General features: G+C 40.3%; 3 protein-coding genes across 9 annotated transcripts in view; 1 reads left to right on the plus strand and 2 right to left on the minus strand.

Moving 5' to 3' along the window:
• The first annotated feature begins 49,216 nt into the window (after positions 1-49,216).
• NT5E (5'-nucleotidase ecto) lies at positions 49,217-73,593 on the plus strand. The gene is made up of 9 exons (XM_032104992.1): positions 49,217-49,647; positions 54,211-54,433; positions 59,909-60,097; positions 64,547-64,744; positions 66,148-66,299; positions 69,458-69,566; positions 70,373-70,522; positions 72,013-72,213; positions 72,306-73,593. The coding sequence occupies exons 1-9, from the start codon at positions 49,327-49,329 to the stop codon at positions 72,461-72,463; spliced, it is 1,701 nt and encodes a 566-aa protein (XP_031960883.1). The 5' UTR covers positions 49,217-49,326; the 3' UTR covers positions 72,464-73,593.
• A 642-nt stretch (positions 73,594-74,235) lies between these two features.
• Positions 74,236-121,507, minus strand: SNX14 (sorting nexin 14). Of its 4 annotated transcripts, none has more exons than XM_032104988.1 (29): positions 121,330-121,503; positions 121,126-121,246; positions 120,217-120,293; positions 120,026-120,104; positions 112,818-112,861; positions 108,119-108,206; positions 104,429-104,513; positions 102,025-102,181; positions 101,670-101,745; positions 100,780-100,824; positions 100,615-100,695; positions 100,357-100,471; positions 99,782-99,937; positions 99,366-99,490; positions 98,242-98,300; positions 94,653-94,679; positions 90,858-90,990; positions 90,016-90,217; positions 88,967-89,050; positions 88,730-88,830; positions 88,332-88,443; positions 85,849-85,889; positions 85,563-85,682; positions 81,185-81,308; positions 80,624-80,788; positions 79,474-79,569; positions 78,682-78,773; positions 78,473-78,529; positions 74,236-75,068 (listed from the first exon to the last, which is right to left on the minus strand). In XM_032104988.1, exons 1-29 carry the CDS (start codon positions 121,467-121,469, stop codon positions 75,030-75,032), a joined length of 2,841 nt encoding a protein of 946 aa, XP_031960879.1. In that variant the 5' UTR covers positions 121,470-121,503; the 3' UTR covers positions 74,236-75,029. The 4 variants fall into 4 exon arrangements, with proteins under 4 accessions (XP_031960879.1, XP_031960881.1, XP_031960882.1 ...); XM_032104989.1 differs by having other exon boundaries at positions 74,952-75,068; positions 120,217-120,290; positions 121,330-121,479; XM_032104990.1 differs by lacking the exon at positions 94,653-94,679 and having other exon boundaries at positions 74,874-75,068; positions 121,330-121,507.
• Positions 121,508-135,759: 14,252 nt separating this feature from the next.
• Positions 135,760-138,378, minus strand: part of SYNCRIP (synaptotagmin binding cytoplasmic RNA interacting protein) — a 26,956-nt gene continuing 24,337 nt past the window's right edge. For all 4 annotated transcript variants that reach the window (XM_032104996.1, XM_032104995.1, XM_032104998.1 and 1 more), the window contains exon 12: positions 135,760-138,378. This exon is cut by the window's right edge. The gene's annotated coding sequence lies outside the window, so the exon portion shown is untranslated.

Consider the following 138,378-nt stretch of genomic DNA (forward strand, 5'->3'; position numbering starts at 1 on the left):
AACTGAGCATGTCTTGCAATATAAGGTGAATAATATATGAAGGAAATTAGGACAAGTATGCTTGAGGATTCTCAGCTGGGGTGTCAAGACATTTATTTATTACACTGTTCACAAGTAGTTGCTGGCTTACTTTGTTCTCTCGTCTTTATTTTGTTTTTCCATTTGATGTGGAATATCAGGACAGGCACTCTTTTCAAGTTTGGAGAGGAGGATGAAAGTGTTGTTTCTTTAAAATGTTCTGTCCTTTTTGTTCATGTACGTAATGCCTAAAGCAGGACTGTAATGGAAATTATGGTTAAAATATTTTCTAGAGGAAAAGGTCAGCCTAAGCAACAAAGAAGGATGATCTCATATTTCTGACAGCTCAGATGCAAGCAAATCTTAGCACCAATAAGTTATGTCATCTGTTAAATTCACATAAGCAGAATGCCTCTGTAGATTTTGCATTGTTATGACAAGGCTGTAGAGAACAGGGGTAAATATTCCATATGAAATAGCCATCTATACAGGGTTACTTTTATCTATTATTATCTTTAAATAAATCAACCGAGAATTAAGGCCAGCATGGTTTTCTGTTCTGTCTTCAGAGACCTAAGCTGTGCCACATTAAGAAACATAGAAAGCATAAATTTATATTTGGCCAGAATAACACTGAAAGCCCTACCTTAGTATCTCACTCACTGAGATACCGTCCATCCTGGCCTTGGCTATGGCTTCATATTTTGCACACTATTACTGTCATAGTAACAGACAGAGCCAACAATAATTTGCTCATACAATTTACAATACATTGTCTCCCAGCCACACTGAGGTCTCTTTAACCATCAACAGATGTGTTGCTTGTATTAGCTATATTTGAACAAAGCAGAATCTATTCAGCCCTAAAGTCCCTATGGCTGGTTGGCTGTGTCTTGAGCTTAGTGCATAGCTAATTTGGCGTACATACCACTGTAACTAATTACAGCACAGCTGAGGAGGTCCAGAAGTTTTAGCCCACAACCTGATGACTAAATTTCATGTATTTCTCCCCTTGCTGGCATCTGAGTTTTAGGAGTCCACACTCAGGTTAATCAGCAATTAATACTGTAGGTGCTCTGTGACGTTCAGTTCTTAAAGGTCTTTCTATGTGAATAATATCCAAAATTTCTTTCACCATAACCCTAAAACATTTAATGTCACCAATTAAATTCTCACTATTCATGCTTTCATAATCGAGCCGCAAAATCTTGCACAAAAATCTAGATATTCATGTTAATATTCCTGAAAAATAAACTAATGTAAAGAAGAAAATACACTATCACTGTTGTCCCACATGAAAGACAGAAGTACTGTGGTATTCATTAACGTGTAGCTACAGACCTACTTCTAGAAGCAAAGGCAATAAAGAAAGAAAAAAGTGGATGCCCCCCGCCCAAAAAAGGCAAATCTTTAGTTCTAAGTATGGGTTCCTGATACAGCAATACAAATGTATCCAGCACAGTGCAATAAAGAATGCAGCTATAATTACATTTTTTCTGGGTATAAAGTCATTCTGACGTGATGAAAACAGGTTGATCCTAACACTTGGTTAGGATCAGCAACTTAAACTAGTAGTCCCTGAACTCAAAATCATTTGGGCAGAAAAGCTGTGTGGTTTCAATGATCAGTAGGCTAAGACCTACAACTACTATTTTTAACAGCTGAAGTAGACAAAGAACTGTCTTCCCAGAAGTTTCCCCAGAAAACTTTTTCTTCCTATTAAAAGAATATGAAGGAAAGGAAACAGCTCAGAAAGCTGCAGTATATTTTACCTTTTTTTGCTAACTTTTGATCTTTTACTTTTCAGAATAAGAAGACAGGGAACAAGGCAAGTCTGAAATAGAGGGAGTTGACTTTAGCAGTCAGTATATTTGTCTGCTTACTTACCTCTTCTTCTATCAGTATTTCCTTGCACATTTTACCGAGTATACAGCCTTTTCTTTTTAGTACCTTTATCCCATCATTTATTTCCCTTCCTGGTATCCATAATATCCATCTTTGACATCTGGTTATTAAACATACCATTATAGCACAATGTAAAACACGGAGTTTATAAAGTTTGTTGCTTATTTTGATGGTGTGGCTCCACAGCTCGAAGATTTGGCTTTTAAGCCTGACATATCCAGTCTGCAAGGGATTCATACAGCTGTACAGATAGTCTTATGCTTACTAGAAAATGAGAAATTTAGGTTCAGAATTTCCCCTTCTTCTAGCTGCCTCCACAGGAGATAGTATTTCTCTGAGCTGATCCCCAGCTGCTTTACTGGCCCCTTGAGTCCATTGTCAGATAATACATAACCCCAAACAGCCTTAAGTTTGCTGGAAGTTCCTGAAGGGTCTGGATGCAGGAACACTGCAACTCAGAAAAAGGCAGCTTTATACTTCCTCCCCTGGGCGTCCTTTTTGCTCTTTGGACATAATAGAGCATCCGGACTTCATATTTAACTTCTTTCTCTCTCTGCTTCCCTTTCTGGAACACCAATGTATGTTAGGCCTCATGTCTAAAAATCTAGGTGACTTTGCTGTAAGGTTAGACGTTGGTCTAGTTATTTCAGACTGGATGTTTAATCCTTCTGCTGCTTCTCTCTGAAGAATCACAATGCCTGAACTGTCAAACACTGGCAGTGTTTCTCTAGGATCTTTTGTTCTTATACAATAATATTCATCTTAGTTGAGATGATTATGAAATGAAGGAGCTTATTCCTTTTCCTGAGATGGTTTTGCTTAGTTCCAATATGTCTCCAAGTTTTCTGAACTTCAGGGTAGTAATTGTCATCAAAATAGATAATTTTGTTCTTATACAGCTCTTCATTGTTCTTCTCAGCTGCCTTTAAAAAAATTATTGCTGAGTTTGATAATTCTGGAAACCGAAAACAATGTATCTTGAGGGGGTTTGTGCTTCTGCCCTATAAAATCTTTACATAAGACTATCAAAATGCAAGGATTGTGTAAGTGACAGAGACAACATTCCCACATTTTAGTTATTTTCTGTGCTTTTAGGAATGCCATAAATCCTGTCATTGCTTCTCCTTTGAGCGGTTTTCTAAATCACCACATTTTACTCTTTGGAGCCTGTTCTGTTTTACCAGGAAAAATGAGATGTGTGTTCCCTGCACAAGGTTAATCGATAAAATCTTTACAGTCTCTTCTCATCTGGCCAGCCTCACTTTAATTTCAGTAACAGTGCTGTCAACTCACTCAGAGAGGCAGTTTAAGCTTTCTGAAGCCTTTGTACTTCATTTCCCCATTCTTTTACTCTTTATTGCTAAACCTTTTGAATGTTTTATCCAAGTTTCTGATAGCCAATGATTTTCACAAAACCCAAGCTCTTCAAGTCATGCTACCTCATGAAAATCTCCATTTTTAAGAGTATCTGTTAACCCTCAAGGATGTGGAAGAATGCTTGGAAAACATGTTGCAATGTACGAGAAACACTGAAAAAACAGGGTACAAATATCTTCAAATGCGTAGTGTTTCTGAAAGCTCGTATTTTCTTCTTAATCTCATGATTTCTGAGGCCTGATTCATGATTTTCAAATGCTTGAGACTGGCAGTGATATTTGTTCCCAAAAGTACAGCAAATTTTTCTTTTTGGCTAGCTGAGTACCTCAGGACAGTTCTGGACAAGAGTCACTCTGTATCTCACCGCTTGAGCCACTTTCCCCAGCAGCGCTTAATACCGTACTTGACCTTCCTTTCCGATGGAAAAGACTCTTACCCAGTGTTCCAAGTCCTTTTACATCCATTTTTTCACCACCTAAGTGTTGAAATGGATAGTGTGGCAGAAAACATTTATTTTAAAGACATATCAGTCTCATTTACACATGCATCTCTGCAGCTTATACACAGAGACACATCAGAAGACTGGGTGATCAGACACAAAAGCAACAATGAATGCTCCAGGACAGACAGGATTTGCTTCTGCCAGACTGTTTGGTGCTTGTGCCAAATACCTCACCACAGCCTGAGATTTGATGAAGCTGAATGTTTTGGAGAATATTGTGGAAGGCTGCCAACATCACCCTTAAAATTAAAAAAAGCATGAAATATTATTTTTAATTTTATGATTCTGAGAAAAGTAAGGGTTTTATTCAGGATAAGCTTTATGACTGAAATAGATTTTTTTAATTGGCAATTTCACTGTACTTAATTTTTTCAGATCCATCTGTCTGAAAAAATTAAGGGAAAAGGAACTGAAACGGTGCACAGAACTTCAGCAAGATAACAGGGTTGTTTAAAATTTGTAATATTAATGTACTAAAAATATCTACTCTTTTTTCAGTCTTGTCATTGTAATATTTGAGAACCTGAGATTTTATATGCATAGCATTCTAGTTTTTAATTAAGGAAATTAAGAATAAGATTAACTGGTTTTCACTATTCTTGTGTCCTTGTTTTTAAAGACCATAATTTAATCAAACATAATTCAAAGTGAAATATCCTGCTAACGTGGCCTAAAGATTACTGCACAGGCAACAAACTCAAGGTTTTCCAAATTAAAAATTACCCTAGACAGACCTGATGGGAGACCTGGGAGCTGGGTTGTTAAACACTGAAAGTAGTGCAAATATGAAAGCATGAAAAGGCCTCTTGGGCATGTCTGTAAAGTATATTTTTAAATACAACCTGAGGAGAAGTGGGAATCACTGAAGAAATTTAAAGGGTAAGTTAGGCTGGTTTATACTGAAAATTTAGGTGGGTCTGGAATTCTGGATAACATGAAGAAGGGTTGACCTACACGTGGCAGCTTCCACTATGAAGAGCCATCAAATGGCCATCAAAGGGCCATCAAACGCAGGTAGTAAGAGCCACAATTGAAACAAGCAGGATGTGACAGCAGCCTGCAAACCCACACAGTTCCTTGACTAGGAGCATTGCAGATAAGGCACACGTACATCATCACCAGGGAGGGTAGGATACACACTTCATGGTCAGATCCACTGAACACTACAAAATACAAAAGCTACAAATCCAGGAAATCTGAGCTGACAGAATAGTTGGAACTGGGAGACTACAGCAGGTGTTATGACAGTACCAACATATCCTTGTCCTGTTCCTGCTCATTCCTAGCATCTACTTGCAGCCACTGTTGGAGCCAGGACAATGGTAAAGGAGCCCTTGCTCTGAACTGCTAAGAAAAATCACATGGTTTTATGGCTTAAACACAGATATTATGCATTTGTATCAACTTGCTGGACTCCTGAGCAACCCACTGCAATGATTTTTCCAAATGACTTCTAACTGGAATAAATATCCAACAATTTTTACGTTCTGCAGCATCACACACCTAAATTTTTATTAAAATAAATTGTTATTCCAATATTCATAGATTCCATCTTTAAAAAGAAAGAGTTTTATTTCCAAAATATTCCTTTTAGAGATCTTCTTAATTAAAAAAAAAAAAACCTCAAAGTGAAGGTTCTTCTTTAAATAAATAACAAATTTTAAGGAGATTAGGACTGTAACGTGTTTTAAAATCTACCATCTTGGTGTGTTAAATAACAAATACGTAATATAAGAATAGATCTTTTTCTGTTCCCAGTTGTCTAGAAGTAATGTCAAAAATGTTTCTAAACAACAGGATTAAAATACTGCACATTACTTATTACGCTGCTTGCAGCTGTACTATCCTCTGCAATCTTAGCTTTTCCAAATGATTAGAGCTATGTATTACAGAATCATGCTTTGTTTACTTTTCTATCTAATATCTTTAATTTGCACTCTGAATAGAAATGCTTTAGGTTCCAACTCAAATAACAGTAGGTTTTGAAGCTGTAGCCGCAAGTGCTTTAATCATGTGCTATATGGAACAAGTTCTAAATATTAAGGAGAATATGAGCTCTAGCAGCTAAATGAAAGGCTGGGATCCAGCAAAACTTCTCTGCAAACACAAACTAAATCTCACTCTCTGTGTGACCTTGAGCAAGCTACTTGATCTTTTTGTGCCTTGTCAAGACAATTATTAAAACTTGGACTTCTCTGACGAACAGATGTTTCTGTACATCAGCACAGAGAATACCAGAGTAAAAACATTACTGAAAACATTCATGACAATAAACCAATGTGGAACCAAATTTCTTTCATTCCCTGTGATTTGCATCTTCATAATTCTTACTGCACTCACTGACAAAGCCACTTAAACCATGAGATCACTTGTTTTCCAACAAATTAAGTCCCAATACTTGCCAATCATTCTGCTTCAGAGGTCAACAAAGATAAAGTCCTTCTCTTCCTTGCATAGATCCTTAAGACCATTAGAATTACATCTATTTGCAAGAAGTGCTCACAAAGCTAACAAGTTCCAAATGTTTCCTTTTCTTAGATGCATGTTTGTTTCAAATCACATGTTTTTAATCTGTGCAAACTGCCCATTTCTTATTAAGTATATGCTGTCCAAGAGAGAGCATAGCTAATACAAGTTAAGAAAAGATGGTTTTTTTACTATCACACAAACTGTTGACCGAGACAAAAAAACCGACTATCTTCTCATGACCAGAGTATGAAGTCTGTAGTACCACTAAGTAAAATACTAATTACAGAGAGTATCATTATTAGAGCTGATTACTTAAAATAGGCCTAACCGTAATTAATACTAAATACATCATGGCAAAAGGTTTGAACATCTTGAGTCACAATCACATTTACCTAATCATTGTGGGTTCATTATGTGCTATCCCAAGGGGATCATTCAAAGGTTAAGTGCTTATTCAAAGGTTATGTTAAATTCTAGATGTAGTGAAGAGAGGGAGGGAAATGCTTCTGAAGGTGGGACATGCCACCCAGTACCAGCTGAATAAAATCACCTGTCTCAGTGCTAGAGACAGTCTAGATGAAACTCCTAGTTGAGTTACCAGGCTAAACACCTCAATTTAGGTGGGGAAAATGCCAGTGAAATGTGGGACAGTCTTCTTAATGATGCCAGGCAAAAAATGTAAAAACTAACCAAGGTCAGCAAGTCTGTTAGATAGCAAAATACTTCTAGGTTTCTAATTCTTCGATGTGTATTGCTTGGTGATTCTTGCTTGGGAGAAAGAACCTTGAAGCATCTTAAAACTATATGGTTTTGGGTTTTTTTAGTTTATACTCAAATGAATATGCTTTATGCAATTATGACAGCATATAAAAATACAGAGAAATAATATGCTTCAATGTGCGTCCAATGGTTCTACTGTAAAAGGAACAGTGTTAAAAGAGACAATGCACAAAACAGGGTAGGGAAAACATTAAAGCTGAGATTCAGGAGAAGCGCTATTCCATAATTAGTGTGACCTCTGGTGGATTCAGATTATTGCTATTCAGGCTAATGTCAAAGAAACACCCATTAGATGTTGCAGACTCGAGATGGCTCCATGAAATTTGCTCTTCTACTAGGCATCATTATAGATTTTGGGCATTATTTTACTTTTGTAACATTCATAAGCTTTTATCACAGGGCAGTTAAAATACAAGTGTTTAAACAGGGGGTTGGTTTGGAGAGTTTTGAGGGGATTTTTTTGCTTTGCTTAGCATAAAAACGTCCAATAAAAATTATTACTTTCACTTAGGACTATTACATGTGACTCCATATTTTCCTAAGGACACAACCTTGTTAAACAACCTTTCTAAGGTTGTTTACAATTAGGGTTTGAAAAATTATTTCAGTTATATAATAATATAGGGATAAATCAGAGTCTCTCTGGTGTTTCAGACTGTTTCCAGAAGGTCATCCCACAACAGCAGTGATGTAATATGTTATGTGTTATATATGCATCTTGTCGTATCACAGCAAGAACTTATTTCATACCAAAAGGAATCCAAAGAGATTTTGGCAAGGAAACAAATCATCCTCAGGACATGTAAGCCAGTGAGGCTCTAGTGGCATCCATTCTTCCAACAAGTGCATGGAGACTAGAACTAGCTGTAGAGCACGGACGGAAAGATTAAAGGGTAATTAAAAAGAATATTTGAGCAACACTAATGGAATTATGCTTCCTATTTGAGTCTGGTATGAACTCTAATGAGGTTTCCTCCACACAAGTCGAAAATTTTTTCTTTGCCACTCATATTGAAACAGTTCCAGAAATTTGCACTTGGCTCTAGCTGCAATGTCCTGAGTTTTCTCTCCATTCTTATCTAATTCTTAGAGACATTGAAAACCTAACAATGCCAAGCTCTTGAAAGATGTCTTCACATGACAGTTTCCAGCACATAACATTGACAAGGCTCTCTGGTCTCTCACCCATTTCCATGCCGTGAATGAAATGCTGACATATAAAGATGTTAATCCAAGAAACATTTTAACACTTCTAAGTTAAAAGAACCTGGCCATCAAACTCTGCTGTATGTCAATATCACACAGGCAGTTGTCATTACAACTAGCTCTGTCCATCTTTTTTACTGTGATCAGAGGTTGATATGAAACCTGAAGCCTTTTGCCATACTTCTCAAGAAAAGAAAAGAAAAAAGACAAAACAGCCAGAAACCTGACAGATTGTTTCTCAAAGCTGTAACTGCAAAGAGATGCTAGTTAGAAGGTTTCTAATGAGCCTTATGAGTAATTAATCAGTTTCTTCTGGGACAAAACAAATCTTCAGACTCCTACCAGTTACACTGTTGACTAGGGAAAGAGTTGGGTTTTGATGGGATTTTTTTAAGACAGTTAGAGTAGAAAACCATATGGAGTGGCTTCACCTTGCTGTACATGGAACTAAAACATACAGTTCTTTCCTGCGCAGAGAAGTCCCAGGTTAAACTGGGGCATTTTTTTCCTGTGAGAGGCCCACTGGAAGGCAACTTCATCAAGTCTCCCCCACAATCACCTCGTGGCTCTGGCCAAGCAGGCACACCAGGTCTGCAAGAGGAGGACAAATGACAGCAAGGCTCACAGCAACTTCGGGGGGTGATGTGCATTCCCTCTTTCACCCCCTTTTTTGAGTAGAACCCAGCACACCAGGCAGCTTCCACCACTTCCCTGGGTACTCAGTGTCCCCCACACCGTCCCTTAGTAATCTCTTTCCCAACCTCTATACCATGTCATTTCAGCTTTCATCAGTTCTCCTCCTGGCTTAATTCCTCTCTTTCCTGCTTCTTGGCCCCTTCCCAACCGGTAAAGACTTGGTTAGGACTGAACATTAGCCCTAAAAGGAAAGGACAGAATAACCACAGTCTAGTGGTTACAGATGCTCTTCTTACTTTCAGTCTAAATTTATCTATATCACTTTGCAATGCTGTGCCTTCCTTCAAGAGTTAGGTAAGACTGAGTAGTTCCCAATTGTGTTTATTCTCTGTTGTCCTAACCCACTAAATACATCTACAGACTATTTACACCCCTTATCAGCCTTCACCAATCAGGCTAAATACCAATTATTTTTAGTCTGCCCTCCTGAAGCAGGCTTCCTCTTCCACCCTTCTCTGCACCTGTTCCAATTGGAATCTTTTTTGTGTTTTTTAACACAAGCAGATAAAATTGTATGAGAATTCAGCTAAGGTCATATTGGTACTACACTGAAAAATTCCTCCTTTGTTTAATGCTTCTGCTAGCAGTATTCTGCCTGAGATTTATATTTACTTTTTCCCAGCTGTGCCACATCCTTGGCTCAGTCAGAAACTTTTGTCTTTCCCCGCTTTCAACTGCAGCTTCCTGCTTCACATAAAATTTAAGGGAAGCTATGGCAATGAATTGAAATGAATTGAAATGTGTTTAATAACGTCTTGCTTCACTTAATTTAGTCACAATGAAGATTAAATGTTATTTATAGTGCTATTTTACTTGTTTAGGTTAGAAGAATTTCTTATTCTTGAAACTCTAATAACTCAAAAATTATGCCAACAATTATAAATCAAATGCAGGGTGAAGTGCAGGCATCTGTGCCATGGTCTGGGACTGCAGATCCAGAAGCTTCAGCTTTGCTACTGTCAGCTTCAAAGCCTGACTAGAGTTTCATAGATGTCATCATCTTGCTGTAAAAATTAAGACTATTTTAAGAGGTTCCTCAGCTGTTTATAGGGATTCAGATCTCAGCACAATCAATCCAAGAGGTGGGAGCACATGTCTGAGGACATCTTTGGACTCCTCAGATGTGTATTGGACTTACCCTCAGTGCACGTTCAGTATCCTGTAGAGCCTGAGAGTTATCATGGAAATTAGCAATGACTTGAGCACCAAAAGCCACAATCATGCTAAACTAACTCTGGTTGAAACATTAGGTTCTTTGTTTTTTCATATTCCTTGAAAAGGTTATGGCAAAATGACAGATTTACAGATCAGATAATTTTTGTCCAGCTGTTGCTGAAGCTGTGTCTCCTCCCATGCTGGATGTGGCCAGTTAAGCCAGCACTGTGGCTGTGAAGCATTAGTGGAGCAGCAAACCCAGGGATCAAGGCCTTCCATAGATTATGATGCCAGATAGATTATCCTTTATAACAGATAGAATTCCTCAAATCTATATATCTCACAGCTGAAGTAGCTTTATCTGTGCTGTTTAACTCTTCCAGAAAATGCATAATTTCCTCTATTATTTTTTACTGGCTCATTTTGCTGATTGCTGGAGTGTGTGCACATTAGGAAGCTGGCCTTCCAGGCCATGCTCTCAGTTTTGTTTTTACTTTCTTTCAATGATCTGTCATTGGATAAAAAAAGCAGAGCCCTGGGAGCATGATCTGAAATCCCAATTCTGCCCTTGGCCCAAGCAGAGTGATGGATTAGAGCCTATCAGTCTCCCTTCTGTCTCCTGCTCTCCACCTCCAACTTCCCAGCTTTAGCACTAGCCCATCACGCAAGAGGCAGATGACAGCATGTCAGATGGGGAAAGTTGCTTTCCTGACCAAATACAGTACCAGAATATCTAGAATTTGAGTATCAGGACAGTGCTAAGTGGGAAATAAACTCCTCTCTTGAATGAGTGAGAAATAGATTCAAGACTAGACATGAGTGGCTAAATGAAAGTGTTCAGGCTCTGGGTTGGTGTCTAATAAATCTGATTTCCTATGGGATTGTCAGGCAAAAAAGAAGGCAGATTGGATGACCACTTGGCCTGTTCCAGAATATTTCTGCCTTTTATCACTCCGCTGCAAGGGTTAATATGATACAGGCTGTAATGAGCTGGCCAGCTCCTGACATGAACAGAATCTGATTGATTATATGCATAGTACACTAACTCTCTGCAGATGATAATGGCCATTCATGTATCATGCATTCAGCAATCACCAACATCTTTAATACAGATGTAAACCTTTGTATTGATGCCAGTTAAGCTACAATGAAGAGAGAAAGAATGTCAGAGAACATTCATTTTATTTCAAAGGGTCACTCCCAGCAGTGCAGCATGCCATTTTGTGCTGCCGTTGTTTCTCAGAAACATAATTCCCAGGAATGTACTGTTCCTCATTTCAGAAGTAGGGACACAATTAAACAGAGAAATACTGCAAACAGATAAAATCCATTGCAGCACAGCTCTCATCCTTTATGCAACAGCATGACAATGCAATAGCGTTTGTGACAAGATGTCAAAGGGGAGAGGGTGACCACTGTGCCCTGCTGGACCATTTAGGATGAGTTAGACACTAAATGAGTTCCAGTAGGTTTTTCTTACCTTCAGTTCACAAGATGCATTTGCAAGTACAATGCCACGGCATTTTCAGAATAACCTCAGAGCCTCCTGAAATCAGTGAGAGACACAGGAAAATATCACAAAACAAATCTGCAGAAGAATAACTCAAGAAGAAACTTGTGCAGGAAATGGAAAAGAGGTGCAAGTGGAAAAGGGGATAATGTGCAAAAGAAACAAGATATGTTCAAGACCAAAAGAAAGGAAAGAATGGTGAGATACCTGCATTTCCTAGTTCTCAGGATGGTGATATCACATAAAATCTCACACACCAGACCAGAAAGGCAGGGAACGGACAGCAGGGAAACACAGGATGGGTCATAGCAGAAAACTGAAATTGCCAGGATAAGTAAATGAAGCTGAAAAGAGAGGTGAGGTAAACAATAGTTTCAAATTATATGTTTCTTTGCAATAAAAGCTGAGATCAGTACTCCTAGGTGCAAGTACTACATCATACTGCTAAATCCTAGCTTTGTGGTTGAACACAGTCTACTGCTAGAGATGGTGCCCCCAGGCCCTGCCCTCGGCTTGGTGTCAACCTGTTTTGCTTTACACTCAGTTCTTTTCTCTCTTGTGCAAGCACAAGCACTCAGGCAGCAAAGCACCAAAGAGCTCACCTGGCTGAGAAGTAAGAAGGAAAACACAGCCATTCCTCACCTGCATCAGTTTTGCCATCAAATTCAGTAGGAACTGTTGCATGTGGTTCTGTCAGCATAACACAGGAGTCAGCAGACAGAGACTGGCATGAAGAGCAAGTGTTCATGGAATGGGGCATGGACGCATGCAAAGAATTACACCCTTGACATCTGCTGTTTCTGCTTCATATCTGAAAGCAAGCTTGTATGCCTGATATCTTGTCTGTGTTATTTTATCAGTTAGTCTAATAAAAACAGTAACAGAGAAGGGTCAGAATTAACATTTGGAGCAAAATCAGCTCTATTTTGTAACTAAAATAGTTGTTTCCTTGAATAATTAGTTTCACAAAGTTATCTCTGCTTTGCCTGCCTGCTTCAGTACACTATAAGCCAAGTTTTGCAGCAGTTGGAACTAAATCACAGCAATAGGATTGGTCAGAAAACAGATGATAAAGTAGACTAGCTTAAAGGTCAAAGTCCCAAAGAGTTAAGTATTCTTTGAAGAACATTTCCATCCCCTAATGTAAATGGGTGTAACTCTCAGGCTTGAAGTCATTGATAGGAGTGGCTGATTGCATCAGGTGCATGAATACGGCCCCTGAGAGGCCAAAGTATCCCATGACACCAAATTAGATAAATGGCAGGTTTGCTTTCTCTTTCACTCTCTGAGTAGTACTTCTTGCTTACTTCTTCTCCCTCTCTACCCTCCAGCAAATGTGTAAGTCACTTTTCATGTCAAAATGTCTAACAGGGCTGCTTCTCCTTTCAAGACAAGCTTAACCTATCTGATGTGACGTACCAAAACCAGATATTTAGCAAATCTACATTTGCCCACACTGTATTTAGCCAATATTTTGGCAGAGGTCATTTGACACTGGGACAAATGAGATGGTGTTAGGTGTCTGTATTATATGAAGGAGGGGGAAATATTTAACACCATTATTTTTATATGTATGTTATTCTGAGAGACCTATGTATTCTGATAATTAATAGTCATATGTCCAGAGGCAAAACAGTCACCAATTCAGTTTATTCAGCAGTTCTTGCTGTATTAAGACACTAAGAAAAAAAGAGAAGCAAAAATACCTTCCATGTGCTGGAAAAGAACAGCCTAGGACACCAGAGAGACAAAGGAATGCAAGTCCACTTAATGTACAATCAATTCACCTCAGTTTATAATGGGAATTAATCTCACTTCCTCCCATGCAGTGAAAAGCATGCAGAGAAGTGTACCTGATGAAAGTATATAAGAAGTGTCAAATATTCCACAGGTGCAAGCCAGGAGCTCAATTTAATTGGCAAAACACAATCAAGAGAGAAAACAGACCTAAGGACTTACTGTACTTCTGTTTTCGTATAGCTAATTCCCATGTATGTTAACACCTTGCAAAAATTATTTGATCTCAACACTTCACAAGAAAAAATCAGAATTATCTGTACTGAAGGGGTCACTTTAGGAGACTAAGGTTCATCATTTCAACCACTCAGCAAAAGCACTCAACATAAATTAATTTGTCTGAATTTTTAAAGAGGAGATTACTCAAACTAAGATCTGTCACTTTTTTTTTTTTTTTTTTTTTTTTTTTTTTTTTTTTTTTTTTTTTTGGTTTTTTTTTTTGTTTTAATCGACAGTGGGAATTTCAGACCTCTGTGTTTCCTGCCCAGGAAAGTGTCCCATTCAGACCTGGAATTCTGGCATGGATTCAGTTGCCTGTAGATCTGCCCAGACTCTCAGTCCTTCCACTCAAGCAGAGATATATAAAACGTTCCTACAGCCACAAATTAACCCAGAAATAGCAGAACATGGTCACCAGGAACACAAATAGCTGCTATATATAAAATAACACTGTTGATGAACTTCTCTTTTTCTCCTCCAGAATGAATCGCACAGAAGCTGATGGCAATACTGCCCTTGATGATGATGATCAAATAATAGAATCATAGAACAGTTTGGGTAGTAAGGAATGATAAAAATAATCTAGTTCCTGCTTTGTGCAGGAACATCTTCCACTACACAGGTTGCTCAAATCCCCATCCAACCTGGCCTTGTACTCTATCAGAGATGGGGCATCCACAATGTCTCTGGGCAATCTGTTCCAGTGCCTCACCACTCTCATAGTAAAAGAATTTCTTCCTAATACCTAATCTAAACCTACCCGCTTTCATCTTAAAGCCATTGCCCCTTGTCACTGCATGCCCTTGTAAAAAGTCCCTCTCCAGGTTTCTTGTCACCCCCTGTTATGTACCAGAAGGTGCTATAAGGTCTTCCTGGAGCCTTCTCTTCTCCAGGCTGAACAACCTCAATTCTTTCAGCCTGTCTTTCATAAGAGAGGTTCTTCAGCCTTCTGATCATCTTCATGGTCCTCCTCTGGAGTTGCTCCAGCAGGTCCACATCCTTCTGATGCTGAGGCCCCAGAGCTGGATGCAGTACTCTGGGTGGGGTCTCAAAAGACCAGAGTAGAGGGGTAGAATCACCTCCCTCAATCTGCTGGTCACACTCCCTTTGATGCAGCCCAGGACGTGGTTGGCTGTCTGGGCTGTGAGGGCACACTTCTGGATCGTGTTGAGCTTCTAATCACCCATCACTCCCAAATCCTTCTCCTCAGGGCTGCTCTCAATCCATTCTCCACCCAGTCTGTGTTTGCGCTTGGGATTGCCCCAACCCAGGTGCAGGACCTTGCACTTGGCCTCGCTGAACTTCATGATGTTTGCACAGACCCACATCTCAAGCCTGTCCAGGTCCCTCTGGATAACATCCCTTCCCTCCAGTGTGTTGTCTGCTCCTTGTAGCTTGGTGTCATTGAAAACTTCCTGAGGGTGCCCTCAGTCCCACTGTCCATGTCACCGACAAAGATGTTAAACAGCTCCCGTCCCAACACCAGTCCCTGAGGAATGTCCCTCATCACTCTTTGAGCATGACCATCCAGCCAATTCCTTATCCTCTGAGTGGTTCATGCATAAAATCCTTGTTTCTCCAGTTTAGAAACACAGATCTTGTAGGATGAACAACTAAAATAGGGGATGATTCCTGTACCCTCAGTTCTCTACTTAATTTTGAGTGACTAGTTGAGATGCAGAAATCCAGAATACCATCAAAATAGGATGTAAACACCTTCAGGCCTAAGAATTCCAGCCAGCAGCAGATTTCCTCGCAGGTAACAGTTATAATTTAGTGTCAATCCTTCTGTCCCCAAAACAGTGAGTAGCTGAGGTCTCTTAACATTGCAGTGAGATGGAAGCTTGTTCTTCTACTCTGTCGTATCTCTGAAAAGCGTTGGGGAGGTCCCTTGCCTACTGCAGAGTTTGTTGAGCCTCTCTTGTGGATCATTTTAATCACTACATGCTAAAATTGCAAGTCCAAACAGAGCCCATGAGCCCCAGTATGATATCCTACTATAACAGTCATCCTCACCACCCCAACTTTCTTGGCTAAACAGAAGGAAGAAGTACCCACAAACAAATGGCACATTCGATAGATTTTAGACACTAATCTCCAAAACTGCAGAATGTTCTGCTTCTTGATGCTCCCCAATTATATCTCCCCTGAAGCCCTTCAAAATTCATTTCTGGACAACCACTGGGAAGCACCACAGGATGAACTGCCTGAGCAGCTCAACACCCACCTGAGGCCTAAACCTTCTTCAGGTCCACAGACCAGGCACTCTCTGTCAATCTCTCCTGAGACACTCAATCTAGCAAGTGCTTGAAGGAACATGCAAAAGGCAGCAACAGCTGCCATCCTTTTCCAAAACTGCTCAGTTTAACCAACATTGGTTTTGCTCCCTCTCTTGCTGCCAGCTATGGAGACCTACACTTCCCTTTCACCAGCTCTTGCATTCATATGACCCCTTGGAAAGTGAATTTAGCTCACTAAACTGGCAGAAATCTAACCCAACAAAACAAAACAAATCAAGAAAAAGTGAATACTTTTCACCACTTTAGTGAGCTAATGGATCAGACACATCCCAGAGATGACAGGAGACAAATGGAGCATGTGCCCAGGAACAGGCCTGCCCCTTTTACCAGCAGCAAGTTCGTGGGCTGAATCAGCTGCCTCATGAAGCCTCACCTGCAGGAGAGGAGAAAGGCTGTTGGAGAGGCCAGATACTCTGAAGAGGACTGGGAGAGATAGAGTGAGATCTTTCTAGTCCAGCTGCAGTGCTGGAGGGCCCAAGCTCTAGAAAAGTGGGGCTAGGTAAGACTAAGTCTTCTCAGAGGAGAGTTGCCACCATCTGGCTTGAAGTTTGGTCACCCATCAGCTCCAAAATAAAAGGAAAGGCAGGAAAGGCAGGAAAGGCAGGAAAGGCAAGGGAGGTTGTCAAAGCCCATCAGCCCGTGGAGCAGGGGTACTGCTGGACTAGTCGTGCCTTTGAAAGGGTAGTGCTATAGTTGGCTGTGAGCACAAAAAATGATGTGTCCTATAATAAGAAAATTAAGGACCAATCACAATGAAGTTTACCACAGCAACTGAGGACATTAAGGACTGAGCTGAAATAAAAGCCGACCTAACACAGCAAAACTGGACCACATGCAACATTTTCTGGTTAGTATATACAATTGAGAAACATCAGAGAGCAAGAAGTCTGGGTTGACAAAGCAAGTAAATAATTTGTCAAAGAGAAGAACCTGCCCCGTGTTATATCCATGTATGGATATAATTGACCACATTTCATCTTAGGAGAAAAGAAAAGTTGTGGCCGACTTCAAAGGGAACTGAACAAAAGTATTCTAATGATTAATGAATTAGCATCGTTGAAGTAAACGAGCTATTCTGAATGCCTGCCCAGAGGCAGTCATGGGAAAGTTTCCAGAACTATTGTCATTTTTCCTGGAACTCATTGACTTTAAGGACTCCACAGCTGCAAGAATTGTGTGAGCATTTCAAGACTGTCATTTTCACCACTGATTTTCTGAAAAATTCTTCCTGAACTGATTTTTATTGGTTTCAGCTGGGGAATCCATTGCACCCAGCCAGGAAATGCCACATGCCTCCTAAGCTACTGCTCTATTCTTCTTGCACTGATGCTATCAGAGTCTCAAATTCACTGCAGGGAGAGCACTGGGGGCCAAATTTGCCCTCTGATGTATGCACACAGCTCCCATAGAGCTAATGCAGAATTTTTTCGCCTTTGATGCCTCTTATAAAGAAGCCTGGAAGTATTGCATTAGAACAGGGAGTTCACACTATTGGTGGTCTCCATTGTCATTAACACAGTTAGTGGCATTCCAGTGAAAAACACAGAACAACTCTTTTGTTTGTTTGTTTTATAAGCAGATCTTCCAGGGTGGGATCTGGCTTGCTCAAATCCTGCCAAAGATTCAACTTCAGCCTCTATAATCCACGTAAACCAAGAGTGATCCATTCTGCCTTCTTTTGAGAACAGTCTAACCTTTTAGACACTTACTAATCAGGCACTTTCCTCCTCTGACTGAAAACTCTCCAGGCAACTAATTCACAGCTCCATGCTTAGCAAGGCCAACTGAGCATACTCAAAAAAGGAGTTAAGGAGGGTATCTCACTCCTGTTCCCACTCCCAGTCACACCAAGCCATCGCTTCTGTTGTGCTAACAGTGATGCTCACAGGACCCTTGCTGTGGCAATTTAACTCACTACGTGGCACAAAATCACCCACTTCTTTGCTGGGCTTGTTTTCTGCCACTACAGTGAATTGAATCAGCTCCCAGGGGGATCTCAGTCCCAAAGCCAGGTAAGTGGTTGCACATGCAGACAGGAAGTGTGAATGCGACCACTTTCACAGCATTTTGGCTCATGAAATTGGTTGCTCAATTGCCAGTTTGTGTTCAGAAGGTTCATTTCTGGGGAGAGAGGAGTTCATTCCAGCTAAGTCATCTGCTGCAACCTGCAAGCAGGAAATTACCATGGATCTATCTCTACCCTCAGCAAAATATGAAAAATTAGGTAAGGGCAAGGCTACAGCTAGTGTGAATCACTGACTCTTGAAAAACCTACATCAGGCAAGTTCGTTCAGTCAACTTGGCTTTTTCTTTGATTCAGTTTGGAGTTTTTTCTATGAAGTCTAATAAAGAGAGACAAACTGGAGCAAATCGTTAAAGTGAAGTAAATACATATAAACATAATTTCACATTGAAGGAAACATAAGTGAAGACATGTAACTTGGAGCAGAACTGAAATCCACGCCCTCCAGCTGTAGCCAGCTCACCTCCTCCTTCCCCCATGAGCACACACCCGGGTGTGCTGCTCTGTGGAACTGCTCTGGTCCTCTGTCCAGACTCCCAGCTTCTGCAGAGCTTTGATCACAGCTCCTTCCTGAATGCATTCTTGTGTGCTGGAGCAGCCATGTGAGGGGCCTTGATGGGACTGAGTGCTGAGAGCTGCAACAGAAACTCATTTAGTTTGATGTGACAAAACTGCTCCTCAGACAAATGCTCCATGGTGGTCCCATGGTAGAAACATGTGTAGAAGGCCTTGCTGAAGTAATAATGCTGAAGTAATTATACTGAAGTAATTTCATGCCTCCACCCAGTTCCAGGCCTTGGAAATTTGTCATCCTCAGCTGGTATAAATGGATGCAGCTTCTCTGAATTCAGTGAGGCCATGTTAGTTTACTGAGGGTTCAAATTTACTGAAGGTCTGGTCTTCATGGTCTTACAGTAAACTACCATAATGAGCTTTATTCTGAGTCCTATTTATAAATAAAAACTTGTTCTTCATAAGTTCAACACTTCTCAAGTCACAAAAATGCTCAATTTTTTCTAGCTCGTGATTAGGGAATAGACCTACAGACTATCTGTATTTGTAAGTATCTAAATACTTAAACTCTCTCGTTTCACAACAATTAAGGACCAAGTTCTGTAGGAGACATCCTATAAAAGAATTCTTTCCCAGATCTACAATTAGGCTTCAGAAGAATCTGATATCCATAGATTACAAAGAAGAAATATTAACACCTAAAGCAAGTAAATCAATGTGTGAACTTCCACAATACTTTCTGAAGCAGTTATTTGCATACCTGTATTCAAGTTCTTATGAGCTCATTCATTAAGCAACTCCATCACTTGCTTAACTGCCATCAGTAACATATATACACATGTCATTTTGGCAGTCTACTAAATCACTGACAGCATTTATCCAGCAATTTTTCAAGTACATGGAAGGTCTAGATTCCCAGGGCCACCAGTGGTACAAAAGAAAGAGGATACAACAGACTTCTTTGCCATCAAAAGAAACCAGCCATGAATCCATCAGGAGTTCCTGAGCAGAAGGGCTCACAAATGAGCTTAGACTAGATTTGGGCACAACAGAAAAAGTTCCAAAGAGCTTGATGTGACACATAGGTTGAAATTGCAAACAGCTTTGCCTCTCCACAAGAAGGGGCCAATATAGTCCCATATCTTGCTTGCAAATCTGGTGTTCTAACAACCATCTGAAATTCTGAAATTGATGCAGAACATTAAAACTGTTAAGCTGTTTAAGTCTGATGGGATACATTAGGTGGAGCCAGTTCTCTAGTAACTGGATATGAACTGAAATTTATTGAAACTAAGGTCTCTTCCAATCCAAGCTATTCTGTGATTCTATGAAACACTGTTTAACAGCTATTTTATTTAATGAAGTAAAATCACAACCAGGTTTGACATTTTCCTAAGGCCAACGGAAAAAGTTAGAGCATTAGAGAATTTCATTGCCTGCTTAGAACGCAACATTTCACACTGGAGCAGGATGGAAATCACAGAGATCACTGCCAGGCATGCAGGTTTGTTCTTACAAGATCTCTCAGACTCAAACTAATTTTAGAATAAAGAAAAACTGCGCTTCAAACTACCCTGTAGTACAAAAGTTCCAGTGACAAAATTCTACTCTCTTCTTTTATATTTCACCTACACTTTCAAGTCCTCCTCTACTATGCTGTCAAGTTCTGTTAGCATCAGCACACTGTTAAAGAGACTGGAAACAAACCACAAGAAAACCTGTCTTGCTAAAATAAACCTGATTTTTCTTTACATGTGAGCTGACTAAGTAGCATTAAAAAACAAGCACTTTGCTTTAGTTTAGTGAAGAGGTTTGCCAGAACTGCAAAATTTTGGATAGAAACTTGGTTTTTAATTTTGTCTTTCAAATTTTTGTTTGTTACTTTCAAAGTCAAACAGATTTAGGCTTGTGTTTTGACCTCTTCTGCAGGTTTTGTTCTCAGTGACCCACCATTCCAATATCTCCCCTCAGATCCTAAGCTTCCTGTTAACAAAGGACAGTATATTTACACACTCGCTTGCTAACATAATGAGCGTAGTTTTAAACCAGAACTGCTGTACGCTTGAATTTGAAATTCTCAGGGAATGGCTAAATGAAGGCAGACACAGGAGGGGCTAAAAGTAATTAAAGGTAAATTTGCATTAAAATTATAGAGGCTAAAGAAGGATGGTGAGCAATGAACCATCTCTTTTCCATTAACCAATTAAGGGGAAAAGAACATTGAGCCGAAGGTGTTAACGAAAGATTTCATTAGCATTGGATGATATATAGAACTGGCCTATTTAAAGAAGGTTACAGTTTGTTCAGTGGAAAGGAAAAGTCTGACATTGTAAGCTTCCTCTGAAGTCCAAACAGAGAGAGATTTCTTGCTTTAAGATCCAATATTAAAAGGGGTAAAAGACTGTTGGGACTGTCTTGGATTAGAGCACAGCACAACATCACATTGGGAAATTCACACGGCAAAGCTTGTGATGGTCGCAACAAAAATGACCTCGAGTGTATAATTTGGTGTTTTGAATTTCCCAACCTTTAGCTGAAAAAGGAATATTATAAGGCCTGTTCAAGTTGGCCAAATATTCAAACACTTTTATTGTCAGTGAACAGAGATAAATACTTGACAAGAGGTATTAATCCTAGGCTGATACTCTATATGGAGTCAAACACTCTTGGGAGTGCTCTATCCACTGACTGGAGAGAAAGCCTGGACATCTGGTCTAGGTACCTAATGTCTAGGTGTGTAGGATACATGAGCTGATTCCTTCCCAGCAAGTTCTCAAAATGTATCTGTCCTTGAGCAAAATGGACAGTACTTGCCTGGACTCCACTCCAAGGCGTAGGGAGGGATGGGGTAAAGCAGGTGGAAGTGGATTTGTGACTGTGGATTTTTAGAAGACAAAGTGGCAAAGACCAAAAAGGACAATGGACTTTAGGAAAACAGCCATCAAGAAATGCCATTTTAATCGGTTAGAAAGAAAAAAAGAGTCCAGTTCTTTAAAGAAACAACGATGAGGGCATAGTCAAAAACCAATAATTCTTCCAATCCATGTCTCATTGTCAGATGGTGGCACAGCACTTCACAAAAGATGCCAGCCTTTTGTGGGGAGTCTAAAGAAGATGTCTAGAAATTTGAGGAAAATTAGGAATTGCTGAAGGAACTCAGAATATTTAAGCCTAGGGAAGAAACAAACAGACTGATTTACAAAATTGTGATAATTTTTAAGTATAGAGTAGTGTACATGAAGAGGATTAAGTTAGCATGAACATGTTTGATTTTGAATTGGCCAAAAATGCTCTGAAAAGAAGTTTAGGTTGACATTAGAGACTTCTTTCTCTAGCAAGACTAGTGAGGTTGTGCAGTGGAAACTCAGCAGTCCTAAACTATTAACAGAGTTTTACGAACAGCTTTCATCAGTGCCTGCAATAAACATCGATAATTGCCTTGGAGAAAGTGGTGGAGTAGATGATCTCAGTCATTTCCTAAAGCAGACTCCAGGAAGGCTAATTTTAGCCTAGAGATGCTAATTCGTCTTGGCTCTCTCCATAGTTAGTCAAGAACAGCTCCCTTAGATGCAGATACAGAAGTCTCCCCACTGGCCTAACATGAATAGCCCCAATATTTCCCCAAAGCTAAGTACACCCATGCTGGTCCCCTCCCTCCACTAATGCCACAAACAGTTTTGTGCTCCTTTCAATCCACTTACAATCTTCTCTTCCTGATCTTTTCAAATACCAGACCTCAGCCTGTGACACCCAAAGAGATTCCCGTTCCTTCTCTCTGTTATCCTTGTTCCTTATTTCTTAGTTTTGAAGAAACATAATTTATCAAGAATTTTTACCAAACACCTCAGACCAACAGGGTTGTGTATGAGGAATGCCTCGGTCCCAGTTACAGCCAGGTCTGTTTTTCAGGAAGTGCAATTACAATATCACAAGTGTCCTTCGTCTCCAAATTTTTTAATCAACACAAACTAATCAGCAGATATTGGTTCTCTCTGGAATATTCCCTTAGGTTTGAAAAGTAGTCACAAGTCAGCAATCATTCTTAAATACTTGCACAAGAAAACGAGTGGCCTCTTTGCCTTCCAAAAAAACCTCATAGAGCACCTTCAAGATTAAATATAATTTAGTAGGGCACATTGCCCAAGAGTGAAAACAAAACAAAAATGTAATCCCTGACAGACAGAGGTCAACAACAACAACAGGCTCACAGTCACTAGCAGGTTTCCGCCAGGGATAGGGTTCAACTTCCACTGTACAGGTTATGTGCAGGTTCAGTGACCACAGAACATGCCCTTGAGCCACCCACTTTCCTCAGGGCAGGCTGGCTGCAGAGTGTGTTACCCAGTCCTATCTTGTGCAGATGCTTCAGTCTGCATTGCATGTGCCAGGCTAACTGACAAGTGACACTGACCATTCAGGGTGAGACCACAGGCACTGCCTGAATCTCAGATGCACGCATGCAACCCCCCCACACTATGCTTCTTCTAGGAACAAGGCAAAAAATACATTGCGGCCATCTGGTCATTGTATGAATTGCTTTTGCTTGTCAGGAAACACTTGGGGACCCCTTGTTCAAACAACCCTCAGTTCAGAAATCAAGATTATATCTAAAGCCTCAGAAGATAAAGCATAGTACAAGGTAATCCAAAGACACGTGCAGGTTTCAAAATGATTAGAAGAATAAACACTTAAATCTCAAGTACTGCTCAGCGTTTAACATTATGGTCTGCTAACCCCAGCGTTGTTCAGCTGCAGATCCTCTCCATCATTTGCTTCTGTCTTAGAAGCTACCACACTGGGAGTCCCTGGGTGAGTGACAGCAGATGATGTGGTAAGACAAGGCCATGGCCTGGTATCAACACAGGCAGCATAGCCCCAGCATCGAACACACCTAATTTACCATTACATTCCCACTAGCCAGCTGCAGGATAAGAAGGGCTGTGGATAACTACCGGGGGCTGTAACAATGGAACCATAGAATCATTAGAGTTGGAAAAGACCACCAAGATCATCAAGTCCAACCTTTGACTGAACACCATCTTGTCAACTAAACCATGGCACTCAGTGCCACGTTCAGTCATTTCTTGAACACTTCCAGCGATGGTGACTCCACCACTTCCCTGGGCAGCCAATGCATCGGGCATTCCAATGCGTGACAACACTTTTTCCATGAAGAAACTCATCCTGATGTCCAACCTAATGTTTTGGAAGGAAGCAAAAATGATGTTTACACTGTCAAAAAGGTCCATAGGTCACAGCTGCTTCCATGGGAGATACAAAGCAGTATGAAGCCAAAGCAGACCACTGGGCTGAAGCGTTGTTGGCAGGAAACACTTGAGGCTTGGCAGAGGAACTCAGCTGTTCAAGAAATCTGAAAGGAGTAGCGTGAATGATCAGCTACAAACTCATTCACACAAGAACTTTGATTCTGAATTAGATACCATGAAAAGGTAAAACCACATTATCTGTTGACAATCAGGCAATCCTACTACATCATAAGGGAAAAAAAGCCTGAAAATGCCATTGCTCTCAGTAAAAACCAGAATGAGAGACACAAGTGATAGTTTGCTTAAAGTAACCAGACAGTGGCCAGAGAGAAGGAACTTGCTAAGAGAGAAAGCAGAGCAGCACTTGGTGAGAAGGTACAGGCAAAGGCCATTTCTGTAAGTGCCAGAACTAAGGCTTAAAGAAGGAAGAGGTCAAGATGAAAGAGATTAATTAAATGGTCCCTTAGGTGCACCCCCAGCTGGAAAAGTGAGACTGTTCAGGAAAAAAGAGCAAGCAGTAAATAGGTACAAATCTTACTACGAAAAATAAACAAACCAGCAAATATCATTCAACAGACACACTTGGTTTATTTTTCAGCTCATTGAATTGAACTCACTTAAACAAGATTATGATAAATATTAAGACCCATTCTGCCTAAGAAAAGCAACAATATATTAACATAAGCCATGCCAACTGAATACTGAATGCACCATAGGAATGCTATTGAATAAGAATGAATAAGAAATATTGAATGCCTGGAGATTATTATCTTAATGATGCCTCCATTATTCATGTCATGACCAGAGCTCAGCATTCCTATAGAGTAGCCCTGCATAGCTTCCAGCAAACTCCTGTTTCTTTTCTATTCCAAATGGTGAAGTTTTGTCTCAAGGTTTTAAAAAGGTTTGTCGGTGAAGGACTGAAGATACGTCTTGCTGAGGTGCATGAACAGTTATTGACTCTTCTGAAAAATATTCATCATATTTATGAGTTTAAAACAAAATTTCTTTGAAGCATTTTCAGGCATTGTTTTACAGTTTTCCACACATAAATTTTCGATACAAATAACAGCAGATTCAAACACTCTACTGGTATTTCCAGTAGTCCATAATCATCAAACTGGCAGCTCTACGGCACCAGCAATACCACCTGTAATTTAAGATGTATGCATAAATAGTCAAGGGTGTAAAAAAAGACTGTCAGCTTTTCTGAATGTGAATGATACAGAGTGAATTATTGCAGTCCCTTTTCTCAGGTGATTCAGATTTATAATGAACAAATTTCTCATGAATCCTCAGCAAGTATGCAGACAACTGAATACTAGCCAAAGATACAGCAAAAAGGTAGGCTGAAACACAGGAAGAGAAGTGTAATAGTAGCAATATATAATTTATTCCAGTATCCCAGTTACACTTGTATCTGCTTTCATCTCCACCCAGATATTTTCCTGCACCTTATAAAGAAATGTCAAGCACATTCCTAATCTGGTGTTGAGTGTAATCCGACATTTGGAAAAGTTTGGTAACTAGAAGGTGAGGTCACATACACCCCTGAGAGAATCTGGATACTTCAAAGGATGAAGTTACCAAGCAAGCAGAAATTATTTTTGCAACTTGCACCACAATGCTAAGATTACATCTTTCTCCGTTATTACTGGATGGAAAATAATCCTTATTCAAACACTAGTGTTCAAAGACAGACAGAGGTTCTTGGCAGATAGCAGGGCCCATTCACTTAATAAACATGAAAAAGTATTTTTTAAATACCGGTCACATTTCTAAAAGAGGAGGAGGAAAGGTTCTCCATACAATACCCCAAATAATGAGCAACATAGGAAGGTGAGAATGGCTGTCTACGATGGCAGAGTAGCCCAGCTCCCTTCAGTAGAACCACAAAAATCCCAGTAGGTCCCTGGTCCCCCTTGCCCACGGCCCTGCCAGAGCAGCAATAGTGCTGTGGTCCTCACCTCTAATGCATCAGGCTCCAGCTGTCCTTTCCCTGTGTGCAGACTCCTATGGCCCCCTGTCATGGGGGCTTCTTGTACATTAGTTTTCAGTCTGCCCAGCACCTTCCACATGCACCTTGTGCTCTTCCTTACCAGCGCCTCACAGCACCATGGGCCGTCCTCAGGCCCTTTCCCATCAGAAGTCAGCTCTACACAGACCCCCTCAGCCTTTCTTACCTTTCCCTGTGTACCAGCCCTTTGTGAAAGATCCCTATCCCACTTGATGAGAGTAAATCATTCAGTCATCACCATTTCTAGCCTATCTTTCACCAGAGATCAGATCACCTCCCCCTGCTGTTCCACATCTTCATTTCCATTCGTGTCTTCCCTGCTCACTATTTATTTTGTACAGCAGGCAGCTTCAAACCTCATTTTTACCATCTGGAATACAAGACAGCATACTTTGAAGAGTTCCCCTCCACCATATTTAATCCAAATACTTTAGCCTTGTGGGGATGAGTTGGTTTTGTCAGTAATTTGAGTAATAAGAGCACAAACATAATTGCTAACTGAGCCAAGCTGTTCCTGAGCTTTCCGCAGTAAAATTCCTGTCCTAAATCACAGCTCCCTGTGTTTTAAGGGAGAAATGCTCTTCCAGCTCCATCTGTCTTACCAGAATGGAGTCAGTGTCTTTCACCTGACTCCAAATAGGCAAGAGAGTTGCAGGAACCAGAAATTTGCTAACAAATGACTGAGAGGATTGAGAAGATCAGAATGCCAGCTTGCTATAGAAGTTTTAATAAATGAGAACAGTCCAGTTAATAATGGCCTTTTTAATTTTCCTTTCAGATCTATTCAGTAGACGAGAAACTCTTTTCAAGGAAGATATTCCCAGCTTCTGGTTTGGAATTGGACCCCTTAGTTAATATTTTTCTTTAAATTCCATGGCCTATTTGCCTTCATTCCTGAAGACCTTATTTTTTCTTTTCAAAGACCATGAAAGCTCCTATTAAGTGTTCATCGGAACACACACATCAGTTCTTGTGTGCTGCCTTCTAGCAGAATGCTTTTAATTGAAAGGAAAACCCAGCCTCCTGCTAGGTTTGGGTGGGCTGCAATTAGTTCCATACTAGTTAGTTTTTCCAGAAAGTCATATAACTCTTCTACACAGGCATTCCCACTCCGGTCCAGCTGCAAACAATATGCTGAGTCAGCAAAAAAAAAAAAGGCGTCAGAAGGAATTTTTCATTGAATTAAGAATCCCGTCTGTCCTCAAATCTTATAAAATATGTGTTGGATTCCATCTGTCCTGGAAGATACCCACTCTGATCATGACAGCTCCTGGCACTCGCATGGGACCCGTGTGCCTGCAGCGATACTGCGAATTCCCTCACTGCGTGGAGGCTTTGGACTCCATCAGCCAGGGACAACACCTTGCAAGCTAATGATGTGGGCCTGTGTGGGAAGAAAAATACAAATGTCCCCTCGTGCCTGAACCACACTGCTTCAGTGAAAAAAAAAAAGTGTCTTCCTTACTTGCAAGGAAAACAAAATCCACTGCCCTACTAATAAGTTGCAGTGACTGAAGCTGAGAGCAAAGCTTGCCGACCATCTGAATTTTGGCAAATTGAGATGCAGACAAAAGTTGGAGGAAACCTTTTTCAGGGTACTTCTGGTTTATTTGAAGCCAACAAAGCATGAAATGGTCTTAGCAGTTTGTTATGTTTTGATGTAATGTGAGGATTCAGAATATCTTGACAAGTAGAGTAGGAGCTCAAGTTTCAGTTCGTTGATTGGTGGTTTTCTGGATTGGTCCAAGAAATGTATTCAAACAGTATGTGCAGCAGAAACCATTGTAGTCATGAATGTTCAATGGCAAACATCTCAAAGTGGACATCGGATAATGAAAATGACAGTTAAGTAAATAATCTTTCTCATTTCCAAAGACAACTGTTAGAATGGGGAAATGTTTTATCTTTTCATGTGCACCAAAGTGTGTGCTAAGATTTTTCCATGTTCTGACAAAAAACCATGAATCACAGGCACATTCGTAACCTTTATTAGACCTAAGAAACACTTCAGTTGAGACCCATGAATTTTGCAGGGTTTCACATCCATGACTTGTATCAGCATAGTCGATCCTCTAACACAACGACTACTGCATAAAAATTCAAAATAGTCAGCCCACATTTAGCTTATTCTTTCACAAGCTTCTCTTGATAGTAGTAAAAGACACCAGGTAAATTTTGCTTTGTTAACTATAAAGGAAAGTGTCACTTTTTTATTTCATATGGGAAATGAAAAAAGAAATCTTTATTTGAACTTTTTCAAGTTGCAGGCTTTCATCATGGGAAATTTTTTAGAATTTTAAAGGAGTGTTTTAGTTTCATCACTTTGATTCAAAATATGAAGAGTTTTTGCCAAAAAGCCCCAATAGTATAAATTAAAATGATTCAGATATATTTCTTTATGAAACATGACTTAGTATGAAAAGCACTTTTGGATGCATTTGCTGCGGGAAATTGAAAATTTCCAGTGGAAATAAAGTAACACCATAAAAAATCAGCATTAACAAAACAGTATTTTTGGTAAGAAAATCTTCTGCACTAAATACTGTGGCCAAGAGTAATTACAGTTTATCCAAAAGCCTGAGAGAGCTACAATGGATTTTTGGAACCTTTTAAAAAAAACCCACCTAATGCAGTAATAATGTTGCACAGTGAGAGTGTGAAAAGATTATAGTGAAAGGTTTGTATCCCAGCAGCACCTGAATATAAACAACATGTTTGTTTAACTGACAACAGCTTTTTCCATACAGGATTTTAAATTTGCAGAAAACTATAAATAGACAGCACTTTCACTGAAAGCATTAAATTAACCAACTGGGTACTCGACTTTGTAATGTGGAGCAATGTAGAGTAATAATGAACACCATGTGTGTGTGATAATGGGGGTTGTAGAAAATAGATCTGGCCAGCTGAGTGAAAAGGAAATGCTAAAAAAGAAAAAATCTGAAGTCCAAGCCAAGACAAGTGACCTAGTGGAGCAAGTAAAGGTTTGTATTTGGGGCAGGCTAGAGGCCTGAGAGAGATCAGCAATTCAGCAGGGTATTTTTAAGCATATGCTCAAGGCCCTCCTTATTCGGCAGGAAACTTAAGCATATGCTCAGAGGTTAAGCATCAGCTAAAGTCTCATTGATGTCAATGGGTCTTAAACACATGCCTAGAGATACATATGTGCTGAAGTGCGTTTACAAATAAGAATGGACTGGGGATCAGGGCCTCAGTCCCCTGGTATTTCATAGCAGGCTAACCCTGCAACCTCCTGGCTTTCCAAATTCTTCGGAGTAGATCTCATTTATTATACACACAGGACCAGACTTAAGCGTTAAGAACTCGCATTACTGTACATAACTGCCATTGGCCCTTTGGTACTGAAATAAATACAAAAGTACAGATACATTTATAAAACACCAGTAATTTCTACTGCAATGTGTCCAAAGAATTCTCTTAATGATAACAGTGAAAGCATAAAATAAGCAGAAATGTGACTTTTGAGCAGGTCATTTAGGCTTTCCATTACTGATGTAAGAAGACTTCCACAAGAATGTATTTAAAGATAAAACCGAATCTTAACTGAAAACTGATGTAGAGTAATTTATTTTGAAAGAGCACATGGCGCTCTTAGTTTTCGTGCAGCCAATGGATCTGTATTTTCTTATGACCTTCTGTGCCTGATTAGTCCACTTATCAACCACAGAGCTGACTGGACATCACCATAACAGCAGAACAGTCACTTTCTTTGCCAAATCACCTTCATGAAGGCAAACTGCAAAGCATTAATCTGCCACGATACAAATTTCGAAATCCACAACAATTATTCTCTGAATCTCAGATGGCAGGTTAACATTATGAAAAAAATCCCCAAAAATTTTAGGTAAGTTATGTCAGACTCAAATATGGCTTGTCCTTCTTTAAAACTGCATGAAAATATACCATAAAGTGGGAAGGGAAATTGTATGGTCAGATTACTAATGATATTCAATATTTTTTCCATTAAGCTAGTACAGAATTTGAAATTATCAGTGAAAATCCTTCCTGTGCATTTCAGTGAACCTGAGCAACACTTGGTCTCTGCATTTTGTAACTCTCCAAGGATAAATATGCGGCAGAGGAAATGGTAATAAAGACGCATTGCAGGGCCAGTTGAGAACTACTATAGATGGATTCTGTAAATGATGGCCCATTTTAAAACACCCTTAACACAACAGGAGCAAACTGGGGTGCATTTGAGCAGCAGGATGCTGCCAGAGTACTGCTGTGTGCAAGCACTGCATTGCTTTTCTCCAGTGATACCACAGAAACAATTATAGCAAAAAGCTGACTTAAACAAACAAACAAACAAGATAACTTCAATAAAATTTTTGAAGAAAATCTATTATTTACACGTGTGTTTTCATTCTGTCACTGGACTCACGTCTTTAACTGGAGAGCATTACAGTTTGGCATTTCCTGCAAATGCACTGAGGAAAAGCCACAGCAATACAGTATTCCTTCCATAGATGTTAACATTTAAAGACTCACAGAAGTGGCTAATGTTCAACTTCTGGTTAACATTTGATTACTTTCTTGCTTTGTTTTTCCAGATGAAGACAACCTGGTGAAAGCATTCCCACATTCCTCTTTGCACTTCTGCTATGACAAAACTTAGCTGATGTCGGCAAATTCAAGTTCTAAAAGCATATATCTTTGTCCAATTTTGTTTCAAGTTTCTGCCTCTCTATTAACTATGGAAGAGCACCTCTTCCTTCTTGCCCAAGAAAGCTGCTGGTTATCATTCCCATCCCTCCGGTCGGTCGAGTAACACATGATACTAGCCTAGTATAAATACAAAACAGGTTCCTATGGAATCTGAAATACTGTTTATACATCCTACCACTGACCACAGTGGAACAATGGTGTGCCAATGACACAGAAAAAAAATAACTCTATTTGCTTGCTCTTTCTGTGCCTCTGTCTGAAATATACCTAACTCCAAAGCTATTATTTATAGTTATGAGGTGACAACTGAGAGCTAGCAGTCTGCTGAGTGAAAAAATGTTTGCATTTATCCCTTTTAGAGATATCCTATATATGCACACACATGCATGTGCAGCAGCTATTCATACTGCATAGGGAGAAATACCTAATCAACTACAGTGCTTATTCAGTGGTATGAAAGAAAAGAAAAGTTCTTTATTTTGTGTGAATTAAGTGACAGGACTTCATTATTTAAGATTATTCAAAATGAAAATAATTTTAATCAAAGCCTGCAGCTACACTGGCATTGTTTAAAACACTGAGAAGCAGTGTTGTAAGTTTTCTGTGAACACTTCTGGGTATCGTTTTTAATGAAAAAATCACCTCTTCTGAATTGCTTGTAAATACGTTTTTTTTAAAGTCAATCTTGAGCAAAAAGGTTGGACAGGATAGACGTTAGGAGGAATTTCTTCACAGATAGGGCTGTCAAGCACTGGAATAGGCTTCCCAGGGAGGTGGTGGAGTCACCATCTCTGGAAGTGTTTAAGAAAAGACTGGATGTGGCACTTAGTGCCTTGGTCTAGTTGGCAAGGGCTGTTCAGCCAAATATTGGACTCAATGATCTCAGAGGTCTTTTCCAACCTAATTGATTCTGTGGAAAAAAATTTACATTGTTCACACAATCACCAAAATGCTGATGTTGGAGGGGTCTTCGGGAGGTCATCTCTAGTTCAGCTGCCTGTCTGCAGAACTATGACCAACACCAGACCAAGCCGCCCATGGTTTTCTTTAGTCAAGTCCCGAAAACCTTTAGGGATAGATATTCTGCTGTCACAGTATCCCGCAGTGGTAGGGAGGAGAAGAGAGATCCACTAGGCAGGAATTGTGCAGCAAGATCGATTTATTTAATTATTTTACAACTCTTTTATAGACATTTTTCTTCATAGTCTAATTGGTCAAAGGATCAGCCACCCCTTGGGGTGATGGGTAAAATCCTAAAACATCCATTGTCAAAATATTTTTCTACTGTACCATAAACAAAGGTTTGCAAGGTCACAGGTGTTCATAGTTTATAGAACTCTACTAATATCTTCCGTGAGAGAGAAAAATATCTCACGGGACTGGAAAGAAGCAAGAAAAGTTCTTGCTAGCAGCAATATTGTATCCACATTCTGCCTCTTCTCTGGGTGCCTTGCTCCAATCCTCCAAAGCAAAAAGATTATTCCTAGCTTCCATTCTAACTTCCACAGTCACAATTTGATGGTGTGACACCTTTTTGGCCACTTGAAACTATGAAGAAGGGTTTAGCTTCATCATCTCCATGGCTTGCCTTCAAGCAGTTCCAGACTGCCCATAGCTGCCTCCTCATCAGGCTCTACAAGCACAGCACCCTTCACCTTTCTGTCCTCCAGGTTTCTGGCCACCTGGTAGCCCTCCACTAGTCCGTCACCAGCATCTCTACGCTCCCAATGTTTCCGCCAACCTCACACATCACTTCTGTAGTTATGACAAATAGGATGAGCTCAGCTTCATCAGAGTTGCTTGGAAGATTGTCACTGAACAACCCCTTTACTCTGCTTGGGATTTATGGTCCAGCCTTTGACAGGCCCAGCTGAGGCAGTCTAAGACACCAGTGCCCCAGGCTGTGCTTTTTCCCAGTTCCAGAGGTGACCACCCCTAGCTCAGAGATGGCAGAAACTGTTGTGCCCCAACAGCCCTCTTCTGTTAACTCTGCTGTGGGGACAGCACAGGGTGGCAGATCATGAGGCCTATAATGGCTGCCATCACCACACCTAAACCCCTTGGAGGTCATTTCCAGGCAGACTTTACCTCTGAATTTCAAACAGTGTCATTATTCCTAGACCATTTTTCTCCATGAATGGGTCATTTCAAGGAAATATAAAAAACAATTCTATGATCAGATGCAGTCTAAGTCTTATGACCGCTGCCTTTGATTTAAGAGGAGCAGAAATCCCCTGCACAACTCTTTCCAGCAGGCAAGCATTTAATAAATCTTGTGAAAGTGTGAGGAAAATATGGGAAAAAAGGAGACACTGATAAGAGAAATACTTTCAAAATAGACAGCAACAACAGACAGTTCAAAGTCATTTTCTAGCCAAGTATTTACAAGAGTTCTCTGTCATCATTTCCCATGGAGGAAAAAAGTCAAAAACAAATAGGTAGAAATCTGAAAGTCTGAACCACAGGAAGTCTGTTGTACTGTCCTTCGAAGTGAAGGTTAGAACTTATGTCAAAATAGGAGGTCTGTGTTTTTCTAATCACACAGAACTTATGGTCTGCATCAGTTCTTGGCCCCTGACTGCATGGATTATGGTGGGTACTAACCCTCTCATGAACAGTGCGATAGACTTTGGCCTCTTCTTCAGCAGTTCAGCTGTGTACTTCCCTCCTTAAGGTGGGAGAGACAACTACTGAACAGAAGAACCACATTCTCATAGCTGTGATTCCACCCAAAACTCAGATTTCAGCATGTCAGGACATTCTGTCCATGTTTCCTACTGAGCAAAGCTAACTTCTCTTCCCTATTCTTTTAGGTATCTCCCTGCTCAGTACCTTGTTTATAGTCTCTGGGTTGCTTTCCAGAAGCCATCAAAGCTGCCTGGCTCTCCCCACAAGCTAGGAAGAGAGGATGAGGTGGGATTTAGGTTATCTGACTGTGGCCCGAAGCAAAAAGTCCAAGTATCCTGCCAGCAGGTGACAATTGCTTGGCTCTCCTCACCTTAGCCATCATGCATGCTTGATCCAGGCCAAATCCCACCCAGTCCAGGGGCTATCCATTCCTACAAGCTTCCAGTCAACCTCTGGGAGCAGAGTGTATACACACACACACTCCTCAGGCGGTTCCCTGTGAGTGTGCCAGGCCATTAAAAATGTTTCTTGTTCCCAACTTAGAAATATTTGACCGGCTGAAGAGAAATATACTTTTGGCATGTACTCCCAACCCACACTTTGTTTTCATATTCTTTTCTATCAGTAAAGACATTTTAATAAGCCACAAAAAAGTTCTGGATGAATTTGCTCAGTTAAAAGTATTTCTGAATCTACACTGTAAACAGAAACAGAGAGCTGACTCAACAGCAACACTTCCTAAAACCCCAAGACTCAACAGTAAGTTACATACAGGAAACAAGATAGTTCTAGTCATAAAAAGCAAACTCTACTCTCATACTGGGAATTTCTGTCATCTATATGAGACATAGTAATATGTAATCAGACCTCTTCCATGTTATTTGCCCAATGCCTTAGCATGCAAATTAGTTCTAGAGAAGTAAAGTCTAATTTAATAAGCCTATTATGACAATTTGAAGGAGACATCTTTCCCTTTTGCACTCCAGGCAAACCACCTCTGAAGATGCCGACATTCACTTGCTTTCCAGCCATCAGCTGACACAGAATGGCAGAGGCAAAAGCCAGCAAATTCTCTCCAGAACTCTCCTGGAGACACAGTGATTTGGGATGGCATTCAGGATTTTGAGTAAAGCTAGATATCAGCTCAGTTTGTACCATCACAGCAGCATGGAACAATTTCAACACTGATGAAACAAGTGGAGCAATACCTGCTGTTCCTTCTGCTTGGATACACTCCTATTTCCTTCATATCCCTCTATGCAGTTGGGACACTGGTACAAGGAGACCATGTATAATCAATTGAATGAAGATGCATATTCTCAAGGAATAAACCTTCTAACACTCTGTGAGGCTGAGGCTGGAGGTACAAAAAAAAAAGTTTAACAAGTTTGGCCCCACCTTTTTTATGCCTGTTTTAGGGTCGGAGGTGCCATCAGATAACCCCTTTCTCAATGGAAAGGGAAAAATAAAAGTTCTGGTAGTTGACTTGTTGTTTTTGTGAACATTCTGTTCTAAACTCAGAAACTGTGCTGTTTTCAAGTTTTTGCTTTTGCAGGGAGAAAAAAGTGATCCCCTTCAAAGGGAGGATAGAAGTGCATTAAAAAAAAAAAAGAAAAAATAAGAATTGCATACTTTAGGAATGTTTCTCACAGGAAAAATAAGGACACTCATACAAAAGGACATACAAGGCAAAATTCGCAGGGGTATAAGACCATAAAAAAGGAAATATTAAAGCTTACTAAACTTTTCTGCTAATCACACACCTAACCTGTCTGACTCCTCTCACACACAACTGGACAGGCTGCTCCTAGGTAAACGTCAGTAAGAACAGACTGCACTACAGCAGACTTGGCATCTTGACCCAGACTAACACTCTTACACGGACATTAAGGACATTGCTAAAGAAACACAGGCCCTATTGTTGATCACTGCTTATAGCAAACTTCCCTCACAGCCTTAGCTAAGCACCATATTAAATTGTGACGAAATCACTAGAACTACTATGTTGCAAGTGACTTTTAAATCAAGTGCATCAGTTACACGATATTTAGCACTGTGCTGTAAAGGGTGGTAAATGGAGGTGTCATAAATATTTGACTTTATCATCTGTTGACTCATAATCCAGATGCCAATGGGATATAAATCATGTAAAGCATGTTTCCAGATTAGGAAAGTCTGGCTGTTCACTATTGTTCTAGCGAACCACATTATTTCTTTGTAGGATCAGGAGTGCCCTCTGATGGATAGCAGCTATTACTGGGAAGTAAGAATTGACTGGAAAGAAGCACATCCTAAATTGTCTACACTGTACAAGATGTTCTCACTTCCTGCACTATACATTTACAGCCTTCTGTATGCTCAGCTACTATAATAACCAACTTTGTCTTGTTGGAAACAACTTTCTGCATATTTCTCTTTCCATTTCTGTAAACTATATTGGTATCACAGATGCAATCAGGGCACTGCATATGCATACATCTAGTTGTAAAATAAACTAATTGAAAGAAATTTAAGACATAAACTGCAAAATTTGTGTAACAAGCTCTGAGAAAGGCCTTGAAAGGCTCTGACAAATTCAGATTCCCCAAAATTGAGATATTCACCTGAATATCAAGAAAGATATAACTGGGGAAAACAGGTAAACTCTCTTAAGAAGTGCTTATGTGCATATAAGAGCCGAAGAGATCGTATGTATTTTTCTGGCTCTATAAGCTAACATGTTAACTCACTCTGCAAACTTTGCCTCATTTACATGCTTAGATGATTCACAGCAGAACTGTGAGAAAACAGGATTTTTTTTTTCTCCCTCATCTGTTACTGTACCTGTCTGTCAGGTATTGAGCATCTTTGGGCTGCTTGTAATTTTAAATTTTATCACCTCTAGTATCAACTGCCCTTTCCAAACTGATTTGGGAGCTGGAGAAGAGTCACAGACTTGGAGCTTTCTGTGAAGACAACCACTGCTCCCAATACCTGGTAACACCTCTCCATTCCACTGGAGTAGCAGGACTGGACCTAACACCTTTGGTGAGACAAAATCCCCCCAAACTGGTCTCAAACACACACTTTCCCTATTATACAGCAAAAAAATATAAATGCAAATTTGAAATATCCAAACCCTTACAATACTCATAAACTGCACCTTAGGGTTAACAGTAATTAATACTAATACTGACCACCAGAAGACCCTTTAAAAAGGCAAAATACTAAGAGTTGCACATTGTTTAATAAGTTACAGATTCGAACACCCACAAGTTTCAGAACAAAACGGATCTCCTTAGATGTGCAAAAGATGATGGGTGGCATCAAGGAATACGGCTGGGGAACAGGGAGCTGTGTGCATATTCCCCGCATCTCCATCACGGCTGCCAGTGTACAAAGGCAGCAGCCATTTTGCCCTCGGTCTGTTGCACCCTGTTAGCAGAGACACGCTCAAACTCTGCTCTCTCACTGCTACTTCATTTTACTGTTATTTTTAAAATCTAAGCCAAATGTCATTTTTAGATTTTCCCTCTGATGAGGAAAGCAGGAGGAGATAACAACTTCGAATGAAAGAGACCAGCAGAAAGTGTTTCTGTGACAGATTTTACTCGAGTTTTACATATACCGTAGAACCCTAACTATTCTGAAATAGGCAATACTTGGATACTATGATTGTAGTGTCCCTTTTCCACACGGAATTGCAGCCAGCTGAGACTCAGACTGGGATTGTCCAGACACTGACCTGGATGGAATATGAGGCCTCTCCCCAGCAAATCCGTTTGTGGAGAGCCCTGGCGATCCCGTATGAAGCCCAGCAGCCCGGCTCGCCCTGGAGCAGCGGGCACGCTGCCGGGAGCGCCTCCAGGCCCCTGAGGGCACTCCCTCGCAGGCAAAGGAGGTTCCTACTGCTCGTTCTGCCTCGGTCTGAAGAAAAACTGCTCAAGCCCTTGTCTCTGAGGGGTTTCTACACCCCGGAGGAGATGCTCTGGGGCGAGAGCAGGAGGAGGCAGGCGCCCGGCTCGGGCGGGACCCGAGGCGGGCGAGCGGCTCTGCCCCGGCCGCTCCTGCCCCGGCACTGGCCCCTCACAGAGGGCACTGCAATTCCCCAGCTACCGACGGGGAAGGGGAAACCTGTGTCCCCTCAGCTGCCCACGGCCCCCACATGCCGTCTAACAAAGTTTCGCCCAATCGCTCCCGACGGTCAAGCTCCTAAGGCTTCAGCCTCCGCCGCGATCACCCCGGGCTGCGAGAAGGAGGCAGCGGGGGAAGACCGAGCCACTGCAGCTCGGAGCCGGCAGAGCCACCGCCTTTCCCAGCTGGAGGGCTCCCCGCCCGCAGCGATCCGCCACCGCCCGCGTCCCGCCCCGCGGTGGCTGCGCAGCGGCGGGAGGCAGCGGCGGCGCGCAGGTGAGCAGCGCGGGCGCGGAGGGCAGCGCAGGAAGGGCCGGCCCGGCAGCGATCCCTGACACCGCTGCACTGACACTGCGTGTGCCTCGGGAGCACGCAGGGCAGCGGGTGCCCCGAGTGCCCTGGAGCGGTCGGAGCCGCCTTAGAAAAGGCAGGAAGACGGCCTGGGAAATCACTTGGAATTTTAGCAAATTTATGCTGAATTGGTGGAAGAATGTTAAGGTCTAGCATCCTTTCTACTTTTCAGTGGGCCCGTTTAATTTTCTATTCAGATTACTGGTTCATGAAAATGTCTAAAGCTGCGCCTTTTGGCTTGTTTTAGAGCAGGACTTCCACTTTCCTGCTATAAACCTCTCCCGCACATCTACCACTGCCACCCACACCTCCCTTCTGAAGACGCTGAGGTGCCGTGCCGAGCCTCGGGGCCATGCTGCAGCCTCGGCACCTCACGGAGCTTGATCCAAATCCGTCTGAGTCCAGATCCAGCCTTCTTGCCTAAATACCCCTCCACGTGAATTTTGTACTTCCTTGCATTTTCCCGTGTGGGTTTGGGGAAGGGTCTGGAGCACAAGTCTTATGAGGAGTGGCTGAGAGAGCTGGGGATGTTTAGCCTGGAGAAGAGGAAGCTCGGGGTAACGTTATCACTCTCTACAATTCCCTGAAAGGAGGGTGTAGCCAGCTGGGGATCGGCCTCTTCTCCCAGGCAACCAGCGACAGGACAAGAGGACATAGTCTAAAACTGCATCGGGGAGGTTTAAGTTGGACGTTGGGAGGAATTTCTCCACAGAAAAGGTGATTAGACATTGGAATGGGATGCCCAAGAAGGTGGTGGAGTCACCATCTCTGGAGGTGGTAAAGGAAAGACCAGATGTGGCACTCAGTGCCATGGTCTTGTTGACAAGGTGGTGTTGAGGCATAGGTTGGACTTGATCTCAAAGGTTTTTTCCAACCTAATTGATTCTGTGATGCAGTTGCTGTCACCCACAGGCCTGCTGCCATCTGTGAGCCTGATGGGTGACTTGCATATACACACCCCAGGCAAGTGGCATTACAGCTCTGCAGGAAAGGTTTGTAGCAGAAAACTGGAAGTCCTGCTCTAAAACCAGCCAAAGGGCACCACTTTAGATATTTTCATGAACAAATAATCTGAATAGAAAATAAAACAGGTCCACTAAAAAAATGGAAAAGGAATTTTATTTTGACCTTAACACTTTTCCACTTATTAAAGAATAAACTAGCTAAAATTCAAAATGGTGTGCACTTCCAAATTAAAAAAAAAAAAAAAAAAAAAAGAAAATTTCAATTTAAAAGGTGAAACAGGTTATGCTCTTAGCATCTCTTCAAAACACTTTTCCATTAAGATCAATAGGAACTGACCCTTTTAGCTTGACATTTTGTTCCAATGTAAGCATTGTCTAGTGAGATAATAATCATTATAATAATCATCATTATAATATCACCAGCATTATTTGGCATCAGAAATACCAAGAGATCCCAGTTCTCTTCTGAAATCCCAGTGTCTCTGGTATCTAGATGTAGCAGTGCGCAATACCTGTTGTTACTCGTTAGCTATGGCAGTAGCATCTGCAAAATAAAATCTGTTTCCAAAATGTGAGATGGGTGGTAAAGTGGTTGGGCTAAGGGGAAATACTTGTAGTTTTCTAAGAGGAGCTAAACTGTATGGGAATAACTCAGAAACAACAGCTGACTTATAAGTATGCAAAATAATATAGTAAAAGAAGATGTCTACTGGGTCTTTCCTGTGTTCATGGCCTTTGGTGAAGTGCTTATGTTACTAACAGTGTCAGAAGGAAAGTACTTGAGCTGGAGCCAGGGAAAGAGAATTATAGATTTTTGAGGTTGTCCTTCAGGGAAAACTTTATCATTTGAAATTGTCCTGGGTTTCTGTAGAATAAAATACTGCCTTTTGTTGCTGCATAGCACTGGAGAACCAAAATTAGTGCCATTTGTTCTCTTAAGTGACCAGGGACCAGTTAAGTAGTGTGTCACCATTCCTGTGTGAACACATGATTTAAATTTATTCTTCAAAGTTTTACTGGAGTTACTCTTTATAGGTGAGGCCTTTCAGATCCGGCATACCTGTCTCTGCCATAAATAAGGAAACAGAAGAGCGATGTTGTATGTTTTGTTTTGCTTGTCATTCCTCTGATCTGAAATCTTCTTTTGATTTGCTGACGATTCAGGGCAATCATGAATCAAACACAATAGATATGAGAAACGCAGAATTAAAAGCAGTCCAGAAACAGAACTCCATGGACCAAAAGGCAGTGAATTCCCTAGCCACTGGGATGGATGGACTTTAATTTGTCAATAATTCATTGGTGTTATGGAGAAATATCAATAATAAAATGATATGAAAATACCAGTCTTGCTGCTTTATGGACAAATCGACCTAGCCAGTCCAACACCTTGAATGAGGGGAGACTGACATGCAAACCATGGTCTATACATCTTTACCCTTCAGGCATGCCGAGGTGATGGCAAGATCAAAGAGGCTTTTGAAATGCCAAGTTCTGAGAAAGGAAATTGGGAAATATAACTCCAGAGTTAGCTGGAGGGGGCAGGGATGAGGGTCATGTTAGAAGGTGTTAACCACTGTAGAGAGAAGAGAGACTCTTATCCCAGATGGTGCAGACATTTCATTGTTGAAATACAACTGTGACCAGCCCATGTTATAAGGTAATGAAATCTGTCACAACTGGAACATCAAAAGTGGTCACAGGCTATAAATGAACGGTGTTTGTGGGAGCAGTAGGGGCAAGAAATGTCGGACACTGGAGGCTGTGTCTCTGAGACACCATAGTCAAGAGGATCAGAAAGGAGAGGAAGGAAGAGATTGTCTTGCTGACAGCTGCCCGAGGATAGGAGCGGAGGACAAGTAAGATATTGCTTCCTTTGTAATGAATCCAAGATGTACCTCTGTAGCCTGACATTTACTGAGTAAACTGTGTTAGTTGCTCACTCAGACAAGTGCTTTCAGTCCACTCTGGTTTTCCTATACATTCTTAGTACATTCTGTTTTAATTAGACCAGTTGAGTCCTTGATTGTTTGCAAATTTCATGCAGACTTTCCCTTAGCGGTGCTTCTAAAGAAGAGGAACTACAGAAAGATGCCTGGAGCCTATCATAGTTGGGATTTTTGGTCAAAGGGGCTTGGACTATGGAGAATTCTCACAGGAGATGGCACTTGCAGAACTGGGGACCGGCAAACACAAAGGAAACACCTGGATGATAGGAAGTCTTTATCTTCCTCTGATTTTCTTATGACTTAGATCTGAGTATAATGGAAGCCAAATCAGAAAGAGGGATGTCAGTCACCTTTCATGAAAATCAATGCTGCAGAGTAGAAATGTACTGAAAAGTACAAACTAATTGCCTGAAAATAGGGGAGAGCAGACTAAAAAATGCAAGTAGCAGAACTAGACACTTCCAGCAGAGTGCAGCATCACCCTGGATGAGCTGTGCGTGAGCATGAAGGCTGTGAACCACTTGCCTCCTGATAAAATGAGAAGTGTCTGTTGCAAATAAATCTCTCAGAAAAATAATTATGCCTTTCCATTTTTGATTTTTGAATAATACTTAGATGCTCTTAAATGATTGACTGTGTACATTCTTCATCACTGACACTGATAAATGTGTTGGGGATGGAAAGTAGGAGAAAGAATCTGGGACTGAAATTGGGAATGGTAGCCAGGATGATCCAGGCCAGACATATGGGGAGGAGTGGAGGGTTAGCCAAAAAAATAATGAGTTGACTGGTAGCCTGGTGATAGGGCAGGACATTGGAAATAAATGAACTCACAGGACTGACAGAGAAAAGAATGAAATGAGAGGAAGTACAGGCAAAGAGAATGGGATTAGTACCTGGAGCCAGAGACAGGAAATAGAAAAACATACTGGAAGAGATGAGACAGGTGGGATCAAAGAGAGAAGGAATAAGCAGAAAGGATATTCTGTTAACCAGCAAAGGCCACCTCTTTACAGAGGCCTTGGGACGCATATGTGCCACTATTCTGCTTCCTGCGAGTCTCTGTGAAATCCCATGTCTGACATGATACAATATTGTCCTATCAAGGATGAAAACATGCTGTTGCTGCCTCTCCTTTTGAAAAAAGTCACCAGGAAGAGGTCAATACTGTGGATTTAGAGCTCCCAAGCCAACTGTGGTATCATAGAGAAAATGAGATGCTGTCACATGATAGAACTTATGACTTTTTGTTCTCATTTTCTTTTTTAAAAAAACTAGGACATTGCAGAAAAAGTGATTTTTTTAAAATTTTCTTAAGTTTGCAGAGTCAAATCTAGAAAAGTCCAGCAATGGGGACAATCAGAGGATTTTACCCAATCCTCTGTGAAAAGGCATTATGATGTGTCCTTGAAGTACATGGCCACCTGGGCCTTTTTCCACTGGAATTCTGTTTCATTTTCTGTATGGAAAAAGCTTGGTTTGGGGGTGATCTGATTTGTACAGTGAAGGAGGGTGACTTCCCTCCCTTTATACCTCATTTGTTGCAGAAATACAAAGGACATAAGACATGAGGAGAGAGGTTTATAGAAGAAGGGTGATGTCATGGTTAGAGTTACTGAACAAACCCTGAGTAACAGCACTTTACTTCAGCACCTTAGGACCTTCCTAGCTTTGACATGTGTCTTGGTTTGAAAGGCAGGTATCCGCCAAGGAAGGCAGGAGCCTCCCTTGAAATGAAAAATGCAACCCCCTTCCCTCCAAATTATTGTAATTTTGAAATTAAGGGGCTTTCAGGCAAAGACATGAGGAATAGGAATAACAGTTCTTTACTATTATATATCTATATGTGTGTAACCAGTCAGACAAACAGCAGTAACTGTGGCAGTGACAGCAAACAATCACAAACCCAGTGCCAGCCTTCTCGGCTGTCGGGCCCTTTCCCCTCGGGTGCAGTTCCGCTCGCAGCCGGCAGGGGCGCTGGCGGCTCCCGGTGAGCAGGGCAGGTGCGATGGTTCCCCCGCGGCTGCAGGGGGCGCTCCGGAGCGAGCTCGGGGAGCACGCGGCACTGGCGGCCTGGGATCCCGGGAAGGGATGGGACAAAGGAGCTTCACAAACCCCTGGGCAGCCGATCCCGGTGTCCGGCCGGACCCTCGGGAACAGCAGGCTGGAACGGCAGGCTGGAACTGCAGGGACAAGCACAAATCCCGGGTGGCAGACGAGACGTATCGAACTCCAGAGCTGCAGCGGGAACCCCCGGAGGTCTCGGCAGGCAGGGCGTGCGGGGCTACGATATAGTGAAGGCTCAAAGCAGCGACAGGGGCAGGGCAGCCGCAGCCTGGCTCCCAGTGGGGCAGGGAAAGGTGGGCTTGGGATCCCGGGGTTTCTCCCTGAGGCACCCCAGCAGATGGTGAACAGGTCCGTCTTTTAGTAAGGTGGGCTGTTAGGGTCCCTGTGCAACAGCCGCTCCAGTGAGCAAGCTCCACTCACAGTAGAAGGAAGGCAGCCAAAAGCAGAAGCCTGCAGCAGCGAAGATAGCAGCCTCTCTCCCTCCAGGAGCACCAGCCAGCCCGGGGTGTACCCAACCCCCAGGTGAAAGTAGCCAGTTGGACCCCTCCCTCTGTGGCCAGGTTTTTTGTTTTTCTTAAGCACCCAGTAATTTGTTGCCCTGGCAACATATTTGGGAAAAAGAAAACAGAACTCCTAAAAACCCCAACAACATGATATCTGGGAATTCACTTAGTGAAACTTTGCTAGTCATTTCTGTTTTCTCCTGCTTATTTTGCTCACTTTTGTTTTCTAAGCAGTGATCATGTCATAGGGTGCTTGACTTGAGAATCAGTGGCGTGCAGTGTGTAGGACTACCAAAGGCTACAGCTGAAGCAGTACCATGGTTGAGACAAGGACTACACCCACCTGGGTTCTCTGGAAAGCCATGTCTTTGGAGACTGAAGCTGAGGAAGGTGACAATTCTAATCTTAATTTCTGTGCGGCATAAATCACTGATTTATAAAATGGTGATGATGACGTCACTACATCACTCCAGAGAAGCGGTCTAGAAATGGAATAATATTTTGGTAACTCTGAGGGTACAGCAGTGAGGGATTCCATAGTCCATCTTGCACATGAATCAGAAGTCCAATTGGAAAGCATATTTTATGACCTTCTAATTAAAACTCGATCATAACATATACACAGTGAGGTGAAATTAATATTGTATGGTCAACATGGGATTCATCTGACCTACTTTTAGTCATCTAGACTTGCTCCAGTCAGTAGGGATTTTATTCCAAAGTAGATTTCCATGACAGGCAGGGCTCTGCATCTAGTTGCTAGCTGCTTTCTCAGAGAAAATTTATTTGAGAACTAGGTATTTTGCTTCATGGCTTAAAAATTTCACATTGATATTTCACACTGTTTGTGGAAACCCATGTACTTTAGTAGTGGCAGGTGCAAAATACGCAACTACACCAGGTCAGTCAAGAAGAGACCCATCTATCTGGTGAATTTGATTTCCATACTCTATTTTCTCACCAAACAATAAAGGTCTAAGTAAAATCGCACTTTAATCTCAAAACTTGTTTAATTTTAGATTCCTACATTATCTTTTCCAGACCCTTTTTTTTCTGCCTGATACTTTTTCCTAGACAGTTCTTTGTTTAACAGCCTGCTCCATGTACTCTTAATCTGAACTGTAAACTCTAGCCTAGGGGTTCTTTTTTATGTGTTGTCTATGTAACACCTAACATCTGAGACACCTCTTGGGTTTGAAACTTAGCACTTCTATAGAACAGGTAATACATACCCATAATACCAGTACCATAATGGTTTCAGTCAAGCAGAAGTGAAGCCATATATGTCAGAAATTCATGGCTGAATCTAGCACTGCATCCAGGAGGTCTAAACAGTACTGGTAAAATTTCTACAGTGAACTATTATATGCAGGTGCCATGGGAATGGAAACAGAGACTGAGGAAGTTAAATCTGCCTTCAGCAGCAGCATAGGGTTCAACCAACCACACGTGGTTGCTGTTCCATTCTAAGGGAAGAAGTAGTGACTGTCCCTTACCAGCTGGAAGGGATGCTATGAGTCACTGGCACCTTCCCACTCAGCTCTGCTCTACTGTGGAAAGGAAGGAGCATTTTTCTAGAGTTTTTTTGCACATTTCTGACTAGCCATACTGCCTGAGAAACCTCATTATAGAGCTCCCCCCAAAAAATTGGGGGTGATAGACATTCTGCCTATCTCCTCAATCACATGCACAGAGTAGTGAATTATCCTCAAAGAAAGCAAAGTACCTTCTGATTTTATTAAAATCACTATACCAGAGATAAAGCAGTAGATATTATATAAGTTAATGCCACAAGGCTAACAGCAATTAGTGATATCAGCAGAAACAGATGCACAGGAAGTTCCACATGAATATGAGGAAGAACTTCTTTACTGTGCAGGTGACTGAGCACTGGAACAGATTGCCCAGAGAGGCTGTGGAGTCTCCCTCACTGGAGATATTCAAGAACCATCTGGATTCAATTCTGTGCTTGAGCAGGGAGGTTGGACAAGATGACCCACTGTGGTTCCTTCTAACCTTACCCATTCTGTGATTCTGTGATATCGAGAAAAGTAAAAAAAATAGCTGCATCAAAAGGGACTGAGTCTGTCTGGACTAAACATTGCAATGAAAGTTCGTACTTCTAAGACACAGAAGGGAGAGACAGGAGATGAGGATGCCCACTGCACATGGATGGAAATGAAAATGATGTCCAAAGGATTTACTGAGGAAAAGAACAGTGTGGGGGGTTGTTCTGTCTTATAAGACATACCTAAGAGCCCATTACCACAGGCATGAGAGTCAGCCCTGGAAAAGCAATGACAGCATGTCTCAGAGACTATGTGAGCCAGGGCAAAGTGAAGCTATGCATGGAGGGGATAAGCTATATGAGAAGCCAAGGACATTTTTTATGTCCCTGACAGCCTTCTGAAGTCTGCTGAGGCAGTTCATTGCTCTGGGCTCTCACTCAGGTGAGAAGTGACTGACCTCAGGTCAGACTCCCTCCATCACACAGCTAGAAGGACAGCCTACGTCGAGGCTGAAGAGGGAAGTCTGGTTATTCCTGTAATACCTCCAAGCAAAGAAATGCCGTGAATCACCATTCCTTGCAGCTTAGTAGATTGCTGAGCCAGACCACCCTGGCATCTTTGTGGTAGAGAATGAGAAATTCTACCCATGTGGGATATTTACCCAGCTGGCTGGCAGGGTCTGTGACAGCTCTTAGTCATCTCGGAGCCAGTCCCTGAAGAGAGGACTTTCTTGGCCTCAGTGCTGTGAGTTCCTCATCCAGTGCGGCTGAGTGGCCCTGTCTTGGCCCATTCCACAATATTTGGAAACCGAGTATTTTGTAATATCCAACATGAGCTGCTAGGCACTGCAACAGAGATGCCAGGAAGGAATACAGTGGCAAAACAAGCCTTTTACCGGAAGCCCTGTGTGGACACTCCAGAAACGTTTTCTAGCAACCTTTGAAACCTAAAGTCAAGATACATAAATTAGCCTTTGTTCCACACTGGTCTCCAGAGTAAGACCAAGAATTTGTTTCCCATCCAGTTCTGCTGGGTGACCTAGAGGAACAATACAGAGGAACCTACTTCATATAGGAAAACAACAAAGGAGAGGTGCTACCCATGGTCTCTCAAGGTACTGCTGGCTGGCTGTGGAGGTCACCAGTGAAGGTTTGCAATACTTGCCCATGTCAGAACTAGACCTGCGTGAGAGGTTTGGAGATGGTTAAAGAAACTTCAGAAGAGCTTTTCTGAGATATATGCCAGTGCTGAATATGAAGACTGATCTCCACTGTCACCAGATGTGCCACTGACATCCTGGAGCAAGTCTTAATCACTTCTTTTGGAGGAGCAGAAGGGGAAAAAGGAAGGAGTCAACTAAGTTACACATTAAGCCCTTTTTTCCCTCTCTTTAGCGCTCTTTCTCATAGACTTGCTAGACAGACACCCTCTGATGCTTTCTTGTGTTCTCTCACTTCAGCTCCAGCAGTTCCAGGTTTATTTCTGTGCATTTTCACAATGTTACTCTTTTCCTTAAAGCATCAGTGGTAGGCTGGAGAGGCAGTGATAGGAGCAGATGGATTAGGTATCCAGTGACATCTTGTTTTAGTAGCACATCCCTTGGCTCAGATATTCTTGTTTTGGGCATCCCAACATGATTCTGGAGTAGGCCATTTTAGCATACAGCTAGTCCCACTTATTTTCCCTCTTATTGCCTGAATTAATATCCAAGAAGCTGTTTTCCAGGATAAAAACAGCATCATCAAAGAGCCCTTCCCACAACAAAAGGATGTATATTTATGCATCTGATCACCTTGTGAATGGATATCACATGAGATGAAACCTTCACAGAATCAGAAGGATAATCTTTCTAAGAGAGTCACCATGAACGGCCAAGGCCAAGGCCAGCAGACACAAGTGGCGGGGTAACCCCCCACGAGCGCTTTATTGTCCACCCTGTTCCATGAGGAGCAGGGTCAATCCAGGACAGCCCAGGCTGTTTCTGCTACACTCTGCCCAACCAGACTAAAGCATGCATGTTCCAGGCCCAAGGAGCTCTGTGGCATGTGGGGTAGGGCTGTGCTGTACAAGCCAAAGACAGTATTGTGTATACAAGTCCTTTTTGCTTCCTTTGGGGTTTTCCTGTGTCTCTGTGTTTGCACACAGCTGTGGTGGGCAGAACCAGCATTTGTTTAGAAATGGTGTGGCTGTGGACAGGGATTGATGAGGAGAGGAAACCAGGCCAGACAGATGCCAACGAGATAAATGGTGTTGGTGCACACAAATATCCAGACGCAGAGCGACTGGCCAGAGTTATCTTTGTTTCTCACACAGCTGACTTCCTAGCAGATTTGAGACACTTTGTAACGATGGTGTTGCTATTTGTCTAGCAGATTAGACCAGGGCCACTGGATCAGGACGAAGTGGATGTGACTAAACTCAGGACCAGTGTTTACTTTCAACATATAGTGAGCCATTCAAACTTATCAAGTCAGCAGAGATCTAGTCACTACAGGGAATGCTCTCCAAAGAGCAATTCGTCAGACCAGCTATGGCATGAGACACTCAGTTGCCCAAAAAGAAACAGTCAGACATCCAGACCTCTGCCATATGAGGCTGGCAGGTATGGCACAAGACCTACACAAGATCCTCTTTACTAGAGGGAAACCTGGAGACCACCAAACAAAACCAGCACCTATGTCCGAGTGATGAGTCCCAGCAGGTGTGTTGACTTTAGTGTGACCAGATCCCTCTCTAACTGCCCATGACTGTCCCAAACAGATTTCCATTGGCCACAGTGACAGTTTAAGCAAACTAGAGCACATGTAGGCATTTCCTTGTGGACACCTAAATGTGTCTTGGCTTTGATATGAATCCCAGCCAGGCTGCCAGCACAGGCCAGCTGAGGAAGAAAGCATAGCCAAAGAGGATGTGAAAAGGAGGGGACGAAGTCAACTCCAGATTTTGCTAGCCTGCAGCTCATGCCATTAAGGATTCCCCTGCGGAGGGGTGGGCAGTGCACAGTGCAGTCACCAGGGGAATAAGAAGATACCACACAGCTGTTTTAATTCGAGTCACGTATGGGAGCATGGGGACAGCAGAACATAGCCATCATGGAAGAAAATACAGGTTCATTCACTTTCCAGCCATCTGAGGAAACAAACAAACCAAATGAGTTCAGATTCCATTCTGTGGACTTCGGGTGCCCAGGAAACTGGGGCATGACATCATCCAGCAGAAAGGAGACAGCAGCTTCTGTAATGCTGTAAGAAACCACCACTTCTCTGCACAGTGGGAAAGCTTCTGTTTTTAAGGGAAAAAGTGACCTGCTGGTCACAACTTACAATGTGTGATTGTCCAGAAGATTCAAGGAAGTGTACGGAAGTGACAGCACTTCAACTTGAAAAAAATTTCGTTTTCCAGATCATTTTGTTGTTTAATAGTGGAAGAGGAGGTGGACATGACTTAGAGGAGCAGGTGGGACCCCCAGTCAGTCTGATTTACCCAAGAGATGGTCACCCCATGCTGTACTCCTAACAAGCTGTTTATTTAAGGCATTGGCAGGTTTTCCCCTCGCCGTGCATTTGCCAAACCACAACTAAGAGCTTTGCATTTAGCTATGGAAGGAAAATCTTGAAAGCTATTCATGAATCTACACTAAAACCACTAGAGCTATAATTAAATCAACTCTTAAAGTAGTGTAACTCTTTTTATGGATGAAATAGCAGTTTTTATTTTAAGCATCATTGGAGAAAGAGGAGGAGAGAGGCAAACATTTCCATGTGAAGGCTTGGAAACTCTTTTCAGCGTAGTAAACATTCACCAAGGCTTCCTGTGAGCACTGGAGTTTGTCCTTTCTCTGCTGGCTGGATTTTCATCCCGTTTGACCTCCAGCAGCCAGCTGAAAGCTCTTCTCCAACCCGACAGCAGCTGTCTTCGGGTGAAGGACACCGGTGGGACAGCGGGGACTGGGACGTGCGCGGGCGCAGGACATTACCTGGGGCTCGAAGAGCCCTGAGGACGGGCGAGCAGCGAGTGAGCAGCGAGGCGCGGCAAGGACACAGCCCGCAGCCCCGGGCGGCCGCCTCGAGCCCTCCTTGCCCACGCCCAGCAGCTGCGGAGCACCTGCGGCGGCCGCGCCCAGCGGGCAGCCCGTGCCTGGCCGCGGACGGGTCACAGCCGGAGGCTCTCCGGGGCGGCGCGCACGCTGCGCGGTGTTCCCGGTGGCTCGCCCGCTCCCCGCCCCGCTCCCCGGCCCTCCTCCCGTGCCGCAGCCACCCCTTGCGGGGCCCGGCGGAGCGGCGCGCAGCCCCCGCGGGATGGGGGGGCTGTGGCCGTGGCTGTCGCTGTGGCTGTGCGCGGCGGAGGCGGCGGAGCTGCGGCTGACCCTGCTGCACACCAACGACGTGCACGCGCGGGTGGAGGCGCAGGGCGCGGGCCCGCGGCGCTGCGCGGCGGCAGAGCCGGGATGCTTCGGCGGCGTGGCGCGGAGAGCGGCGCGGGTGGCGGCGGAGCGGGCCGCGCACGGCAACGTGCTGCTGCTGGACGCCGGGGACCAGTACCAGGGCACCGTGTGGTTCTCCCGCTTCAAGGGCCGGGAGGCGGTCCACTTCATGAACCTCCTGCGCTACGATGCCATGGTAAAGCAGGCCGGGGGAAGAGGCTACCCCTCCCTCCCTCCCTCTCTCCCCTTGGGTGCTGGGTCTGTTCTTGCCTTTCCTCGCCCGCTGCCGGTCTTTCGCATTGCCGCCTCCTTCAGTGCGTAAAGCTGCATAAGAAAAGACTGTAGGTAATGCTAAAACTGTGGCCAAAAGTAGCTGGAAGGCAGGCGAGCACAGGGGAGGTGATGTGCTGGGTGGCGGGCTACCCGCCGAATTAAGTCGTGAGCTGGCCGCCCCACGGGCAGCCAGAAACCGGGAGATGATGGCAAGGCTACACAGAGTGATGCAATGGAAGAGCTCTCCTTGGGAGATGCAGGGGCTGGGGGCGGGCAAGGGGCTGGACGGGCTCTATTGGAGAGGTGTTGGCAAGCCATGGAAATCACCCCAGAAAAAGCTGGCCGAAGAGTCTGGCCTGAGACAGAGGAGTTAACTCTGCCTGAGGCTCGCAGCCTGTCCTGCCTCAGTCCTGCGGGAAGGGGACAGGTGGCACACGCTGTTAGTGCTATTTCTAAAGGTAGAGGTTTTTAGTTTTCATCTGTGCCACCCTGGTTGTGTCCAGTCCCGTCAGAGCTGCGGTCATGACCGAATATAAGGGGCTGTGTACAAACAGCCCAGAGACTGAAACAGCACATTAGTAAGGACGGTCTCTAATACTGTGCTAACCCTGCACCTTTACTCTGTCTCTTTTGGTCGTCGAAGTGATGAGAGGAAGGTAGAATTTGTGGCTGAGATTGCGGGATGTCACTCCATGTCCTGAAATCTTTTGTCTCAGGGCAGTGGCTTATTTTTCTTGTGTAAAACCCCAGAAAGGAGAGAGATTAATATGATGTTTGAGCATAACTGCCGTTTTGAGAGTTTTGGATATTTATTTATTTATTTGGATATTTAGTTGCTGTTTTGGATATTTATTTCATCCCAATTGACAACTTGAGGGGAAAATCTTCTGGGCATATCACATCCTCTGTCTTCATCTTTTTTGCTTTGTCTGGAAAGGACTGTGCTTTCCTTTCCAGGTGAAAATTACTTCACCTGTGTATTCCCTCTGCCTCAGAACAGCTGTGGAAGGGAAAGCTATGTCCCAGTGCACTTTCTTAGGCTAAACAGGAGACCGAGAGGTCTGTGGAGGATACTGCTCCCTCTTCACATGCCCTAGTGAACGGTTTTCTAATTGTGAAACTAGCATTAACAGGCTCGTTTCTCCCAATGGTGAGGGAGAGGAGTGTGTGCACTCAGGACTCATCCTCACTGAGAGCTGGGGAGCACTTTGGGATTCTGAAGTGCAGAAATAGCTTGAGGTGGTTTTTCCTTCCTTTCTTCACAAAGTTTTCTGCTGTCTGTCATTTTTCAGACTTGTGCTTGCTGGTGTAACTGGTTCATGGGCAGCCTGCGAGCATGCACAGTTCCTGATCATATCACAAGAAGAAATTTTTTCAGGCAGTGTTGAAGTAGTGTTCAGTCTTAGAAACGTGTTATGGAGGAAGCACCTGTTTTTGGAGACACCATGAGCTTTTTCATCAGAATAAGCTTTCAAAATAAACCCACCCCATACCAGATAGCCAGAGGCTTGTGCCAGACGTGAATGCCTTAGGTGAAGTAGTCAACCACTTGTTCTCTGTGGAGGTGCTGCTTATTATAATTTGAATAGAAGGTGACAGGATAGGCGCTAAACGTTCTGTAGCTTCTCAGTCTTGCTCTGCTACCAAAGAGCCCGAGGAACAGTTGCTGAGTGTTAGGCGGAGCTGAAGCATCTGTTTCTATTCTTCTGTCTGTGGACCATGGGGGGCCGTGCAGTGGGGATGGTGGCTGGGGGGGGGCACAGGGAGCAAGGTAAGAGCCGCACTGAGAAGGGTGAGCTAGTGTTTCTTTAAGCAAAATTTGGGAAGTCACATCCCTGACAGAAGGGGTGGGGATTATTGAAATGTTTAGAAGTGAGCTACAGGACTAGGATTACAAACAGGATGGAGGGAGCATGAGTCATTAAAGTTGTTACAGGATGCGGGCAGGAGCCATAGGAGGATTTAGGACAGTCTGGAAGCATTAGAGGTTTGCTCCACAAATAGGAGAAATTTCTTTTTTTAAGTTTACCTTTTTCTCATTTATACTTGCTATCACCTCCAGTCTGTTTTCTCCTGTTTCATTGCCTTCCGAAATTTTTCATGGCACCAGCCTTTTTGTCTGGTGTAATTAAGACTGAAATCCAAGTTACATACCTCGAAGACAGTATTTGGAGGGATGATGGAAGTTTTCTAGCTTTACTTTTAAGTTGCATCCTTCTGTTAATTTGTATCCTGATTTTGAAATATTTTTAGACTTGCTCCTTGTGGAAAAGAGGATTATATAATCACATGCTGTGTGCCTGAATATTCTGTGTATTCCCCCTTGTGATTTACACTTATGCTGGCCAACGGATTCAGATTTGGTGAAGGGATATTGCACAGGTACAGAGTCCTAGGAGCTCTGGGTGTAAGGGTAGTTAGGCAGAGTATTAGGAACCCAAAATGGTCCACATCTCCCCTCCCTTACATCAAAAATAAAACTGTATTATTAGCCACCAGTGATTTCTCATGAACAACTTTGTAACCACCCACACCATGGGAAAAGTTTTGATTAAAGTTAGTGTCCTAATGGACATGAAATAATCCAAATGCAAGACGCAAAGCCAAAAGAAACAAGCTTTCCTAACTGGTTGGTTGGGTTATGGTTTTGGTTTTTTCCCCAACAAGCTGGTGGCAGTTACACCCAATTCAATTTCTTAATTCATTTGCAACCTTTTTTATTGGGGTTTAATTGCATATTTAGGAGGAACAGAAGGCATGTGCACCAGCCAAGAGGAAAAAGCTTGTTACCATTCTGATATACTCTACCACTCCACAGACATCTTTTCAGAACATCCAGACAGCATCAAAATGAATGTAATTTTTTTTTCTTTATTAGTATTTTTTTTTACAGCAAATTAGATTGCAGTTAGAATACAGTTAGAAGTGGAACATAGTTGGAGTGCATTGTGTGTTCCCAAGTCAGGATTCTTTCAGAGATAGTTCTTAGTTCTTCTGGAAAAGTGCTGCAGCAGCATGCAAACAATTTGGCTCTTTCCCAAGGGTATGGGTAGTGTTCTCACCGGTGTCAGCAGGAGCAGATGATTTCCAATGCAAGTTAGTGCTGATATCCTGAAATTTCCACAGAGCCATTGACTACCTGCCTGTGAGGATAAAAGGAGTCGAGAGTCTTTGTCTGTCCCAAAAGAAAGACACTGCTAATCAATTAATTGAAAATACTGAGCTCCCATGCCTGTGGTGGCTTCAAGGTCCTGCTTGGTTTGGAACATGACCAGGGTTAATACATCCATTTGGAGAATAAAAGTTGGAGCAAGCACAGCTGGGTGTGTGGGTCGTTTAAGTAGAACAGAAGGATATATAAGCCTTCTGAGATGATGAATGCAGCCTCCCCCACTTAATCTCAGAATGAAATTAAGAGCACACTTTTGCCTGGAAGAGTTGGCCCATTGGCTTTAATACCTCTTATGTGCTTTTCTCAGCTGCAACCTAAAACCTCGTATGAACTTATTATGTACCAGCTTACACAAGTATTGTGTTTCTGTGGATACATCTTTTCCTTCCCTAACGCTTAAATATGCTACAAAGTCCTTGCGTGTCACCTGTGGAGGTTTTGCTGGCTTATCGCCAAACTTTCAGGCACAGGCGTGTGGCAACACAGGCTGAGCATGAAAAATGGGCAAGTAGGAGAAATTTTCCTTCAGGTAAGTCCCTTTTCTGCTTAACCAGCCTGGAAAAACCAAACATTCATCATCTGGCTGGTATTACCTTGCTAATAAATAAACTGGACTGCTCATTTCGTGTGGCAGTCTTGATGCTTCATGGCGCTGAGTGTGTACCCGCCTGTGTGCACACACCCACTATGGATGGTCTGAGGGGATTCTCTCTAGCTGATAAACATTAGGTAATGTTAAATAGGCAGGTAGTGATATCAATGATGGATAGAAAGTTGTATTTTCTTGTTGCATGTTAAAGCACAGAAAAATCTTTACTAAATGCAAAATAAGTATGTTTTTAAAACTGTAGTCCAAGCACAAAGCTCTTAAAATGCACTTTTTATTTAAAGATAACAAATATTGTCATTGATATTTAGCATTTTCTTTAGTATTTAAACAATGTATTTTCCATACACAAAATATATGTTTTCCTTTGTGGTTATTGTTAATCCTCTTTTTTAGAGCTACAGGATGTAAAATGAGTGGGTTTTGATCTGGTACACAGTCACAAACAGTTAGGTTTTGGATTTTGACTTTCACATCTGTATTCACGTAAGAGAGTCTGAAAAACGAAAACCTACATGTAAAAAGAAAAATAACCCAACCACTTCTGTGTTCATGAGAAACAGGAATGTGTTGGTTTAGACAAGTTAGGGTTGTCTTTCATAGAACATAGACTTTGTTTTCTCAAACATACCATGCATATAACTTATAAGTCTATTTACAGTGAATATTTGAGGCAGGGTCTCATATTTTCTTCTTGCTTTTCACAGGCTTTGGGTAACCATGAGTTTGATGAAGGTGTGAGTGGATTATTGGATCCTCTTCTTAAAAATGCAAATTTTACAGTCCTGAGTGCAAATATTAAAGGGCGAACTCCATTAGGAAATGAAATGATGAAGTATGTTCATCCTTTTAAAATAGTTCGTTTTGACTCAGAATCAGTTGGAATTGTTGGCTATACTACAAAGGAAACTTCTTTTCTTTCACAGCCAGGTATGTTTTCTTTAGTATGTAAGTTTATGTCCTTTGTTACTATTTTGTTACTTGCCTACTTTTTTAAATCCAACGATGAATGTTTTCAGCTGAAAAGTGGGAAGTCTGTTGTTTTATCAGTATTTACTATTCAACTTTGCCTGATTTTTAACCTTAAAAAGTCTTGCTAACATTACAACCCATTTTCATACAGACCTGGACCATATTTAAGACTATCAGAAAGTCAGTGAGATTGCAGAAGAGCTCAGAGGTTGTTGGGATTTTTATTCTTGCCTGGGTTTTTTAAGTTATATTCCATGTTACTTTATTGTTATTTATCCATTTAAACAAAAGTTAAAACATGAATACAACTTGTCTCTAGCATGAAGCGTGACATTTCTCTGTGTGTTGAAATTTTGTTCTTGGATGTCTCCATGCTAAAAAACAAGGAGAGGTTCATACTTGTTTTTGAAGCAAAAGTTGCCCAAGACATTTTTGGCCTCTCAAAGTATTTGCAGAAATTAGACTACAGAAGGAACACCCATTCAGCTTTTACCACAGTTGCTTCATTCATGAGTAAAATTAGAATTGATGAGGAAAAAGGCTTCTCAATTTCGGACGATTTTTTCCAGCATTTCAGGAGGTTTGGTTTGGTGAGGGTTTTGTTTGGGTTTGGTTGTTTTAGTAAAATAAAATGGTCTACTAGAATGAGAAACACATTTAAATCAGCTATAGGAGATATGAGTCACTGCCCGCTCAGAGCTCAGGCCACATGTGACAAAACCAGAGTTTCTTCCCTGGGTTTTGCAGTTACAGATGCTCTAAGCACTAGTTTAAAACACTAGTTTAAAACATTGAAAAGGGACTTCATATTATTATTTCCCTTTGTATCGCTTAGTAATACAGAAATAGTGCATTGTTTTCCTCACAAGAGGAATATTCAATACTTTGAGGAAGTATTAGAATATAAAACTATTCCTTCTGTGTTTTTTAATTCCAGTGCTGTATGTTTAACCTGTCTAGAAATGGACATCTGAGGTCTGAATAGACTTATTGATCTCACTTCTATTTTGCAGTGATGTGGTTTTGGATTCCTGTCTTTTTTTTCCCCCAACAGAAAAGAAAATTGATCTGTATTTTGTGTAGGCAGTAGAATTTTACCTGTGCCTGAGGACGTGAGGGTAGATATCATCTGATGTCATGCTAAGTTTGAATAAGGACCGTCACTGTTGTCCTCCATTAGGGATTAATAAAATCTGCTGCTGCTCTTCTTCCAAACACCTGTGTTGGGGCAGTGAGATCATCAAAGTAACTTGCTTGCAAATAAATACACCAGGTTAAAATCCAGATAGTGTCGGAGAGATTCTATGAAGCATTTGAATACATTTCCAATAACATTTAGACATCATATCCAATGCCTCAGTATGCTGAGACATTGTAAGAGACCACAGCTAAAAAAAAAAGCAGTGTTAAAAGGCAAGTCTTGTTAGCTCCATAGATGGAGCTGAAACACCCCTAAGGAATTATATCCCACAGTGTAACTGAGCAAAAAGCAGAGCAAATTCTAACAGCAACATTTGTAGTGGTCAGCGTTTTTACAGTTTTCTGCTTTGCCTTCTCAGCATATGGAGGAACATTTGGAAGCTTTGGAAATGTGAGCTCAGGACACGTTAATATAATTCAGTGACTATATTTTGCCCATGACCTAGCAATCCTTCAGACTGGTAAAATCATGGCAGACATGGGTTGATGGCTAAATAGTTATCAACCTCGTCCTTATTTTCAGTTAATAAGGGACCTTGCAAATTTTCAGCACCTTGCTTATCTCTACACATTTCTTCCAGATGATTTTGTTTTCTCTGCCTCTGTGTGCTTTGGCATGCTCTACACTCCTAGGGCATTCTCAAGGCAAACAGGAAGCTTGAGAATGCTGAAACATGAATTCCTACATTACTGCCTTCTGTGGAAGTATTTTGTGAGTGTGATTTCTTCCATTATTAAATCTGAATAACTTCTACCCAACTATGAAATTACAACTCATACTTTTCATAGTCTGCTTAAAAAAGGTTATCAACAGACTCGAAAACAGTATAAAGTCCTTAAATCTCAGTGTTTCCACTGGGAAGGACCAACTAATCTCTGCTGAAAGTACTGTTGATGTTGCTGTTTGGAAACCATAGGGATGGGGAACACATTTATAGATTACAGCCAGATTGGCCACATTATAGATTGGCAGTTTTTCTGGAGTTCTCTGTTTTGCTATGTACAGCTGTCTCAGCTGAGTGCTCAGCGGATTTTTCCATGTCCTGCAAGAGTTGCTCATAACTTGGCACATAGACACAGTTATCTGTGTATTTGCTTGGAACTGATAATCACAAGGCCATCTTTCTACTCTATGGTGGTTCCAGCCCACTTGCTTTAGTTCTGTAGTGTTGTTTGGTCCATTGTATTTTTGTATAAAGTGTAAACCCAAACCTACTTACTCTGTAACCCTACAGGCAGCAAAATATTTACTAAAACTATGAACTTGGCAGAGTTTTCTAAAATGGAATTTTAAATTGTATTTATTCCACTTTATTCTGGCTATCTTGCACAATATTTTTAGCAGGCAGCCAGTTCTTTTTCCTTGTTTAGTTGTAGCAGTTTGAATGTTTTTTCTGAAACTCTACCTCATCTAAAGAGAGAATAGTATGCTACATCAGCTTAATACCTTGAAAGAGAAGTGAAATACTGACAAGAGCAGTAAGTTGGTCATTTTGATTCAGATTGTTTTGAAAAATGCACAGATGAGTGCTATGCAGTTTATTGCTTTTTGCCTGGTTTCTTACAGAGTTGAACACTGTGTCAGTGCTCTTACAGTCCCCCACTGCATAACTTTCAAACCTGCTGGCCCATTTCATCTCAGTTACAACTACTCAGGTGACTAGGATGCAAAGCTATGCCATGACTAGGCCATGGAGAAAGGGGTGTGAGAAGCCCCTGCAGCCCCAAGCAGAATTCCCTTTGTGAGGGCAAGGTAGACAGCAGGAGATCAGTGGGTGGGTGGGTGGGTGGGTTGGCAGTGGGATGACCCATCTGAGCTCTGGTGTCTGCCTGTCCTGACATAACAGTCAGGAGAGGGATGGGCTTACCTGCATGGGACAGGCTTTGTTTTTCCCTTCATTATGAAAGCAGGTTGGTTTGGTTTAATACCTTTTCTCTACAACTGCCTGAAAGAAGGGTGTAGCAAGGTGGGGAACAGCATCCTTGTCCTAAGTAACAACTGACAGGTCAAGAGGAAATGCCCCCAAAGTTTTGCCAGGGGAGGTTTACATTGGATTTTAGGAAAGAGTTCTCCTTGGAAAGGGTTGCCAAGCACTGGAACAGACTGCCTAGGGAAGTGCTGGAGTCACCATCCCTGGGGGTGTAGATGTAGCACTTAGGGACACTGTTTTAGTGGTGGACTTGGCAGTGTGGGGTTAATGGTTGGACTCTACGAACTTTGAGGCATTTTCCAGCCTAAAGGATTCTATGATTCTGTAGGCTGAAGATTAATAATAATATGTCTTCAATGTGTGGTGCATTTGTAGGCTGCAGTGGTGCAGAGGGACACCAGAGCTGGTGCTGATGGGGAGCATTTGGTTGTCATGGGCCACCTGGCTACATGCCATGGGAGAAGTTAGCCCACAGGCATCTGCATGCTGGCACAGCTTGTCAGTGGCCCGTTCCCTCTCTTTGTTTCAAGAGCTCAGCTCTCTTTGCAGAACTGGTCCCCACACCGTGGGATGCAGCTGGTCCATGGTGCTGAGAGGAGCACGTGAAGAGCCTGCGCTCAGGGATCGTTTCTTACACTTCCCTTTCTGCCAGCAGCTCTGCATCAGGCCCAGCTGCTGTCAAACGCAAGGATGTACAAAGAGGGGCTGAAGCCAGTGGCTCCCTTCAGCAGTCTTCCACTGGTGTAAGGGAGTTTATAGAGAAGACAGGGGCAGACACTTCCCAGAGGGGAAGAGAAAGGACAAGAAACAATGGGCTCAAGCAGTACCACAGGAAATTATGGGGGGACGTAATGAAAAAATTTGTCATGATAAGCATGGTTAAGCCATTAAACAGGTTTCCCAGAGAGGCTGGAATTTCAGCTTGCTCAGACTAGATCCTGAGCATCCTCATTTGGCTTTCAGTTCCTGCTTTGAGTGGGTTTTGGAGTACATGGCTCTGGGAGGTCTCTTCCAACCTCAATTAACTTTTGACTCTGATTCTGAGAAGAGGTCCACAGGAAGATAATGGGGGGATGCACTGAACAATTCACTCTGCAGCGTGCAGTACAGAGATTCCCTCTGGCACAAACAGAACTATTCAATGGGTGTGGCGGTGAACCAATTTATGTAACCCCTTTTATCTCTTCCATTGTAGCAGCTTCCTCCTCATTTCCTGAAACATTTTGCAGTGGATTGTGAATTCGTTTCACTCCTCCCTTTGTTATGAAATCTTTCTACTTTAAAGGCATATTTCAAAATGGTTTGATCAAAAAACTCTGCAGGAAGGAGAGGAATTAGGTAGAGGAGGAGTTGGTAGAAAAGTTACTCAGTTGTCTTTACCAGAAGGTCCAAGTTTATGGTTGGTTGAATCTGTCCTTAAACTCTATTCTTAAAACTTTGTCAGAGAAATTAGCCTCTTACATAGGAAGTCCTTTTGTGCAACCCGAACCGCCGTGCCCAGGGTAAGAACACCTGTTATTCTAGTGCTCATGTAACTGTTTGTCACATTAGAGTAATTTCTGCAGGCACAGAAAATTTGCAGAAAGATGGTCAGTTTCCCAACATTCTTGTCCAGAAAAGGTTCCTCCTTTCCAGACTTTCCGTTCTTCATGCTGTTGTTTCAGGATGGTATCTCACATGTGTGCTGTGCTGTATTGGTGTGACTGAGAGTGGCTCACATTAGGTGAGATAATTAACATAAAAAGGCAATTCAGAGTTTGGTGGGGGACTTTGAAGAAGCTGCTGTTTAAAGCCTTTGGGAGGGGAGACAAAGGAAAGAACAAGATGAGTGTGGAGTAAAAAGAAAGAGAGATTTAACCTGGGAGAAGATAGAAGGTCTTAAAGAAATGCAGTTTGGGAAGACAAAACCTTTGTAATAGAATACAAGTGTTTAGATGCAAACGCTGACACATTTCATTTCCTTTCTCTAGTTAAATAATAAAAGCCATTCAATTTTTGATCCTACAATTGGTGTCACTGAATTTTTTAATGGAATTATTACTTATTTAATCTAGGCAAGTACATACAGCTTGTTGCAGAAATGTTTTATTAGTCTAAGCACACTGATGCTCCTGAGAGACTGAAGAACATCAACTCAGATCAAGAGCTTGAACCAGCTAAGGATATTTGAAAGGCTCTGCCATTCAAAGTTCTGTTAATTATACAGACTGGTATCTGATACCAACTACCTTTTTTTTAAACTACCAATTAAGGTACTTTGTAAGTAAATTATTTTCTTTTCTTTTTTTTTTTTTTTTTAAAGGGGATAATATGATCTTTGAAGATGAAATTGAAGCATTGCAACTACAAGTGAATAAACTTACTGCTATGGGAGTGAACAAAATAATTGCACTAGGACATTCTGGTTTTACCGTGGACAAAAATATTGCCCAGAAAGTGAAAGGAGTGGATGTTGTGATTGGAGGACATACAAATACGTTTCTCTATACAGGTATTTTACTTCCTACTAAAATATTGCTTCTAAAACTAAGCTGAAACTGTTTGTCTTTAAACTCAAGAGAACTTTCACCAATGTAGTTTACTGCTGGCTGCACTCAGCTGGGTTCGTAGCTGGTATGTGTCCATAACTTCCGTGGAAGAAACCAATTCAAAACAGACTGTGCACACCAAGTACTGTGACTCACTAAGAGGTTCCATAATGCTGGATGTTCCAGGTGGTCTATACAAAGTGGAGAAGAGGAACAAAAGTAGTAACACTGGTAAATCACTGCTAAACATACTGTACCTCTTTCAAGCTCGTGCCTATAAAGGAGTAAATTAGTTGTCTACTTTTAAACATGTATGTGACTTAACCTGAAAAATCAGTCATAGAATACTTCAAAACTGCTGCCGGTGTTGATTTTCTCTGTAATCTGATTCTTTAGGTCTCCATTTAGCCTGCCATGAAAATACTTTCCCCAAGTTTCATCTGTTTATTTCAATCCCTCTTTTAATCTCTGCTTTATTCTTCTTTTCTCTAGAGGCAGATGTCATTCAAGAGATAAACATTGCTGATCTGATTTCTCCTGCACTAGTGCTACTTTAGGCAACACTTACCATCAGCAGCTTCTCCAATGCTGTTACCTTCCCCAGAGTGTAAGGACACAAGTAAAAGAGAGACTGGTTTTTTGTTCTGTTTGATTGAATTTTTAAAGTTCTTTAAATTTAGCAGAAACTTTAACAACTGGTTGAGACTATAATGGGAACTTCCTGTAATTTTCAGAAAAATTTCCTATGTGCCCTAGTCACAGGGATAACATTATGTACCCTAGGAACTTAACCACTTAAAAGGTTTGCACTGTCCATCATCCCCTCCTCTCCCTATTCATCTCCTCTCTTTCTCACACCTTTTTTGTCTTATCTGGACTCTCACCTTTTGTTATCTCACTTGTTAAAAAGAAACAATTGCATGCCACAGTTATACACTGAGCAGATCAGAATATCTCTTGAATTTGGCCTCAGGGAGTAACTTTGATGACTAAACTGGAAGCACAAAGCATTTACACACCTACCTACAAGTCAGAGCTCACAAACACTTTGCATAGAGGTGCAGCAGAGAAGTAGCCAAACTGGAACAAACAACAGGACAGACCATCCCAATACCACATGTCTAAGTGACTGAGGGGACTGGTTGAGGGGGATTAGCCTGTGGAGACACTTTACTCAGATCTGCCCGTGTTTCCCACCAGCTTGCAGCTCAGGGACTCCCCAAGCCAGAAGTGGTGTCTTGATATTTACTGGCTCCATCTCCTCTTGGCTACCTTCAACTTCCACAACAGCCTCTAGCAGGGCATTCCAACACTGCCCTACACAGCCTGCACATCCCACAGAGACCTTGCTCTTGTCTTGGGGTGCAGCCTGCAATTTTATTGAATTATTTTTGAGATGGGGAAAAACAAGGATGGATTCCATATTCAAAGTGTGCATTCACTGTGGGTGTTTACACAGTGGAATCCATATTCTTTTGCACATTGTCAGTCAGTGCCTGTAGAGAGCTTGTGCCTCATAGTGGTAGCTATAGTAGTCAAAATACTTTATTGGGTGTGATCCAAAGAGGTGCCACTTGTCACAGTTTGGAATCATGATGTGAAGTGCTGCAGGAGCTGACACATCTGAGTTCACCTCCTGTCTAAATCTGTAGGAGTTCACAAGCACACCTCTTGTCATCCCAGAGAGTAGCCTGCTGTCAGACTAGACTGTGTCAAGCTGTTCCACCCCTCCCCATTTGAAGCTGTCCAAGATTCACAAGGCCAGAGAGAGCACACAGTATGAGAATCTGCAGCCTTTGGGTTAAAGATCTCAGCTGAGAATGAGTTCTGGTTGCTTTTCCAAGGGCTCTATTGTTTTGATAAAACAAGACTGTCTTACTTTTTTTGTTAATACTGGCAAGGTGAGAAAAATTTAAAAAGAAGTCGTATCTGGGGGAGATACACCAAAAATATCTATTTAGTCAAAATATGATTTCTGACGGAATGGGGTCTGAGCATATAATTTTTATCCCAAGTGCTGTGAAGCATGTACTCACCCATTCAGGAGTACCATGAGTGCATTTGTGAACCATGTCATGTTGAGTCAAAGCCATCAGTCAACATTCACAGAGAAATAGCTGCATCTGGGGAGGTGATTTCACTGCAGAGTAAAACATCTGATTTGAAATGTCTTAGTGCATGTCTCGATGCATATATTGAGCTTATAAGCTCTCACTCAAATCAAGAGGTGTAATCAATAACTAGCAGCAGAATGTGGGAGAATGTTTCAGCTCAGTATAAGTGGAGAAGTAAGAGCTGTTCAGCCTGTTCTGTCTGTCACGGAAGTTTAGAGACATACTGCCCATGAGAGAAATCTTAGTGTAAGGATTTCATTTTGGACTAGTCCAACCTGTCTCTAAGACATTTGCCAATCCCTGGTTTATCCACAGGTTATAATGCAAATATTGTCCTGACTTGTTCAGGTGTGCATTTGATTTGTAGAACTGATTCAAACAGCAGTGGTAGTTTTGGATTAGAGCAGTTTAATTTCTGTTTTTCATCAGAACTGATGTTCTGAAAATATAGTGTGTTGGCTAAAACAGGGTAAGAGGATAGGAAAGTGTTACAGGTTCTTTAGTCACCCAGTATGAGTTTGTGCATTTGTAATGAAACAGCTTTCATGCCTTGACTGATCATGAATTCTAGTGCTGTGTTCTTTGGGGTAAGATGCACTGAATAGTCTTTGCATTTTGGAAGGAACACACCTCTCTTGCAAGGGCAAGACGTCACAGTGATAATTAATCCTGCAAGGAAGTATCAGTATCAGAAAGTATTTCTTTAGAAAGCAAGAAATGAGTAAGACTCTGGACAAGCACTTAACCACACACAGCTGATATAAACTAAAATAATGCCTAGAAAGAATAACTTTCTAATGTTCTGTTCATTTGAGGACTAAAGAAGGGCAAGAAATCAAAACTGATTCCTTTTTCAGTTCAGAAACCCCAAAGCCACTTTTGTATGCATAAATCCTGCAGAACCCTCATAAGCTACAGGATTCCTTAAATTCTTCCCCAAATAAATGAATAGTAAAGTGGCACTCCAAGGAACGAACTCTGTTGGCCTGGCTGAAAGTAGAAAAGCTAGTTCTGTGGTAAGTTTGGTTCAGCTTGCAGTTTGTTGTGGCTCTTCTCCCTGGAGAATAGGAGGGATTAGAGAGGAACGTGAATCATATCAGAGTTCTAGAAGGAATATTTATTATGCTGCTTATCCTAGGATTTAATATTTCGTAAACAACTGTAAATGGAAGGAAACAAGTTGTTCTGTGAGCTGTGGAAGTGAACAGCCTGCTTTCCTGTGGATCCATGTCCTCTGCACCTGCTCCCCTGTGCCCCTGCCTTGCCAGCACCCCAGCGCTCACCCAGCACCTGGATGGGAAAGGCACCACCTTTGGGACAGGAGTAAGGAGCAGGCTCTGAGTGAGCTCTGTCACACAGCACATGATGGCTCTTGGAGCTACCCAACCTTGGTCTTGCAGTGGGGTAGAAATAATGACAGGAATAACAGCCGGGAGAGATACTACTGAGATAATACTGTCACTAGGCAGATAACGTCAAGGAGACACAGAGAAGGCTGGTACCCTTGAGGCAAGAGCTGTGCTGTGCAGTTCCAGTTTTCTTTGCCACTTTCTGTCCTGTATGGTTTCTAAATCTTGTGGTAGCCTATGCCAATTGAGCTCTCTCTTTTTTTCTGCCAGTGCCTTGCCTTAATCTGTTTCCAAGTCCTCCATCTAGTCACCTTTCAGACTTTGCAGGTCGATAGTCGTTTTAAATCCATAACTACACGGCTTCAATGCTTAATGAAGTTTGGTTTTGCGGAGAGTTTGCAGCCTCTCTGGAATTTTGGAGGCTGTTTAGTATAGTGAAAAAAAAAGTCAGCTGGCTGTATGTACAAATTCACAGTACTGCTTGTAGGTATTCTATGTGCTTATTAACAGTAAAAATACTTTAGACTCTTTCAGGTCAAGAAGTCTGATGTATGATTTACTAAGATTCTTACTTTCTATCTGATGCAGAATAATGTAGTATGAAGGCTCAACAATAAACTTTTCATCCAGTGGCTGGAATGTTTGCATTATTGAGGGGTTTAGATTGCATAATTGGAATGAAAAGTTGTTTTGTTGCTGTTGTGATGTGATGTCATGGTGGAGTGTGCTGTCATAACTTAAAAAACACTGTGGTAGTTATGTGGGCTCGTGTGCTGAAAACAACATTGTCTGTTATGAGATAACTGAGCAACCAAATGTGTGCTTGTCATCCGGTACAGTCATGGCTGTTTCTATCCTATCTGTGTTTTTTAAGGCTGAGAAACATTTCAAATGTCACTGTAGGAATTCCTTGAGCTGAAGACCCACTTTTCATGTTTGTTCTGTGCAGGCACCCCACCCTCTACTGAACTGCCAGCTGGCCCGTATCCATTCATGGTTGACTCAGATGATGGGAGGAAGGTGCCAGTTGTACAAGCTTATGCTTATGGAAAATATCTTGGTTGCTTAAATGTTACATTTGACAAGAAAGGAAATGTAGTTGAAGCCGTTGGAAACCCCATTCTGCTGGACAGCAGTATTCCTGAAGGTATGTGGACTAGGCACTTGAGTTTGCCTGCAGCACTCTGCTACAATTCAAGTCTTGTCATGTTAAATACAAGGTCTGAATAAGAATTCAGCTTTCTTTCTGAGGTTGCTGTTCTCTTCTGTGTAGGGTTCAGGCTCTGTTACAGTTGAATATGTACATATTCAGAGTGGTTTTTTATCTATTTAAAATCCCTGAAAGTCGTTTTGTAAGAATTCGGTGGTACAATACCTTACCACTTTGTAGAACCTGCTTTAGCTAGTCCTGTAATTGTGATTTAAAAGATTATGAGGTCTAATTTACACTGTTTTGCCAGAGGCTGGGTTCTTCAGACCAGAGTTCAGAGCAATACAGGAAAGTGGAAATGTTCCAGGAAAAACTTGAAGTACCCTGCCAACTACTCTGCTAACGTGCAAATATAATATACAAACCCAAGAGTTCTTGTATGCAGTGCTAACTGCGTTCAAGTTTTAACTCTGAAACATTTAAACAAGTGGGAGGAGGCGAGTCTGTCACTTTTTGTTTGTAACTCCATCTGAGATCTGTGAACTGTTTTTTTGTCAGTTCTGTAATTACCCAGGGCTGGTTTTCTAATCTCTGTTTCTTCATGCTTGCTGCATGAAGTTCTGAGCTTTTATCAGACTTTCTAGGTTCTACCTGAGTACTTGTAAAACAAATAATTTAAAAATTATTTGTTCATAGATATTTACTGTGTTATTCTCAGTGACCTATTAATGTAGTGAGATGATGTAAAGAGACTTTACATTCTCTCTCTGAAGTCAGTAAAAATGAAAATTCAGATACATTGGTGGTATAATTTTATAAATGTTGTTCTTGCTGACAGGTGGGGGAAAATTGATTAAAATTAATAGCTGATATAAAATAGTTGTGACATCTCTCTGCATATCCAAGTATCTTTGGGGTTTTTTCTGAAATAATTAAGTTTTCACCCAAGAGACAGATTTGCATAGAGAATTTCTATAAAGGGCTTATTCCTTGACATTGATATTTGAGCTAGTTTTCCTTTCAGCACAACGTTAAAGAGAGGGGAAAAAATTATGTCAAAGACCAATCTCGCTTGTATATTAAAAATTCTCTCACCTGTCAAGGTAGGTACTAGAAACCCCATCAGTCAGAGGTTAGAACAGGGCTGGGCAAAAGTAGAGAGGAGATAACCTTGATGTGGCACAGGACTGGCTTATTCCCTTCATTGTCCTGTCCTGCCTTCTCCCATGACAGGCTTTTTTTGAAGTGAGTATAGTTGCCATGTTGCTTGAGACACTGTTAGGAAAAGTGTAACCTTTTAGAATCCCTAATGTTTTTTTCCCTAAGGTTTGTATTCACTGAAGTGTCATTAATATGAGATATGTATGATGCTTATTTTACACTTTTATATTACTTTACAGATGAGCACATTAAGGAAGAAGTGGAAAAATGGAGAGAAAACCTGGGGAATTATTCTGAAGAGATTGGAAAAACTAGTGTTTACCTGAATGGTACAAGTCAAGCATGCCGTTTCCAGGAATGTAACATGGGAAATTTGCTTTGTGATGCTGTGGTAAGATGTTTCCACCACAGGTAGCAATTACATCTAAGGGTTACTCCAGAGCTATCCAGATCCACACTATCAGCACACGGGCTCTGTGCCTGCTTTTCAAAAGTGCAACATCCAGCGTGTCCCTAGAGAGACCTGGCAGAAGTATAAGGAATGTTGCTGCAGAGAGTAGGGAGCAGTTTATCCTTTGTACATAGCCTCACAGAGAGGACGGCTTTTTCACAGCTTGCTTTGAGGCTGCACTTTTAAGAGCTATGGCAGTCTGATCTAAGAGCCCATTCCTCAAGCAAGGAGGAGAGCTCAGCTCCCATGCCCCTCCTGCTAATTGGCCCCTGCTCACAGCACTCACCCTCTGTCCTCTCATTACTCACTGGGCTTTGCTGTCTCTTCACTGGCACAGAAAACAAATCTGCGTTATTTTCTGTCAAGCTACTGACAAGAATTGTCCCCCTGAAGGGCTCAGAAGGTGCCAGCTGAAGCAAGGAGAGAGTGGGAAAGGCCAGACACCCAGCTGGGCACAGAACACTGCAGCCCAGAAGGAGCCACCAGCCCCTGCTGTGTTCTGACAGGCACTACTGGGCTTTAAGTGTCACGTAACTCCAGAAAAGTCTTTTTACAAGAAGTCACTTCCAATTTTTAAACTTCCTAAGTTTTACTGCTCTCCAGCAGCACCATTTCATTTAAGTGTTTCAGGGAAAAACACTCACTAATGTGACTGTTTCCAGAAAATTAACTTTCCCATAAAGTTAAGTGACAATTAATAATACTGAGTTTTCACTTAGATATGTCCCCAAAGCTATTTATCTAGTCCATGTTATTGCTCTTATTGTAGTCCTTAAAATAATTCTTAGTTCATGGGCTAATTTCCTAATCAGATTAATGTTTGGGAATTCTGCATACAGTTCTCCTAGAATTGCAGCATGCTTTTTTTTTTCTGCTAGACTTCTTAATATCTTTATTTGAAAAAATGTGAACAAATGCTTTGGCACTTTTCAACCTTACAGAAAGTAACCTTGTAATCTCTCAGAAGTCTGTCGATTTTCTTGCTGTACATTTTGTCTTAGGGGGGTCAATTTCTATTTTAGTTAAATCAATGTCTCGAGACAGCCACCTGCAGTCATCAGTAGATACATAGATTTCTCTTCACGTTGCCTTGCCAGTTCTATACGTGCTTTCCGGTGCGCTGACACGTGGCCAGAGGTATGAAGGTAAAAAATAGACCTGCCTGTTCCATGAGCTTTAATATTTAGAGTTGTCCTGAGAAACAGAGAGATTAAGAATTGCAGAAGCCTGACTGAATGTTTGTGCTGGGTCAAAACAGAGGTCCATTGAGTTCAGTGATGCATCTCAAACAGGAGCCCAAAATCTCAGAATAAAAGGTTGACAGGCCTAGACAGAATTTTACAAAGGACTTTAAAGGGACTCAGATGTGAAAAGGCTGTGAAATTGATAACAGCACTGTGTGAGCTCCTCTTTTAAGCTGCCTCAGCTCAGGGCTGGGAAGTTGCAATCCTTTGATTATGATTTGCAAACCTAAGCGTGGATCTGGCCTCAGGGCATAACTTTGATGACTGAGCTGGAGGCACAAAGCATTTACATAGCTGCAAGTCAGAGGTCACAAACACTTCACATAGGGGTGCAGCAGAGCAGTGACCCACCTGGAACAGATGACAGCATCATTCATACCAAAGTTTTGTCTAAAGAGTGACAGAGTGGGGATGGTAGGGGAACAGCATATTTCCGGGCAAGCCTGTGGAGTTGCTGTACTCAGATCTGTCCATGTCTTCCACCAGCTTGCAGCTCAGGGATTCCCCATGGCAAAAGTGGTCTCTTGACATTTACTGGCTCAACTGCAACTTGTGGGGAGGGCAAGAAAGAACAACAGGGAGAGAGAGGGAGAAGGGGAGGGAGACAGCAGGGATTAGCTCCCACAGAGTGGCTCCACTGCCCTTTGCTGGCCTCCAGCCTTCCCAGCAGCTGGTGGCGGGGCTTTCCACCACAGACCTGCACACCCTGCAGAGACCTTGGTCTTGCTGGTGTGCAGCATGCTGCTGCCCACTGCCTGCATAACTGCTGGAAGTCAAGGGGTTCTTGCACTGGAACATTTACTCCCTGTCCACCCTCACACCACTCATGATTTTATAGCCTTCTCGAATATTTCCTTCTATTATCTCTTCTCACAGAAGCTTTTCTGTGTCTTTGACCATCCTGGTCACCCCTTTCTGAATTTTTCAGGTTTTTTGTCATTCTTGAAATGAGAAAACACACAGATTCCTCCCCAGCCTCCACATGCCCTTCTTCATTTTATAGGCTTCTGTCATGTGCTTCTGGTACTGCTCTCTCTGCGAGAGTGAAGAGTCCTGACCACAGTCATTCCAGTATGGAACCAGTTCATCCTTTCTATTATCCTAGGTCATTTTCTCAGCCTTTTCCTGTTCCACTAAGTTATTTCTGAGGATTAACACTGGAGGCTTATTGTCCTTATTTAACCAATAAATAGCTGGTCTCCATTGTCTTTACTACTATAAGGATGCCACAAGCAAATAGTATCCTGTCCTTGCATTTTGTCAGAGCCTCGCCACTGAACTGCTGAGGACACACTGCTGTGCAGAGTAGACTTTCTGATCTAGTATGCCTGTTTCCTGTTCTTCCACTGTTCTACATCTTTCTTGTTAGCCAAGACCATTCCAAATATTTAAAACAAACCACAGAGAAGCTGAAAAAACTTAATTCCCTGCAACATGATTAATTTATGCTTTCCCAAAGTGATTTTAATGAACAAAAATATTTAAGGTCCTCTTCACTTCCCGGTTCTCTAAATATGCTTAAATCGTTTGTCTTTATCACAGTCATTGAAATCAAAAATCACCTTTCCTTTGTTTAGGTGGCCTGCCTTGGCCATGCCATAGACACACAGACTAGGGCAGAGTCCAAGAGTTCATTACAGTAAAAGGCAAATATTTTTCATGTTAAGAATTTTAAAAAATGAAATACTTGCTTGGGTTTTTTAATAACTAAGTATTTTAAAATGGGGCTGAAGAGAATGTCAAAAAACCCCAAAACCTTTCTGTCTCCTTTCAGTCTCAGATTGTATTTGGTGTAAATTTCCAGAGCCTGTAATAAGTGACGATAAAATCTGTTTAAACATTTTCCTTTGGTAGCTTTATGAGAATGTCGGGTGTCCGGATAAAAAGACGTGGAACCATGTTTCAATGTGCATCCTGAATGGAGGTGGGATACGGTCACCCATTGATGAGCAGACCACTAATGGTACGTAAAATTACCAGCTGAATAACAACTTTATCAGGAAGAGGGAATCAAGTTATGCCAGCCTGAACACAGTTAGGTATGGGCTTGTTTTGACGGGGTTTGCACAATGATTACAAGCGATTTCAAACTTTCTCAAATGGTTATCCATCATTTGAGCACAACTGCACTCAGGCTGACATTGATAGAAGTCTCTAGCATTGTTTGTACACAATGCTTTTTATAATTTCCCTCTCTCCTTGCTGCCTTGGAACAAAGAAAGGTCTCCTGCTGTACAGGGTCATCCGCTATGGTCGCTGTGAGCCTTCTGTAATCTGCTGTAGAGTAAGTAAATTCTGGGTTTTTCTGAATGCTAAGGTTTTAGTTTTTATTTTCCTGATACCACATAAATGCAACTTGAAAACAAACAGCTTTCTCAGTTTGGCTAAATCTTTCTGTACGACTAGGAGTAAATCTTAATCAACTGCAAAAATTGCCTGACGTAGTATGAATAGCTGTGTTTCTTCTTAGGTTGGTGGTTTGTCATGTCTTTTAGTAGCTTTTGCTATTGTTTGAATAGCAATACATGCAGTTACATCAAATTCTGATTTATTGGTCTTGATACTTGCTGGACGATAAAAGATGCAGGTTCTTTGGGACAAAATATGTGATTCTCACCCCTACCAGCCCTCATTTTCTTAAACTGTATTTTCCATGATCCTTGTCAAAAACTGATGTTAAACAATCCTAAAATAATTCTGTAAACAACAACAGCAAAAAAAAAAACCCAAAACCAAAATCAAGAAGTGAACAAAGTCTCTTTCCCCCAGGTAGCATTACTATGGAAGATTTGCTGTCTGTTTTGCCATTTGGAGGTCGTTTTGATATGGTGACATTAAAAGGCTCCACGCTGAAAGAAGCTTTTGAGCACAGTGTGAGGAGATATGGAAGAGGAAGTGGAGAGCTGCTGCAGGTTGGAGGTACATTTTCTTCTTTCCTCTTCCCAGTTTTCCAAAACAGTCATCCCTCCTGTTGGCCTTATTACACTGGAAGCCTTCTTTTAAGAATGGAATGCCAAGCTGGCCATACATCCTCACCCTGTGCCTCTCACGTGCCACCCAGCAGACGCTGTTTATCCCTGATAATATGTATGTTTGCCTGAGCCACTGCAGCACACAGGCCATCGCCGTTCCCTTCAGCAGAGACAGTGTTCCCAACCTTCCCGAACCCGTAATGGCATCAGTTGAACACTGCAATTAGCTGTAACAAACTTCAGGTTTTAGCTCTTAACTGGCAGCCTACCTGAAATGCCAAACTGGATAGATGTGCTGAATTTCAGTTTATCAGAATAATTTTGTGCAATTCTCTAATGATTGATGACAGCTTTAGAGTTTGTCAGAGTGGGCTATGGAATTGCTCCAGTGACTTTCTAAATATTTTATGGATGAACAGTTAATATTAAAAATCTATTCATATCTTTAATTGCAGCTGCCTATATGTTTATCCAGATGTGCATTAGGCTACAGTTATGTTTATTCCTGGTCTCTCTGTCATATAGTGCAGATTGTATTGTTTAGTTAGCAGAAGAGCTAAACTTCAAGGGCAGGGGCTGATGCATTCCCTCCCTCCATGCCTCTCCTCCCACAGACCCCGACTATGTGATCCCTCACATGCCACAGACACAATCCATGCCTCGCACTTTCACCTGTAATTTACCACATTCTTAGGTACCTCTAAGGTAAAAGCCCCGCTTACTGCCTTCTTGCAGAAAAAGAAGACAACCAGTAGCTCTGTAAAAGGGTTCAGGATGGAAGATCCAGAGCAGGAAGAGCACCAAGATTGGAAGAGCCTCCGTGCTTTGAACAAGCTTGGTGGCTTCCTTGTCTGCAGTTCTTGGCCAAGCCAGGGGCTTGGCTCTCTCCTGGCCTTGATCAAGGAAGGCTCACAATGAGAAGTGCTGCTTCTCCTACAGTGCGGAGAAACTGCAGCGTACAGCCCTGGTCTGGCTTTCCTTTTTCAGGACAGTGCCTATTATCCAGAATAGCTACCAAGTTAGGCTGGCTGGCTGGCCTTAAAAAAAGTCATTTCAGCCAGCAGGCCAGGGGAATGAGAAAGCATGTGACTACAGAAATAAGGGGAGGTATTTTTATCTTGCAGTATTCCAATCCCATGACTAGTAATTTCCTTCTGTGGAGTAGTGATGAGAGCAGACAATCAGATAAGTAAATGAGGTGGGACAGTGCAATTCTTAAAAACAGTCAGAAATTCTTACTCCTCTTGAATGTTCTTGCATAAATTTGAGTAGTGTGCAAAGAACACAAGACATTAACTGGTGTAATTCAGAATGATACAACTCTTGATCATAGGAAGTAATGCAAAGAATATCTGAAGATGAGGGAGAATGCTGCTTCTGGCCCTGTGTGTTCAACATGCACTGTACTAAGTGGCATTCCAATGTGTATTTTTGTAGGCATCCACGTGGTCTATGATCTCTCCAGAGCCCCAGGAAGCAGAGTTGTTAGCTTAGAAGTGCTTTGCACAGCCTGCAGAGTCCCAGCCTATGTCCCACTCCAGATGGATGAAATATACAACGTGACTCTGCCATCCTATATGTTATTTGGAGGAGATGGCTACAGTATGCTGAAAGACAAAAATCTGGGATACAGTAAAGGTAAGGGGGATACAGTCCAGGTAAGTATGGGCACTAACAGGGTAGAGCCTGGCAGATGCAGAAAACATTTGTTTGTTTGTTTGTTTGTTTAGGTGAACCTGATATTGAGGTTGTTTCCCGCTACCTCCAGAGAATGAAGAGAGTTTACCCAGCAGTTGAAGGTCGAATAAAATTTTCTTCTGGAAGTTTTATCCAAGCAAGTCTCACCCTGATCTCTGTATTGTTCACTGTAACATTCTTGCACACTTGATTTTTTTTTGAGGAATACAGGAGAGATGATACTAATGAAGGGAAAAGAGAACTGTTCTCTTCTGTTACACCTTACAATGACTGAGCAGTGAGGTTGCTGCATGTCAGCAGCGAGCAGCCCCCATCAGGCAAGGGGGCAGAACCCATGACTTCTCTTGGTACCTGCAATTTGGCTTGAGGTGTCAAGAAGCAAAGTTGCAGTGAATAGTTACTGCTCAATCATAAAACAATGACAGACTGAAAGGGGGTATTATAAATTGTCAAATTCTTTTAGCTGCTTTAGATAGTGAGTTAACAACCTGATCCCAGCAATGTAAACAAGCTTCTAGAAATGGATTTATTACAGATGTATATTCCTTTCTTTGATCTCCACTCAGGGTTAAGGTACTCAATCTCTCTACTTTGCTTCCAGTCCTATTTATCACACCTACACGAATGCCTGAAAGAATGGATTAAACTCAGTGCCATTAAAATCATGAGGTCTATTTAAAATGCAATTTTAAAAAGTTTTTGTTTTACTTTTCAAAAAGAAACATCACACTTATATTTTCCATTAATAAAGGATGCAATAAAAGCTTGACTTAATTTTTATCAATTTTAACAGATTCGGTATTCTTTACTCTTAAATAATGATCAGTTTGGGGACTGTATCTAGAGTGAGAACACAATCTATGACTGTATTTCACAGAGCTATGCTCAATTTTGTACCTCTTCCAAAGAACAAAGCACAGGACTCCTGCCTTTATTCTGTATTAGTCACATTCCAAGAAAATGTCTGATACAGGCATTGACTCCTGCAGCACTTTCAGCATCCTTGGGAAATAGTCAGGTAATGAGGCTTTTTACAGCATAACCTGGCTTTATGATAACTGTGATTAAACCTCTTCTATGGGAAGGCTGTGTTTAAAAAAATAGTTGTAAGAGACAGGCTAATGAGTATGTAATCAGATTAAATGCTAAGTGTACATTGCTAATGCTTTATCAAGAAATGACTGCTTACAAATGAGGGCAAAATAATCATTATTTTTCTAAGATCATTGGGAATTTTGATGTCACCATGTTTCAGAGTTGTTTAATGCTGTTTTAAACTGATTCTCAGTGTTCTGAATAAACCTGCTGTTTTTCTGGAAAGCTTACTACACTCTTTTTCAACACTGAAGCTACTTGCCTCTTCCATTCACTGCACCTGCAGATTTCAAGGAAAAGGTGCATTAAGATAAACATTCAGTATGTTGAAATTTCAAGACCTCGTTCATTTTCACATCCATTCAAGGGCTGTGCATGAAAAGGTCTGGATTACACAGCTGTATTAAGTAAGGGGTGGTAGAACAGGGAGACAAACAACAACTGAGCGTGACACACTACAAGTTATGCCCTGGCATTGATGACTTGTTACTACTACTCCTTAAGTTAGTTGTTCATTTACAGAACAGTCTTCCCCCCCCCATCAACATCAACAGTGTCAGAGAGGGCACTGATGGACAGAGCTGTACTTGCACACCAATTTTTAGAGTTGCAACAACTCCTTTGGCAGAGCCAGAAAGGAGAGAAATAACACTTTTACCTTCCTTTGACAAACAGAAGGGAAAGGTTTGCAATAGTAACACAGACAAATAACACAAATTATACTGACAAAGAACACCAGTGCTACATTAGATCGGTTGGTCTGTAAAAAAGGAGAAAATGTGTGTTTGAAAAGAAAAATTGAGGAATGCCTATTAAAGTATCTCTGTATTCTGTGAGTAAAACTTGTTAAAAATCCACACATGAATGTCCTTTTCAAAATCTCTTTTATAAAGGCTGGGCCAACAAATTAAGATTTACAGAGAAAAATCTTCCACACATTTTTATATGAATGAATTTTTATAAAATGCTGTGAATAGACTCACATCCTCTTTTCTAAGCCTGTAAAGAGGATGTCAGAAAAACCCCACAAAGCTAGATAAGAAACTGCAAAAAATAAAGGCTAAGTTAAAAGTCAAAAGCACTTTTCACATCTGTTATTATTTTAAGAGGGCTTTAGATTTGGAAGGTATTAAAAAGACTAAATTACAAATGTGATTTTCCATGCTAACAGAAGGATGAAGGCCAAAGATAGTTCGGAGATTATTTGTATGCAATAGATTCAATCATATACTTTTGTTTAAAAAAAAAAAAAGATTTGATAAGACATATTTTAAAATAACTTAATGGGAGCATTCTACAGCTTCTTCCAAACAATTTTTGTACATATCCTTTCAGGAAGACATCCAGTAATTGCTCTTCTAGCACAGCATAAATTGGCTGATCACCCAGCTGTCTTTTTTGATGTCATCCTGTAATTTCATACACTGAGAGAGTGTGGTGAAATTAATTTGACTTTTACTGATAACAGCTAAAACAAATTTTAAATAAAATGTACAGATATTTTATTTACCTGCAATAGGTATTAAATTTTATTGTCTTTATTGCATAAAGGTGTTTTTTGAACTTAAATTTTATGTTATTTACAACAAAATATACAAGGCAATGTTAAAATGTCACATGTCCATTACAAGAGTGCACAGCAGATCCTAATGGGTGTCCACTCACATCCAGCTTGACACAGAGCTTGCTTCCTTTGGACCCTGTCAGGAAGAAGGGGAAATTTACTTATTAAGTTCGAAAACACATATTTACATAGAAATGACTGAACTGAGCTGCAATGATTAATGGTGTCTGGAAACATCCACTTGAAACCAGAGTTAAGAGAAAGGAAGGCTACTGGGTTTTAACACTATTTCTCAAAATAGGTTGTTTCTTTTTTCTCTAAAAGTTCTCACCTCCCCCATTCCTAACTGCTAAATACAGTTTTCTTAACACAGCAATTTTCTGCTCTGGAAATGGTACTCCAGAGATATTTTTTCAATTGGATTTCTTTCCTTCCTCTGCTAGGAATGCTTCTTCCCTTTCAGCTGTCCCTTCTCCTTGTATCCTGTCTACAGACTCCCAAGGATCTGGCTGTACACTATCTCAGAGGAGTTTTTCAGCTCTTGGAGCTTGATGCTGCCATCAAACACAGCACACATCAAGTGATCCAGCGTATATCCACACTGATATGTGTGGCAGGAAATACCTTCAAGATCTCAAGAGTGGGAAGCAGACAGACATCCTCACTAAGGAAAATCTTCCCATTTCTCCCATCATTGTTTCCCCTGCCAAAGGAGCAGTGCTCAAAACAAAACTTCTGGGATGCTCAGTTTCCCCTTTAAAAGCTGACTGGCCTGAAATGTTTTCCTATTCTTCACCATAACTACAAAAATATTTTGGTATGAAGCAACTCAAAAAGGACCAGTCTCTGCTGAACAAAGAACAGGCATTGGGTTGATTCCCCCAGTACAATGAATAGCTAAGTAAGAACCAGTCATTACTTTTAAACTTCCCCCCTGCAGTTGTTAGGAAGAAACAATTCCTGTTCCAAGTGCCTTCACAATCTGTTTGCAGTGATTTTGGGAAAATGTTTTTAGGGCTCTGGATGAAAACCACTGCCATCCCTCCACCCATACCCTCTCCACCTTGCATTTCCCCTCTCAGTCCTGGTACACTGACAACCAGGTCCCACTGCCGAACATCACAGATGGAGCACTTTGTTCTGTATTGCCCTCAGTACATCCAAAATAAGGAAATAGCTCAAGTTCCCAGTTGAAGTATTTCTCTTCCTTTCCCGTACTGAAATCTAGGCTGGAGATTCTCTTGCTCTGTCCCCATCAGCTTCAGTCACAGGGGACAGGGGGAGCCCACCCCTCACCTATGCCATTTCACCAGGAGCAAAGGTAGCACTAGAGGTTCCTCCTCAGCAAGTGGTTATGAAACAGTGCAGAGCAGCTGGGTAGTGTCATGGTTACACAGGCAAAAAGAATGGCTTATGAAGCAGAAAACATGATATTGATTTACATTAATCTTCCCTTGATTTGTTTTTGAAGAAAAAATATTTTATGCCATTAAATATGCAGAGTTATGAAATCACAAAATCGTTGGGGTTGGAAGGTGCCTCCAGAGGTCACCTGGTCTAGACCTCAAGTAGAGCTGCCTAGAGATGCTCAGGGTCATGTCCAGACAGCTTTTAAGTATCTCCAAGGATGAGCATTCCACAGCATCCCTGGGCAACCTGTGACAGTGCTTGGTCACCCTCACAGTGAGGTGTTTCTTGATGTTCAGAAGGAACCCCTGGTGTTTCAGTTTGTGCCTGTTGCCTCTGGTCCTGTTAGTGGGCACCCCTGGTTCTGCCCCCTTTGCACCATCCCGTCAGGTGTTTACACAGATCAGTAAGACACTCTGAGCCTTCTCTTCCCCAGGCTGAACAGTCCTGCTCTCTAGCCTCTTCTCATAGGAGATATGCTCCAGTTCCTTCATCATCCCTATGGCTCTCCACTGGATTCATTCCCATATGTCCACATCTCTCTTGTACTGGGGAGGCCAGATCTGGACTCAGCACTTCAGGTGTAGCCTCACCAATGCTGAGCAAAGAGGCAGCATCACGTCCCTTGACCTGCTGGCAACACTGCTCCTATTGCAGCCCAGGATACCATCAGCCTTTTATTCAACTTTGTCTCTTTCCATCTGGCTGGTGCCCAGCCCATCCTGGCACCTGGGGCTGCTCTTCCCCAGGAGGAGGAGTTTGCACTTCCCTTTGTTGGTGGTCACGAGGTTCCTGCCAGCCCATTTCTCCAGCCTGTCTAGGTCCCTTTGGAAACCAGCATGGCTCTCTTGGTGTATCAGCCACTCCTCCCAGTTTTGTGTCATTATCAAGCTTTTCACTCTGTCCCATCATCCAGATCATTAATGAAAATGTTAAACAGGACTGGAGCCACAACTGACCCCCCTTGGATAACTCCTTAGTGGCCTGCCTCCAACTAGACTTCATTCCATTGATCACCAGCCTCTGGGCCTGACTGGTGCTTTAAAGACTATTTAAATGCCATTCATTTTTTTCCATAATGAACTGAAGAAAAGACCAGTGTTCCAATACATATATACAATTAGCTGCTGACATACAAAACCAGTTCAGCAGAGTAAAACAGCAAGGCTAAGTCAGGTCTTTTCTTCTGCACTCAAGTTCCCAGGCTACTTCCTTGTTCCCGTGGTCAGCTGGGTCTTCTTTTGCCTGTTTTTAGATGTCTGAGCACTGGCTTGAGGAGGGCAGCTACAGAGCTGAAGCACAAAGTAGGTCAGACTTGCTGAGCCAGCCTCATTTCACTGAAAACAATGGAAGTGTCCTGGCTTGTTCCAATATCTTGTATTTGTTTCTGTTTGCCATGCAAAACAAATCACTGCTGGCACTCTGCAGTTCTCAGGCATAGGGGTCATGCAATGAACATTTATTCTTAAGTGAGGGGTTTTTTAACATTTGTTTGGGGTTTTGTTTTTCTACTAGCTAACTAGCAAGTATCTCCTGCTTACCATGAAGACCAAACTAAAATTACTATGTAAAAATATGTGAAGGCTTGATATACAAAAGTACAAATATCAGATGGATCCCAAATCTAATGATACACATTTATATAGCAATTTCTGTTGTGCAAATGCCTTCTCCTTTATCTGGATAGCTGAAGTTAACATTGCAGTGACCAAATTAGAGGTAAGAAATCCTCCTGCCAGATATTCTCAAGAAAAATGCTGCAGCTTGACCTGAGCTTTGCATGCAGAATTCCCTTCCTAAATTGGGAATTGCATAAAATAGAGTGGTGACAAATCAATCAAAGAGAAAGGAACAGAGATCCCGACTGTTGGTTGGTCTGTCCAAGGCTGCCGAAAGGCAGCTCGGACTTGCAGCATGCTAAACAAATGGGCCTGAGCTGATTTGGAAAGAGCTAATTAACCAAAATGTCAGTACTCCAGATTCCAATTATTTCAGCATATTGGAAAAATATATATTTTCCCCAAAATTTAGAATTAATACTAGTAATAGAGAACAACAGCAAAAATACACCAGTGACTAGACTCAGCAGCAGCTTGAAGAGTTCTGCAGTTCTTGAACAGAGTTAGCACATACCTTACTCAGCTCTGGAAAGAGTTCTTGAATCCCAATGTCCAGCAGAACATAAGTTAACTAAAAGAAAATACAGAAAATTAAGGACACTCCAAGGCAAAACTACTGCTTTTTATTCTTAATTCTGAGCAACAGCTCACTCCTCTGCTATACCAAACATTCACTTCAGGAAATCCTGTGCCAAAAGGAAGGTTTGTCACGTTATGAGTTACCTGTTTGTTGAGCACTGGTTGCTGCAGTCCATCAAACAGAAGCCTGATGCCTTCGTATTTAGCCTCTTCCCCAATGCACTTGCCTATTAAATCTAGACCAAATTCCAAATACAAATACACAAGTCATGAGGAAGCACTGCAAAGCAGCTTTATGATGCAGTTATAGAACTCCAGTAATTAACAAGAAAAAAAACTGTTTAAATTAAAGAAAGAGTTCTAATTTTTTTCTGTCTCAAATGGTAAATGGAAAAACAAACACACTTTTGGTTCATCCTTTTCTCTTCCCTTTCCTTCAGGGCTCCACACCTAAGTAATTACTACACTTTTTATAGTATCAATATATTGTTCTAATGCACTGTTTAATAAAACACAAGCTAATTTTTTTTAATTACTTTCAATTACATGAGCCCCTCTTTCCTAGTTTATACAGTGCAAGGAGAGCTCAGATGTACCTTCCAGCTTCATGACATGTCTTTTTTAATCCAATTTTCAGCTGGATAAAATACAAGCCATAGGAACATTCAAAAGAGAAAAAATTATGCCATTAAGTATATGAGCAAAGCTCTTGACTTCCATCACCATGTCTTTATTAATCACTATGCTACAACCTTAGTCAGCAACACTGAAGTGACAAAACTGAACTGCTGGGTTTTTACACCTGGTATTCCAGTCAACTCAAATCTCAGCAGCCCAAGCATTATTTGATTTGGTAAGATAATTTGACTATACTTGGGTTAAATATCTGCTTGAACAATTAACCACACTCATACAGGCAGCCATGGAAAACAGAACCTGGAATGTATCTCATCATTTCTTCAAAAGTCTGCTTTGCTCGTTTCTGTTTATCCTGGAGAGAGCGAGGCTCGGTGTTCTCACAGAACACTGCATCTGCAGCGAAGACACATTGGAAAAAAAAACATCTTTAGGCAGCTACATATCACTGACACAGAAATGTGGTTTGGATTGTGGCTCAAAATTGAACTTCTTCTCTGTATTATGTTGATCAGAAGGGAATTCTAGCCTTGTCAGATCATACTTTTTGCTTACATTAGCCTGACCAAATCCAGAATACCCCACCTGTTTGAAGGACAATCTTTTCACATTTTTCTTTCCAATCTTTTCAAAGTTTAAAGCATTCTCTTCTAAGTTTGGATCAATTCTACTTTAGGTTAGTTACGATCTCCTTACTCACAATTTCCCTCATGCTTTCAAAACTACAAGCACTACTTACACCTTGTGCTAAAACACTGTCTGGAACTGTCAAAAACTTCAAATTTACCTATGAATGAGAAAGCAAAAATTGCTATTCATCAGAAATAACAGGTGCTCAGTTTTGGTTTTAGGCTCTGAAAGTCTTACTGCACTCTTTTTTTGCCTTTCACAAGCTTCATTTTTGGTTTGGTAAGGACAGAGCTGTCTTGACTCCAGAGTTTTTGGCCAGATGCATTGTTTGGATCAGACTGCAGCCAGATAATACTCTACAATTGTGAAGTAATTAAAAATTTTTTTCAGTCTCTCACCCCTTCCCTTATTTGAAGGTCAGGAACACTCAAGTCCTCTCAAGAGCCCACCACAACAAAGGGAGCCAAAAAATTAACAATAAAAGGCTGATGTAGCACACAAGTGAAGTAACTTAAAGACTTCATAAAACATTTGCGTTGATACACTAAACCACCTCTATTCTGTTTTTCTTGTTCTCCTTGCACACCTCATCAAATTACTGTTCATAATACTTTGTTTTTCTGTAACCATCACTGACAAACAGGTGACTCAACAGCTTTCCACAACAAGCTTTGAAGTTAGTCCAGGCCCACTTGATTTTTAATACTCCACCAGCGTTAGTCAAGCATTCCAAGGTTTAGCACTCAGAAACTTCACAGAAGGGATTTCAAACACCAGACTAAAGCAGTATTTTTTCATCAAAGATGTAACTATTACTAACCTCTCAGCAGTGTTATCAGAGAAACCAACCGGTGCTCCTCAAACAGCTGTTCTAACTTGTTATGCAAGTAATAGTCTGTGTACAGTTCCAATGTATTTTTGAAGAGAATTCTTCCTCCCATCAAGAGATGATGCAGCCAGTCAGGAATGCGGAAAACTACCCTACCTGCAAAGTCACAGCAACATCTGTGAGTAGTAACATTTATCATGAATACTATTAACTTCCTTTAGCTATTTCTATTAAGGTAACAATTCCAGTTCCCAGAGTCTACAAGCAGCCTAGGCAGACCTGAGAAAAGGGACAGGACCTACTCTCATAAGCTAGTAAGAGGTGCAGAAAGGAGGAGACATAACAAAACAACTAAGCAATGATGAATGATAAATGACATTTTAGCACCACAATAAAGTCTTCTACAGAATGACCGTGTTACTAAGATGTATATTAGCTTGAAAGTGCTGAGTTATAGATCAGTGCTACAATAGAATTTCATTTCTTACCAGAGACTGTGAACTTCATGTTTGGCATGAAGTATATGAATAATTAAGAGAAATCACTTCTTACCAACATACATTAAGTAGTCATAGACTCCTTCTACAGTCATCATTTCCATGAAGTAGTTCTGATTTTGACGTCTTTCTGTATTCTCAGACCGGTTTGCATTATTCTTGAATAAATCATTAAAAAGCTAAAAGCAGAAACATAAGACTGAAATCATTGCATTCAAAAGCAGAAGGATAGCCACCAGTTCTTTGGGTTGGTTTCTTTTTACAGAAGTAGCTTTTTTCCAGAGCTTCTAAAGAACTGATCAGGGGCGTTGATTTGTTTCATTGTTTCTGGTTTTGTTTTTTCAAATTCTTCACTTTCCAGTAAAGAGCACATCACATGTTGCCAAGATACACAACAACCAAAACACCTGGGTTCAGAACAAATCAGCACTGAGACATTAATTCATGAGCCTTTTTGCTCCTACTACCTTCTTCCAACCTAAACAATTATATGATTGTATGCATCTAGACTTTTACCACAGGCTCTGATTTCCTTGATGCACCCTGTTCTGAAAATGAGGGATTAAAAGGATATGGAGTTTGTCTGCCTTAAATCACAAGGGAAGCCTATAAGATTGAAGTATTCCTAAAAGTTCCTGTTGGAACTTTTGAAATAAATTTTGAAATGTATTTTGAAATAAATACAACCGTTTCTGGACAAAATATACAAGTTTTTTACATAAAGAAGTATCTTTTTCCCTTGCCAGCTTAATTATTTATAGTAAAACTTCATGACTCTTTGTAAGTTACTAACATTTGGGTTTCTTTCCATTTATCAATTATATTCCTTTAGCCTTCTATTTTCCTGTGTCATCACCTTCCTCCCTGATCCCTCTATTTCCTTGCCTTTGGTTCTTTCTGAAAAGATACTCCAATTCTTTCAAAACCCCAAGAGACTCTTCCCTGCACACAAAAAAGGGGTCCCAAGCCACCTAGGCAGTAGTCTGCGCCTCCCCTGCCCCTGAGTCTGTGAATCCCAGCAGAGGGAAAGGAAGATCTCTAAATTCTGATGCTCTCCATGTTTAGTACCTAGCAATCCCCGCTAACAGTTTATTTTAAATTAACTTACCCCCAAAATAGTTAATCTAGATATAAAATAGGATTTATACAAAATACACTGTATTATGAAATGAAAGTTCAAAAGTTTATGCCAAGGTTCTAAAAAAATCCTAGAACTAGAAGCAAATGCAACATAATCATAGAATTGCCTAGGCTGAGGTGATTGCCACTCACAGAAGGTTTTTTTTACCACTAATTAAAATTAGTTCCAAGGAACAGGAAGTAATTTGCTTATATGTGGTTCACTTTCTGTACAGCAATTCTCCCCAAAATAAATAAAGCCCTAAGACACGCAAATCACAACTATCTCTGAATCATGCAAGTCTCTAAACAGAATGCTCTGCATCCTTAGGAAAAGTTACATCAGGACATCTGGCAAGAGTCATGTTTTTGACCTGTACTCCTTCAGGCCCTCTCTTTTTTTAAGTGTTGAGCTGCTGGTATTACCTTCACAAGGTTCACTCAAACTAAACAACAGCAAGTTATTACATAAATTACATAAAAGGGCAAATATAGTTAATGCACTGGTGGGTGACTGGCATCCGGGAATGTAACAAACCTAAAAAGAACACATAATTATTCACACCTACTGTATGGAAGCGTCCCTGGTATGTTGTTCTAGAAACCCTGTATAAGCTGAAGTCTACATCCTCCTTAATACTGAAACCAGAACAGCAGGAAAAACCTTAGCTGCAGTATTGTATCTTAAACAAGAGCCTTCTTTATTTTTTAGATACACCCCACGACCTGACAAAGGTGATACACACTGAGCCAACTTAAAGCAGCCCATTGTGCCATGCAGACATAGGTTCAGAGGAGTGCCTGGAGGCCAAACTAAATCATTAACAGCAATTTGGTAGGTAACCTATAAAAAAATCAAACATGAAGGCCAGCTTAGGGCAAAGCTTTTTGACTTTTTACTTTCACCCCAAACCAGAAGCAGCATCTTCTGAATGCTGTATGTACCACCATACAGGGACAATCTGTGTTGCACCTTAAACAGTAACGGTTCCTCGATCAGAGTCACACTTTGAAAGCATTTCAGAATGCAATCTACAATGCACTGCAGCAGCTGTAATACAAAGTGGCATTACACTTCTACTTCCATGTTTTACACTGTCCAGAACCTTGGCTTAGAAGAAATTCAAGTGAAAAACACTCAACTGGTTATCTAGCACAGAAGTTGAGATTATACTCACAATTCAGATAAGCACAGGATTTTGTTTTAGATGTTTCTCTGCATGTTAGTATTTGAGATTAACAACACAAACCTCAATGCTATCATTATTTGTATCTTTAAGATTAAACAGTAACTATGATTGTAACCATGTAAATATTCTTAAAAGGCTCACAATGAGGAAATTCCATTAATTGATGTTGATTAACAATGGGAGTCAAGATCATGAAGTCAGTGAAAGATAAATGGCCTGTATTAAGAAAAAGACCAAAGTAATCCCTTGTACAACAGGCTTTGCTTGGGAAAAGCAAGCAAAGGAAGCGTGAATGCTCACGTTAAGTGCCTCACAGGAAAAAAAAAAAGTCACTCAATGGTGAGTGCATATGCAAACATACACCCAATACATTCCAGCACAGGTGTGAACTGTACAATACCATGACTATGAACAATATCTACAGCTAGAGGCATAAACCTCTCCCCTGTTCTTCCTGCTCACTTAAAAAGTAGAGAGGACTATACCAAAGTGGTAAGAAGAAAGATTGTATGCAGTGTCTGAATCACATCCGTCAGTGTTGGCAACCACATCTTCCTCCAAGTAGCTACTCAAAAACATATATTATGCTGCTGGTGTTCCAAAAGCAGCTTTTATTGCTGTTGGCAGGCCATCACAAGCCAGCAGAACAATGCCTTTATTGGCATATTTTGCAAAGTCTGCATCAGCTGAGAAGTCCTGACCTATTACAGCAAGTCTGACAGAAGTATGTTCAGAAGATGATCAAGCTGCTTACAGACCTTCAGAACAGAAACATGGCCAGAAATCCTGCTAGTGCCCCTAGGAGGGGGAAGCAGAGGTTTTTGTTCACTTGCTTTTTTTTAACCAGGCAGGTTAGTAACTCTTAATCTAGAGGATCTGACACAGGATGAAATCCAATTGCTCCCAGTTATACTAGGGTTGACTACCCACATTCATTGTGCATTTTTAACTAGAAGTCCTTCCACCAATATTTAAAACACACAAACATACACATGCACCAGGCACATTCAAAAGGAAGGAGCATGCAGATCTGTCAGAGCATTAGGCACATTTCTGACTGGGCCTGCTCAGACAGATCTCCAGGCATTTCTTACTCAGCCTGCTGAGGAAGAGGAGCCTGTGTGCACCCTACTCATGGCAGCACAAGCACCGGGGAATGTGCATTGTCATCTCAGCAGAGTCCAATATGTTGAAACTGAAATAAACATACCCGTGTCAGAAAAGATACATGAGAACACTGTGGCAATACAAGCATAAGCTGGAAATTGACTACCATTTACCAAAAAATTGAAGAATTCTCTTGCTATGAGATAACATATTCTTCTCACAGATGGGCCCTCAGGAAGAGCTAACCTTCTTTGGTTAAGTCTCTTTGGTTGCCTGCCAGATCTCTGCATAGAGTCCATACAGGCAGCTCACACAGTCCTGGTACAGACATTTGGCATTCACCTCCATCACCAGGAATGATGTGCCTGGCTACTGCACAGCACTTATACAGCACAGAATACCAGAATGGCCTGGGTTGGAAGGGACCTCAAAGACCATCTAGTCCCAAACCCCCTGCCACAGGCAGGGACACCTTTCACTAGACCAGGTTGCTCAGAGCTTCATCCAATCTGGCATTAAATACGTCCAGAGATGAGGAATCCACAGCCTCTCTGGGTAACCTGTACCAGCAGCTCACCACCCTCACAGTTACATAGTTTTTCCTAACATGTAATCTAAACCTACTCTCAGTTCCATTTCCCTTTGTCTGGTCACTAAATGCTCTTGTAAAAGTCCTGCTCCATCTTTCTTGTAGGCTTCCCTCAGGAACTGGAAGGCTGCACATCTGCACAAAGATGTCACGTCTCACAGCAGAAGTGAAAGTGCAGAACTGAACAGCTCAAGTCTATGCCACACATATCTGGGGAATAGGAAAGTGTGTTATTGCAGTCTACCTTTGGTCTGGCCTTTGGACTGAACACCCTCAGTGCCTGCATTCCTAGACAGCATTTTCCAGCTTGGCTTTATCTCAAATAATTTTAGTTAATGAGTTCTAAGACAGCTCTCTAGTACGAGACAAAGTGTATAGTCAGTTTTCTCCACTTCTGCAAAATAGGAAAGGAAGATGACTTACTGTACCTTCTTGTTATTTTCAGAAGTGGGACTCAAAATGGTAAGTTCAGGCCTGCTTGGTTTAGGCTTGGGAGATTCACAGGAGTTGATAAAATTCATGATGAATGGCTCCAAATGCTGACCTTTCTGAAAAAAAGATATGAGTGACCTGTCACTTGCATAATTATAGGAAAATGAAAACAAAAACAACAACAAAAAAGAAGTTTCCAACAAAGTTTTGATTAGCCTATAATTTAGTAATCTCATAAAATTAGCTAATGAAGTTAAGATATTGGCAATCTGAAAGACTTACCTCTTTCATCAGCTTTCCTGGAACAGATTTTATGATTTTACCTACAATTAGAAACAAACAAACAAAAACTTTGTTATCAGTGTCTGATTTGAAAGACATTTTGCTCTGCTAGATTTTATGTACTCATTGTCTGGTAGTTATTTAAAAATAGAATCATTTTAAAAATCTGGGTCTTTTTTATTTGGCACAAAACCCTATGAAATTAGTCCTGCACATAACCAGCTTGTAACCTAGTGATTACTAGTCTTCAAGAAAAGATACTTAAAAATATACATATTATTATCTGAACACTTTTTAAAAAACCCACAATAAAGTACTGTAGATCTACCTTTTAGCTCTTCTAGACCTTAACCATAAATAGCTCTAGCACTGTAATAGCAGTGCTGCTACAACACCGGTACAGGCAAAATTCCCTGTATGTAAGTTAGTCATAAAATCATAAACACTTATCAAAGAAGGTATCAAGGTAACTCAAATTTTCCTCTTTCTGTGGAAAAATCAGCAAATCGGGAGAGTTTCTGGGGGGAAGCAGCCTCAAAAACCCTGGTGAGTAGAATTTTCTAAATTGGACAGGTTACGACTGTGGCCTTAAAGATCAGCTCTTGTGTCCTGAAAAGGCTATCAGGATATGGCACAGTAACTTTGAATGATGAAAAATGAAAGGGTCTAGGACTAGTTTTATTTTTAGCACTACAGTTATAGTAATAGTATTCTTATCTACATGTCATTAAATTTGGAATTTACATGGGAAAGTATGTACAATGATCAAATGACAGTAATAAAAACACTCATCCTCACAAACAGCCCTACTGAAATGCCAAGACTTGTTATAATGCTCATTATGGAAGTGAAGCACAGTCTCAGACAGGAAATGCATTACAGTAAACACTGTAATTATAAGCTTTTTTTAAGGGTACGGTTGGATCTAGAAGGAAGATCTGAAATCAAAACAAAACCTTTTGACTGGAGGCAGAGAACAGAAACCTCATTCAACAACTATAAGGCAGGCTAAGAGAAGGGCTGTCCCAGCAGGACCACGCCGTGACCGGGGGCCGCAGAAATGCAGCGGCGCAGTTCGGACAGCTGAGGCTTTCTGGGAGCACAGCCACAAGTGGCACAAGACATGAAGACAGAACGGCCATGAGGTTCACCTGACCAGCTCAGGCCCACTACTCTGAGACAGCTGCACTGCAGCCAAGTCACACTACAGTCTACACACTGCAGCTTTTTTGATTCATTATTGTAGGAACCCAGAGCACCAAGAATATTTCTCTGCCTGTTTTTAAGGGTTCTTACCCCCCTGAACAACACTGTTTCAGCTTCAAACCTTGGAAAAAATTACCAGTGGTCAGACAAGAACTAGAAAATACAGTGGTGTGAATTAGGTGATAGACTACTGTGTAAGATTGTCACAGGGTGAAAAATTTAGAGGTTTTGGGCTTCTCTTTGTAGTAAATAGATAAGAGTAAAAAATATCAAAATGGAGGATTGTTGTTGTTCTCTAAACCTTCTTCTCCTTCTTCTCCTACTCCATGTTCTGCAGTAAAAGTAGTTTGGAATGACTGGATAGAGAATTCCACAGTTCCTGCCCGTGTTACTGAATAATTGGTAGGAAAGTGAAAATAATGTACGTTTTTAGTAACTATTGGTTAAAATATCTTTAAAAGGCTGTGTAAATCTTGATAATTAGCTCTCACTCCTACTTTTCCTCCTTCTATGCTGTACCTAGGTCACGCTAGTGGCTCTGTTCCTCTGGTAAGACTAAATAAACAACTATCTGGAAGCATTGAAACTAAAAGAGACATCTCAGTTTATCTTTGAAACTCCTTGCAAGGACTTTCAGCAAATTCTCTCCCATCAGGAGGGACTAGATTTACGACACAGTAAAGTGTCACATTATGAACTACTGCCATTAGACATTAGAACTTCTCAACTTCTCCATTTCCATTTCACCTGCCTGTATCACACACACTGATGCCTCAAATTCCATTAAGCAGCTCATGTTAGAGAAGATCTTAACACCATCTAATACTAGAAATATCAAATATTGTAGTTTTCAGAATAAAATAAGCGGATTTTAATCAATTAAAATCCAAAGGTAGTTTTATAACTGTTTATGCCACCTCATCTGCAAACAATGACAGATGCACCCAGACTTGACTTGTGACAATACCATAAATTTTCTTGAACTATGAGATTTATTAAGAGAAACCTTACCATCTTGCTTGCTGACACAAAAATTCAAAAGCAACCACTTAAACATTTTTTTCCAAAATTTCAAAATGTCTTTTTTTTTCAAGGAAGAAGTATCAGCATGTCTTGCTTGCTATGATTTTAAGGGCTGTGAAGGAGCAGAGTTCTTATTTCATACATCCACAAGAGTTATCTATGAATTACTACTGTCATTCAGAGAATCACATAATTCAATCACAGCATCCACAGCATTACTATTTGTCAGCATAAACAAGTAGCATATTACATACCAAGATTCACATCAGGCAACATTTTATCAAGAAACTGAGTTTCTCCTCCATTAGGGGATAGGAAGTCAGCTAAAAGCTGGCTGTTACTTAGTTCTGGATGTTGCAGAAGTTTCTTTGAGACAGAAGGAACAGAAGAAGTATAAGTACTTTAAAACTCATCTTTAAAAATCAGTTTCTGTACAGCAGAAAAATATTCAAAGAGCATTATACTGCCACAGATATTGTCATTTCCAAGAGATTTCTGTTCTCAGTCATGTGAAACTTTAACATTGCCCACTTGAATCCTTTCTCTAACTATAAAGTTACTTGGAAACAAACAAAAAAACCCCAGATATTCTTTTATTAGCTTTATATCATTAGTATTAGAATATTCTTTGCTCGAAATGTTTGTTTGATACCTGCAGATATTCCTGAAACTCCTCTCTCTTGGATTTTAAGAACTCATAGTTCTTGGGGCCAATGATTCTCTTTGAGGGAAGCTGAGCATCAGGAAATGTACCTAATAAAGATATCAAGGAGATTAAATTATTCTTGTAATGCAGTAAACACTGATTGTACTATTTTAAATTTCAGCTAAGTAACGAATGATAATCAGAGCAGGGGGAAAATGGCTTTCCAAATGGTGGAGAACATACCATGAAATTCCGTAAGCTTTGATTCAAGCACGTAAAATTCAAGATACCTCCTGTAGACGGACCAGTGTTCAGGTTCATGTCCAACTGGAGAAGAAAAAAAAGTTAAAAATAAACCAGGTTTTATGCCACCTGAGAGACAAATTAGCAACAGCAAAAATATGCTGGATTATATAAGAAAAACCTCAATGACATTAGCCCCCCCCCATTGTAGTAACATAAACTTTATGGTACTTTTAGCGTTACAGTAAAATGCATAACTGGTAGATAGATATGGTACTAGCAAGGAAATTATCACCTCATTTATGGGATCCCTACAATCCCAACAATGGACTGCTCCTTAACTTCAACATTTATAATGGCTGGCTGTTATGAGATCTATTTTCCAACTTTTAACCAAATGACTTACAGAAATAGTACTTGTTGAATATAGTCCTCTGCATCATCAGCTTGAATGCTGATCATTCTTAATCCTATCACTGCACATATCACTAAATGCCTCTTAAACACTTTCTGCTCATTGTGGAAGTATTACTCTCACTACTAACGCAAATCCATGCAGACTTAGGATGATGCTGTTTTCCCCCACTCCATTTGGATGTATTGCTACCTAGATACTGATAAACTAACGGCAAGCCATGATGGTTTCCCGTAAACAAAACATTTTCATTTCCTAAGAACTCATTTTAAGGTTATACAAAAACTTATTTGTTGTTCATTATTCCAAAGTTCAGAGTTGTTAAAAAAAATAATATGCCAGGTGTTTATTAATATGAATTTTAAGGTAAGTATTTTTGGAAAGAGAACATTTCAAACTTTGCCATGAAGTCTAAATAGAACTGATTCATGCTGAGGAGTCAGTTCTCAACCTGCAAATGCTAAATGTGATCATTTATCTCTCAAACTCATTTCCTCAGAACTTTCAAGCCACTATTTTGAAATCAGAAGAATGCATATACAAAACACACTGCAAGAGCCATCAGAATACAGCACACTAAAATACTCTGGGTTCACTTTCAAATGATGCTTTATTTATCCCCAACATAGCATACCTGCCCTTCTATCATTTCTCTCTACATCAATGCAGAATACAGGAATTCTCTCCTTTCTGTCTTTTCTTTCCAAGGAGGGATCATCAAAAAAATCTACATATGGGATGCTGATTTTCCATGCCGCAAGGTTGCGGGGTGTATTTGGGGTGGTAACAGCCTCCTCAGGAGAATCATCTTCCATTACCATAACACCTTCTTCAATCTGTAAGGATTCAAACACAGATCTCCAGTTCTGTTTTAATTGGTACAGTCTACCTCCGCTTCTAACCAACTCCCTCCTCTTCCCTTTTTAAAATTTTCCATTTGTCTCCCAACTGTACTTCAGGTAACAGTATCCCACACAGTAAATTCTACCATTGGCTCTATTCCTGGCTGTTTAGCATGGAAGAAAAACATTAACTGAGGGAGACACCCAAGACAAATGAGAAAGGACTGTTGGCTCCTGATCTACAGAGAAAATGCTGCACCACAGACCAACTAGACAGCAATTTCTCCACTACATTATTTATGGTTTTAAGGTCTTGTGGCAGGCTGCAGATGAAGAGCCATGCATGCTTTACTACCCAGAATTACAGAACAAGTCATTGATTACAAAAATACCTGACGCTGCTACTTTTGGTACTTCTCCATACTAAAGCAATAAGCTCAGAAGCACATGAACTGGGCATGTTCCCTTGGCACGTGAATGAATACAGGGAAGATAAGGCAACTTAATCAGAAGCCAGCACATGAAGACTGTGCAGTCAAGACAGAAGAAATGTAACATTTTCAACGGGGCAAAGGAGAAAAGAAAAATCCAAGCGCAACAAAGACATCTAGTAAAATTTAATGGTTTTACTCACAAAGTCATCTTCTCCTTCATTTAAGTTATAGTTAGGCAACATAGCTCCTTCCATTGCAGAACTCTTGAATACACCTTTTATTTTGTTCCCTATTTTGCTGATTCCAAATGATTCTCCTCTCTTCTGTGTGGTCCTAGGATTACAGAAGCCACAGTTCACAACACAAGGCATATTATTACACAGCTGCTCATTAGGCTGTTGCACACCACTTGCAGATAAGAGAAACAACTCTATAAACAGGTAGACAATATATTTACAGTTCCACTTAATTAAAATTCATTTATGGTAAATCTGTTCTCTGATCAATCAGCAAAACTTCTTCAATACACTTTTAAGAGACACGGGATTCCCAAATGCTTAACCACAAGTAAACTCTTACAATAGTATCCTAGTAATTCATGACACAGAATAAACAATTAGCTAGGTAAAACAACTTTGTTTTGACAGCAGAAACTGTGGAATTGCTACAGGCAGGCACATCAAGTAGGTCATTAACTTTGTCCTTTTCCATGCACTCGCATTTAAATATTTATCTTTCTGCCAAGCGTAGATGCATTTTTTAAAGGAACTTTACAAGCACATATCATTCAAGATAGAGCTCAGTTTTTAAGCAGTAGAGACAGACAAAAGGAATGTGCAAGGAGCAAGACTGAGGATGAGAGAAAACAGATGCAACTAAAGAACCTTGGCTTGAAGAGCCAGTCCGACTGAAAGATGAAGAGTTTTTAAAGTCTTGCCACTTATGACAAAGCATCCAAAAACCAACAAACCAGGTATGGGGAAAAAAAAGATACTTGGGCAGTAAGCACACCCCTTACTGAGGGAACAGATTTTTTTATTATTCTTATGCCCTTACACAAGTCCTGACACTGATGATTATTTCTTGCATAGAAGTGCTAGTAACTTTGGAAAGAAAAATGTTTCTGCTGAAATCAGCCTGAGGTTACTTATGGTAATTCAATATACACAGTTGAGAGACAAGTTAAAAATCAATACAGTGAACTGCAGAATCAAACATTCAAAACAAATTTATAGACTGATATTAGAGGACAAAAAAATCCTGTTTCTTTTCCTTTAAAACAAGAAACTATTGACTACTGGAAGGGAGCACAAAGAGAACAGCAGCAATCAGCAGGTAAAGCATTTTCATCACCCATAAAACCATGCAGACAACATCAACTGCTGACTCCAAACATGCATCTGCATGTTACTAATAAGCTTCCTGTTTATAATTTTACACAGACTGTGTACATGACTAAAGCTGCGTAAATAACCCACTGCTTTTCCAAATCTTTTGCTTTTTCTATCTCATATAATCATCAGCTCCAAAGCAGACTGGCACCATCTACCCTAATTATCTCGTCTATGCAAAGACAAGGTTGCTTGGCTGCTTGCAGTCTAAATCCTTATTTGAACATTTTACTCCATTCTTGAACAACTTCTACTACACGTTATTGTGCTGAACTGAGCTGTTTCACATTGGGGACCTACCAGAATCTGGTACAAGTGCTTCAGCACTGGGCTAGAAAACAAACCTAAATCAGACAAAACTAGCTTTTCTGGAATATTTCAGACCTCTGGCTTGACCTTGAAGGAAGTTCTCATCATTCCTGTGAAAACTTGTGCAGTTCTTAAGAGTTTGAGCAAAAACTTTGATTTGCACAAGGTCAATGATTTGATAGGAGGACTCCAGTCTCAAAGCAGTTCTTTCCCACACTGATCATGCTCCAGGTGAAGGCAGCATTCACTTGTGCCTGTACTGAGCTGTACTCAACCTGACAGCTGGGAACCAACCCTTCCAGCCCCAACGCAGAGATTACGCCACGTGAATAAAAAGCAATCACTGAACCGGACAAGTATAAAGTGACAAACTAGGATGGGAGTCTCTGCACAGGAAGAGACCAATTCAGAACAAACACTGGTGAATGAGAGGGTACACAGACTCTCTCCACAATATATGGAGAGAACACAAGACTGGTTTGGTAAAAATCCTTGAGCACAAATCACACTGGATGAGCACGGAAAATAAACCTGTGGATGTTAGCAGAGATGGATGGACAGATAACAGGATGACCTGACATTTCAAAGAAATGGAACAATAAAAAAATATATACAAAAAAAAGGTATCAGGATGAAAATCTATTAACTTCACTGGCTAAGCAGAAATAGAAGAAAGGCCTTGAGGCTAGGCAGAATGAAAGAGATGGGACTAGGATAGGGGCAGGTTCAAGACATGAAGGACCAAAGACAACAGGAGGTAGTCCGTTTAGAACAGAGACCAGACTTTTTTTAGGACCTGTCAACTCTGCTACCGTCAATAAATATAAATATATATGTCCAAAACTCATTGGAAAAATATCCCACTCCCTCTAGTGCTAATCCATATAATAGCATTATTAGACCATCATTCTACAGTTGCTTTCTCAGCAGGACCCTCTGTGGAGAGTCTACAGACTCCAACATTCCTGAAGAATCATGTGACAACAAGAGGTTGGAACACTTCCTTTTTTCCTCAAACATTCCAAAAGTAATACATACCTAACATTAAAAAAATTACAATATTTGTTCAGTCTATAACAAGGAATTGCAGACTGAAGACTGCAGTAGTCCACTGTGCACTGTGGCATTCTTTAATCATGGATGGTTGCAAAATCATTTTCCCACAGGATGCTTGCCTCATTCAGGGCACTGAACAGATCTTGGCAGGTGATCTTGAGCCAGGGGTATGCAGCTGAAGAATGATGCTGTGAGGCTTTTTGGGTCAAGAAGGACTAGACCAGTTGTATGTATCAGACAAGCTAGATATTAACATGCATGTGAAGTCGGAGTGCCACTTCCGTTGGCTGACTAAAATCCCTACACGCAGTTAGGAGAAATGCTGAGCACATCTTGCTGCACTTGAACATCAATGAGCTGCATTTATATCTCAAGAACTCCTTACTGCTCAACAATCAAGCAAGTTACAGCTCAACATGCTGAACTGGCACATAAAGTATAAAAGCATCTAATAACCTTGATTCTTAACCTGAAAAATTAAGTTGAAAAATTTACCCTAAAGGCTAGTATGAGCAATCTATGTCATAATGATGCTCTGATAAATTCTAAGGAAAAGTCCATAAAGAAAAGATTGTTTTCTGAGTTTGGATACCATGTATTTAAAGAGGCATGAATAATGAGAAAACAAACCATTGAACGGCTACTAAGGCATTAATGAGTGGTCACGTATACTAGCTACAGCAAATTATAAGAAATAGCATATGTTGCCATCAAACCTGTAACAGTCACAAAAGAAGCTGCAGAGAGAAGTAATTTAGGCAACTGCTGGGTTTGAGTGCTTAAAAATCAGAATATTTGCATGCGATGTTAGACAATGATCACCACGGATACAGCTTGCAAGCTAAAACAAGCATATAAGGGGATAACACCTTAATGAGGATCTGGAAATACGACACGAAGTAAAGGAAATTCTGGAGCACCTAGCAGTCACAAGCCAAAAAAAAAATTTCAAGTTCTGAAAATATATTTCAAAAAAACGACAACAGACACACTGTTAACAGCAAACAATGTTAATGTAATGCAAACATGTGAAATTAGTAATTAAGCAATTTCTAAACACTTGTGAAGAGGACATGGGAAGTAAAGCTTTTTGTGAGGAGAAATGCATCCAGAGAAGACATTCATGTCTTTTACAAATAAAATGAACAGTTAATTACTGTTATAAAGGCTGTGTGATGAAGTCATGAGAGATGCAGCATAACTAACACACAACACTTATTGAGTGTTAGATAGACTTACCGTAAGTCATCCAAACTCAGGCTACTTCTGCAACAACAGGCAAATAAATTACCTCAGAGTCCAGCAGAAAATTAAAATAAAACAAAACCAAAACAACAAAAGAACCCAAACCAAACCAAATGTGACAGACCTATCCCAACAAAACTGAATAGGCTTTGACCCTCACCATGGATTAAGAAGAGGTGGTCCAATTAGGAGTTCCTGACCTAGAACCCTAAGAAGGTGAAATGTGAACAGTATCTGCACATCTCATCATCACACGCTTGGCCTTTGAATTTAAAACATCGGTTATTGAAACTTTCAGGAGATTCAGCACAAGCAACCACCAATTAATGGAGAACAGCTTTCATTCTTAGAATTACCTGTAGTGCCAAATAGGCAGCCAACTGTTCCTATTACCTTTGTTCAGAAGTCACATAGGAATCTAGTTAATTTGGCCAATACAATGAAAAGGCTGTGGACTCACTTTATGTAATAATACACACCCTCTCCCCCTCTGTATTAGTATAGTATATACATATATAATACAGTATAGCATCTGTATTAGGTATAGTAAGAGTCATTATTTAAAATTAAAGTAACTTTTAAAAATTTTTATTTCACAGATTTTAGGACCTGTCATTATATTTTTGCCATTCTACATAACCTGGTACATAGAACCAATGCCTCAGACCCAGTAATTCCAAACGTGATGTTTAAATGAATTAACTATAAACACTGTCATCACATACAGGATTTTAATTCATGGCAGCTACTGAATTCTGGACAAACTGATAAGGGATAAAAATATTAAAATTTTAGGTTTTGTTTTACAGAAGGGTCTGATTGTAAGACATCTTACACTGTCTTTGACTGTGTTAACTGTGAAACTGGAAATACAACCTACCAGGTTAGAAATGATGGTGACTATTACATTGCACAGAACTTTTCACAGACTTAATTCCATGGGTTTTACTCCTAACCACTCCCTGAAATTGTTAGTATCTCTTCTGGAGTCCTTTAGCCTGAAAAGTGCTTTAATTTCACTGCTATTCCAATATGAGAAACCAGGATGTGTCTATTTTGATTTGTGGTTATGGTATGTCGAAAGTCAAGACAGACAGCAATCCAGAAATCTGGGAATTTGTCCTACATAACAGCTTTTCTTTTTTTGTTAGACTTCCAACATAGATGACATTTAAGTAATGTAGTTGTATTATAAATACATAAATGTGAGAGAGGGAGAGGAAATTCTTGTTGTGTCTTCCACACTATCCAAATTAAGTTGACAGAACTGGAACTCAGAACATCAGTTATCATTGGCCACACACATTAAACATTAGGTAGAAAACATCAGTTACAGAGTTAAAACTGATGACAACCACAGTTAGTTATCAAGTTGTCAGAATACCCTCAATATGACTTCTTTACACTCCAGAAACCCTTGACACTGCCCACCTACTGCCCTAGCAGTTTTCATAGGACATTATTTGTCCTGTCTGCAAAAAGCTATGATTGTTCTGTACAGTTCAAAGAAGTGATTCAAACCAAAAATTACAGATTACAGACAGTCATTTTTTCCTACCTTCCCACCTATATTTTCTAGAAACTGTAATTTTCTTGTCTTGCAGTAAGGGAAATGTTTCAACACATTACCCCCATGCACATTCCACTGGGATTTCATACCTACTTCTTGATCTGATTTCTTAACCAGCAGTACCTATGCAATACACACACAGTACCCATAGCAAAGCACAACCAAAATATGGGAAACAAAACTCATCTCTTTGCACATAATTACTTTGTACATAATTACTAATGCTAGAATAAGAAAGAGAAGGCAGGACAAAGTATATGGAATAACATCTGGAATAATTCCGTAGGTAACCTTGATTTTTCCCTGCCCCCTTGGCACTGACTGTAGACAATTCTGCAGAGGGAAATTCCAAAGCAACAGGCAAACTACTTGCAGATAGGACCTCTGTGTCATGGAAATAACCACTGAGGTACTTCTTCTGGAACACACAGTATCTCGTATTGTACATCAGTATATATACTGAGGGCATTCAAATTGTTCTAAAATGTAAACCAGATACATTTTCAGTTATGCTATGGATACTGTTTGACAATATGCTGCAACAGCCCCCAAACAAAATTCGTTTATTCTGTAGCCAGAGATGCATTTCAAAAACTCCAGTAAGAAATGGCCTGTAATTTCCCCCTTTCTGTTTTTGAAAGCAAAGAACCAAGGAGGCGACCTACATGTTTTCATACTTTAACTAGATTTGAGAAGTGTATGACAGAATACTTCCAAACCTTGACACGAATAATTTTGGGGAAGAAACCAGAAGGCAGATTTAAAGGTCTAGGTGAAACCCTTTAGCCATCTTCAACAGAAGTTGATGTGTGTTTAAGGTCACCCATCCCAGTGGAGTACCATGTAGGAAAGGAATGCAGTTTGGGCTAGCTGCCTTCATTCCATGCCTCTTTGTTAAGAAGCAGAAGCTTGCCAGCACCACTATGAGACAGCACTACACCAAAGCTCCAGTCCTGGACCTACAGAAACTATAAAGACCACATAAAAGACGTCACCAATGGAGAATAAAGAGAACAATCATGCCATTTTTGAAGAACAGGACAAGGGAAGAAAGGTGTGTGTCAGTAATACAAATCTCACAATAGGCTGAGAAACAAGAATTTGCTGTCAGGTGTAACTCTAATGAAAGCAGAGAAGGTTAAATGAACCACTGTTACTCCTCTACAAGAGGACAGGCATTAGCATTTGCCACAGTACCGTGGATCTTATTTCATACCAAGAAAGAAAGCCTATCCAAATTAAAGACTGTCTCACTGAAGTTTTCCTTCTTTTGGCTAGGCCATAAGAGAAATTCAGTTGGGCCAGCCCACGACTGTTGGAGCCATCCAACATAAAGTGAAACACAAGAAATTATGAGACCCCAAGGTTTATCAACCCAACCCAAGCCCACAATGGAAGATCACCCATCCCCACCACAGGAGAGGTTCTTCTACTCCACAGGCTGTCAGGAGCCTGAAGGTGGTCTCTAATTGTATGGTCCAAGCCCAGAAACAAGGCTTCTAATGCTGCATTTCTGCAACGGAGTTGGGGGACAGAAAACACATTTGATGTAGGAGAAGTGGCAGTTGTTACAGTAAGAGGAGATTCCCATTGAATAACCAGGTTGGTTAGACCTAGGGTACACTGTACCTATCCATGTAGCATCTGAAATCCAAGAAGACACAGCTTGGCAGCACTAAAATGGTATTATATATACACAGTCAATTAAATCACCACTTTATTTTCATATTCTTTAATTCTCACCGCACGATTTTTTTCCCTTCCCTCTTCTCAAATGTTGAGGTCTAAATCACATTTTAAATTCTTTAATGCAAAACACATCAAGAGAAGAGACGTCTTGTATAATATTGCTTACATCTTTAGCATGTATATTGTTCATTTAAAAACAGAAGAAGTAGAGCTAAAAATTAAGTCAAATTAATATCAGGCAATAAGAAAATTCGTACAGTTTATTATTTTGATGCTTTTAATTAAAAACCAAAGAAAAACACTTAGAAGTTCTACCATACCTACCTGTTAAATTTCGAATTGCGGGTTGGTGACTCTGCTCCTCTTAGAAGGTGTCTGAAGTACTGTAGCAGACAAATAAGGTATCAAGGAAAACACTGCATTAACAGAGGTAACAGCTACTGTGCAACAACACTGCAAAGGTCAGGAAACCAGAACTGAAGGAAAAGCCAAACTGACCACAATCTAGCAGTTAGAATTTTAATCTGGAAAAGGACAGACCATACAATAATCAATACACGAGCCTAGGACTACTTATTTAACCTTACATAATCTCAAAATTAAAACCACAAAGCTGAAATAAAAATTAAAATAAGCACCAAAATCCATGTCATCTCCTTGTTAAAAAAATCAAGCATTTGAGGCATTATAGCTATCATGGGAGAGATCACCATCAAAACTATTTTTGAGAAATGTTCTTTTTATTAAGAGTAACGCTAAGTAAGACAAGTACCCACTCCCAGGACAAATCAATACATTCTGCCTCAAATAAATGCAAGAAGCTTAACATACAACCTGACTTACACAAACTTCTGAAAGGAACATGAACTCAAGACTCACCCCTGTGATTAAAGTGTGTACTACTAGAAGGCCTTAGGCAGACAAAGTCAATCCAGGGTGGGGAATTCTTAAGGTGGCATTTAGAACCCAATAACACAACAATCTTAAATATCTTATCAATTGCTTTGAGCAACCTTCTTGAAAACAAACACCAGACTTTTAGCTGCTGGAATGCATAATGCTGAAAAAACCTAAGTACGACTTTTGTATCTTTAAATACCATTATATTTTAAAAAGTAAATAAAGAGATCGTGTTCTACATCTATCAGGCAGATTACTTCTGCACCAAATTTGCAATCATAAAAGAAGGGGTGGAGAGGATTTTTTAATAGCTGTGATATACACAAATTGTTACATCAAAAAATGAAGTTTTCTTTTGTTCTGTGGTGTTGTGTTGGACTACAATAAATTCTGTCTTCCTACTGAGAATGGTCCAGCTCTAGAATACCAACTGAAGTGGAAAATGGAGCCATATTTTTCAGTTCCACACACACGACTGTTGTAAATAGCGTATCCTAAAAAAATACAATCTTGCTTTTAAGATTACTCTTCTAGTCTTTCACTCTTACCTCATCACTGTGACAGAACATAGGAGTAAAAACATTCTCGAGCAGAGAAAGCACGTGCTCGTAAGCTTCAAAAAGACACCGCATAGTTTGAAGTTTCACAACATCCATATATGGACCTTCAGCAACTAGAAAAACCAAAATTAAGTATGAATAGAGAGAGATATACATACAGGCATATAAAGTTCATGGGTTTTTTCTAGTCAGAGATTGTGCTTATTTTGCAAGCTATTCTACATCTTACAAATAAAAAATAGAAATAAATTAACAAAACAATGATTAAGCACAATATAGCAAAGGGATAACGAATTTTTAAACTGACAAAAAGATTGATAATATTCAGCAAAATTTGTTTCCACTTTATTACAGAATGCTGTTTAAATTCCAGAGTACATTATTCCTTTCAAATTCCAACTTACTTCTTTGAATCTCTTCCACAATGAAAGGGTCAAATCTAATCTTGTCAATGCTTTCATCCAAACAGTAAGTTTTGTAAATTTTCTGTACTTCCTCATGAAGAGACATCTTTTCAGTATCTGACAGTTCTGGTCTCAAAATTCGGTCATTGAATTCCTCTGAGAAGTAAAGGAAAGAAAAAAGCATTTCTTGATCAACTTGGCAAAGAAAGAACATCTTGAAGCACCCTATAACATCAAAAAATTTTCCAGTAGGTAAGTAATTTGCAAAACTTAATTAAAAGTTAAAAGAAAACTTAATTAAAATTAAAAGAAACATACGACATCTCAAAATCCTAGGTAATAAGGTACCTGCCTTCTTATTAACTATAATTCAGATTTGTTCATAAAGTTATTACTAAAAAGATATTGCAATTAAAATAAATTATTCCTTATCACAGTAAGGATAAATCCACGAGGTTGCTCCTGGCATATGAATGTTTTTTTTCTTCCTAAATGACCCAAATACAAATTGTAGTTTTCCATTAGAATCATTTCCAGATCATCAGATAACTTCAGCACAACATTTGTAATCTTACCAACTGTAAGGCAGAACTGCAGCACATGGACTGCCCCTTCCTGTTTCAGGAAGTTCATAAACCGAAATAAAAGGTCTTGCTGATCTCTGATCTCCTTTAGCTCCAGTTTCAGTACCTGAGTAGGTTAAAAATGCAGTCATCCACCTTTCAAACTTTCAGTGAGTATATAAATATTGCAAAGAGTTGTAGAACAGAATGAGCAGGTAAATAAAACACTTATTCAGAACAGGAAAGGAAGCAAATGTTGCCTTTACTTACAGATGGTTTTTTATTTCTTGGCTCAGCAAATTTCTGAAGGAATGGAACCAATGAAGAAGTAGGCTCGGTTGCTATCTCAGGCTGCAGAAAAAAATGACAACTGGGTAAGAAAGCGACTTTCATGGGTGAACAAAATGCCACTGTTTTAACTTTGTCAGTACTCACTGGACTGTCATCAATGAAGATCAGCAGCAAATGGTTCACAGTGTCCTGCAAGGAACACAATACAACAAATGAAATTAATATTTAAAAAACTCAACAAAATAGATTAAAATTATTTCAATAGTACGTTATACCCAAGTTTAAACCTGTGTATATTAATACTTTTTAAAAAGCAAAGCCTGGGAATACATGTTTGAGAATTGACCTTCAATGGCCTCCTCAAGTTTTTACAAGTCAGGGAATTTCTGAAGAGACCTGCACAGAAATATTCTTTACCCAGTGGAAGAAAGCCCTCCAAAGTATTTTCACTGTAAGTGCAGATCTAATGAACTACCAATACTTCCACACTATGGTACTTTCTGTTTGCAGCCAGGTGATCCCTGCGTGAGCACTGCAATTTTGCCTATTAAAATACAAGCATATATAAAAACAAGGATGCCAGCGTTGCAGATTCAGAAATAAAAGCCCCCTGATTTGCAGAATTAAGGGGAAAAAAGTGATTTCAATACAGCTGCAAAAACTGCTGGTTTACTTAGACTGCTGTAAAGATCCACAGAGCTAGAGCTCAAGTAATCGAGCCCTTTTTAAATGTAGCAATAGTAATGTGAAGATGTTTACACTAGCACAGCATTCTCCCATTTAACAGGGGTTGTAGTCCTTCACTGAAAAACACATTCTTAAGATATCACACCAACACTGTTATTTTAGTCAGTTGAGCGAGTTAATTTGTATGAACAAATAAGACAACTGGCCACAGGATTCCTTTTTCTTTTATCGAGTCAAAATGCACAGCAAGTAAGTCATTCTGCATCATTTGCTTTACCACAACATACTTAGTAGGAAAACAGTAATTTTGAATAAATTAAGATTATTCTCGTGCTCCAAAGTCTTACAGGGTCAGCTAAGAAATCCATTGAGGGAAGGAACACAGAACCAGGGAGAATCTCTCTAATCAGAAGGGCCAGGGATCTGAAAGAAAATAAAAGAAAGAAAGTAAAAATCCAAAGCAATATTAGATTTCATAAATTTCTAAGTGAAGTTTGCAATGCTGTCATATACTACTGGGAAATATTTTAGGATTTAATAATACCACAAGCATGCTATTTTAAAGACAAATCAAAAAAAAATCATAAAAAAAGGGGTAAGAAGGAAGATTACTTTGAAGTCCATTCTTTCACTTTCCAATACTATAGTACTACACAGTATGCAGACACTTAAAAAAAATACAATTCTAAATAATTTATATACCTGCACTCTGTTGACTTTGGGGGCAAAATATAAGGAAAAAGAAGTTCAGTAAGTTTTCTTAAGTAGTGAAGTTCATCTCTTCGGCTTCTCAAAGCAACATGCAGTTCGGGTCCATATTCGTCTAAAGCAGCTTGCTGCAAAGATTCCGCATTTTTTACTGAAAGTAAAAAAAGAATTACAGAGTTGCTTCAGCTTTTTCTTGCTGGGAAACAAAAGGCAATTGCTTTCTATTTGAGCTAAAAAGTTAATATTTTTAGTACACATACAACTGCCAAAGGGATAAAATGTTGAAACTTTACAGAAGAACCTTGGCTTAGACTTTGAAGCCTGGCTATGTAAAAATAAAACCTCGCACTGAAATAAGAATTCCTTCACCAAACAATTGCAGTTTGCATGGTATCCAGAATGCTTTCTCATTTATAATTATATATAAATAGATAAAAAATAATATAAATTTATATATCCAATTTTTATATGTATAGATAAGAAATATAAGAACTCTCACCATCTGGATTCTCAGAAAAACTGCACTGCGCAAAGTCTGCCTCTAATTGCCTTTTTCCTGACCTTCTTCATGATCTCCCATTTTTTTGGCCTACAGCACAATTTGAAATCAACGTAAACTTTTACTCAATCCTGTAATATCTGCTTCCTCCTTAGAACACTTAAAAACAAACGTGAAGGAACATACATTTCAAACACGGGGTAAATCAAGCCAAAACCTGCAGGAGGATCTGCAAGAGTACTGCCTCAAGTCACAGTGGAGTAGAAAGAATACCTCTTTAACAGATTAGAAAAACTACAGATATTAATTAGAAGCAACAATGTTGTATTTCTTCTGATTACTTCAAAGGCAAGTACTGAGCTGTTACAAAGCATACCTAGCTGGACTAGCAATGCGGCACAGCCTCATGCCAACACCACCACCAGGCACAGGTGAGGTACATAATATACTCCTCAGTTACCTTGAAGGTTAAAACTTGTTCCCAGCATATTAGAGAAAGAAACCTTCTGGCTTAGCCTTCACATCCAAAAACCAAGAGTGATATCAGCTGATAGGAAGGATGCAGGAATATATATCACCTGATAAATATGCCTAGCTGGTGCCACTAAAAGCAGAGAGAAGGAATGTACCCTCAGGTGATGAAATCATAGAGGTGTCTGTGCAAATAGGACTAAGAGAGTAACAAGACTAGGAGAAAAGGAAATGCCCCCTAAAAGCAGTAATTTGAAAAAGGATTTAGAAAATATGGACAAAGGGCTAGGCTCAACTAGCAACCAAACCAAGGTCTGAAAGCTGCCTCTGAACCATGTATAGTGGCAGCTGCTTTAGCAGTGTTTATTCAAAAGTGCTACTAAAAGTAATTTTCAGCTGCTACTTCACATATCTGCCCTTAGGAAACAAATCTTTTCCTTTAAAACACTGAAAAAAAAGGCTTTATTTTCAATGCTGTACATTTTAAATACAGTTCTTTACTGTTAAAGGAAAGTGTCTCCAACTCCTTGGTAGAAATCAAAGGAAACATGAAATTTGGTGTAAACAGCGCTGTAAGATTATCTAGTATTATCTTGAAATTGCTGTTGTGCCATGAAAGACATCCAATGTGATTACACTATGTCTCATTATTCATCTTAATCATTAACACTACTCACAGGACCTACGGCATATATTTATGGATATCGAGCAGACATTTGGAGGGATAGAAGAAAAGTTCACGACTCCAGTTAAAGTAAACATCTACACTTAAAAGTTGAATGAAACCACATTTAGTAGATACAGCACTGTGGAACATAGCCAGTGAAAAAAATAAAAATAACAACAGCAAGTGTTTCCAAATATTTCTTCAATGTGTAGTTTAAATATAATTTTTACATTAGGCTTGTGAAGATACTCTTACCCTGGATAATAAATATGCTTCTGCTCAAAGTCTCACCATGGATTACAAACATAAACCTAGCTTTTCAACATATTACAGCTTCACTAATGCAGATTTGAAATCATTCTATCTATAAGAGTTATGAGGTGAAGTGCACAGATGTACAAATCCTTTCATCTGTAACTGCTCATCTGGAATATAAAGGAAAAACTTCAAGAAGCATTGCTAAACGATCTTGATTGCTCTGAACAGACAAAACCCACATTCCTGTTTACTCCTGTAGAGACAGAAATTTAGTGTTTTCATCGTGGGGCAATAAAAATCAAAACAGAGAATAAAAATATGTACTGTAACTTTTTCTCTATTTGCCTTTGCAACCACCAGAAGAAAAATGCAAAAGGACCTCTTTTTTTAAAAAAAAGAGGACATAAGGATGAAAAGACATAGCAATATAATCTCAAACATGCATAAAAAAAATACTCATACTTGGCCTTTGAAACTGACAACATATTAAGTCTTGACATTACCTTTTTGCCTGGCCTTGGCTATTACTTCAATGTGTTTCATTGCTGCCTTGAGCATCTTCTTCGTTACAACAGTTGGAATGTCCACCTAAAGAATAATTTCAAAATAAAAACAAAACTGTTCTATTCCATCCCCCCCCCGCAAAATTTATTACAGACAACCATCAAACACAGTAATTTGCTTATATGTCCCGGTTTGAACCACAGAATGAACCATTAAGAAACAACCCACAAAGCTATAGACGAGCTGACAGTGTGCTCATTCTTCTGGGCAAAGTGTATAACAATACATAGAACTAAATGTCATAAATGACACTATTAACACATTTATTGTCAGCTCATTCCCACTGTGACTTTTTCATTGCAATAAATATGGCAAGGCAGTGTGACTTCCGAGTCACAGTATATGAAGCCCAGTTCTATGGGAAGATTTGACCACCAACAAAAGCATCAAGTTAACTATGCTGTGCTTCTAACACCTGCATGCCTTAACACTCTGCAGTCATGTCCACAAGGACTGAAACCAAAGAGAAACCCTCCTACAACCAGGCAGAAAAAATGTCACCCTTCGGTGATGGCAGAACCAAAAGAAAATTTGAGTTACAGATTCAAAAGACCATTAGTGCCAACAACAAAGCCATGTGATCGTAAGCCAAACGAAAGACAATGTATGATTTAATCAAGGATTGTATTAGGGTCCTGCACTTGTATTTTCTTTGATGGCTACAAAAATTGAAGGAGAATTATAGAACAGTTCAGGCACAAATGGACCTTGGGATGCCCTAGCCCTGCTCCAAGCAGGCTCTGATCACAGTGCTCAGGGCTGTATCCAACCTGGGGCTGAAAACCTCCAGAGTTGAACACAGTCACCTCCTCCAGCCCCAATCATCTTGGTGGCCCCTTGGCTGAACCTGCTCCACTTTCTTGTGGAGTACAAAACTGGATTAGTATCCTAGATGCCATGCAAAGAGCATCCAGTGAAGGCAGATAATCACTCTCCTTGATTGTCTCTGCTCCTGTCACTACAACCCAGGATGCTGTTGGTGTTTTAAGCTGCCACTTAGGGCTCATATTCAGCTCACAGCCTACTATGGGGCCAGGTCCTTTGCAGCAAGCAGAGCTTCTCCCTGCAGCCAGTCAGTCCCCAGCCTATAGAGTTTCAAGGGATTCTTTACCAACTGCAGCATTTTTCACAGAAACTCATCTAGAAAGTGATTTACACTTTGCATGCTCTTTATTTTAAACAAGAGACGTCTCAGAGATACAAAAACATACAGCGGTAAATGTTCAAAATCTAAGAATTTTGAACAAGTTTCTTTCCTAATGAAGGAATCCCTCCTCTGTACAACATCTTGCCAGATGAGGAGAGACAATGCAATTGCAAAGGCCACCAGAGCTGAGAGAAAAGTTGGTAATTTTTATTCAATTGTATCAAGGAGTTACATATTCCTACACGCTCCCTTATAATATTTGAGGGGTTCAGCTATGACCTGACCTGGCAAGCCCCAACAAGCCAGTATAACTGACTGGAGCTGCCTAAAAGTAAGGTCAGCTCCTGCTTACAAGCAGGGAAGGACAAGCTTCTGCTTAGCAATGGAAAACCCTGTCTTTTGCGCCTCACATTCCAACAGTAATTTCTAGAAATTAAAAGATTCTTATGGAATATAGGGATAGGGCAGTGTTTCTTCCTGCAGAGGTAACTCAAAGAGCACAGCCAAGGAAATTGTTTATCAACACTGCAGGAGACACTGTTAACTTTTGTCAAAAACTTCAGTCAGATGCTGGGCTATCTATACCACACTGTGCAAAAGGAAACCCTTCCCTTTCCCTTCAAAATCCATAACCAATCCAAAAATGGCCACAGCAAGGAAAATCCAGATTTGCAGTATTTCATCATACATTTAAGAGCTGACTAGCCTGAAGTGCTTGTTACTTTACTCAACAACTATGTTTCAACCTAGGCAGCTTTAAATAGAAAACAAAAGCATTCTTTTCACTGAAGTAATTCTCAATTCAAAAGTACAATATTCTTTGGCAAAAAAAAAAAAAAATCCAAAAAAATGAAAAAATTGCCTGTGTTTTCTTACACAATTCTTCCTCAATGTAAACATTTTATCTCTATTAGCTAGAACTATTGCTTTCAAGCATTTAACAATAAGTTCGAAACAAAGTACAGCTGCTTGGCAAAGGTATATGATTATTTTATTTTGCAACTGATGATGATGAATTTCTCCTCAATGTATGCATTTCTGTGATTAACTTTATGTTTTAGGTCCCCTGACAGTGCTTAATACTGGCACATGTCTTGAGCATTTGTCGCACATATTGCCTATTCAGAGAACTGAAGATAGTACATTTAAATCCTCACTATCAAAGGCAGAGGTGGTAAATTTTCAAGATGCTATAGCTCACTTGAGAAATCCCAATTAATACCTTACTACATGATCATAAAAGGTGACATGGTCATTTTCTGAGCCAACAATGGATCCATGAACAATGCAAATAACATGGCATGTATTACAACTCCAAATTAAATTTTAAGACCTTGGTCTAGATTCTCACTTTGGAAGATTTACTCCAGTTTCACACCTCCATACACTACATGGACATTTCCTAATCTTCCCCCATGTTCACTTTAAAAAGCAATATGCCTGATTTAGAGTAAACAAGAAAGTCATCTGGATTTGATATGTAACAAGGAGAGAATCAAGCTGTTAATAGGTCATTTTAGGGTACATGTACAACTTGTAGCTCAGAAAATATTGCTGTTACTAAGGAAGGGGGAAAAAAATACACATTTATGGTAGTAGCTCCAACAGAAAGGTCAGCACAGACTGATTCGGGAAATTGAGTTAGCAACCCTTTTTGCTTAGAACAGCCAGAAAGTTAAAAGCAGTTCCTATGAAACAGGCTTGAAGCACTTTACTGGGAAAGAGTTGAGCTGTTAAAAAGAGAGTGCATACAAAAAAAGTATGTGCTAAAAAAGCATGTGCTAATAGATCAAACACAGCAAACAAAAACTTTTAATCTTTAGCACTCAGAATGTTCCTGAAGAATTTCATTAATATAAGAATCACACTTGTTTTAATTCTTACAATAAGCTGGTAAGACCTAATGACAGTCTATTCTTCACAGACAATGTAAGGGCCTTGTCTGCATTTTAAGAAGACAAGCAAAAAAGAAGCTAAGACAGGTATGGCAGCTCACCATTTTCTAACAGGTCTTTTTCAGTAATCCTCAAAATGGTTTCCACTTGGATTAAGTCACCAAAAGACAGCTAAAAGATCACAAGGTTTTAATAATGCCCTGCACTGGTGTGAAAAATATATATCCATTTGCAAGAATTGGGGAAAGGTTTGGTCACAAGGGACCTTCACAGATCACTTATTCCAATCCTCTGCCACAGCAGGGACATGTTTCCCTAGAACAGGTTGCTCAAAGCCATGTCCAACAGGATGTTGGACACTTCCAATGATGCCTCTTCAGAGGTGGTTTACAACTAGGAATGGGATAAGCTCCAGAAGGAGGGAGTAGATACCACAAAGAAGTAACTTCGATGGTTAGCAACAGCCTACACTTTCTGTAAGACTGACTTTGGAATCCCCATTTTAACAAAACCCTAAGAACTCACTAGAGATGGACATCAATAATTTCTGATGGAAAACCAACACTAATGCCTCTAAGGTCACCTACCTTGTGAATTCTCCGAACTAAGACAGATGCAAAAAATCGCAGCGTCCCTCTTAACTCATCCACTGAGGACTCATCATCAGTAATATTTCTGAGTGTTGCAAAGCATGCCATGTAAGAAAACAGAATAAAATACATTTCTATTAAACCAACCACAATACATTTGGAACTATTAAAAGCATAAGAAGATTCAACAGTGATAGTTCAGCTGGAATGAACTGAAATGAAAGCTACCAGAGAGTGAGCAGTCTTCTGTCTGAGGAAAATACACGGAATTCCCACTATGCCTGTGTACACAATGGCTTAACAAAAACGTCAGGAAATTGGAATGATATACCAATTCCTGCTCTCATGTACTCTCTGCATGATTTTGACTGTAAAATCTTTTGACATAGTAAAATCTAACCTAGTTTCTACATATGTGAACACATCCTAACTCAATGGCATAAAGGAAATTGAAATTATTTAAAGTGGCTTCTGCTTGGAAACAAAGAAGAATTTAAATAGATTTCCAAATCACTATGTCAAAATATCATCTAAACTTTTTATCTGGCTTGCCAGTTCCCATCTGCTGCAATAAAACATGCTCAGTGAAAAATCACGGTAAAAATAATTAAATGTGATTCAGGAAGAAAAATACCTAACTCCATGACTTTTCTGGAAAACTGAATGAAAACAGGAAATAAACTAAGTCTTAGATGAAGAAACTACAACTAAACTGAGTGGAAAAAGAGATCATGATGCCAGTATTCCACAAAATGCAAGTGAAAAACCCAAAAATTTACCAGTTATTGACATGAACTTTAGAGCAAGACTAATATATTGGTAAAACTGAAGTACAGCAGCTGAATAATGACAGAACAACAGAAGTTGCATCCAGTTTCACCTAATGACAGCATGCAAGAACCATCACACTTTTTGGTAAGAAATAAGCGTAAATACTACTTGCGTTAAAAAAAAACACACTACAAGCAAGAACAGGACATCTAAAAAAAAAAAAATTATGCATAAACATTTTACATTATTCAGCATCCAACTTTTAAAGCAATTTTAGCCTGGGTTGTAGAGGATTCAAAGGCATGTTGATGATGAACTATCAGGTACAGATACCAGTGACCTGAGAGTCAAAGTATATAACTAACTGCATGAAAAAAAACACCTCAAAGAGAGCAGCCTGGCATAAGAAACACAGCCATCCTCCAACAGCTAATCATATGCAGATAAGAACACTGTAGGGGAAAGTTTGGTTTAAGATCAGCAGCTGACCTTTTATAAGCAATATGGTTAGAAAATACCCACACTGTCAAAGGGACTAGCATTGCCAAGGGATTAGCAAACAAACTGTATTATGATAGTACTAGTATTTGACAGACAACAAGATACATGAAGTAATTTGGACCAAGAAGTTGTTATTTTATGGACACTTGGATAACCAGTATCTTGGCTAGCTCTACTTGGACATGACTTTATGCCACATATTATCAAAACAGATTTGCAGAGACATTCTTTTAATCACCAGCGGACTGAAGACTGGTGAAAAAAACATCATGAACCTGTAAAATGTCAAATCTCCAGTGACATGGAGGAAAGTCCAAGTAACCCTCTTGGAAACATTTTAAAAACTGGCTGCGTTTCCCCAAAACTTTAGGAATATTAATTGTAAACAGTTACAGAGTCTAATGTCTCAAGAGAGATACACCCAACTGCTATCGCACACAAAGTCTTACGGGATCCACTGATAAATAAAAATCATAGACAAATAACAAAGTCATATTTTTCCTCTGTGTGTCAATTATTCTTACAAAACTTGGCTAACTCCTTTCAAAAAGATGTAGAAAATAAGTCACAGGCTAATAAAAATGTAAAGCTATGGTCTGTAACTCAACAAAAATTCTGAATTTTTCTTGCATTACTTGCATTTAAAATAGAAGCAGCTCCATATGTGAAAACATTAGGTTTAGTCACCATCCAAAAAAAAAAGTTTTCATACCAACGTATTACAAAAATGTGGTAATTTCTGAATTCTGTCGTAACCTGAGGAAACTGGAGTTGCGGTACCACCAATGACAAAAATATTTAGTAAGCACAGAGTGACTCATTCAAACTTTAAACTCTCCTATTTAAAATGAGGTTGGTATAAGCAAGATATTATATAGTTTTGCTGCACAGCATAAGCAATAGACTCAGACCTGTGCTTTGTAGCTTTACAAACTTGGATTACTTACGACTATGCTCTATTCTTCTCATACAGTTGAAAAAAAATCTTAATATAACCAGCATAAATACTTCAAAGAATAAAAACCATAAATGCACATAGGTATAATGACCTATTTCAGTACAGTTCACTGGATTTTAAGCACTAGTCCTCATTCCCCTAAAGTGGTCCAAATTTAGGGACGTTTGCCTCTAAATTTTAACCTGCTAACAAAACATTAGAAATTCTTACACAGTTTATTAATGAAACAAACATAAACCAGCTTTTATCTACTCACAGCACTTTTATTCCTAAGAAAAAAATCCATGATTTTATCTTGCAACACACCCTTCTGGTAAACATTACACTTCCCTGGCTTCTGACTGAGATACATCCTGGTAACCCTAATGTCCAAGACAGCATCAGTTGGCACAGCACATAAAACAAAAAGCAAAAACTTTTTTAAAATAAATTAATAATTACAAAATAGGTAGCTTCTGCACAAAATCCATTCACGTGAAAGGCAGAGCAGCTAGCAGAAGGAATTATGCCCAAACTTTTCTTTGCAAAGGAACGTAGCCAACTGTTTTACCAGCCTGTCAAGTGTGAATTGCCTGCTAGTGCTTACCCAGCCACACTGCTAAATAAGGACAGGCTGGATGCAAAGACTCTGTGAAGAGTTAACCTGAGTGAGGTTTATTTGCTCAGAAAAAAAAAAATATGTTCTGAATGCAAGAGTCCTCTCTCCTGGGTGATCTGAGCTTTGCCAACAGTGCAGGCACAGCTAGAGTAGGAAGAGTCAGAACTGACGTGCTCTACAAGACCTCACACTACGGCACACAGACGCAGTTCAGGTCTCCCTGCACAACCCTTTCTGGAAACACCTGAATGTCTAGACTAAATAGGATCAGATCTGACATTACTAGTGTTAAACTGAAACCAGTAAGTCTTTCAGGACCAAGCTGTCTCCTGTAGAATTACCTGGACATCACTGCACTCACTACAGGTCACTGAACTCCCAGTATGTCAGGTTCACAGAAGGCTTGTTAGATTTGATCAGCGTGGTGTGAATTTAACGAGCTAGTTCAAAATCCAGAGGTGCAGCCATGCAAAACCTAACAGTGCAGGAACACCTACACTGCTCACCGGAGGGCAAGATGTAGCAGAATGTAGGCTCGTTGGCTGCATATCAAATGTATTCTACACTGCATTTCCAACTGTATACTATATATATAAATAGTGAATTATTATCCCCACCAGATGATGTATTCCAGACTTTCAGTGTCTTGGGTGTCAGAAAGGTAAGTAATTGGTGGAAGCCAAGTTTCCTTGTCAGTCCATAACAAAGACACTGGAGGCACCTTCCACTAGCCAAGAAAAAACTCTTTTCCAATCATGCAATACAGGAGAGAGTTGCCTTAAATCTCTTACTTTATCAACAACTACTTTATCAACTAACTCAGTTTTCCGTATTTGAAAGTTTAAAACCTTAAGGTCGCCAACTTGCTTTCACAACACATGGTGCTAAAGCTCCCTCTGCTGTTTGCATCAGCACTGAAGTTTTACACTTCAGCATAGTCAACACACAAGTTTGAGGTGAGACATGCAGGTATTGGCCACAATCAAAAACCCAAGAGGCAAAGAAGTCTGAACAGAAAATTTTATATCCCAGAGACAGAAAAAAACCCAAACAGCACTGAGTAAAATAAAAGAAAGCATACAAATTTTTTAGGACAAATTGAACATTTCCATCCAATGAAAAAGTCAAATTCAGAATTAAGGCAAGATACTATTTTAACACATTAGTGCCAGCATTATCAATTAGAAATATTTTATTATCTTCTTACAAAGTACTGCAAAGCACCAATTAATATATAAAAGCACAAGGAAGAAAACACAAAAGAAGCAAAACAACCCACAGAAAAAATGATTAGACAGTCTTTTCTTTATTCAACTATTTTAAAGTTGTTTACTATTCTATTGAGTGCAACATAATCACTGACAGTCTTAAAATTCAGAAAATTACAAGATGATGTCCAAAAAGTCGGCCATATGCATTCAAAATACCTTTTCTTTAAAACCCTGCAAAGTTATTTGTTTTTTTAAAGTAATGTGGTAGATCAGTTATGGTTCTAATCTGGAAGTAAATTTCAGAAGTGGTGACAGGTTGAATTTTTACACAGATCTTCATCAATCTGTATTTACTTCCAAGTAAGAGTTATCACAAAATGAACATATAAAAAGAGACATAATATATAAAAAACAGACAATCTAAAAGTGTTTTTAGGATTAAATCCAAATTTCAGAATCACCTCTATTATACCTAAACTGTTAAAAGATCTGTCCTATTCTGCTAAGAGACAATAAAACAATGATTCGTAGCACTCAAACGTATGCTTTATCTTTCACTAAGGAAACAGAAATGTTTCTTTTCAAGTGACAACTTCTTTAACAGGTTGACAAATATGTATGATATTAAAACCAGTAACTTTTAAGTAAAGCTCATACCTGTACCACGGATAAATAAAGTTCTCCAGCACCAACTCAAGCACCTGTGCAGAACAAAGACAACCACGTTACAAAACAAACAGTTTACTATAAATCCCTGTTAGAAGAGTTAACACCACAAACACCTTCTGAAACTCATAGGACATAATTCATAAAACATAAAAATTTGTAAGTTGTGATCCTGTTGCTAGATCAACCACTCTGCATCATAATCAGTACTCTAAGCAAGTAACACCAAAGTGATGGTGTCATCACCTATCAACAAGAAACATCTGCCACAAGTCCTATCAGTAACATGAAGCACAGTGCCGTGGCCACTCTCAGGAAAACACTATGGAAAATGTAATCATACCTCAAACAGCCCTTCCCTAATTTTTCTGAGCAGCCCCTGTTCTTTTCTGACATAGCATGGAGTGTCCCACAGGCACAGCTACCCATACTACACTTACACACACCTCCATCCTTTTTCACCCAAACCTCCACCTTCAAGGTGGGACAGTCAATCCTGTATTCTCACCACTCTCAGAGGAAAGCAAAAGAAGACTCATAAAAAGCAATTCCTACGAAAGCCATCTGTCTTTCTCCATATCCTGTATCACAGCTTTCAACAAAGCCTGCTTTATGGTTCAGCCATCTTCTGAAGTCCTAACCAAAGCACTTCTCAAAGTTCTTGTCCTCCATGTACCCTAATGGCCTATTCCATCCTGTTCCTAGCCCCTGTATATCCCCCTCTACATGGATCTCTGTAGGAGAATCTTTTCTACCCTTTCCATCAAACCTGTTCCATGTAGGTCAAGCCTGTGGTTGCCTTTTCCATGCCAGGGTTAATCAGGATGAACCAATGCTATTGCAGCCTCATCACAGGCACATCCCGGTTCAACTTGGCTTTCAGTGTGACAGAAGGAAGACAGAGCAGAGGATGTGGCAGTCCCTGTTCAACCAAAGGGCTGCCACCACTGTATACACCAGGTGTACTGCTCACAGGACTGCAGCTTTGACACCTCTCCTTACACCTACACCTACCTGTTACAATCCTTGCACCACGATTAGTCAAATGAAAACTTCTGAAGGGAAGGAAAACTGTCAGACAGTGCCAAGAAAATAAAACATGAGGAAGGACACAGAAGAATGAAGTTTTCTTGATTTCTCCTCCTTCACAATAGCCCAAGATATCACCCATACTACCTTCTCCCACAGCAACCTATCTCTTAATTTGAACCAGTGTTTTAGAGATCAGTTTGTCCCCAACAGCATGAATGCTGATGCCTTAGGCAGTAAGACAGAATGCATGTGTTGCTGCTATGTGAGGCTGCTCCACCACATTCTGTAGAAGGAAAGGTTTTTCAAAGCCACTGTGTACAAAGAAAAATGTGAAGTCTGTTTGAAAGGAAAGCTGAATGTAACAGCTGATATATAAGTGTCATTCATGAGAGTAAGTGTTACTCTTACAAGACCTGCTGCTGCACTCATTGACACTGCATGCACTGCAAGAATTCAAGACTTACTGAATTTATACTATCTTTAGGGCACTACATGCCTTTGCTCCTCTCATGATTATAAAAGCATACTCAATAAAAAACACACCATGGCCTTTTTAGTTCCTCTCAACTCTCCAGACTTGAGCAGCTTATGAATACTCTTTTTCTGTCTTCACTAGTAAGAATATCACCTACTCAGTTTTGGTAAGATACTTTCTCATTTCCAATTGTTCCACTTCAGTGTTTTTCTTCCCCTCTCTCCGAAGAGACATTTTGCAGCTTGGGATAACTTTACATGTCTGTGTTATGGACCACACAAAGTCACCAATGTCTTTTCTCCTACCCTTAATGTGTTACAGCAGTAATAGGTCTTGAAACTGTAATACCATCATGTGTTAATGATGGATGGGTAAGCTAAATGTTGTATCATGTGGTCCTGTGTCATCCCCACCCCCCAATATTGTATTTTCTTTTATAAGCAGGGTGGAAGGGTGAGGGAAACAACAACAGATGCTTTAATTCCCAGTCCAGAAGAGATTAAGTAATCCCAGAGGACCTTCTATGGAAGTTAATCTTCAGACAAGAAAAGGGAGATCACATCCAGCTCCAGTCAGCAATTACAGGCCATTGGCCTTAAGAGCAGTGTATTAGCCTACTTAAACCAATTTCCCTATGCCTTCCATAGGACTCACATTACAATTGGTGAGCCACCAATTTACTCCAAAGAAATCTCAGACTCACAGGTATTGTGACATCAGTTTTGTTCGTGCAGAGTTTCTAACAAAATAAACCTCTTTCAAGGCTCAAAGTGCACTCTTAAGAAGTGCCTCAGAGAAAGGCTTGCAAAAAATCCATCAGTCTATTCTTTCTTCCTCCACTTTTGCTCTGTGCCTCCCTGTCAGGAGCAACAGCAGAAGAGAATCTTCTGTTTGGAGTGAAAAGTGCACTTGCACAGTCTTGAAGCACAAGACAGTGTATTCAAAGGGAATACAATGCATTCCTCTTGAAACAGCTTTCTCCATTCACAACTACTGCTTTTGAACTGAAAGCCTGTCCATCAAGCTTTCCATGAGCGTGCCACTACAATTTCAGTTCATCAGATGCTAACAATTTATTGGCCCTCTCTTCCTCTGTAGTCCAGAGGTCTCTGAAGGCACTAGAAGAATTGTTTCCAACGGTGAGAGATCTCACCCTTATTGCTGCCTAAGCAAAACACACATGGTTTTGAGATTCATCTTTCCATGGTTATTAAATAAGCAAGAAAAGTAAAAAATAGTGCAAGACCTGATGACCCTTCCGACTCCCACTTCCACCCAAAATGGAAGACAACGTCTCCCTGAGATTCATCCCATGTTGCAGTAACTGAGTTCCAGCTAATCCATTTATAGACTTGCCAGTGTTTCTCTTCCACAGCCACACTGCTTCCACAGAACAGTGCAGATAATCCCACTAGACAACGACACAGAGACAGCATGCACAGAAACAGAACTAACTCAGAATGCATTTTTCACTGGAGTCCACTTATCACTGGTCAACATATCAGAAGGCAAGACACGTTCTACTAGGACTCAGGTTATCCACAGGGCCCTAATAAATAATGTGTGGACACACAGAAAGCAGCCCCTACTTGCAGATTTACTAAACACATGGCATGGCAGAGGCAGTTAAGTATGATGCTCCATCCCACACCAAGGTGCTGCACAGAAGTTAAAGCAGAGCTACTGAGTGAAATCATCCCTACGGCAAAAATAGAAGCACTCAAGAAGTAATAAGCCATTGACTGCCACTAACTGGATTTCAAGGCATTGCAGTCCATACTGTTTTCTCTTGAACCCCATCAGCATTCCAGACTGTGTCAGTGTGATTCTGCTGGACAGAAAAAAACCTGTCACATCATCCACCACACTATGATAAAGTACTGGGAAAGCAGGACATGTGTACCCACTTCCATTCACAAAAATATTATTCAGGCTCAATTGCTTACGCTTCACACATGCCACTAAAGTGGATAGGACACCTCAAACAATGACAGCTAATGATAAGCCATTTCCTTGTCTGTAAAGTATTATTCTCCAGTTTTAAATACAAATGATGAGTAATTTCATTTAAAGCCTACCTATTTTTCAAGCATTTTGCAAAATGACTAGTTCTACTAGGCGTGGGCAGCTTTGAATTGGAAAGAGATTACAAGTGTAAACCCAAATGCAGAAGGTAGCAATATAAGCAGCAGCTGAATCCAAAAAAAAAAAAAGAGAGAGAGAGAAATTATTTTCTAGCATGCACTGCAACACTGCAAGCTAGCCAGTCTTTGCTGCTGAGACAAGCTTTTTGGAGACTGCCACACAACTGACCCCAGTTGTCAGGAGGAGGAACTGTAGAGACGAGTGATGACTGAGTCAGTAGCAGGTCAGAACTATCAGGCTGAATTAGAATGGAAAGGAGCAAGGATTTGATACATGAACCACAATAACAATTATAACACCTTTAAAGACAGTACAGCTATACAGCTGAGGCCACTTCCTGGGCATAGAACAAGCCATTTCCAATAAGAAAGAATACAGCCCACTGCGTTACTACAAGAGTTCAGGACTTGCAAAGAGCACATTCAGGCAATAACTGATTTCTTGTCACACATTTGTCTATTTCTTGGTTTTAGAAAACAAACAAAAAAATTCTAGTCCCATAATCAAGTCAAGAACCTGAGAACTTAAGAATTAAAAAAAAAAGTGAGATCAAAAGACAGCAGCACCTTGATCCAGTGAGACATTTTTTCACAATGCTGAACAAGAGTAGCTGAGCAGCTTTCCACAGATTTGACCTGCAATCATCTCTCCCATAGCAAAAATGAAATTGTAGAGAAGATGAGCTCAATAACAGAACAACAGGATTCAATTCTCCTTTATGCAATCTGCAGCACCTGGATTACATACAATGTAAAACTGACCAACTGATATCATGTCCTAATTCAAAAAGAAAGAAAACATCGAAGAAACTAACATAATGCAAAATGGATTAGAAACTGGAATCAAAATTATACTTAGGTTAGTGCATAATTTTTGTGCAGGATACAGCCCAAATTATAAAATATGGATAGATGCATGGTTGAGACAGTTTAGCTTTCAACCATAACAATAAACATAAATGCGGGGAGGAATGCTCAGGCACAGGTTTTGTTATTCTTCTAAACCACACAGAGCAGCTGGATAGACTAAAACAAGGCTGCAAAAGATTAAGAATTTGCAAAGTGAGACAAACTGTCATCACAATCCAAGAAAGAAAAATCCGTACTTGTGAGGAAATCTTGAATTTCTTCTGATTTGAGTGTGTATTAAATTATTCTGAAAGCACTTGAAAACAAGCTTAAAGGCTATACACCTGGTTCAAATTAGAAACATTTGGAAATGAGAATATTGCCAAAAGTCTTTAACCTGCAAAAAAGAACTAGAAAAACTAAAACATAAAAAAAAATCCAAAATTATTCCATGTATTTGAAGAAACTGCTTTTTAGAAACAGGCTGCACTCCGCACTCCGTTAGAATCTAATTAATCTTAATTCAGTTCACACTGTATCAGCTTCTCTCTAATGTATGACTAACCCACAAAAGAAAATAAGAGCAGTCTCTCCTTCCAACCTGAAGCAGGCTATCCAATTCCAGGCCAGCATTACATGCTGCATCCTCAGAGCAGATGGTCAAGAGGAATATGGCGTGGGCAGAACCCCTTACTACCTTTTAACGAGTAGAGAAGAGCAGCAACACGGAACCATGAAGCGAGATTTCTCATTCCAAATAGTATCTGTCCAACACAGGTGAAAAAGGTGGCCCAGACTACTTGTTTGGGTCCATTGAGGAGGGTGACCCTGGCTCACTGCCCCAGGAAGGTACAGAACTCAGGCCTGGTGCTTCCCTACAGTTAAGCACACAAAGGAAGGAAAGGAATGAGAAGCATGGGCATGGATACACAAAACCCATGCCTGCAATGCTAAATAAAGCAGGGGCTGGGACATGCCACTGAAGTAAAAAGTGCCAGCAAAGAAAATGCCACTGTTTTGGTAAAAGCAGAACTTCAGCAATCAGATACAAAATGCCAAGAAAATAACTATGGTATCTACTGAAATCGCTTATGAAGAGATACTACAAAGAACCTTTTCAGCATCAAATTCCCATTTAAGCTAAACAGGAACATTTCCAGTTCTTCAGCATTTACAACATCCTTGGGTAGACTGCCACAGCTATTTGGTACCCTAAATCCTAAAAATACTAAATGCATAGAAACATTTATTTTACATTCTATTATTAAAGCAAGAGTCTATTGAAATTCTATTCAGCAATACTGTCATTTTAATACACATAAACTTATTTTTAAAAAACAGATTAAGTAACTTTAAAAGAATAAATGTTTGCTTCTGAAATCACAGAGGAAGTCACTTCATTCAACTAGAGTAAGTCACCAAGTTGTTACCTGTTCTTTTTTAAAAACATTCATCAACTGTCCATCCCTTCCTTCCCTTAAGGTTTTCATTCTCCTCCCTCTCCTGCAGCGAGCCATGCCTGGGACAACACCTCTCAGAGCTGAACTTAAGTGTTACCTTATACCACAGACACATGCATCTTTGACTTCATACACCATGCTGTTAAATGCAAGAAATGACACACAAAAATCCTCTCACTTCTGCCATGCCAGTTGTTCATCCTCCTACCACAGAACTCCAAAGCTGGAATTCTAAATAAATGGATAGTAATCTACATACATGCTTCTGTATTTTCCTAGCTTCAAAAAACAACAAAGCTTATCTGCTTAGCTGCCAATATATTTCTTCAATTACCAAAGAAATAAAAAAAAAAAACAAGCCCAAAGAAAAACTGCTCTTCAAATAGCTCTTTTTTGAAGAGATTAGAACAAAACACAATTCCTGATTTACAGTCTTACTAAAAAAGATATATATGCTATTCTTCTTTGAGTAAATTCACCAACTTCTTTTTTAAGACAGATTTTGTTACAGCTTTGTCTGACGATTTGAAATAGATTCACAGAATCATGGAATGGTTTGGGTTGGAAGGGACCTTAAAGATCATCACATTCCAACCCCCTGCCATGGGCAAGGCCACCTTCCACTTGGCCAGGTTACTCCATCCTGCCTGGCCTTAAACACTTCCAGGGATGGGGCAACCAAAAGTTCTCTGGGCAACCTTTCTAGCACCTCACCATGCTCACACTGAAGAATTTCTTCTTAATATCTAATCTAAACCTACTCTATCAGTTTGAATCCATTCCCCCTTGCCTTCCCCCATGATTTTGTAAATAGCCTCTTTCCATCTTCTCATAGGCTCCCTACCACCAAATTATCAACTTCATTACAGAACTTTTGTAGCTGGAGCAAATCATCTTTTACCCTCCATTCCAACAAACTAAGCAGGCTGAAATCCTTAGCTTTTCAAGACTCAGGCATGCTCAACTGTAACTCTTCTTTCCAATATTCTCCACAATTTACACAGACATTTCTTCTATGTCCTAGGTGCGCTGCTACACAAGCAGTCCATGTTTAAAAGGAGGCCACCTTGCCTCCCTGCTCCCAGCAAACACTCCTTTGGTTTGACTTTTACTTGAACAAGTTAAAACACCTGCAAGGTACATCTGAACCATCTACTGAACCAGAAGCAAAAAGTAAAAAAGACACATAATAAAACCCCACCGAATTTTAATGTACTAAAGAAATGATGCACCAATTACCTCTGAAAGTGATGCATCAACCTTGGAAGGCACTTTGAGATCCAGCCATGGCTGATAGTTTTCCAGAAGCAAAGTAGGTCTGTAGGAGAGTATGGAGAAGTTTATGTAATAATATGCAATTGAAAGTGTCCTACTGTGATGTGTAAAATGGCAGCAGTACTAAGCTTTCCAGTGCCACAGATGGAATTTACCTGTGCCTCTTGCATTTGACCTTGCCACATACAGCACAACTGTGACCATGGGGAAACAGCTCCGGCAATTCCAACTGCTAAGAGATTTGGACAAGTTTACATTCTACAAAATGATGACTCTGTTAATATACTGACACATTGGTGAATTTCATTTTAGAGCACGCTATTACACTGAAATGAATAAAGACAAACTTGTTCTTCCAGCAGGAAAACAAGATAACAACACATAATATAAGAAACAACTGAACCGAAACGAAAAATCGTTTCTGCTAAAACAAAGTGCAAGGACACAGATACCCTTTCACATCTCCACTCATCTCCCCATGCATTAATCAGTCTAATAAACAGACCAGCTGGTTTCTCTGCCATACTCACACCCCTGAACTGTTGCAACTATACTTTCTTAGTCCTGTGAAATTCTACATTGAACTGTTTTAAGTTAGAAAAGAGCAATTTGCTTTGGGAATATTTTTTTTTCTCTTTGAAATGCAGTACTGCTTAGAGAATTTTCATTACAGTGAGCAAAGACTCAGCACTGGCCTGTCAAAAGAAGGGCACCTTCAGGAAAGAAAAAGCCCCATTAAAGGAGCAAACAACATCCTTTCTCCACTGCCTGCTACTCAAATGCTCAAAATGTACAATGAGGGAAGCGGGAAGCAGCATCCATGGACTCTCCAACAACCGGCCTTGCAGCTATACGTGGATTTGATGGGACTATGCAGAAACACATGAACAATCCAAAGTCCTAATCATCCTCTATTTGTCACAAAACACCTACCAGTAGGAGTGTACGAGCTGTACTGACATACAGTACTTCTGAAAGCAGCTAGGATTAGACAAGAATTGCTACTTCATATAAATTCGTATCATATTTAAAGAAAGCACACGACTCTTCACAGACATATTTACCTTAGGTTTATATTTTATTGTGAACAGAATATTAGGCAGGAGGGAGTCCGGTCCCAAGGAACAGTAGAAGGTGACGACCCCAGCCACGAACGACCAGAAGATCATCAGAACGTGAAGATACCTTACAGACACACAGGAAGGAAGAGCCGCTGCGTGAGAAGGCGCAGCGCCGCCCGCACCCGGCTCCCCCGCCCGCCCGGTTACCGGTTGAGGAGGAGGGTGGCGGTGCCCAGCCCCAGGAGGAGGCAGCAGGAGAGCGGGTACTGCCGGCAGGTCTCCCGCAGCCCCTCGGCGCCCCGCAGCCGCCGCAGCAGCCTCCGCGCTGCCGCCCGCACCCCGCCCATAGCGGCCGCTGCCCGCGCCGGCCGGGCCGGGAGGCGGGGCCGCTTCCGCTGCCGGCGCCCGCTGATGGCGGCACCGGGACGGGCCCGCGTCAGAGGCCGCCGGGGCGGGGAGAGGCGGCGGGGGCGGAGCGGCTGCCTGCGGGCCGATCCGCGGGAGCGCCCCGGGAAGAGCGTCCCTGCAGCCCCGCGGTGGCATTTGCAGCTGTGCTGTGTCACGTAGCGTGCTGAGCACTGTAAATAGAAGGTCGCTGATGACAGCAAGCTTACCTAGTTATAAATACTTGAGTTCTGGACAACAAGGGGTTCCCAGCGCCAAGCGGCCACGAAGTGCTACGTCTGATTAAATGCTCTATATTTAGATGATGACTGAACTAAATCATTCAGTGACTGGGACACTAAAACCCTATAAACACCGCTCAAAGCTTCGTAATTGGCTGTAAAGAAAAGGAACAGGGTAGGAAATGTAATAAAACCCCATCTTAACATCAGTAAGTATAGAAGAGTAAGACATTGAAAAGAGGAATTCTGGAATGTAGTTTATTGGTAACGAGAATTTAAAGCCAACTTGACACGAGTAACACCTTCAGTTACACTAAGCCACGAGCTTTTAAACCACTAAGTGCTTTTAGCAGCTCTGTAGTTACTCAGTCTTAACGAAACTCAAGGCTCTGTTAGTAAGGCACTGCTGGTTATGGGGGTATCAGTTCAATGCGCAAAATGAAACAACTTCTGGGAGTTCGTACCGATGATGGGGCTTCTAAGTGGCAAGTATGAAAGAGACCCGCTCAGGGAGAGGTGCCCGCTTTTAGCTGTTTTGAGAAGTTGCTGTTGCCTTGTATGTCCATTTGCACGAGCCCCACGCAGGCACATTGGGCACGCTGAGTAAGTGAGGACACATGAAATACTGAAACACATCCGTTCAGATGAGCCGTCTTTACAAATGTTCACTGAGATCCCTGCAACTACGCTGTTAAGAAAATATTGGTATTTGGAGGGTGAGTCAGCATCTAGAAATTGAAATCAGAAGACAGCTTTCAGAATCTTTGCTCGGATGCTTTGTCAGTTTATGCAACATTTCCCTTGACCTCTCCAGTAGGTGAAACGCTGCAGTTCCACTTCAGTATGTTGACCTTTCTCAGAGTGCTTGGCAAAGGCCCAGGGTCAGATTGAATTTCTGTAAGAGTCTCTGCACAGTATTATTTCATGTCAGTCTACGTTTTCTAGTAGAAAAAACCAAGGTGCATTCACACAGCAAATCTCCATACAGCCTATTCAGAGGAAATCAATTTTCCTAAGATGCTTTTTTTTTAAATCAGCTTACTTTATCCACAGATTTACTGCTTGTGATTTTTAGTTACTTACCTTGCAATTCTTTTAATAAGGAATAACTTCTAAAAATCTGTAATTCTTACAATATTTAATGAAGATGCCACAGCATCGCATACCTGTAACACAGGAAGTGACTTGCACAGCAAACCAGCAGAACCTTAAATCAAACTTCTGCTTCCATTTGCATTCTCTACTTCAGGTGAAGTTTCTTAAATTTATAGTTTCATTGTTCAGAATTGTGTTTATTTACAGTAAAATTGCTACATTCACGTCTAGCACTAATTGTACTTCATTATCTGAGAAGCTGTGCAATTTCCTTCAGTTCACAGACCTTACATCTGCTGGGCAGACACAACAAACTGCTTTAGCCCATCCTGCTCTGCTGGAGACAGCAGTGTTGGCACTGCCCATCACCCTCTGTCACTATGGCCCCTAGATTGTTCTGGTACACTGAAAGACTCAGCTGACGTTTGTTTTTCAACAAAATAAAACTACAGAAGAACAAAAGGGAACTACTGACAACATCGAGCTTTTAAAAATTCTTTGAGAAATAAGAACTTTATCCATTCCCTGGAAACAGCAAGTCTTTCTCTCTTCACATAAATTCTTAGGAAGATTCTGTGGTCAACTGGAGAAGTGCCAGGGAAAAGCATGCATCTGGAGATGGGCTCTGAAGTAATGTGGCCAGGACTGGATTATTCTGGAAAGATAGATTTTATTTTAGTATTTAAAATGTAAAATGATCTTTCACTGATCATACAAATCATCTTGTGGAGCCAATTCTCCCTGGTTTGGGGTATGTTTTCCTTGATGGCAGAAGCTTGCCTATTCTAGCATTTAAGAAGTATATCAGAGCAGATTTTCAAAAACTTGAAACATAAAACTACAATTCTTGGCTAAGTAGCAACAGTTATAAGGCTGAGATTGTATTTACCAAAGTGGTGGTTTTTTCACCTTAAAAAATGCCTTTTTAAAATAAGCCAGACAGTGAAATGTAATATACAGATTCTTACCAGTTAATTGCATTTAATTTACTCTGCAAGTCTGCTTTTGCTCCTTTCAAGGCCTTTCATAGTTCTCTCTTTCAAGGATACAGTTGTCAAGGCTAATTTACAATATCTAATCCTTCATATTTACCCAACAAGGAATTAATTTGCCTTCGTAATTATTCATCACAAGTCCCTGTTCACTTTGTGGGTCCTTTCCAAGAAGTTTAAATAGAAGGCTTCATATTAACCTTTAACTAAAGCATTTAGCAGAAAACTCTAGAGAACAGTAATTTTTAATATTCAGTAAATAGCTAAGCTTAAGTAAAGAAGTGAAACTGAAGTTGGCCAGTCAGATCCCAGGAAAGGTAAGCATTAGTAGGCTGTTTGCACTTGACTTTTTCAAATTCAAAACTGAAAGGGCATCCACCAACAGTTACTCATTTCCACCTGAGATGATCCAGGTGTATGCAACAAATGTAAGGTGAAAACTGCCCTTTAGTAGTACTTTTTGGCCTTTAAAGGAACACTGAAACTTCAGTTTCACTCTCAGGGGAGAGTGAAAGCTGACCATTTGCTGCACATTTCTGGTTTGGGTAGAATAATTATTAGCACTTTGATGAGCAAAATTAGCTTTACTGTTATATTCATTTGCCTGTTAATGAGTTAATAGACTGTTCATAGTCAAGATTTATGGCATTTGGGAGTCATCTCCCTGTACCACCCACAGAGACCCATGCTTGCCAGCTGTATAAAAACATGTGCTGCCTGTAGTTGTAGGGTCTTGTATTTGCTTCCTGGATCACATGCTGACCCTCACTGTGACCAGATTAAAGCAAACTGGATGAGACAGTGATAGTCTGGGCCCAGAAATACCTGCTCAATACAGCAACAGGGGCTTTGGGTTCCTGGATAAAATCCCTCTCAAGTTTTCTTCTAGAAGAATGGGGGAGTTCAGCTGCTGCAGTAAGGAGCAAAATGGCAGGTGGAAGGGAGAAATGGGTTAAGAAAAGATGTGCCAAACACTTTGTAAAAGATCACTGGTCTCCGCACTTGCAGGGAATGACACAGACTTAGAAGTCGTGTTGTTTGTTTAGAAGCAGATTTAGAAGTCAACTGAAGTTTAAGGGGAAAGGGTAAGAGGTTTCAATTGTAACACACCACTCAAAATTAATCTTTTTTTAAAAAGAGACTGTAAAATACAGTTCTGTTAGAAAACCTGAAAATACCTACTAGGCTGTGTTTAAGACTAAAAATACCAGGCAGAATAAAGACTTGCAGGACAAAAAAAGAAAAACAAGGAGACTGTTCCAATACAGAAATTCAAGTAAAAGGCCCCACTTCAAGTGGAGTTTCCAAAGGGTCAGTTTAGTATCCCCAACAGGAACAATGCTCAGCAAACCACAAGGGTGCTGAGGAGCACAGAGTGTGTTAGAATTTCACTGGGACAAGGTCCATTTGGGAAGAAGAAAAAAAAACAAAACAAAAAGCAGGCAATGTACCAGAGTCAGTTTTGCCTTGAAGAACTTGAAACTCTCAAGGAGAAAGTAAAAAGATTCGGAGACAGACTGGTGTATAGAGAGCTTTTTCAAATTGTTAACATGGAGTTTTCTGAGAAAATTCTTTCACAGACAAGACACTGGAGGGAATTTAGATATTAGAGATGAAAATAACTTGTTCGGTAATAAACTACTATTTATGGGACACTAAAGGAAAAGAAAATAGGGCAGAAAGTTGCAAGGTGGGTATAGAAGGTGACTATAAGACAGTAAGAAACAGAGGCCTGCAGGAATATATGTAAAGAGAGGAACTAAATGTATACAGAAGACACTGGAAAAACACTTAAATTATATTATGATTTGTGGCAACATTTAACAAAGCTGTAGTCCATAGAAATTTTATCTAGATTCACCTGAGCAAAAAACAAGGTTTCTGGATAAACACCTGTAGTATTAAGTAAGGTAGGTCAATGGGTCATATGTGCAAAGGAAAGATCTGGAAAACCTAATTCCTTTGAACAACCTAGTCTGATCAGGGAGGAATGAGGGAATGTCAAGATGGATGTTGGAATTTGTAAGAAAAAGTTTGTGAAAGAACTAAGGAGCTGTACTCATGCAAACAGTTAAAACAATGCCATAGCACATACTTAAGAGCTCCGTTGAAATGAAAATTAAGCTGTTGACTTACTATGGAGATAAAGAAAGCCTTGCCCTGGATACACACTGTGAAAATAACTATGTCAGGTCCTGAAGGGAATTCTGGCTGACCGGCCTTGGTCGGTGGGGAAAATTTTCAAGTAGGGAGTTTGAGGATGAACTTGAGCCAGGATCCCTTGTTTCAGCTGAATTAAGAAGTGTCAAGATAATCCTTGTGAGATGACATGTGTTTCTGTTAATTCATTGCAAACTGTTGCAGCACCTATGCCTCAGAACTATGCTGAGACCTGAAGAATTTAAAGCTAGTTAAGTTTTTCATCATAGATGCACACTGGGCTCATGGAACAACTGTGTTGGATCAGCAAAAGTTCAGCTGGGTAAGCATCCTGTTTGTGATGATGGCCATCAGGAGTTACACGCCTAGGAAGAAGTTGTGAAAGCATGGCAAGAATATAATAGCAAGTTCCTGAACATTCTTTTACTCTGATTCATAATCTTGGGGATATCCTGAGAAAGAATTTATTTCCTAAGTTTCGAGTTGCTTTTAAAGAACCAGAAACTTTAACATCCATAAAAATCATGCAAGGAGTTCCACCACTTGCACTTGTGTGAGTGAAGATACAGCTCTCCACACATTCACATGTTTACTAGATATGGTGAAAAATCATTCCCTACTCAGCATGCTCGCTGCTTATCATTTTTACCAAAATACTTCAGTCACCTGAGAAAACTGTCTTTTCCAAAATTAAGATTCCTGCTCCGGTGACTTGTCCTTCACGAACAAGTACAGGTACAGAGCACTTTCGTACCTTTTATCATCTTTGTTGTTCTCCCTCTCCTTTTCCAATTTTATTATCTCCTCTGTTGTGTAGCAGTGAGTAGGGACAGGCTGCAACATGGGGGAACAAAGCTGTTAACAAAACAGCATTCAAAATTATTTTTATTAGAACTAGTGCCTTCTTAAATGGTTTCATTTTTTTGCCCTGCCTCAGAGTATTTTAACATTTTTGCCTATAAATATTTATGATCCTTTTTCCTCATTTAGATATAACTCTCATTTTTGATGGATTCATTTTTTCCACCTTAAAAGAAAAACACTGAAAAAAATCCCAACCTAAAGCCTTCACATACTCAGGCAATTCTAAGCAACAGGCAGAAGACGTTAAAAGTGGAAAAAAGACTAACTACATGTTGCTGTTGCAAGGTAGTTTGTATCCAAGAAAGCTTTCTGTGGATACTTAACATGACCACGTAAACCCAGACTTGGTGATGAGATCTGCGAGATCGGGCTTCTTTTGATGACTGGTGAGCTGGTATCCTGGAGCCCATTGCTTTTAGCTTCTGTGGACACAGCAGTAAATGCCTTGAGTGTTTTTGTCAGGTCAGAATTCCACAGAGATATTTTTAGTTCAAGCAACCAGTTTCTCCGAGAACATGAAGTATGTAAAAGCAGCACAGGGTAAAAGTTAAACAACATTGATTGTCACCTTGAAAAAGTTAGTTGTACTTAAGTCTTTCATCAGATACCTCATGGGAACTGTACAGAACCAGTTGTATAACCAGGATATTGATTTGTTTACCATTTGTTGACTGAGGATGTATGGAATCAATCTGACATTCTCTTCCTTTTAAATGATGTCTAGGAAAAACGGAAGTATTTGCAGAATGGTTAAAGAGAACATAACATAAATGTTGTATTTCCCTAGCAAGAATACTGAATATATGACAATAGCAAAAAAAAATCTGATTCTGTGCAAAAGGCAGAATGCACAAGGTGATACTACAAGAACACCTGGACAGAGGGCTGTTCCTTGTATGTAAGGATGAGTCTTAAGGCTTTTTGAAAACAGCTTTTTGGAGCACATGGGCATCTTGCCCATGTCTTACATATTTTGTAGTATAACTGGAGCACATAGCTCCATGGTGGAGCTCCACTCTGAGAGGAATATTATTGTTTTAATGAGAGTTTAAGAAGTGGATCTCAGTACCATGCTCTCTGCAAGGCTTGGCTTCCTTACAGCTCATGACTGATCAATCCTTACAGCTCATAGCTGATCAATGCTATCTATCAAACAGTTGCCCAAGTTCCTGGAGGTATGCCAAACTGGTTTTGCCATCCAAAATGGTGGTATATCTGATAGAAAAAAAGCAATCTATTTTTATATAGCACTTCACCTCTAGCACTGGCATTAATGGTGCTTCTGCAGAAGCAGACAGCCCCTCTATCAGTGGACACACCTTGGCAGGACAGAATGCCACAGTCCCTCTCCCAGAGTGGCAAGGAACAGCTACTTGTGATTCCTCCAGATGTTCTGCCAATGTTGTTCCTGGTGCACACTTGGCACCTGCACAGTGAGTTTCCCTAAAGTGTCCTTTCCTAAAGGGAAAAGGGACATGCTGAGGGAGAGTGCATGCTGAGGCAAGGGAAGAGGACTTTGAGATGTTTGCAAAAGGCACAAAATGTGAAATCAAGAAGCAAGGACTATTTGGAAGACTTTGGCGAATACTGCAAAATTCCATTAAAGTTTTGATTTGCTTTTTATTTTCTGTTTAAGTAACTAGCATTCTAGCTAGGAAAGGATTGGAGCTAGTAAGGTGTGATACCATGAAGGGAATTTCTGATTTGTGATCGAATTACTTGCTACTATATAAGCTACCTGGCTTATCTTTGTACAAAAGAATGACAAAAGAAACTGCTTAAAACACCAGGCAGTAAGTTTCTGCTCTTTCACAGATACCTATTTTAAAGTATGTATTAATTGGGGCATTCTAATATGAAAATCAGTTTACTATCCTTTCTTATCAAGCTTTAAGGAATAACACTTTCTTCCCCCCCCTTAAGAAGCTGTGAATCTTCCAGTCCAGTCTCAGGTTTGGATGGTCTCTATACGTCCAGTTTGTAATATATTCACCACCACAGAAATTGCAAGTGAAGACCAAGGTCTTTGGAATTTCAACAGATGCATTAACATAGCTCCTAACGCAACACAAGAACTTGGATGCTGTAGATAGACCTCAAGTTGGGGTCACTGCAGTTCAGATGCAAGAGGGAAGGGTTTTTTCCCTGGAGAAAGTAGATTTTGCTTCAGAAGGTAATCAAAACAGAGAAAGGATTGCGTAATATCATCCAGATTCCTAGCAGACCGCATACTGAAGATGAGTAGAAAATTCTCCACTGATCACTATTCAGCTTAGATGTGGTAAATGGTACATTAAGTACTAAGCTGTAACCATAGAGTGGTGTTTTGTCTACATCCAGTGTGTTTCTGGGATAGATTATGGTCAAGAAACTTGGAAGTATCAGCCAATCTCAAATTCTGAAAAGCCCATGTATCTGGTGTGTTCCTGGACCACTGTCCAGCTGTGTGCTCCCCTCTCCATTTTCTCCTTCAGCTGTTTGTTAGGTCTGGAGAAGTCAAGCTACCTATGCAGTAATGACTCACTCTCCTTCCCCGTAGCCCAAGGGCAAAAACAAAGGAGAAACGACCAAACTGACATCATGTATTATCTGGAGGAGCACCCTTGGCAGTAAGGAGACATGAATTTAGTACACTTAGTCCAAGGTGTCTTAGTTCAAAGCCACCCACCTGAGTTTCACCAAGAACTCAGAACATGCACCTATCTCCATAAGCTCCTCATTCCACATTACTTCTACCTTCAGGTACGTTCCTTTCTCCCTCAGTCTGTTTAGAGATGCTGCTCACCATGCTCATGCCTGCAGAGAAAATGACTTTTCCTGACAAAAGCTGTTTATGAAAACAAATCCTTCTGTGTATTCTGAGCACTAATGGACAACATACAAAGATTTATCCTCTTTTAACTCAGGAAGTAGAGACCATGCTGGCAAACTAAAACTTCCAAGCGTATTCTACCATACCACATTCCTTCTTCAGCCTCCTCCTACCTTCTGATCTGATACAGGCCTTTATATTTGATAGGTTTAGAAAAAAATTCCTTTTGTTCACTAAGGAAGTGTAATTTCTTGAACTAAGACATGTAGCGTAGACTCGAAGAAACAGAACATCTTCAAATGAAGTTCAGCAACCTTCATACTGGTTCCTAAGTCTTCATCTCTTGGGGTCCCAGATGTCTGCTTCCAGGCACAACTGTTAATTTTAAGCACTTTTATTTCTGAGCAACAACCACCTTCAGTGTAGAATACGCCTATTTGGGTTCCCTGCACTACCATGTCTTTAATGAAGTCCTGGCCTAGTCCCATGAAACGATCAGCCACTTCTCCCTCACAGGATGCTGGGCTTGTATCACACTTTTCAACAAATGTGACTCTGTACAAGGCGCTGGCGTACTTGGGAGTTCTTTGGGCCCATCCTGAACTTGAACTCTGCAAAGAGGCTGCTGGATTGGCATTGATTCACCCCAGCTTTACAAGTGTAACACCTATTCTCACTTTGTGCCCTGCACTGAGACATTCGGATGAAGACTTTACATGCAAACTTTGCTAGGAACTTGGCATTCCTTCAAGCATCACTCAATTATGAGGCATCATCAGGTCTTATTAAAAAAGTTTGTCTCAACTACCCTACTTTTACCCACCCTCTAAGGGATTATTAAGAGCAGTGAGTGGCAAATATATTATACCATTAAAAGGACATGGAAGAACTCCTCACCTGCGTGGGCAAAGAAAAGGTCTACTTTTGGAACATGTATCAGATAGTCAAGGTTGGCTCTTACTTCCCTGGAGACAAGATCATCAGTTCATCACTTCCAAACAGCGATTTTATAAATACCAGCTCTAGGACATCAGTCGCTTCTCTGAACAGGACATTTGAAATAGCAGCATTACACATAGTAACAGGGGGGTTTTCTTCCACAAATTTGTATTTTGCTGTGTTTAAAACCTCCTCCCTTACAGAGATACAATTTTCTTCTGAAATGTGTATCAAGATAAAGTGGCCCTGATGACTATGACAGCCAGGACAGGATATTCTTACCTTCTGTCATACAATCCAAAGAGCCCTGCCTGCTTTTGACCTGATGTTTCCATCTGGCGAAGAATCCATCACCTGACATTCCCCTCTCATCATGCTGTGGCTGCTAGATGGTGCCTGGCTAAAGAGTGTACCTACCTTTCACAGGAAAAGGACAGACAGGTTAGAGACAGGGGAGATTCTACAAAGCTGTAACACAGCTAAATGAAGTTGTTCTATGCCATGGTTTGCCAGGTTATTTCCCTATTTTTTCTTTAATCCTGTATTAGAAAGTTGCCAATACTGTAGTTCAGGCAGATTTGATGGCTCTGTTTTGCCCACAGGGAGATGACTTCTTTTTCAAACTGTTTAATTTCTTTTCCTTTTCTCAGGGAGCAAATAATATGCTTTGTTAAGAGCTGGGGAGTGTTTGTGATGTGATCACTCCTATGTCAACCTGTTAAATACAAGACATTTGTACTCCTCTGAGGAAGAATTCCCTGGTCATCAACATTGATTTAGAAAGAACAGAGGTATTTACAGAAGACCCTGCAAGTTTTCCTTTTCACAGAGACACTTTTTGCCCTTCCAAATGTCTTAGTCAAGACATGTTTGTTCTTTCTTAATGTGAACATTAACCATAATTTTAGTTCAATTGTGAAATCTGAGATCTCTCTACATTATTTTTACCATGTGATGGAAAGGCAGAAGTTCCAAGATTACCACATTAATCTCACGTGCCCCATATCTAAGAATTCCAACGCCTATGACCTATTTAGCTTGCATGCCCTTACAAAGTGGTGAACATTGTCCTCTTCCTAAACATGTTTGAGAGTCACGGGATAGGGGTGTGTGGGGGGGGGGGGGGGGTGTTTGTGTTTTGGTTCTTGTGGGTTGGTTTTGGCTCCACCCACCCACCCCTCCAGCAGTATACACATTTCTGCTATCTGCAAGTATTCTTAGATTGGCCTTGCAATTAAACACGTTCAGTCTTTCTCAACAGAGTTAAAAAACTATCTTGATTCTAAAATACAAGCCTTGATTACTGGGCTTTAACTACACCCAGCCATCTGAACTTGAAACCAGAATTGCTAAGTTATTCTATCTTTAACTGCATAAAGAATTCAAATCTTACATGTTTTAGTCTTCATGTAATAAAGAAAGATTGCTTCACAAGGATTTAGAAACTTGTAATACACACTATGCATGCTTGTCTCTTGCTCTTCCAGAGACTACAAAAAAGGGAGTTGATCATCATCTACCTACAGCTGTACTTGTTATTATCGTAGTTGTTCTTTACTAGCCTCACAGTAAAACTATAGAAGCATTTTAGCACACTTCAATACCAATTATCTGCTTTAGCCCAGGCCATCACTGAAAGTAGTTTGTGGCAACCTTGTTGAGATGTTACCACTACCTGATATATGTCAACGCTATCTGTACCTGCATGGCGAGTACACCTCCATGCATTGCAAGTGCAGTACACACTGGCAGCCTTCACCTGCCATAAAGCTTAGTTAGCAAGGCTTTTTCACTATTCATCTGTATACTCTTCTTTACTCATTTCTCAATGAAAGCAGTACTATTCAGAAATGTTACACGTGAGGCAATAAACTGTGAACCTTTAGATACTGCTATTAAGAAAACAAAACCCTTTACTTTCTAGTAGAAACCTGTACTGATTTTAACAGTTAACCTAAGAAAAGACCGACTAGCTCAAATTAACAACTACTAGGGTCTAAGACTTACTGATCAGTTCATGACATATGAATATTAAGATCATTTTCTTGGATAGAAACATGGCCACATGAATGGCTTAGAACAAAAACCAAACTTCAGGTTAGTGTAACATTAAGCAAAAATGCAAACTGCCATTTATTATACCATTCCCACTGTAAGGTCACTTCTATGCAAACCCAAGTTGCAAACACCATACTAAATTCAATGGATTTAAGACCTTACATATCCTTAACTGGAAGATCGATCTCACTGGAGTTAATCCTATAATGAGTTTTTCTCCTGAGAGTTTGTTTTAGTATTACAAGAACACAGTGGAGCAAGGCACTGCTAATGCTTGAAGCCACCTAAACCTTGTTGTACTGCCACATCTTCCAATGAGAGAAGTTATGACCACCTGTCCCTTTATATCCAGGCCTTGTCTTCTTTTAGCATGAAACCCACATCGTATTTCTTCATCTGCAAATTCTGACAGATTTTAACAACATATATGCCGGTTTTCTTCAAAGTAGCTTTTAAGCATCTCACTAATTCAAAAGCAAGTGTAAATGATTGCACTTCTGTAACTGTAGATAACATAAATACAGGACAGTTTCACTAGACTAACACAGTTACACACTGGTCACTTCCTGGTGAAAAAAACATCAGTGATTGTCACTGAAGGTTTGTCTTCTGCTAGAACTATCAAACACACATACAAAACTCAAATTCTGTTTAGAATTGTGAATTGGAAACAGGTTGGCTTGTCAGAACAACTATTTGTACTAGAAGAAAAAACATTTCATTGCAATACCCAAAGGAAGCCTTTGACCACAATCTGAAACAGGAACAGTCCTTTAATAGCCACTTCGGCTGTCCAGATGCAGGGACTAGGTATTTTTATCTGTCATCACAAATACTGTAATGTTAAAATCACCTTCAAATTGTAATACACATCTGCATAATGAAAAGATTACTTAAAATTTATTTTATACTAGTTCTCACCGGTGTTTTGTAATACAGCTTCATTTTTAAGTATGCTGACACTGCTTCTTAAGAAAAGCCTTGATTTACTAATAGGACATCTATAAATTATCTTAGTTAAATTCTCAAGGAGGAAGCTTTTTAATCCCAAATTCATTACACTTCGCAACATGGTTTTTAAATAACCATTTTGAGTGACAGAATTAGGTACATTCCTCATCCCACTAAAGAAAAAAAAAATCTGAAAACTGTTACTTTAGATGGCAGAACAATACTGAAAGCACGACACTTGGAACCAGCAACTCAGGATCTGATACATCCCATTTGTGGCTTTCAATAGATGACTTGTGTTCATGTAAAATCCCTTAAACTACTATGACTACTAACCCATTAGTGTAAAAATAGATATTGAATTATCTATGAAGGATTTAAGACATTTTTAGATCTGAAGTATTTAACGTTAAACACTGTCAGGCTACACTCAACATTCACTTGGCATTGAAGTGGACACATTAAGGGTTAAAATGCACAACCTGGGTTAATCACTGCAGATAAGGAATCAATTTAACAGTCTACTGAAGTTGGATTTTGGGTACTGCAAGTCATTTAAGTATTAGAAAGTCTATTTTTACTTACCATTATCTTCTGTGCAGTCAAATGGCATAGACTATTCTGCTGGCTGTGCAGCAAAACTAAGAGTGCATTTTATAACTTCCTTAGTGCAAAGAAAGCAAGTAGTAAGATTCCATGTGTTTTCTACACGTTAGTGACCAAAGCAAGTACACTGTCACACTAACTGTGCAGAGATATGGAACTGTCACCATTAATCAGCCAAATGAATTATTCTCAGACTACCAGGAATTAGACTTTTGACACTCCAAGTTTTACCTAAATGACTGAATGTAAGTGCCAGCTTTGGAGTAGACACCAAACTTCATGAACAATTTATCTGAACTGAAACGTATTTTGTGATTCAAACTTTAAATATTCAAGCTGCATTAAAGTACTTATTACCTACATGTTATGACTGTGATTTTTAGACTTCATGGATGCTTTTATTTTTCTTTTTTTTTTAAGAAAGGATCTATCAGGTACCTGGAAGCCTGGCCATCTAAAGCAGCTTTCACGAAGACAGCTTTAAATAAACCACATAACCCAATGTTTCCAGATGAGTTCAGCTGTGCAGCATCTGCTCAGGAGTTGGCCATTTAAAAATACATGTTTTGTAGAAAAAACCAGTAACCAGTTCTATATTGGCAATAAAAAGGTATAATTACATGAGACAATCACCCCTCTCCAAATTGCCAGTAAACCAACAAGCTAGTCCTAGTGGTACTTTTCAACAAATCTCTTTTGTAACAATCAAGGCAAAGGGGCACCAAAACAGTCACTCTTTAATCCCATGGATTTTTTAACATAAGTAAATATACACTTGCAAACTGTGACCAGATGACTGTGAAAATCAGTCTCTTGGAAAGATTTTAACATCAGAGCTTCTAGGAAGCACTGTTTATTTGTACTAGATGGCTGTAAAGTGACAGTAACTTATTCCATCTCCCTCCACTACCTGTATTAAGGATCAAGGAATCTTCAGCTCAACTTCTCCTGTTGTCACATCCCATTTTCATCTGACAGAGCAAATGGCAAAGCACAATCTGGTGTTTCCTATGCCCAACTAATTCAATTAGTTAGCCCTAGACAAGAGATGTCATGTGCTGGTGCTGGAGTTAATTCAGCAAGACACTCCATAAAGACAGACTTTTATGTCCATTAAGTCCATATCCATATAGTCATAAAGTTAGGAATCATAAGCTTCAGGGCATGAACACATTCAAGCTTGCACTTTACCCATTTCAACTGTCTGAAAACTACATTGTCAAGTTCACTGCCTTGTTGCCTACTCCAAAACTTACTACTTCATCTTAAACAATTAACATTTTCCACTAAATTCTCGCTAATGTGAGGGAGTAACAGTCTTTATGTTGTGCAGTGTATCAATTTAGATACACTCTTGTGGAAATGTTATGTGTGTTTATGTCCATGTCGCCTTTCAGTTCTATTTCTCAAAAAAAAAAAAAGTCCCCCCTCACTAACATACAGAAGTACTGAAATAATTGCTGGGCTGAACAGGAAAGTTAAGCCTCTGAAGAATAATCAAAGGCACAAGGGAACAAGAAGTTGCAGCCATATATAATATTTCTATCCTGAAGTTGGGAATCCTGCCTTCAGAGGACACTACATTTATTTTAGACTATGTCATACCCCTAATCCCCAACAAGAACAGAATTATTATTCCTTATTTGAGATTTTAAGACAGTATTTACATAAGAGTTGTACAACGCAGAAATTCAGAAACTGATCTTAGTATCTTATTGTAGTAACAGCCTTCCTCCAACAGTAAAAACACAAACTTAAGTTCTGGGTCGTAACAAATCTCCTCTTTAAAAACTGGAAAGAAAAAAAAGTACAGTTGCATGTCCTATATGAAACCTTTCAAACAAAAATGAGTATTAAAACAAGAGTATAATTTAAAAAGCTGTGTATTGGAGTGTTTATAAACCAGAAGTGTTAAGCAGCAGCAGTTTCCGGTTTCTTATTAAATTCAACTAGACTTCAAATTTAGGAACACATTACAAACCAATGTGGAACTATACTACTTATGCACCTTTGCAGGTGTTTTAGTAAAGAAAGCCTCCTATGAGAATAAACAGAGGCAGCACATTATATTAAGTCAAAACTTGCCTTCAACATGCCAAAAAGAACTGTGTCACATGTTCATTTGTCACCAAAGCACCCCCTAAGGAATGCATTATTGCTGTAGAACATTTCAAGTTTACCAACACCCAAGTGCAACCAAACTGATGTCGTATATATGCACTTGCCCATTCTCACCAGTATTTCCACTTAATGGTTCTTCTTTAAACAATCAAATTTAAAGCTTTGAAAAATAACAGTTTTTTGATTTTAGGTTTTTTTTTCACAACATTAACCACCACATGCAATTTAGTTTTCTGATAATTTTTCTAAAAAACTGCACCAATATCAGAACAGTGCAAATCATATTTAATTGTAAAAGTTATAATGGCTTGAGTTCATAATTAGAGGGAACACTGTCAGGATCTTGGTATTTTGCTCATTCACCATTGCTTGCGTTTCATTAAAAATTTTCCTGTCAATTTTGCCTCTTTTTTTTTTTTTTTTTAAATAGTCGTGCCCCATGCTTTTATCAGAGCTGAAATTAGGGATATAATCCACAATTTCAACACACATAGTGCCTTAGTTCCAGTGTTTTTATGCACTTCCATCTACTGTTACAATTCCATAAACGTATTATCCCCCGCAACATGTTTCCAGACTAAGAACTAGTCACTAGCACTTGTGATCCAACAAGTGTTTTAAGTTTTTCAGCAATGGAGAGATCTCAAGATTAAGAAATCTGAGGACTTTCCCTCTCCTACAGCCCCCAGTGTTTCATTTTATATCAAGTTCAGAATTGGTTTCCACATCTTGACAGTGTTCCTTATAAAACCGTATGACAGTAAAAGTGCCAGTAGGCATGGCAACCTCTTTGAAGGGAGCATTTAAACTCCTTGGCACTGGGAATGCCAGCACCAAGGATTACATTGAAATTCAAAATTATTCTTAAGGCTACAATTAAAAAACCCACTTTCCATAAGCCTAATTTCTCTAAATAGATTTGAAAATTCAGAAGCTAATGCAACTGTTAAGTTTTACGTTCAAATTTGAGGAAGAAATTTTCTTTTCTTTAGCAAGGGCAGTATATGAAACTCTGGTAGCAAATGTCGCTTAGGCATTGACTACTCATTTCATCATCGTTCACTTACTTTGTCTTAAAGTTCAAAACTGGCAAGGCACATTTACATATTCCAATGAATACTTGACAATTTTTTAATTACACTTTATGTCCCAGCTATCCCAGTAATTGACATACAACATACTAAAATGGTTTATTAAGATAACAAAAAAAAAAAAAATCAATTAATGTGAAAACATACAGGCTATTGGCAACCACTATTCTAAAAATTATGTAAATACAAGTAAACATACTGAAATGTGTGCGATTCTAAGTTTTTAACCAGAAGATCTCTGTACTAACACACATTTATATTAATGACACATAAAAAAAATAAAAACTTTATTACAAAAATAAGTTACACTCGCCTCCAGCTTACAGTATAAAACAATTTTATTTGCAGGAATGCAAAATGATTGTTTGCCATGAGCATTTTCAACATATGACATGTCTAATTTTGTTAAAATTTGCATTTACTGGGGGAACTGGTGTGTATAAAACCTTAATTAGGTATAAGCTTCAATTTTCATTGTGGTGCCTATGGGTATGTAGTATAACTGCAGTATCCCTTTGTGCAGGGGGTTAAGGGAACTCTTTATGCCAAGTCCAAAGTAAGTCATAATTTTATCTATCTTTACCTATATGAAGCTGGACTTGGCAAGGTTCTGGTTTTATTTAGTCTTTTTTTAAGGGTGGTTCAATAGAGGATGCTTCACCACTGAACACTCACTGTCATCAAGGTGCTTTAGAAAATTAAAAACATAGCACAAATGATTGTACTCTACTCTACTCTACAGGTTATCATGATCTGCGTAAGAGAAATGGAAAGCTGATCCACATGTTTTTACAGTGATCAGCAATAAGAAATGCACTAATGAAAACATACCTTTTACCTAAAAAGCTAAACTACAGCCATATACTATTCTATGATTTATGAAAAACTTCAAAATATCCAAATGTCAGGCTTCACTGTACAGTTGTCAGTTTTAGTCTGAC

This window comes from Corvus moneduloides, chromosome 3, assembly GCF_009650955.1.
Source record: "Corvus moneduloides isolate bCorMon1 chromosome 3, bCorMon1.pri, whole genome shotgun sequence".
Lineage (NCBI taxonomy): Eukaryota > Metazoa > Chordata > Aves > Passeriformes > Corvidae > Corvus > Corvus moneduloides.

Coding starts and splice junctions, on each gene's coding strand:
- NT5E (XM_032104992.1), top strand. CDS start 49,327: ATGGGGGGGCTGTGGCCGTGGCTGTCGCTGTGGCTGTGCGCGGCGGAG. Junction 54,434..59,908: donor TTCTTTTCTTTCACAGCCAG/GTATGTTTTCTT, acceptor TTTTTTTTAAAG/GGGATAATATGATCTTTGAA. Junction 70,523..72,012: donor AGAGCTGCTGCAGGTTGGAG/GTACATTTTCTT, acceptor GTATTTTTGTAG/GCATCCACGTGGTCTATGAT.
- SNX14 (XM_032104988.1), bottom strand. CDS start 121,469: ATGGGCGGGGTGCGGGCGGCAGCGCGGAGGCTGCTGCGGCGGCTGCGG. Junction 99,938..100,356: donor GCAGTTCTGCCTTACAGTTG/GTAAGATTACAA, acceptor TTTACTTCTCAG/AGGAATTCAATGACCGAATT. Junction 78,530..78,681: donor AACCAGTGCTCAACAAACAG/GTAACTCATAAC, acceptor ATTTTCTTTTAG/TTAACTTATGTTCTGCTGGA.